This window comes from Corvus hawaiiensis, chromosome Z (assembly GCF_020740725.1).
Source record: "Corvus hawaiiensis isolate bCorHaw1 chromosome Z, bCorHaw1.pri.cur, whole genome shotgun sequence".
NCBI classification, from domain to species: domain Eukaryota; kingdom Metazoa; phylum Chordata; class Aves; order Passeriformes; family Corvidae; genus Corvus; species Corvus hawaiiensis.
In genome coordinates this window covers 144453-279803 of record NC_063255.1, presented here as the reverse complement: position 1 = coordinate 279803, position 135351 = coordinate 144453, and the positions used below count along the sequence as shown (strand labels likewise).

Below are 135351 nucleotides of genomic sequence, written 5' to 3'. Positions count from 1 at the left end.
CATTCTCCCTTCTTTTTCAGCCACACAAAGGAGTAAGCAAATATATCAGGACCAGATGGGACTTGGCAAGCAAAATATTTCTGAGATAAATTTTAGAAGAATTTCTATATATAAATATATTGAGTATTCTTGATCAGTTAACATTTGTTTCTATAGAGAAAGAAGTGCTTGATTTCTTTTTTTTAATAGTGTCTTCCATCCAACAATATTCTAAAACATCCCCGATTTATGAATCTATTTTGCTTTTTTAGAGCATATATGTGGGAGATGTCAAGGGAATTGGGAGTCTCTTCTTGACAGCTTTCTAGACACAGAAAACTCAGCCGTTTTTCTGTCCTTAAAAGATCTAGAAAGTAATTTTTGAGGTAAAATTCTGAAATTACTTCTGGAGGATAAAATGATGTGTGTATCAGAGATCCAAACAGAGCAGCACGAGGCCCTCTCCTGTCTGTTTCCTACATATGGCATTAACCTCAGAATTTATGCCAATAAAATACCAGAACCACGCTGAAGGAGACTAGAACCCTAAAGCACAAGCCTTGAAACAATTCCCTCTTACCCACATGAGTGAAAGCAGGCTGAAATTTTGCCACTTAGAGGCACTGCCATAGAAGCTGTATTAGCAATTGTGCATGGGAGATTTGTAAAACCTCCTTTGAAAATGGAAATTCCTTTAAAAGTCTTCTTCCCAGGCATGGAAAGCTGCCCTCCAATCCACTGTGACATGCAGAAAAACATCCACAGACTCCCAAAATTATAGATATTAGCAGCTGAGACTCTTCCAGTTAAGTCTCTTCAAGCTGTTTTGCTACATGAGCTCACTAGAGGAAACAAAAAATGTTTCCTCTTTGTAAGAACTTTCTTGAATTCTGTCCTGAAAATTACATTTGAATTCAAACCCAGTAATAGGGGAAGGAAGGCTGAGCAAAGAGAACAGAAAATGGCTCACTGGCCTGAAACCCACTTGGATTGGCAGGGACTGAGAGCACTGGCAGGATGATTATCTGTATAATCATAATTCTGTACCATCATAACAAGTGAAATACCTTCATTTTCTCAAATCCTGCCTGGAAACAGTTGGTATCATTTCTGTCATTATTCTTATAAAACTGCCATGATATTTTCCATAGGTCTTGTCAGGGAAGTCAAAACCCCTTGAACACACAGTAACTATAAATCTCTCCTTCAACCTCCAGAGCTCTCAGCTTTTGGACACATTAACAAGCCCACACTGGAAAGGGCAGAAGAGAGAAAAGGAAAACAAATGAGGCTCCAGTGAGTGAACTCTTCTAAAAAGTGTGGGGGAGAACCACTGCTTGTGCTAATAAACTTCCGAGGTATCTTGTGTTGAACTTGAGGATTTTGAGCAGAAATGCAAGTGGCTGTATCTGTATCCAGAGGACCTGTCTGATCTCTTCCCATCTCAGTGATCGGTCCATGATTTTTATAAATATCCCTGAAAGCAAGCTTTTGCACACAGGCAGAATTATTTTCTGTGTCACAATAGATGGGAATGCTGAAACAGACTGGGATTTTTGCACTGGCTGTGCTTGAATTTATGTGCAGTTAATTAAATGCTGTGTGGAAGTCACAGAGGATTTTAGTTTTGGTTTTTCCTGAGACCGTGCCTTAGCATTTGAGCCTTAGCACAGCTTTATAAAGCCACTCATAGAAGCCAAAGACTCACTGTCCTTGAGCTGCCACTGGAAAAAATGGATAGGAAAAGCACTGGGCATCTTAGAGAGCATTACCTTTTCTCATGATGTCTGTTTATCAAATCAGTGAAGGGAAGGTGGGTTTTCAGAAACTGTAAGCCATATTTCAACAATCCAACCCCATTTCATCTCTACTCCAAGACATCTGGAAGTAACAACTTTTCTTTTTAGAATAATAGAATTATTAAGGTTGGAAAAGACCTCTAAGATCATCAATCCAGCCTTTAATTTTTTTTTTTCACTGAAGAATTTCTTAAAATGTACTACAGTTTTCAAGAGACAATTAATATTTTGAGCCCTGTTTTTCTATGCTTCATCTCCCTGTCACAACCTTGAGGATTCTCCCTTGTTCCTCCTCCTAGGCCAGCAATCTGTGTATGAAGTGTATTATTGAATTTCAATTACAATGTTAATTACAGAAGACAAGTGGTTACTGAACCTTGCACCATAATTAATCAACCTGATATTTACTTACTCCGTTGTTCACACTGGATTAAGCTGGGTCTGGACAAGCAGGGCAAGGAAAGTGAGTGACAGGAGCATTATCATGGCGCACTGCCTCCCATTGGGAAAGTTCATCTTCCTCCTGAAAGAGACGCCTTCAGGGATCATGGAATTTGAATTCCCTGTGAATTTAGTGTCATCTTAGCTTGACCAGCTCTGGAAGAACATATTAACCTCCTCTTGTGATTTTCAGAAAACCATTCTAATTTAGCAAGTAATTAAGGGTCACATGTAGGATAAAGAGCTAGATAAGCTTGGATTACGCACAGGAAGCTTTGTTTCCAAGGCAACCCGAGCAGAGGGGGTGTTAATGCTGAGGTCAGGCACTTAATGAACTGGGAATGGTTACTGGCTGCAAAATGTATTCGAACTGGGCAAGGCAAACTAACAATTGCATTACCATTTAATGATTTGATGAGAGAAAACAAATGCCTACAGAGCTACTTACCACCGCAAATATTGCAGACAAAGCTTACAGGCGGTGGCACCGTTCTGCTAAGTGAGGTCAGGAGAAGTCCAAAACAATGACGCTTGACAAGCCCAAAGTACTTCAGTCAGTACTGATGGATTTCGTGGCTTCCCAGTGTGAAGGTGTCGCTGTTTGCGTCAGCTGTCGTTGCTGACACACTCACCCTGTGCTGGGTGCTCTTTTCCTCCCGAGGTTAGTCCTGCCCGGAGGTTGCTACCTGTAAGATCACCCTGGGGGATTTAGCACACTGAAAAGCAAGACAGCTCTTCCAAGAGCTCAGGACGTAACCCACTCCTGGGGCTTTAGGCTCTGGGAATTAATCCCATGGGAGATTTGACAGGGCAAACACACAAATGCCATGGACATGGATAAAACAGCCAAGCAGCTCATCTGTAGCAAAATAGATGGATTTAGTAAAACACAGTAATATTTTCAAAATGGAATCTTGCATTGTTTTGTTCTGTATGACGTAAGGAACAGTTGGGAATGAGATTATTGTGCTTGAAGAATATTAGAAAGTACAGAAAGTGGGAATGACCCATTAAATATCTGCTGCTTTCTCAGTTCACTTGGACCATTGCTCTGTGAGAGAAAAAAAATTGCACAGGCATTTTTCAAAGCTTTCTTTGAAACAAACAGGCATTCTCTGCTTTTTGAGACAATTCACAGGATATTCTGTAACAGCTGGGGCATTCTTGTGGCAGGAACGCAGGCACCTCTAACTTGGTGCCATGCTTTTTGGAAATATGTGGATGTATAAATCAGGGCAATTTTAGAGGCCAGCTAATCTCTGGGGGTTTTTTTGTGTAGCCTTGGCATAAAAGCAGGTGGTTTTACATTAGGCCAGCTGTCTGCCCAGGGGGAATTGAAATGCACAGTTCTCTCAAATATGAACTGTAGGACTTTCAGTAAAGGATAAGACTGTGCTGCAGGTGAGCTGGCAAAACCTGAGCCCCTCACAATATTCAAAAACAAACCAAGCACAAAAAAAGCCATCAACCAAAAAAAAAAACCCCACAAACCAAGTTAACAAAAACCCACGAGGGAATTTCCCTTCTTCGCCCACAGGTAGCCAGAAGAAAAAAAAAAAGCAATGGCCTTAAATAAGTTACACGTTTGAACAGTGGCAAGGAGAATTTATGCAAAATACTAGGGGATATTTTGCTTTTCTTCCAACTACCAAATACCTGGAGAGAGGGCCAACAAGGCCATAGTCTCTCTACATAAGATTTTTGAGGATGCCATCACAGGTTTTTTGTTGGTTGGTTTTTTTTTTTTTTTTTTTTTGTTTGGTTTTTTTTTTTTTTTTTTGAGACACAATTTGATAATTATTATTCCTGGATCGAGGCTAAATCTTACAAATAATGAGTGGGCATCAATTAATAAGGGCCATCATGCCTTCCATAGCCACTTAATATAAGAGGCTAGATTTCAAAAGAATGCATCAATTGGGTGGCGAAATCCACTAAAGGAACTGCAAAGGGCTTAACATGCTTGGGAAAATCAAATGCCATAATCCAAATTTGGCCTGTAGAAGCCTCATGGTGGCAATTACTGCTTTGATAGTGACCAGAGTTGGGCCATCATGAGATGGAATGAAGCTGCACCATCCTCACTTTCCTCTTCAGGGAGAGACCTCCTCCTAACATGTCCTTCTGTGGTGCTGGATGGCTCTTTTTTAATTTGGATTTTATTAAAATAAACAATTGAGCCATTCATGTTTATCTCAAATAGGGATGAGCTGAACAGGTTCAAAAGCATCTAAACCTCTTTGAACATTACGAGTTGTCAAATTTAGAATCTCTTCAATCGAATGACCTAGAAGTGAACCATAAAAACCATGGAAGCATCCCTGCCTTTGAACTTTGGCTTCTGGAGTGCAGGCTCTGGGTGAGCTGCTCATGTGATTCTCAGCACAGCTTGAACCACCCCAATTTCTCACTGCTGCCTCTCTTCCGGCTGTGTGACAAGTCCGTGTCACTTGTCAGATGTCTCCCCCAGACTCTGAGCCTCGCCTCTGCTACTCTTCTGTTCTCTCCCTTGTTTTATCTCCCCTCCCTTCCTTTGCTGTTGCTTTCTCCAGCACATTTCTCTCTCTACTAACCATAGGCCTTCCCTCAGCTTTGCCCATGTTTCCATGATCTTATTGTTTCTCTAAAGCCATACAAGTCCCAGCCTCCATGGGGAGGGCAATATAGGGCATGATTCCTAATGCATCTCTTGATGAACAGAGAACCATGCAGATAATTTTCAGTGCAAGCACATAACTGCCACTTTTCTCTATTTCTGTATGTGAGCAGGAAGGAGTTCTCAGTGGGTTTGGTACCCAAAGGAATAACCAGTCAGAGAAAAGTCCCCTTCAACTGAGTTTTATTGAGAAGAGCTCTCAGAAATACCACGAGGAAACCTGTGGAACTCAGGGGAAAATAGACACACCCACAGACACACTCACACTAAGTCCTTTGCTGTCACCCCTCGTGCTTTTTGCCTTCAAATGAAGTTTGTAAACCTATTAAACATTACCCCAAGCGAATTCTTACTGAACTAACATTTCCAGAGTGACCAAAACTGAGGAAAAGCCAATTTCAGACTATGAGACAAAGCAGCAGGAAGGAAGACAGGGAAAAGCAGGGGAATTTCACTTCCCAGCCTCTCCTCTGCTGCTTGCAATTGATGGATATGCTGCCATCTGCCACCTCTCCTGCGGGGATAGCTGCCAAATTCCCTCTGAGGTAAAAAATGAGATTTATTGGCCCCTGATGGTAGGAGCCACGGATGAGATGGTCTGAAAATGCACTCAGGTCCCACCAGAAACAAACCAAAAGATGCTCTGCTCTAGTAAGTGCAATGCTGATTACAAAGGTGATTTGGCACGTGACACTCCAGGAGCTTTGCAGCCACTGAGCTACTCTCTGCCTCTGCAGGAAAAAGCAGGATATTTCCAGTTTTGCATCTTTCTTGGCTGCTTTATAGCTGGATGGCTCTGGGAACATGTTTGGAGGAACTGGTTTTAACTTTGTTCTCTAGGAAATTTCTTTCTAGCAGCCAGCAAGAAATCCCTCGTTTTCATGACAACCAAAGGAAAAGCAAGTGACCATGCGTTAAAGTGAAAAGAATCCATTTGGAATGTGAATAGAGCTACAAATTACCAAGCATAAACACAAACCCAAGAAACTGGCTGTTTGTAAACTGATTGGGTTTTCTATACACAGGCAAAAAAAAAAAAAAAAAAAAAAAAAAAAAAAAAAAAAAAAAAAAGTGAGGAAAGGAGGAGCCCTGACACTTTATTGCTCGCTTACATAAATAGACAATCAAAATTGTCTTACTGAAAAGTTCATTGACTTCTTGAGCTGACTGGAGAGGTTTCATCTCCACTTTCCTCTTTTAGTCCAATAAAAAAACTACTTAGCCGCTGGATTTTGAAGAATTTTGAGAGTTGACTGTTAGTCCTTATCTGTTGCAGTGGGGATCCTGCAACACGCATATACCAAACCAGGAGTCCCGTGGAAAGGAAATATATATGGACAGACAGATTCTTGATAGCTGTTTCAGAGAGATGTTTATTTCTCCAGCCGCATGGCCGGGGCTCTGCTCAGGAACTGTCCCAGTCACGGGACCAAGGGTCCTTCTGCCCGCGCAGGGAACACAAACCAACCAATGGGAACGAGGCTGAGCAGGGGCAGGAAACCCCGTGTCTGTGCCCTCAGGGCCCCTCTCCCAGGGCTACACGGCAGGGGAGGGACCCCAACACTTATCCTGTGCTGGAGACTCTGAACCCTTCATCATTGGGCAGCCTCTTCCTGGAGCCCTAAAAGTATTGCTTACTTGGACAAACAGCCTGAAAAAGCATCCTGTGCCCACATGTGTGCCTAGATTGGATATAAACAAATTCCGAAACAGCAGAGGATTGTGTTTAACACAGGGATTTGCAGTGCCACCTTCAAAAAGCTCACAGAATTATTTCTGTGTCTTGCTAGGCAACATCAGCAATACAGCAAGGCCTTTCTGTACTCTCTTTTAGCACTCAGAATACTCCCAGTAGCTGGGAACTTCATAATTGGTCTTGAAAACGAGGAGCCAGTCTCAATGCACCTACAGAATACATGGAAAATGTAGAGTATTTAATGTTATGCAAACACTTTTTAAAGAAATACATTTGGGTATGGCAAAGCCAGGACCTCTGGCTCCAGCTGTAGTGACAACAGGTTTAATATTCTGATGGCAGCACTTTAAATAAAGAGAAGAGAATACCAGGGATGCTGGCCAAAGTGTGGGGGCATTCATTTAGTGCTGGAATTGCCCCTTTCTCTCTCATAACTCAAACCCTCACAGCCATTTCCCTCGTACAGTCATTTCCCTTCTAGGTTTAGTTTCGAACAACAGGAGTTGGTTTAGGTTTTGAGGTTGGTTGGTTTCGGTGGCGCTTGCTTTTTTTTTTTTTTTTTTTTTTTTTTTTTTTTTTTTTTTTTTTTTTGCTAAGCCCTCATTAACTCCACTCACGCTGTCTTACTCTGTTTGCCAGTGCTTAAGTAGTGCTTTTTTAAAAAAGCAACCAATTAGCACCTCATCAGCTTCAATTAGAGGAGACAAAAGCAGTGTAAAGATAACTCAATGAGAGGGGGGTGGCACAACATCATGTAATCACTTAAGACAGCGGTGAGCATTCACTGTGCTGGCTCTGCTGGGCCTATTCACCTTTTTTTGCTTCTTTCTGGGTGCATTTAAGACTTTTTTTTTTTTTTTTTTTTTTTTTCTGGGAAGCCGGGCCTCCCAGGAGTCTCAGAGTCTCTCATTCAGGACTACCTGTTTACAGCTCAGCGACCAGAAGGACCTAAACAATCCTATATTGTACGCCCAGTGCTTCCTTAAACTTAGGCCTCCACAAAGGCATGTTTTCAGAAGCTGGGCAGAATAAGTTAAAGGCTGGCTTTATACTCATTAAGTGTTCTGCTTGTACTGTCTTCTAATTACACGGCAGGGCAACAATGTCTTTTTTTTGTCAATGGAGTTCTTTGGAGCAGTTAATTTGGTGCCTGTACTAAATGCCCCCAAACATTAATTAGTGTGGAAGGAACCCTAATTTCCTCGGCGGCTTTCCTCTCCATTTACTTCCCTTGTTTTCACATAGGCTTGGATGAGCCTCTATAATGAAATTACCTCATTAATGCTTTTATTCTTTCAGAGTAACTCATTCAAGATCTACCATTTAGTTTTAATTTAATGCTGTCAAAAGCAAAAGGTGCATTCATGTCTTTGATTAGTGCATTTTTTTTCCTCTCTAAAGAGTGGACAGATTTAAATTATTAAGATGGCAAGTAGTGAGTTATAATTGGATACAAGCAGCACTTCAGTGAATATTAAATGCTTTCAAAGCCTGGCCTATCTGCTCTGCTGACTATTAACTGTGTCCAGTGAGTTCTTCTGTGGGGTTTGAATTAACGGCACATTAGCTACTGTGAAGCAAATGAAGTTTAATTTTGTTTATTAAAAATGTTGCAGTTGCATTTATGAACATGACATTTCCCTGTAGCAGAACACAGTTTGCCCCATTATCCTACCTTGACCTCATTGCTTGGTAAGTCCAGCCCATGCAGGGGCTCATCGTGGATTCAGCCTTACAAAGTCTGTCTGGAGACATACCTGGGTATGGCCGGGAGGATAAGACCTGGGAAATTCTAAATATTGTCACCTCAGCTGCATTTAACCACTCTGATAATTTGCTTACAGAGTAGAGGGGCACGAATTTGTATTTATGATTAATGGGGAATGCACAGGCATGGAATAAGCAGGGCGGATTTAACACCAGATCCTCAATCTTTATTTGTCTCCATCCTCCCTCCTTTTGTTCACAACTCACGTCACAAACTACCTGAGATGCATCAGAGAGACACGGATGGCAGAAGACTTCTGCAACCTGCTTGGCACGTGCAGTTTAGGACTAATTAGAGTTTAATGGGTGCTTGCAGTACTCCCAGTGGTCAAAGATCAGTCACATACTTGGGCCAGGACCTCTGCAGGACCCTGTGCTCCCAGGGTCTTTCAGTTTGGAATATATCCAAGGATGGAGATCCCTCAACCTCTCTGGGTCCCTGTTGCAGTGGTTACTCAACTCCAGAGTGATGTTTTCCTTCAGTAATTAGCAGGGAATTATTATATATGCAATATTATTGTATGTTAAATGCAAGCATCAGCTGTGGTAGGATAACTTGAATTGATAATCTTTTATAAATAACATCTATTATAACTTTATTATGTATTATATTTATTATAAATATGTGATATATTTAATGCATATTACATAGGCTACATGTGCACTATATTATGTATCTATTATGACTGCAATCACAAGGCACACACAGAGCAGTGCTGTTTATCTTTAGAATCTTTCCCACCTGTGCTGTAAAAGCATCTTGGGTCTGGATTAATTTCTCCTCCCAGCATGAGCAGGAGCAAACCTTTGTATTTATTTGTTCCACGGTGGAGCAAGGTCAGGGGAATTTTGAAGTCATTTCTGAATGCATGGCTTTCACCATGAGCTGTGTCTCACTGCCCTCTCATGGCTGGATTATCCATGGACATCCCACTTCCATCTTCCTTAGGTTCTTGCATGAATGTTCTGGCCAGCGTCATCTCTCTAAATTTCCGCCCCTCTGGGCACAGCCAGACACCACAACCCCATCATCCCCAAGGAACTCTGGCAGTCGCCTCTTTACCTCTGCCCTTTTCCAGCAGCCATGGCTAGGACCGGGCTGTCAGAAACGGCATTCCCTAGGCAGTTCATCCCAGCAGAGAGGGAAAGAGTTCCTGGGAACACGAGCACGACCCACATCTTCCACCCTGCTCAGCCCAGAGTCCATCCAGCACTCACCGAGAGCTGCTGGGAGCTGAAATTCTCCCTGCTCCCCCTGCCTAGGAAACCCTGCCTCCAGCTCCGGCTCCCCCCAGCTCTCACCTCCTGGGAAAGAGCAGCTCCATCCTTGCTGCGTGCTCCTGCCTCCGGGCAGATCCCATCCTTCAGGCAGGGAGATGGCAAAGGCATCTCCGCTGACTGTGCCAAGGGTAGGTGACAATGCCAGTGGGTCACACCAATGCCAAGGACCCTCAGAGTTCCTGTTTGCAGGGAACAGCCAGCCAAGCAAGGATGCTTTTCCACTGAAAGGGAACAAACAGGGACAAGAACTAAAGAGACTGGCGCAGCACAGCCCCGAAACCTGCCCAGTCTCCAGCTGCCACACGCTTCTGTGGCCAGATAGAACCCAAATCCACACCCAGAATAGCCTGGGGCGAGGTCCAGCTGCTCACTTCCAGCCGTGTCCGAACATCCAGTGCCAGTGTCCGTCAGTCCCTGCTCCCCTCTGCCCTGAACCACTGGCATCTGAGATATGTTGGCACCACTGCATTGACTAAATACCCACAAACACATACTGGCAATATCAGATTTCTCTGCCCACCCAGGACACACCAGCCAGGTGTGTCCCTTTCTCCCACTCTCCCAACAGAGACCTCCTCATTCCACATCCCATTCAGGCAACACCAACTTAGCCCTGGGCTGGGAAATGAAAGACAAAAACCATTCAAAAAATCATCCCTGCCTTGAGGGTGTCCAGGCCTGGGAGAAAGCCCTTCCCACCACCCTTTTGGCCTTTTTCTAGTCCGAGTAACTGAGGAAATACACATCCAACCCCAGCAGACAGGCTGGAATGTTGTCTGCACGCTGAACAGCACAGCCCCGAGCACCAGCAGCATGGTGATGCTCTGGATTGCACTTCACAGCCTCAGTCAATGCCACATGGGAAAGCCAAGTGATTTTTCCTTCACTGAGAGAGGAAAAAACAACAGCAAGGGCTGTCGCAGCTGACCTGGCCCTCGTGGGCAGCTGCATCACTGAACAGGATCATCCATCATGTCTCACTCTGCTACAGGAAAATACTGCAAGCCTTGGGTCTGGGGTTTAAAAGCTACTTTTAGATCAGCAAAAAAGTCTCTGGCTGGGACAATTCACTGAATTCACTGGTACATACCTGCCCAGAACAGTCTCGAGGGGTGGTATTAAGTGCATTATTCTCAAGGTTTCAATGATTCTGGCATTATCCCCTCATGTCCCTGAGTGTGCCAGAAACCCCAGAGGTCCAGAAGCTGCAGCCCGCTGCAGGCAGGTGTTTTTCCTTCCCAGCTTTTTGGGAGTGTGGGTGAAGGTCCCCTTCCCTGCTCAGCTTTCGGAGTTGTCCCTACCGCAGAGCCCACACTGATCTTTGGCCTTGCTGGAGCCAATTCCCTTGTCATGGCCCACTTCCTGCAGAAAAATGGGAAAGATTGGGTATTAGGCAGGACTTCTTCCATGCAACTGGCTGAGGCCCTGGCACAGGTTGCCCAGAGAAGCTGTGGCTGCCCCATCCTCGGAAATATTCCAGGAAAGGTTGCATGGGGCTTGGAGCAACCTGGGACAGTGGACGGTGTCCCTGCCCATGGCAGGGGGTGGGACTGGATGACCCATAAGGTCCATTCCCACCCAAACCCTTCCGCGATTCCAGGATAATTCTATGATCTCTTCTTGAGTTTATTTTGCATCATTTCATCTCAAATTCAAATCCCCAAATTTAGATGATTTGTTAAAGGAGTAATTTTAAAAATTATTCCAGGAATAAAATGGGGTGGGTCAAACATACAAGAATCATTCCTACAGCCATCAAATCCTTATTCATTGGAAGCCTATTCCCTCATCTCTGTTCTTTTTTGTCTTTCCTGGAAAACCTTATGATCTGTGAGCTCCTCCGAGAGATCTACTGGGATTACTGGAAGGTTTGCTCTGTCAGAGAGCCAGGGGGGTCTACAACACTTGTTCCTCAGCATCTTTATCCTTTAACCAGCTTTCCCACAGAACAGTGTTGCGGGAGAAGTTCAGAATTACTAGAAATGGATCAGGTTCACCTTTTTTCCTCACTGTTTTCCTACTACTTCCAAATTCTTGGAATTACCCTCAAATGAGGCCTAAAAAACTACTGTGAAAACATCAATCAGAGGAACATCTTGAAAAGAGAAAACCACATCCAGCAGCAGCCAAAACAATCCCATTGCTATTCTTACCTGGTCTCCAGGTGTTCCTGCCAGAGCTCCCAACAGCTATTGCCATTCCATGAGGGTGAGGAGGCAGTTTTGAACGTGTTTTTTGCCGTGGGATGGGATGACAGAGTCCAGAGGGTCTTCGTGTCCCTTCCAAGCCACCCCATGATTCCATGGTATGATCAGCACCTATCCCAATTCCATTCCGGAAAGCCCAGTTCCATTCCTCCCATTAACGCAGAATTTCTCCCCTCCTCTCTTTGCTCCACATCAGGGGTGTGTTGCCACGTGCCACAGGCATGGGATGCCTCAGCATTGCCTGGGAATGCCACTCAAGGCTGCCCTGGTGGCCTCAGCGCTCCAAAATGCCCAGCTGGCCCCGTTCCAAGTTGGGAATGTCTGAAACAGCAGCGTCGGGTGTGCCCTCTGCCATCCCACCATTGGGGCAGCTCCCATAGAATGCGACTGACTTACTGGATTTGGAATTCCTGGCTTAAAAAGCAAGTGGTGGAATATCCTCTCCTGGGAATATCCAGAAGATCAGAAGGCTCCCTGGAAGCCACAGGTCAGGGACAGAGTCAGATGAACGATCCTGAACTGGTTTTCAGGGGATGCATCCACAGCCTGTGGCTGCAAAAACTCCAGAGCTGTTCCTTCCTCTTGAGACAGCCAGGGAAAACATCCCCATCATGGATTTTTAAAAGGAAAAACCTCACAGCTCCAGGCTACTTGTCTCCTCCCAAATCCAGGCCAGCACTCCAATAGGCTTGAAGGACAAAACAGCAGGAAAGACCGTCTCAGGGCACACACCACGAGCTGGGCATCACATTCCTTACTGGAACTGGGCTGTTCCCACATCTCTGTGACAGCCGGGAGCATCCCCTTTTCCTTGCTCTTCCATTCAGGAGAAAGAGACAACAGAGCCGTTCAACACCCAGTGTGTAACCCCAACAATCCAGGGAAACCCACCTCACTCTGGGGAGAAGCATAATGCCCAGTTCTGGAAAAAACTAAAGAGCGGTACTGGAAACACTGCCAGGCGTGGAGCCTCCCAGCTCCGGAACTGCAGCTCTTCCAATGGAAACCCCAATCTTGCCCGGGACTGGGCTCAGGGAGAAAATCCCGCCCGTTCCACCAGCCTGGCACGGAGCATATTCCATGGACACCCCCGGAAGGTGTGGCAGGGATTGAACAGGATGATCTGTAAGGTCCTTTCCAACAGGGATCATTCCAGGAGTTTAAGGCGGATTTGAGCTAATTCTCATCTCACAATTCCTTCCCAAGCCTCATCCTCTGGGCTGCCTGTCCCACACCTCGCTGGGAAGGGAAGCGGTGTCTCCTCCCCCTAAACACACCCACTGCCAGTTGCTGTGCCCTGCCCAAAACCCCCCGGATGACACAAGGGGTTGATCCACTGTCTCGTCTGTTTTCCGTAGCCCAGCACTTCAGTGACTCCAGAGTCAGACAATCAGGATCAATCCTAGGTTACAGGTACTGGCACAAAGCAGCTGCTGTGCTGGAAGGGGCAATTTCAGTGGCTCCTCTCCCCTTAGCTGGGAATTCAGTGCTGCCAAGAGCCCAGCAATGATCATGGATTTAAGCCTTCCTGTGCATTGATCCCCAACACTCACCACCAAGTGCTGCCGGAGCATCTCTCCGGGGAAAAAAGCTGTGCCTAGTGCAGAGGAGTCCCTGCCCATTTCCCCAGGCTGGATGGGGAGCTGCTACTGACAGGCTGGATCTCAGGAGAACTTCAGGAATTTGCTGAAAACTTCTAAACAGGGACTTGTTTCCAAGTCTAAGGCAGCTCAAATCCTATCGCTCTCCAGGCTTCCTAACAAAGTGCTGCAAAAATGTGTCTCTGTGAGGGAATCTGCCTTTAACCCAATTTTAGGGAAAAGTTGCCTGAGATTTCCGTTCAAATTTAAACCAGCCTGTGACATATGAGACAGAAAAACCTATTGAATAGCTCCTTAATAGCACGTGCAGTTCAAAACTGGGAATATATGTCTGGGACTGAACATGCAGTCCAGATTTGGGAAAATGCATCTGGGACAATATGCGCTACCCGGTATGAGGACAAATTGTCCAGAACCGAACATACGGTCCGGATCTTGGAAAATGTGACTGGGATTGTGGAATCAATAAAAAAAATTCAGGGTTGAACATACAGTCCAGATTTGGGAAGAGGCATCCGGGATTACCCATGCAGTCCGGAACTGAAAAACATGTCCGGGACCTCATGTGCAGTCTGGATTTGGGAAAACGCGTTTGGAACCGTACGGGCTGTCCAGAACAGGAAAACAAGTCCATGACCAAACAAACAGACTGGATCTGGGAAAATGGATCCAGGGTTGCACGCACAGTTCGGAAACAGGGAAAACATATGCAAGACTGCACATGCAGTCCAAATTTGGGAAGAGACATCCAGGACCGCACGTGCAGTCCAGAATGGGGAAAAGTCGTCCATGACCAAATGTATGGTCCTGATTTGGGAAAATGGATCCGGGGTTGCACGCACTGTCCAGAATTGGGAACACCTGTCCAGGACGAAACCTGCAGTCCGGAACTGGGAAACATGTCTGGGACCGAATGCGCAGTCTGGCAGTGGGAGAACATGTCCGGGACTGCACGTGCAGAAAATTTGGGAAGAGACGTCCAGGACCGCACATGCAGTCCAGAATGGGGAAAAATCGTCCATGACCAAATGTATGGTCCTGATTTGGGAAAATGGATCCGGGGTTGCACGCACTGTCCAGAATTGGGAACACCTGTCCAGGACGAAACCTGCAGTCCGGAACTGGGAAACATGTCTGGGACCGAATGCGCAGTCTGGCAGTGGGAGAACATGTCCGGGACTGCACGTGCAGAAAATTTGGGAAGAGACGTCCAGGACCGCACATGCAGTCCAGAATGGGGAAAAATCGTCCATGACCAAACATACGGTCTGCGCCTGGGAAAATGAATCCAGGGTTGCACACAGAGTCTGGAATCGGGAACGCATGTCCAGGACTGTACATGCAGTCCAGATTTGGGAACCTTGTCCAGGACTGAATGCGCAGTCTGGAACAGGGAACAGGTGTCTGGGAGGGCACGTGCAGTCTGGGTTTGGGAAGACATGTCCAGGACCGCACGCACAGTCTGGAACAGAGGAAAAATTGTAGGCGATTGCTTATGATCAGTGGGGAATTACCTTGGGAATTATTAACCTCAGACATATGGAATTTTGGAGGTGGAATCCCAATCCTTGAGTACCTGGAGGAGAAGAGGTGTCCTTACCCAGTGTGTCAGGTGCAGACAATGAACGAGCTATTCAGGGAATGGGCAGCAAATCCTTTCTGCACCTGCCCTCACCCTGAGACCGGCAACAACCCCGGGTGTGAGCTGTGAGGATGATGAGGGGTCAGAGCAGCCCCAGGTGAACCTTTAGGATCATGAGGAGGCAGAGCAGCCCCAGGTGTGAGCTGTGACGGTGAGGAGAGGGCGGCTCCTGCCGGGGGTTGTTTTAGGAGGGGTTTCCTCAGCTCACTTTTGCACGGCGATGCTGGAGGAGAGGTGCTTATGCCGGGCTCCTGGGGGGGGGGGGGGGGGGTTGTCTCTCACGGAAGGATGGTGAGAGCGTCTCCCAGGGTCTGGGGGAGCACTTGGATGTGGAGCGTTGCTTAAAGGAGGTGCCGAGGGACGAACCTTTGTGCCAGGGAGCAGCAGGTGAGCCACGGTGTGGATTTGCAAGGGGGATCTTTCTCCTTTCCCCTTTTTCTTTTTGATTTCATCTTGCCAACCCCTCGACACGCCCCGCCCACCCCCCCCCCCCCCCCCCCCCGCGCTAGTACCCCCAGAAAAAAAAGGGGGTTGCGAGGACAAAAGGGGTGTAAATTGACGGAAGAAATGCCTCTTTCGTTATTGTCTGTGTTAAAACTGGGGGGATGCCCCTTCACTTGTAACTTTAAGGGTATTGATTGAAGGAAAACCTGCCTTTTCCATGGTGTTAGGGTTATCAGTTGATAGGGAGTTCCCACGTTCCACTTTAAATGGAAGGGGAGAGCATGGGTCTTGCCACTTTAGAGGTTTGAATTGCGGGTAACCCCCCTGCGTTTTCATCATCCTGAGGTTTACGCTCAGGGGGAAGCCCTGTTGTCCCTGCTTTTTAATTGAGGTAAAAATCGCCCTTTTCCCATTATTTGAAAGATTTAATTTGAGGAAAGCCCCTCTCTTTCTGATATTTCAGGGGATTAAGCTGAAGGGGAGAACTCATTTATTTGACATTGTATTGGTTTAAATTGTGGTAAACGCTGCCCGTTGCCTCAGTTCCAGGGGTTAAATTGAAGGGAACTCCAGCTCTTCCAGCATTTGAAGAGTTTAAATCGTGGCGTGCTGCTGCGTTTGAGGGCGCTTTTGCCCGTGCCCCGGCCCCCAATGTCTTGCGTGGGAGCACTCCTGGCCCCTGGGGAATTTCTGAGAAGGAATGGCAATTTGGGGGCTGGGCTGCCGACAGGGACCGACGGAGCCGCGGCGGTCGCTGTCAGGGCGGGCAGGCGGGAGACGAGGCGCGGAGCCGAGCCGCTCCCGGCCGTCCCGCCCGCTGCGTGCGCTCCGTGCGCGGGGCTCGGGCGCCGCCGGGTCCCCCTCGGCCCGGTGCTGCTCGGCAGGCGCCGGGGGCGGGCGGGGCTCTCCCGGCGCGGGGCCGCCCTCGCCTGCCGGAGGAGCCGCTTCCGTGCCGGGAGCCGCGCTCCGCCCGGGTCCGGGAGCGCGGGGCCGCCCCCGGTCGCCGAGTGCCGCCGGTGCCGTGGGTCGCGTGGCTTTTCCGGTCCCCTCGCAGCGTGGAACGGCGGCAGCCCGGCCCGAGTCCCGGCAAAGGACGCTGGGGGACACTTGTGGCTTGTCCGCTTCAGAGCTTGCTTGCAAAAGTCACTGAAAGGAAGATTGGAAAAAACCCAACCCCGACCCCCCAGGCTTTTTGCCAGGGGACTTTGTTGGTATTGCTCTTTAACTGAGCCACGCCTTTAAATACCGACGTGGGTGCCTGCTGGAAGCGGTGTTCCATGTATTTTGTACTCTCTCGTGAGACCTTCGTGGTGTCATATTTCCATTGCTGTGTCAATCCAGCGGCAGGGGTGGAGATAATTGGAGGTCCAAGCTGACAGTGTGCCGTGCATCTGTTGTTCATTGATCTATTTGTGGTGTGAAAAACGAGGTTCACTCTCCTGTGAGAATTTAAAGGGTTTAATATAAAGACAATAAGAGACACATAAAATAAAGCAAAGGGGTAATGGCCGGGTGCCTTGGCGCTCTGCCAAGAGCACACCTGATGCTCGAGGTGAGTCCTTTTTATACTATTTTTAACTGTCTGTTCTCTATTAATATTCAAACTTTTCCCGGAGCTGTTCTGCATGGCCACTCCTTGGTTCCGCCTTTTTAGAGCAGGCGTACTCTTCTGCCTTGCGGTTTTATTTCTTTTGATTCTTAGGGTTGGGCTCGCTAGGTAAGAGTCGATGGTAGGGTGGATCTCTTAATTCTCTAGTCAGTCAGGGCTGATTGCAGCTTTGGGCCTCTTTGTCTCTCCGGACAGATCGGTGATAACGGCTCTCGGACTCCCCTGGCTGCCGGTTCTTCGGGCGGAGTAGCCTTTGGGCCTTTTTGTTCCCTGACAAAGTGTGGGTTAGCAGCTTCTCGGGCCTCATCCTCTGTTTGCTTGGAGGTTATCTTACTTGCTCACACTTGCTAACGTTCTTGCTAAAAAGAGAGAAAACTACATCCACACAGCAAAAAGCATTTCTAACATTATATAATATCTACTTTTATACTTGTGAGAAGCCAATATTATAGTATGTGTTTATAACAATCCCCCCTTTTTCTATTATAAATCATTTGGCTTGAGCAATAATTCTTTTTTCTTGGCTTCTAATGTCCGTTCGTTCTTTTCACAGATCAATTTGGCTTCTTCGAGAGGGTCTTTTATATCACTTTGTCTTTTTAATACTATAATTTTTTGTGCTGTTCCAGACATAGCCAACTTTGGGTCCATAGGCATTGCCACAACTTGCATGCCTTGAACTATGCTGGTGATTAGCCGAATAAAGCAGGGGATCAAGCAAGGGAGAAATATTAGACCAGCTGTAGCACTAAGAGGAAGAAACCTAGCTTCTTTCACTATTCTTTCCCCAATATGCCATCCCACTAGTTAGCAGTCATCATTGATTCTCATTTTTGGACCGGTAGATGGGCTATTTTTCTGATATTGTTGGCGATATCTAGAATGGCATCCTCATTGTCATTGATTTTTAAACAACAATCCGATGTATTGAACTTCCCGCATACACCCCCTTCTTCAGCCAGTAAATAGTCTAAAACCAGCCTATTTTGATATATTGCAGCTCTGGTTTGGTGTTGCTGGCTGACTATTAATTCCATAGCCCCGGCTGTTTCATTGGTTATGATTTCTACAAGAGCTTGGAGTCTGATGATACGATTCAGCATGTAAATTGGGGTTTGATATCCCCAACTTCTATCTTGTGCCCAGGTAGCTGGCCCATGTGTTTCTAATATTTGTTCAGGGGGCCATTCCTCATCTTGCCATTTTTGGAATCCTCCAATCAAATCTCTTTTATTTCTTTTGAAGTCTTCATAGACAGCTATTTCTAATTGATCTCCCTCTGGTTCTGGTAAAAGGAAAAACCCTGGTTGAATGATTCCTAGTGTACAACTCCCTTTCCAATGTGAAGGGAGTCTCGGGTATGCCCTTTCCCCACATATCCAAAATAAGCCATCTGGTGCTTTCCAATAATTACTTTCTTGTTGATTTATATTCTCCCAAAATTTGGATATTTCTGGGATTCCAAAATAAGGTTTTTTCCTTGTGTCATTACACTGAAAGAGTCCAATTTCATTATCATATACACAGTCTCTTCTTTTTTTCTGAGCTCAATACCAAGTTGGTTTTTCTGGGACCCACTACATTGAAGTTTTGTTACTCACTTTATACCTTTTACAGGGAGTGTTTTTTACTTCATTAAGAAAGTTTTTCCCAGTTTGCCAGAGGCATTCTTCCCCTATCACTGTTGAACTTAAAATCCACCCCTCAGGTCGGTTCCCCCCTCTTATATTTGTCCGGTTCCATTTAAGGAGTTCTACCGGGCCTATGCTGCTACCTTTCCATGGCCATTCTTCTGTCATTAAAGCTCCTCCACAGACCCAGCAGTTGGTTATGTTAAGTTCTTTACTTATCCTCTCCCCCAATTCCACAAACAGGTTTTTTTCCTAACCTTGGGGTTTTTTCCTCTTTTAACTGTTGTTTAAGCTTTGCATACAGGTCCTGACGTGAGGTGAATATAGGGTGAGGTTGCTGTGCTGGCTTTGTATTCTTACTTACCACTTGTTCTTTTACCAAATCTTGGACTGTTCCCCTGGTGGCAGCTGTGAAGCAAATCCATTTTTCTCCTTTTGGACAATTACTTCTTAGTCTGTTTCCACTTGTTCCCAAATTTTCTGTAATCCAATATTTTTCCCCTTTATGCATGCAAATACCTAATTTGGACGAGTCATAGCAGTGACTGTTGATATGGGTATGAGTAATAAGAAAGAAGCCCCGGTGTCTTTCCATGTCGAGCTTTCGATAGCATTTGTAACATGGTCTTGCCGGTGTCCCGAAAGGGACCAGGATAAGTGACAAAAGAAGAAATAACAGAGGTCCGGCATGGCTTATACTCTCACCTCCCTTGCCTATGAGGTTGCAACCCATAGCAGGTGTATTGGATCTTCTCGGTGGTGAGTACAGTGGCCAACCCGGTCTTGCCCTCTATTTCCTTGTCACTTCCTTTGTAGCTTTTAGGCAAATTTCTTTTGGCACCTTTTTTCTTTTTTCTTTTTTTTTTTTTTTTTTTTTTTTTAACTGTAGTATCTTATTATATCTTAGGTATTTCCCATTCAACAGGCACTAGTAATTCCCATCTGCAGAGCAAAGTTATTGCTTTTGTTGCTTATGATTTTGTCTGGATAGGGGGTTGATTTTGTGCTTGGCACCCTTTACAACTAGGGTGTTGATGGTGTGAAATGCTAATTTCCCGACAGATTAATTACTTATATTTGACCTGGCTGGCATGCCCCATGTTAGAATAATTCAAACAGGGTATATGATGTGGCACTGATGGAAGTTGTGATTCTCCCCCTTCTTAACACAAATCACAGGCTAGACTCAGAACATGAGAGTTCCCTGTTTGATACAGTCCCAACCCTTCCCGTTTGAAGTGAGAATATTCTTCTCCAAGATGTCCCAGAATTTGCCCAGGGGGCACTTGAAACCACTGATATAAATTTGGCTTTTACTTCTCAGTTAGGTGTGATTCTTTGCATATCCCTTGGATTATTTAGATTGTTCTAGTTCATTGCCACCTGGCCTCCATTTAAGAATCAATTTGGTATCACCTGGTTTGGATATTACAGTCCACTCTTCAGGTTCTTTTACAGGTCCTTTGATTCTGCTGGCATGGATCCACCCTCGTTCCTTGGTCCGGATTGCGGCCTCAGTTGTCAGCAGTACCTGAAAAGGACCCTCCCATTGTGGAGTCAAAGATTGTTCTTTCCATGTTTTTACTAGTACCCATTCCCCTGGATGGCTATTATGAATTTTGAACTCCAAAGTTGGGGTTTGAGGGATCATTCCTTTCAGCCGCAAATTTTCAAGTGTTCTGGCAATTGTGGTGACATATTTTCTGACACTTACTTCTCCTACTTTTTAAGTGGCTGTTTCATGTTGAGTGGTAAGGAAAGGTAATCCGAACATCATCTCATAAGGAGATACTCCCAGGTCTGACCTGGGCTCTGTTCAGACTCTCAACAGAGCCAAAGGTAAGCACTTTACCCATGACATTTGAGTTTCAATCATTAATTTTGTTAAAGTTTTTTTCACAGTCTGGTTCATTCTTTCTACTCGGCCTGAACTTTGTGGGTGCCGGGGGTATGTAATTCCCATTTTATCCCCAAGGCTTGAGTTATTTGTTGTAAGACTTTGGATGTAAAATGTGTTCCTCGATCTGAGTCTATTTTATTAACCATTCCATATCTGGGAATAATTTGTTCCAGAAGGGTTTTGCATACTACGTTAGCTGTAGCTCTAGTAGCAGGAACTGCTTCTACCCAATGAATTAGATGGTTTACTATTACTAATAGGAACTTCCATCTCTGTACTTGAGGAAGTTCAGTGAAATCTACTTGGATACTTTGGAATGGTCGCAGAGCTAACTCATGGCCTCTTAATGTTGTTTTTCTCATTATTTTCCTATTCACTCTTTGGCAAGTTATACAGTTCCCAGTTATTTGTTTTGCTACCCCAAAGATTCTAATACACCCATAATTTCTCAGAAAATGATCACACAAAGCTAGAGTGCCCCAATGAGTTTTTTGATGCATATCTTCTAATATTCTCTTAGTGAGTGGCTTATTAAGTAACTGTCTCCCATCAGGGAGTTTCCATTTTCCAGATTGATCTTGTTCTCCCCCTATCTTAAATAATTCCTTTTCTTCTTCTTTACTAAATTTGGGGATTTCCAATTCTCCCCTTTCTGGGGTCAGGATTAACATAATTCATTTAGTCCCATTTTCTGCTGCATCTTTGGCTTCGTGGTCTGCTAGATTATTCCCTCTTATTTCTGGGGTCATCCCTTTTTGGTGTCCTTTGATATGCACTATGGCTATTTCTTCAGGCAATTTTAATGCCTCCAGAACTTCTGAAATCAGGCCTTCATGTATCAGTTCCTTCCCCTTTGAATTTAGTAAACCCCTTTCTTCCCTGATCTTTCCAAAGCTATGTATTACCCCAAAGGCATACTTTGAATCAGTATAGATGGTTCCCTTTTTGTGTGCTAAATGCTCCAGTGCTCTCTTTGGAGCGTACAATTCACAAGATTGCGCCGACCAATTTGAAGGTAGTTTTCCTTTTTCGATGGTCTGCATATTTATCCCATCGACTAAGGCATATCTTGACATTCTTTTTCCTTGCAAGCATCTGGATGAACCATCCACATATATTCTTTCCCCTTCTAAGAGGGCTTGTTCTGCTAGATCTTCCTGAAATTTTGTTTGGTATTGAATAATTTCCAAGCAATCATGTGCCAGGTTATCTTTTGGTTCCCCATACAGGAATTGGGCAGCATTAAGGCTTTTGCTTGTTTCTATAGTTAGATCATTACTGTCAATCAGAATTGCTTCATATTTTAGTATCCTGGAGTCTGTTAACCATTTTTCAGCTTTTTGATTTAGCACATTTCGGACCGCATGGGGTGTGTATACAATCAGTTTACTTCCAAAGGTGAGCTTACGGCTCTCCTCCACCAAAATAGCAGTAGCTGCTATGGCTTGAATGCATACTGGCCAGCCACGGCTTACTGGGTCCAATAATTTAGATAAAGAAGCTATTGGTCTTCTCACTCCTCCCCATTCCTGGACTAATACACCATGAGCTACTCCATTTTCTGCATTCACATATAAATGAAAGGGTTTTTTTAGTGAGGGTAAGCTTAGGGCTGGTACCGAGGCTAGTTTCAACTGCAGTTTTTCTAATTTATCATCATCATTTTTGGTCCATTGTATATTGTCTCCCCCTGTTAATTTTTCATATAAAAATTTTACTGCTTGTGTATATCCTTTAATCCATAGTCTGCAATATCTCAGTAGCCCCAGCAGTCTTTTAACCTCCTTCTTTGAAGAGGGAGTAGGGAGGGATAAAATCCCTGTAATTCTTTCAGGACTTAGTTTTTGGCTACCTTTGCTTATCAGGTGGCTGAGATATTTTACTTCTGATTCCACAAACTGTAATTTCCTTTTTGATGCCCTTAGTCCCTTTTCCTCAAGAAAATTTAGAAGCTTTATAGTAGCTTCTTTAACTTTAATTTCACTTTCTCCTGATATTAGAAGATCATCTACATATTGGATAATTTATATTCCTGGGGGAGTGGGGAAGGTTTGTAATAGTTCTCCCAAGGCTTGCCCAAATAAATTTGGGGCCTCACAATACCCCTGTGGCAGTTTAGACCACCTCAATTGGTTCTTTTCCCCTTGTGTTTGGATCTTCCCATTCAAAGGCAAAAATATTTCGGCTTTCCTCTGCCAGTGGGCAGGCCCAAAAGGCATCTTTAAGATCCACCACACTAAACCACTGATGATGAGGTGGATTTTTGCTTAAAAGAGTGTAGGGATTAGGAACCATACGGTAGCAGGCTCGTGTTCTTTTGTTTCCTTCTCTTAAATCTTGCACTAATCTATAATTTCCATCAGATTTCTTTACTGGGAGAATAGGGGTATTATGAGGGGATTTACAAGGTTCTAGTGTCCCATCCTTTATTAATTCTTCTATTACTGGTTTTAAGCCTTTTCTCCCTTCTAAAGATATAGGGTACTGATGTACACGAATGGGACATTCTTCTTTTTCAATTGTGACCCTTATGGGGTCAATATCTAGTCCACCCCTATTCCCTTCCCTAGCCCAGATCTCTCTGTTAATTTTTCTTTCATCTTCTTGGCTAAGTTTTAACACTTTGGCCGTCGTTTTCCCTTCTTCTGGTATGACTCCAATCCCCAGCTGGATTTGTAAATCCCTTCCCAATAAATTGCTGCCAGCCCCAGGAACTAACAAAACATCCCCTACCCCTATTTTTGTTTCCCCTTCAATAACCACATCTTTAATGACAGGGACCTTAAATCCTTCCCCCTTTGCTCCCGTTACTTTTACCACATCATTACTTACATCACACCCTTTTGGAATATTCATCACACAAGTCCTTTCTGCCCCAGTGTCAACTATAAATTCTAATACTTCCTCTTGGGGACCTACTTTTAAAGTTATCAAAGGCTCCAGATGGTATTTATCCCCCCAAAAAATAGAGCCCATGACTTCCCTATTTTTATTCTGTGTGTGTCTCTTGAAATATTTTCAGATCCCTCCTCAGGTGGGGGCATTCTCTTTTATAATGCCCCTCTTCCTTGCAATAGAAACAGGCATTCCTGGGTTGTTCTTGGAATCTTGACCATGCTGAAGTTTTATTTTTCTCCCTTCCACCATTTCTGAACCCTGAATGTTTAGGAGTGTTACCTGAGGGCTTTTGATTTAGATTTTTTTGAAAGGTACTTTCTTGCATAGTGGCTATCATGATCTTTGCTTCCACTTTGGCTTTTTCTTCATCCCTCTGGACATATATCTTTTGAGCTTCCCTTACTAGGTCCTGTAATGGTTTCTCATACCAGTCTTCTATTTTTTCCAATTTTTTCTTAATATCTGGCCAGGCATGAGTGACAAAGTTAACTCTTAGCAGGGCTTGCCCTGCTATGGACTCTGGGTCTATCCCAGAATATTGTTTCATATTCTTTTGGAGCCTCTCCAGCCACTGTCGGGGTTTCTTCCTTCCCTTGCTGCCCCTCAAAGGCCTTTCTGACATTTTGTCCTCGGGGTGCCCCCTCTTTTATTCCCTTGATTATCAAATTATGATAATCATTCATATGTCCCCTCCCAGCTTCATCATTTTGGTTCCAGTTAGGTGGTGTAATGGGCATTTTCTGATCCCTGGGTGGACCTTGTTGATTTTCTCTTTCCCAAATTTTTATTCTAGCAATTCTAATCATTTCTCTTTCTTCTTGGGAGAATATTATTTTCATTATTGATTGCATTTCTTCCCAAGTGAAAATGTTGGGACCTAAGAACTGATCCAACTGTTCGGCTGTACCTATGGGGTCTTCTAATAGTCCTGTAATTTCTTTTTTGAAATTCCTAACCTCTGTAGAGGTTAGAGGGGCATTCACAAAGCCGGTTCCCCCTCCTCCCATAGGTACTTCTCTTAATGGAAATAAATGAATTTCTCAGCTTCACTCTGTTTGTTTAGCAATGGAGGGATTGTTGGGCTGCCTCTGAGCCTTAATGGCACCTCTTGTATTCTGGTATGGTGCTCCTTCATTAAGAAGAGGGTTTATTTGGGAAGAAAGCACTGAACTCTCCTGGGGAGGAGGGGCAGATTCAGAGTCTGGCGCTGAAGCCGAATATTCTGAGGTGCAGAGGGTGGGGGTGGGGTATGGCAGGGAAGCCAAATATTCCGGAGCGCAGGAGGCGGGGACCAGTGCTGAAGCTGGGTTTCGCAAGGCAGGAGAGGTGGGGGCTGAAGCCAGCACGTGTGACGTTTCCCTCGATTCAATCGAGGGTGCTGGGATTCTCGAGATATATGGGAAGGGTGGGATCCCTGGCATGGGCGAGGGCAGGGCTCCCCCCCAACTCCATTGGGGTGGGAGGGCTGCTGGGGGAAAGGCCCCCGGTGCGAGCGGAGAGGTGGCTGGCAGGGGAAACCCCGGAGCCGGGGGGAGGGGGGGCAGCCTCTGATACTGGTGGTAGAGGCAATACTTCTAAAGGGTTCCAGCCTTTTTTCTCTTCTGTTTGCTTCTCCTCTGGGGTTTCTGATATTTTTAAGACTTTGGTTCCCAGAGGTTTTGTAATTCCTGTCTAGCAAGAAGCATATTCTCCCTCCTCAGGGTGAGATGGCTCTTTTGAATTTACAAATACATTTAGAGCCTGGCAAATCCATGCCTCATCAGACCCATATTTTGGCCAGTACACATGATCAGATCTGATTTCTTTTTTTACCCACTCTTTCATGCAGAATTGAATCATTTTTACTTTACCTTTTCCTTTTGTAGAAGGATCAGTTTCCCAGTTTGTGAGTTTGACCCCGAGGGGACTGTCTTGGGGTATATCCTCTGGCACCCTTTTATAATTTGAACTTAATTTACTAGGTTGTTGTCCCATTTTTCCAGGAGTTCTCTATTCTAACTTAATTAAAATACCAATTTATCCCCCCCTTTGAAATACTAATTCATTCTTTTAAAACACCAATCTTCACTGCTGTAAAATACTACCCACCCTTTCACAGTACAAAAACAAAAAAGAAATTATTATAGCCCACCTTCCCCAAAAACAAAGTTAACTTCTAATTACACAGTTTTTCATTCACACATTCACTCTTTTTTACTATTTGTTCACTTACTTATTCTTACTCACAATAGAATAATAAGGTACCTCTTTCAAGTCACTTGTTAGTATCCACGCATGGGTATGATATAATCCTTAGGATTCTGGGTGTTCTTGGATTTCCCTCAACCCAGCACTGCTAGCATCCAACCCCAAATTCTCTTGGGGTAACTTTAGACCCTGGGTGCTCTTGGAGTTTTCCTCAACCCAGCATATGGGGGGGGTAGCTCCCACTTTGCAACCCCTTCCCTGGGACCCTGTCCCAGTCACTCTGGGAGATTTTCACTCTTTTTATCTCTCGCTTCGTCTCCTCGCTGGCCGCCATTCTCGCGAACAAGACGGAACTGCAGCACTCAGAGACTACCACACTCGCTTCGCAGATCTGGGGGCAACCAGTCTGCGTCTCATTCACACACACTCATCTCCCGTAACCACCCCCTCTTTCTTTGGACAATACTTACCGGTCCTGTTTCTTTTCTGGTGTCTGTGGGATTTTTGTTGAGAGCACTCTCTTTCATTTGCTTTATTTTTGTGTCTTTCTTGTCCTCCGGGTGTTGCCCTGCTGCCACCAAACAGCACCAGAGGATGCTAAGCAAGGATCCTGCCAATGTGGGCGGGAGGCGCCTTACCCTTACTTTTTGAATCCTCCCATGCTTTTCGGAGGCGAGGTGTAGATCCGGGACGAGCCCCCAATTGTGAAAAACGAGGTTCACTCTCCTGTGAGAATTTAAAGGGTTTAATATAAAGACAATAAGAGACACATAAAATAAAGCAAAGGGGTAATGGCCGGGTGCCTTGGCGCTCTGCCAAGAGCACACCTGATGCTCGAGGTGAGTCCTTTTTATACTATTTTTACCGTCTGTTCTCTATTAATATTCAAACTTTTCCCGGAGCTGTTCTGCATGGCCACTCCTTGGTTCCGCCTTTTTAGAGCAGGCGTACTCTTCTGCCTTGCGGTTTTATTTCTTTTGATTCTTGGGGTTGGGCTCGCTAGGTAAGAGTCGATGGTAGGGTGGATCTCTTAATTCTCTAGTCAGTCAGGGCTGATTGCAGCTTTGGGCCTCTTTGTCTCTCCGGACAGATCGGTGATAACGGCTCTCGGACTCCCCTGGCTGCCCGTTCTTCGGGCGGAGTAGCCTTTGGGCCTTTTTGTTCCCTGACAAAGTGTGGGTTAGCAGCTTCTCGGGCCTCATCCTCTGTTTGCTTGGAGGTTATCTTACTTGCTCACACTTGCTAACGTTCTTGCTAAAAAGAGAGAAAACTACATCCACACAGCAAAAAGCATTTCTAACATTATATAATATCTACTTTTATACTTGTGAGAAGCCAATATTATAGTATATGTTTATAACTGTGGTGTTCATTTCATCTGGATGCAGAGTTGAGCTTTTTGGGCAGACGGTGCCCCTCAAACCACAAGGCTTATTTAAACCTTATACACTATTTTTTGAAGATGCAGGGTGGGTGAGGACTTTTTCTTGTTGCTGTACTAGGGAGTGGAATGCAGGAGGTTCCTACAATATTGTCATCGAGGTTGGAATGTTCAAGGATATCAGTGTGACGATTCTCAAGGATGAATCTTGCTCCCGGCAGTCTGTAGCGTGGTAGAGCAGGACACGACAAAGCAGGGTGTGAGGCACAGGCAGGGTAGGAACAGTGAGGTGCTTCATGCTGGCAGCTCAGTTTGGTGTTGCTGATGTTTTCAGAGTGGAAGCAGATTGATTTGGTTCCGGTGCACTGGAACAGGATCCAAACCTTAGAAAGTATTTCTTTGTCCTCAGGCTGAAAAATATTGCTGTGCAGCACTTGTTCCCTTGTACCTTCAGTTCATTGTGGAAAGCATTTATTTTAGTGAGCAAATGTTGTTGTGGCTGGTGCAGTGAAAAGCAGAAGAGTTCTTGATAAGATCAACTTGGAGAGCTGAAGTGCCAGCCAAAACCTTGCTGTGTTCCGCTGTGATGCCACTGAGGGAGGAAAAGAGTGAGTGTGGAAAGCCTTGAGCGGAGTGGTGGGAAATGGGAGGAGAGGAAGAGTCAGGCTGATATGCAGAAAAGATTCCACTACTGGAATAAGTAGTAAAGTATTTTTTATTATGTATGTTTATTCCAGCGCTGGAACACATGGGGGAATAGTTCCTCCAAAGTCATGCATGCCGACAGCTGCATTCAGCTTGGTATATATCGGGTTACAAGTTCCATATTCATTAAGTTTCCCAATATGCCTATACCTATTCATTGCCTAGCCTCGCCTTGTATTACAATGAGCCCAAAAGTCATTTATGTCTGCGTTGCGCTTGCGCAGTGTTGTCTGGTGGTTGTGGGCAGGGGTCTCCGGAATGAAATAAGAGTCTTCCTCAGATGAAGTAAAGGGTCTTCCTCATCCTGAACTTTTCACCTTGCTTCCATGTGCATGCTCTTTGTGTCCCTGGCCCAAGTCTAAACTTCAAGCCTGGTTTGAGTTAGTTTTAGGTTAAAAACAGGATCTTTGGTCAAGATTCCGTCCCTTTATCAATAGTCTTCTATCTTCTCATCTTGCTTTGGTAGGCGCAATAAGTGTTGAGCAAGTTGTATGCATTGCTTTTAACAAACAACTTCTTAGCAAATCATTTAACCTCTGCTTCCCCATCCCCCCTGATTAAGGGCTAAGTATGGATTTAAACTGGGCCAGGTGTTAGTGTAGGAAGAGACATTTAACTGCAATTTGTTTGTTTCAGGAGGTGTCTCATCATTTAGTCTGCTATTTAACAGTTTCCATGCCAGGTTAATTGTAGTGGAAGACAGCAAATGAAGCCAAGAGACTCAGTTAGGATGTCCCAGGTCCCTGCCAAGCACAGATTACAAAAAAACCAAACCCTGGGATTACAAAAATACTAAAAGCTAATCTTAAAAAATACTAAAAAAACAGCCTACCAAAAACTAGGTTCAAAAATACTAGAATAACATTGTTTCAAAATAAGAGAAACTCAAATTTCAAAATACCAGAAAACCAGGTTTCAAAATCTCAGTTTTAAAATACCAGATTACCAAATTCCAAAAGACCACAGTTACCCTGTTTCAAAATTGCAAACTACCAGGTTCCAAAATACCAATTTTTTTCCTTTTCATAATAGCAGAATCTCAAGTTCCAAAATATCAAAATGACTCTGTTTCAAGATATCAAATTGCAAAATACCAATTTTCAGATGTCTTATACAGGCAGGATTCCCAAACCCACAAGAATGCAACATTGTCAAAATGGGATCCGTGCTACCAAAATGGATATTTTATCCTCTGAAAAGCTTTCTTACAGTGACCATCAACACAGGTATTTATTTTAATTGCACAGCCAGATGCAATAAGACTTTTACTTCAAAAGCAAACACTCACAGTAGTTTTCTGCTTAGATCGTGTCCATGAGGACCGGCATTTGGGCCGGAGAGCTGCAGTTGGGATCAAAGGATGGAGTCAATCTGCTCCCTGCAGATGCACAAGGAAAGATCAAGTAGCAGGCAGAGGGAGTATTTATAAACAATATCAATGTTTCACTGAAATTCAGGGTGGACTGGTGATGGGTGTGCCTGCCAGGATCAGCCATAAACAACCCGGCCAAACCCCCGACCCCTCAAGGGGTGCGTCAAACACTTCAACAGAAACGCAAGTCAGTAATGATTATGGAAGAAAAATTACTGGTAATTGCTTGTGATCTGTGGGGAATTTCCTTGGTAGTTACAAGTCTAGGACATACAGAATTTTGAAGGCAGGATCCCAATTTTGGCCATGGGCACCCAGATGAGAGGGCCAGTCCTTTTCCACGGAAAGGAAAGCCCGGCACCCCGGTGTTTCGGGGGTGGACGATGGCCCGCGCAGGGGAGGGAACAACCGGCAGGACCATTCTCTGCCTCATCCCTGCACTCCAAGATGCAGCAGCCCCAGGTGCGACCAGCGAGAATGAGGAGGGGGTGGCTCCTGCCACAGGCTGCTTTCAGAGGGTTCCCCGGGCACACCTATGCAGGGAGCTGCCAGTCGAGAGGGGCCAACGGAGGCATCTCGAGAGCCCCCTCTGGGAACAACGGTCACAGCATCCGGCAGGAGCTGGGAAGTTGGCCGGATGCACCCGGGTACAGAACATCGCTTCAAGAAGATGCCCAGGGAAAAACCTTTTTGCCAAGGGGCGGCACTTGAGCAGGCAGGGGAGCCTGTGAGGTCCCTTTCATCTCATCAGCCCCTCTCCAGAGCCCCCAGTCCCTCCCCAGTGCCCCCAGAAAAGAGAGGAGTTATTAGGAGAAAAGGGGCTTAAATTGAGATAATCAGCTTCCTTTTCCATAACTGTCTGTGTTAAAATTGTGGGGGAATCCGCTTCCCCTGTCATTTTAATGGTCTCATTTGAAAGAAACCCTGCATTTTCCATGCTGTCGGGGTATAAATTGACAGGGAATCCTCACTGTCCATTATTTTCCAGTTTAAATGGAAGGGGAAAACCTTTACAATGCTCTTTTATGCGTTTGAATTAAGGGTAGCTTCCCCCTTTTCATTGTCCTAAGGTTTAAATGGAGGGGGAAGCCCAGTTGTCCCTCCTTTTTAAAGGTTTGAATTGAGGAAAAATCCCCCTTTTTCCATCACTGGAGAGATTTAAAGTGAGGAAACCCCTCTTTTCCCAATAGTTTAGGGGACTAAATTGAAGGGGAGAAGCCATTTATTTGCCACTGTATCAGTTCAAGTGGAGGTAACTGCCCCCCATTCCCTCATTGTAAGGAGTTCAATTGAAGGAAGCTCTCCCTTTTTGAGCATTTTAAGGATTTAAATCTGCATTTCAGGGTGCTCCTACCCGAGCCCTGGTACCGAATGTCATATAGGAGCGAGTCTGGCACAGATGTAACCCTAATGCCACCTGGGAGTGTATTAATTTTTCTTGTTTTTATTTTTAATGTATATAGCCCTAATTAGAGATCCCAATGAGAGTTACATCATTCATACAATTACTATTCTTCTCTACCTTACTTAGTCACATGTGGAATACTACTTATTAATCACTAGGGAATATTTATCCAAGTTAGGAACAAATTATCCAAGTTATCTAGCTGTGCTGCCAAAACACAATGTTTTATTTCTTACCGGTTTTCTGCCCTTTTGCTTGATGTTGTTGAAGCAGAAAAGAAAGTGTCATCATTTCCCTGAAGAGTTTTCTTCTCTATTGAGCCCTTTACTCATCTCGAATTTAAGTCAGAGGAGCCAAATGACCACTGATCCTCCAAGGGCTTTTATACCTTGCGGTATTTGCCTTCTCCCTTTTCCCGGGCATTGTGGGATTGAGAGGTGGGCCCGGCCAGAGCTATATCAACCCCAGCCTTTGGCAAAGGGCTTCATTCTCTCCCTGGGAGTGACTGTGACAAGAGCTTTTCTCTTATTTCAATGAAAGGGATCTTTCGGCTTATCTTAGCTTGTTTTCAGTAGGTGCTTTTGGTGTCTAAAGCATCAGAGACCTTGAAGGCACTGTGAAGAAGATAGCATTGAACACAGAGAGTATATAAGTTCACAATTTTCGGTTGTGCATTCAGGGGTGATAAGGTGCTTTTGCGATTTCTGTTTTTGTTCTTGTATTTTTTTTAGGAGTTGTGTAACTTCCCGTAATTCCAGATTGCGTTGAGTGGGATACTTCAATTTTTTTCAGCAAATGCATTGTGTCCCAAAAGGGATTTGCCCCATGTCAAAGATGATGACTGAGATCGAGGCGTCTAATAGGTAAGTCAAGGATTGTGACTGGGAGAGGGAGGGGTGTGCAGGGTATTGGACTAGGGGTTACCGTGGGGAGGTTTTGAAGGCAGCACAGTAGGAAACAGTGTCCATTTGGGGCCCAGTAAAGCTTTTCTACACGTGCAGCAGGTGCATTTACGTGCGTCTTACGGCCCACAAACGCATCCACTGCACTCACAGAAATGCCTCGTAACTTTGTCTCTCGCTAATGCAGGTGCCCATCATAATAACAGCCACAGCCTCGACATGGGCTAAAGCCAGAGACTTGAGGACCTAGGCGCACTTAGGAGCGAGCGAGCGGCTGACTTGTTGGGATTTGGCCCATGTGCTCCTAAACTCGTCTATTGATTTTGGCTCTTTTTTATCCAAGAGGCTAACCAGCAATTGCGGGGCCTTCCGAGATGGCCGAGGCAGATTTATTTCGCATCCAATGCGGATGCACGTCGCGGATCATTTGAAAGATAAGTTGGGGGCCACAACCTGGGGATGGGATGCCAGCAGAGCAGCGGGTTAGAAATTCCTGGGAGAGATTTAAAAATTAGCAGAGGGGAAAGGGAATGTCCTTTAAGGGGCTTTTTTGGACAGCTAAAGAGAGCAGCTCTACTTTTGATTGCAACCATAGGACATGCAGAGCAGTTCCTGTCAGTCTTGTGCTGTCTAGCATGCTTTTGGGATCCCTTGGATCAGGTATCTTTGCCTTTTCGCCTTGAGGGCCTTATCACAAGCATTGGCTGCCATCTCTAGGTTTTTGAATATTTGTACTTCTCGGCATGATGCCGATATAATTTGTTCTTTTACCGGCGGGCTCAGCCACATCTTGGAATCACATCTTGGAATCGCATCTCAGAAGCGTCGAGTCGGGTGCCTTTTGAGGCCTTGTTCCTGGCTCTATTGCCATCCATCCTTTGCAGCCGTGAGATGTCGTGTCCTGGGGCTTGTCAGACTGTAAGGATATGGGGAACGTTCTGAATGTAGCATTGTCTCGCAGCCATCTTGATCGTCGTGACCGACAGTCCTTCTCACAGGTCACTGTTACAGTTTTTTTCTTCTGCTCCTTAGAGCCTCCACCATCGCCATACCATCAGTCATCTCTTTGGCGTTGTCTCGGTCCTTGCCATTATTCTTCCTCCCGAGAGCTTTTTTTATCATCCTAGTGTTACACTGTTTGTAGCATAATGTGTCGTTTGAGTTTGTGTTTAGCCTGAAACTGCTCTGCCCTGTGGAGTAGACTGGGGGGGTAGGTGGAGTAGAAAGAAGACTTTATGGGGAACTTTTTGCTTTGTTTGGCCACCTGAGCCACACCTCAGACTGAGCAATCGCAGCCAGTTCATGCGAGGTTTGTTGGAGGCATGGGAGAGGTACTGCAGTGTCTCGCAGTTTTCTAGTCCTTTGTTTTAATGCACGCTGTTTACGGCTCCTAGATGGTTTGATTGGAGAAATGAGAACTTGGGGAAGGCTAAGCTTTCCCTGTGTGCCTGAGTGACTTTGACAAATAATTTTTTTTGCAGAGGGATAGGATGTAAACCAGACACAAATGGAGGAGGCCAGAGGAGCACAGCAATGAGGTGGGTTGGCACCTGAAGCCCAAGCTCCAGCCTGACTTTCTTCAATGCTTACCCCATTGTTTGGCTCTTTGTTTCATTAGAAGATGCGAAGCGCTTGGTACAGCCAGGTACTGGTACCAGGGGCACCATGAGCCAGATGAGTATCGGTGACTGAGATGAGTATTGATTCCAGCACAGAGCCGGATGTTACCGGAGTTTTAATGTGTTAGTGATAAAACTATAAGCATCCTTTGTTTTTTTGTGTTTTACAGGTGGTCTGAAGCATTCCAACCACTGGTCCAATATGACAGCGGCCCTTGTGGAAAGAGGTCACGGTCAAGCGGTTTCAGATGGAAACTAATCCGGCAACGCGATGCTTTCGGACCCTATGTCGGTACATGCCTTTCCGTTTTGTTTTGCCCCGTCTCCCCCGGGAAGGTCCATTGTCATTCAGCTTTTCAGGGGAGGTGTAAACAGTGGCTATGTTACCAGATTGTTCTTTGTCTTAATTTTTAGGAAGTAAAGCCAGGTATCACTGATCAATGTCAAATGAGTGAGGTGAGCAGTGACCGGTGGACAGAACCAGTTGTTATTGCATGGTTGCCACATTCCGGTGCAGCTCTAAGCATCCGTTGTTTGTATGTTTAAGGTAGTCCACTTTTTTATGCCGAATCGCCTTGCCTAGCGGCTGATGGACCCGGCTCACCACCATCGTGAGCCCGTTGGAAGTATCATGGGACTCTGTGACGGAGCCTTGACCTTTTCCATTTGAAGGTGCCCTCCATGTTGCATTTGGCAATGGCTGATGATTTGTGGCAAGTCGGGGAGGGGGGGGAGGAGGAGCGAGGGTCCCCTCAAGTTTCAGCAATGCCACATGGCCTTGTCTCCTCTTATCTCAGGTATGCCCTGTGATGGTGGCGTCAGACTCGGAGTGCAGCTGGAGCATGTGGCCTGAGGGCCCTGGCCATCTTAGGAGACGGTGAATACAAGAATTGCTGGGTTTTGGCTGAGGTGCCACTAAGTTCACGCCTTGACGTTTGGTTCTCTTTCTTGTAGCCAACTAAGAGACAATGGCCTGGTAATGGCTGGAACTTCCCAGATGGCGAGGTGGCCTTCTTTCACACCTGATGCAGATTTGCATTCCCGGACCTCTGAGAGATAAGTGGAGGGCTATGCCTCACAGAGGGGATGAGAGCGATGTGCCGGGTCAGGACTCGTCGGAGGGATTTTTGAATTAGCTCTGGAGACGGGGATGTCCAAGAAAGGGCCCCTTTAGGCCACATAACGGGAAAGTCTCATTTTTGATCACAATGCTGAGGCGCGTAGGACAGAACAGTCCCGGTGCGTGTCGTGTCGCTCGTCTATCGTGTGTTCTGCGTCTTTTGGGCTTCTTGTGTCGTGTGTCTTTTTCCTTTGCCCTTCGAGGTGCTGGCGGCCGTTCTTCTCACTGGGAGTTTCTCTCCGTGTTGCACCCCCGTGTTCGTCACGTCCCGTGTCACAGGGGCCAGCGTGGGTTTGGCCCGGAGCTGCTCTGCCCTGCTGCATAGTCTGGCGTTATAGGTGCGATAGGGCAAAGCCCGGGGACTTGAAATTTGTTATGTAGGCTGTAGTTGCCATCTAGATGGTATTCCTAGATTGACATAAGGTGTCTGTAGCCATTAAGTTCTCATGCAGCTCTTTGACTTTTATCATTAACTTTCTTTCAGACGCAGATCGATTATATCTGTGGCGGAGCGCTCCATACCAGGTGAGGGGGTTCCCACAGGAAGGTGAGTCACCGTTTGTGTTTGCGGGGCAAGTGTAAACGGGTGGCTATGTTCTAGCATTGTTCTCTGTCTTTGTTTTTAGGTGGTAAAGCCGGATCTTAGCAGTCAGTGTCGAGTGAGCGAGGTAAGCAGTGGCCGGTGGAAAGAAAAAGTTGTTGTTGCTTGGGCGCCAGGTTCTGGCGCAGCTCTTAGCATCTATTGTCATTTGTGCGTTTTAGGCGGTCCACTTGCATTACGCCGAACCCCCTCGCAGAACGGCCGACGGACCCGGCTCGCCGCCCTCGTGACCCCTCCGCAAGTATCGCAAAGCTCTGCGATGAAGCCCTGACCTTTTCCAGGTGAGGGTGCAGTCCGGGTAGCCTTTGGCAATGGCCGAGGAGTTGCGGCGAGTCGGGGAGGGAGGGAGGAGCGAGGGTCCACTCAGGTTTCAGCAATGCCACATGGCCTGTCTCCTCTTACCTCAGGTATAGCCTGCGACGGTGGCATCAGCCTCGGAGCGCGGCCGAAGCGTGCAGCGTGAGGTCCCCTGCCATCTTAGGAGATGGTGAGTACAAGAATTGTAGTGGGCCACGTGCCGCTAAGTTCAGGCCTTGACAGGTTTTTTTTAATCGTAGCTGACTAAGAGACAACAGCCCGGCGACGGCAGGAGCTTCCCGGACGGTGAGCGGCCTTCTTTTGCACCCGAGGAGGATTCGCATCCCCGGATGTCCGAGAGATAAGTTGAGGGGATGCAAGCGGGGTGTCGGGTCGGGGCTCGCCGCGAGGGAATTTTGTGTCAGCTTCAGAGATGGGGATGTCTAAGAAGGGGCCCCTTTAGGCCCCCTAAAGGGAAAGTCTCCCTTTTGATCACAGCGCTGAGGCGAGCCAGGCAGAGCAGTCATAGTGCACGTTGTGTAGCTTGTCTCCTGCGTGTTCTGTCTCTACTGGGTGTCTCGTGTCTTCTGCCTTAGCCCTTCGATGTGCTTGTGGTCATTCTTCTCGCCGAGAGTTTTCTCTCCTCGTCGCTTCCCCTCGTTCGTCATCGTCTGTGTCACGGGTGCCTGTGTGGGTTTGGTCCGGAGCTCGTCTGCCCTGCTGCACAGCCTGGCCTATAGGTGTAATAGGACCGGGCCCGGGGACTTGAAATTTGTAATGTAGGGTGTAGTTTGACCTCAAGATGGTATTCCTGGATTGACACAGGATGGCTGGAGCTATTAAGTTCCTGTGCACCGCTTTGACTTTTGTCATCGCTTTCTTTCAGATGCAGACGGATTAAATCCGTGGCAGAGCCCCCTGCACCGGGTGAGGGGGTTCCCGCAGGAAGGCGAGTTACCGTTTGTGTTTGCAGGGCGAGTGTAAATGGTGGCTATGTTTACAGCATTGTTCTTTGTTTTTAGGAGGTTAAGCTGGATAGCAGCAGTCAAAGTGAGTTGAGCAAGGTAAGCGGTGAGTGGTGGAAAGAAAAAGTTGTCATTCCTTGGGTGTCAAGTTCTGGTACAGCTCTAAGCATCTGTTGTCATTTGTGTGTTTTAGGTGGTCTGCCTGTATTCTCCGAGCCTCCTTGCTGCCAGACCTGGCTCGCCACCCTTGTGAGCCCTCTGAAAATATTATGGGACTATTCGACCGAGCCTTCACTTTTTCCGTTCGAAGGGTCTTTCTGAGCAGCCTTTGGCAACGGCTGGGGAGTTGCATCGAGTCAGGGAGGAGGAGGAGGAGTGAGGGTCTGCTCAAGTCTCAGCAATGCCGCATCACCTTGTCTCCTCCTAATCAAGGTATACCTTGCAACGACAGTGTCAGTATCGGAGAGTGGCCAAAGCGTGCGGCCCGAGGACCCTGGCCCTATTAGGAGACGGTGAGTGGCGGAATTGTCGGGTTTTGGCTGAGGTGCCACTAAGTTCATGCACTGATGTTTGTTCGGTTTTCTTTGTTGTAGCCGACTAAGAGAGAACAGCCCGGTGACAGCAGGAGCTTCTCGGATGGCGAGGCGGCCTTCTTTTGCGCCCGAGGCAGACGTCTGAGAGATAAGTCAAGGCTTGTGACCCACAGATGGGGTGACAGCAGAGTGTCGAGTTGGGACTCGCCAGGAGGGATTTTTGAGTCAGGTTTGGAGGTGGGGATACCCAAGAAGGGGGCCCTTAGGCCAACATAAAGGGAAAATCTTAATTTTGATCACAATGCCCAGGTGTGCAGGGCAGAGCAGTCCTGGTGCATGTCACTTGTCTATTGTGTGTTCTCTGTCTTTTGGGCATCTCGTGTCACAGGTCTCTTGTCTTAGCCCTCTGAGCTGCTCATTGCAAACGCTGGGCGTTATTCTTAGCATCTCTGCTCTTGGTGTTCCTCAGTGTGGTGCTGATACCATTGATCCTTTGACTCTTGAGCTTGGAACTTCATCAGAATCGCGTCTCTTTAGCAATGTTGAGTCGGGTGTCTTTTCTGGTCTTGTTCTGAGCTGCATCGACAGCTGTGCGCCACAATGATCCGTTATAGGGGATGAGGATTTGTAAGAATGCGAAGACAGCTAGAGGATTCTGCCCGTACAATTCTCGGGCATCCATCTTTGCGGTTCTTGGATTAAGCCTTTCTGTTAGCGTCCTCTTCTGCCAGGGTTCTTGGAGCCTTGTCGGCTCACCGCCGGTCTTGCCTAGGTCATCTAATTCCTTGTTCTCTTGGTCCTTGTGCTCATCTAGCCCAGAGTTTTCTCTCCTAGTTGCGTCCCCTTGTTTGTCATCTCCTGTGTCACGGGTGCCTGCTCGGGTTTGTCCCGGAGCTGCTCTGCCCTGCTGCACAGCCTGGTGTATGGATGTAATAGGACAAGGCCCGGGGACTTGAAATTTGTAGTGTAGAGTGTAGTTTGGCCTCTAGATGGTATTCCTAGATTGACACAGGATGGCTGGAGCTGTTAAGTTCTCATGCAACCCTTTGACTTTTGTCATCACTATCTTTCAGATGCAGATGGATTAAATCCATGGCAGAGCGCCCCACAGCGGGTGAGCGGGTTCCCATGGGAAGGTCAGTCACCGTTTGTGTTTGTAGGGCAAGGGTAAATGGTGGCTGTGTTCCAGAATTGTTCTTTGTCTTTATTTTTAGGAGGAAAAGCCGGATCTCAGCAGTCCATGTCAAGTGAGCGAGGTAAGCTGTGACGGGTGGAAAGAAAGTGGTTATTGCTCGGGTGCCAAGTTCTGGTGCAGCTCTTAACATCTATTGTCGTTTGTGCCTTTTAGGTGGTCCGCTAGTATTACACCGACACCCCCCCCCCCCCCCACCCTTGCTGCCCGGCCGAAGGAGCCGGCTCGCTGCCTCCGTGAGCTTTCCGCAAGTATTACCGGGACTCTGCGATGAAGCCTTGACCTTTTCCATGGGAAGGCAACGGCCGAGGAGTCGCGGTGAGTCGGGGAGGGAGGGAGGAAGGAAGAGCCAGGGTCCGCTCAAGTTTCAGCGATGCCGCATCGCTTTGTCTCCTCTTAACCCAGGTATGTGCCGCAACGATAGCGTCAGCCTGGGAGCGCAGCCGAAGCGTGCGGCCCCAAGGAGCCCGGCCCTCTTAGGAGATGGTGAGTGGAGGAACTGTCGGGTTCTGGCTGAGGTGCCACTAAGTTCACGCCTTGATGTTTGGTTCTCTTTCTTGTAGCCAACTAAGAGACAACGGCCTGGTAACGGCTGGAACTTCCCAGATGGCGAGGTGGCCTTCTTTCACACCTGATGCAGATTTGCATCCCCGGACAGCCGAGAGGTAAGTCGAGGGCTACGCCTGACGAGAGCGATGTGCTGGGTCAGGACTCGTCGGAGGGATTTTTGAATTAGCTCTGGAGACGGGGATGTCCAAGAAAGGGCCCCTTTAGGCCACATAACGGGAAAGTCTCATTTTTGATCACAATGCTGAGGCGCGTAGGACAGAACAGTCCCGGTGCGTGTCGTGTCGCTCGTCTATCGTGTGTTCTGCGTCTTTTGGGCTTCTTGTGTCGTGTGTCTTTTTCCTTTGCCCTTCGAGGTGCTGGCGGCCGTTCTTCTCACTGGGAGTTTCTCTCCGTGTTGCACCCCCGTGTTCGTCACGTCCCGTGTCACAGGGGCCAGCGTGGGTTTGGCCCGGAGCTGCTCTGCCCTGCTGCATAGTCTGGCGTTATAGGTGCGATAGGGCAAAGCCCGGGGACTTGAAATTTGTTATGTAGGCTGTAGTTGCCATCTAGATGGTATTCCTAGATTGACATAAGGTGTCTGTAGCCATTAAGTTCTCATGCAGCTCTTTGACTTTTATCATTAACTTTCTTTCAGACGCAGATCGATTATATCTGTGGCGGAGCGCTCCATACCAGGTGAGGGGGTTCCCACAGGAAGGTGAGTCACCGTTTGTGTTTGCGGGGCAAGTGTAAACGGGTGGCTATGTTCTAGCATTGTTCTCTGTCTTTGTTTTTAGGTGGTAAAGCCGGATCTTAGCAGTCAGTGTCGAGTGAGCGAGGTAAGCAGTGGCCGGTGGAAAGAAAAAGTTGTTGTTGCTTGGGCGCCAGGTTCTGGCGCAGCTCTTAGCATCTATTGTCATTTGTGCGTTTTAGGCGGTCCACTTGCATTACGCCGAACCCCCTCGCAGAACGGCCGACGGACCCGGCTCGCCGCCCTCGTGACCCCTCCGCAAGTATCGCAAAGCTCTGCGATGAAGCCCTGACCTTTTCCAGGTGAGGGTGCAGTCCGGGTAGCCTTTGGCAATGGCCGAGGAGTTGCGGCGAGTCGGGGAGGGAGGGAGGAGCGAGGGTCCACTCAGGTTTCAGCAATGCCACGTGGCCTGTCTCCTCTTACCTCAGGTATAGCCTGCGACGGTGGCATCAGCCTCGGAGCACGGCCGAAGCGTGCAGCGTGAGGTCCCCTGCCATCTTAGGAGATGGTGAGTACAAGAATTGTAGTGGGCCACGTGCCGCTAAGTTCAGGCCTTGACAGGTTTTTTTTAATCGTAGCTGACTAAGAGACAACAGCCCGGCGACGGCAGGAGCTTCCCGGACGGTGAGCGGCCTTCTTTTGCACCCGAGGAGGATTCGCATCCCCGGATGTCCGAGAGATAAGTTGAGGGGATGCAAACGGGGTGTCGGGTCGGGGCTCGCCGCGAGGGAATTTTGTGTCAGCTTCAGAGATGGGGATGTCTAAGAAGGGGCCCCTTTAGGCCCCCTAAAGGGAAAGTCTCCCTTTTGATCACAGCGCTGAGGCGAGCCAGGCAGAGCAGTCATAGTGCACGTTGTGTAGCTTGTCTCCTGCGTGTTCTGTCTCTACTGGGTGTCTCGTGTCTTCTGCCTTAGCCCTTCGATGTGCTTGTGGTCATTCTTCTCGCCGAGAGTTTTCTCTCCTCGTCGCTTCCCCTCGTTCGTCATCGTCTGTGTCACGGGTGCCTGTGTGGGTTTGGTCCGGAGCTCGTCTGCCCTGCTGCACAGCCTGGCCTATAGGTGTAATAGGACCGGGCCCGGGGACTTGAAATTTGTAATGTAGGGTGTAGTTTGACCTCAAGATGGTATTCCTGGATTGACACAGGATGGCTGGAGCTATTAAGTTCCTGTGCACCGCTTTGACTTTTGTCATCGCTTTCTTTCAGATGCAGACGGATTAAATCCGTGGCAGAGCCCCCTGCACCGGGTGAGGGGGTTCCCGCAGGAAGGCGAGTTACCGTTTGTGTTTGCAGGGCGAGTGTAAATGGTGGCTATGTTTACAGCATTGTTCTTTGTTTTTAGGAGGTTAAGCTGGATAGCAGCAGTCAAAGTGAGTTGAGCAAGGTAAGCGGTGAGTGGTGGAAAGAAAAAGTTGTCATTCCTTGGGTGTCAAGTTCTGGTACAGCTCTAAGCATCTGTTGTCATTTGTGTGTTTTAGGTGGTCTGCCTGTATTCTCCGAGCCTCCTTGCTGCCAGACCTGGCTCGCCACCCTTGTGAGCCCTCTGAAAATATTATGGGACTATTCGACCGAGCCTTCACTTTTTCCGTTCGAAGGGTCTTTCTGAGCAGCCTTTGGCAACGGCTGGGGAGTTGCATCGAGTCAGGGAGGAGGAGGAGGAGTGAGGGTCTGCTCAAGTCTCAGCAATGCCGCATCACCTTGTCTCCTCCTAATCAAGGTATACCTTGCAACGACAGTGTCAGTATCGGAGAGTGGCCAAAGCGTGCGGCCCGAGGACCCTGGCCCTATTAGGAGACGGTGAGTGGCGGAATTGTCGGGTTTTGGCTGAGGTGCCACTAAGTTCATGCACTGATGTTTGTTCGGTTTTCTTTGTTGTAGCCGACTAAGAGAGAACAGCCCGGTGACAGCAGGAGCTTCTCGGATGGCGAGGCGGCCTTCTTTTGCGCCCGAGGCAGACGTCTGAGAGATAAGTCAAGGCTTGTGACCCACAGATGGGGTGACAGCAGAGTGTCGAGTTGGGACTCGCCAGGAGGGATTTTTGAGTCAGGTTTGGAGGTGGGGATACCCAAGAAGGGGGCCCTTAGGCCAACATAAAGGGAAAATCTTAATTTTGATCACAATGCCCAGGTGTGCAGGGCAGAGCAGTCCTGGTGCATGTCACTTGTCTATTGTGTGTTCTCTGTCTTTTGGGCATCTCGTGTCACAGGTCTCTTGTCTTAGCCCTCTGAGCTGCTCATTGCAAACGCTGGGCGTTATTCTTAGCATCTCTGCTCTTGGTGTTCCTCAGTGTGGTGCTGATACCATTGATCCTTTGACTCTTGAGCTTGGAACTTCATCAGAATCGCGTCTCTTTAGCAATGTTGAGTCGGGTGTCTTTTCTGGTCTTGTTCTGAGCTGCATCGACAGCTGTGCGCCACAATGATCCGTTATAGGGGATGAGGATTTGTAAGAATGCGAAGACAGCTAGAGGATTCTGCCCGTACAATTCTCGGGCATCCATCTTTGCGGTTCTTGGATTAAGCCTTTCTGTTAGCGTCCTCTTCTGCCAGGGTTCTTGGAGCCTTGTCGGCTCACCGCCGGTCTTGCCTAGGTCATCTAATTCCTTGTTCTCTTGGTCCTTGTGCTCATCTAGCCCAGAGTTTTCTCTCCTAGTTGCGTCCCCTTGTTTGTCATCTCCTGTGTCACGGGTGCCTGCTCGGGTTTGTCCCGGAGCTGCTCTGCCCTGCTGCACAGCCTGGTGTATGGATGTAATAGGACAAGGCCCGGGGACTTGAAATTTGTAGTGTAGAGTGTAGTTTGGCCTCTAGATGGTATTCCTAGATTGACACAGGATGGCTGGAGCTGTTAAGTTCTCATGCAACCCTTTGACTTTTGTCATCACTATCTTTCAGATGCAGATGGATTAAATCCATGGCAGAGCGCCCCACAGCGGGTGAGCGGGTTCCCATGGGAAGGTCAGTCACCGTTTGTGTTTGTAGGGCAAGGGTAAATGGTGGCTGTGTTCCAGAATTGTTCTTTGTCTTTATTTTTAGGAGGAAAAGCCGGATCTCAGCAGTCCATGTCAAGTGAGCGAGGTAAGCTGTGACGGGTGGAAAGAAAGTGGTTATTGCTCGGGTGCCAAGTTCTGGTGCAGCTCTTAACATCTATTGTCGTTTGTGCCTTTTAGGTGGTCCGCTAGTATTACACCGACACCCCCCCCCCCCCACCCTTGCTGCCCGGCCGAAGGAGCCGGCTCGCTGCCTCCGTGAGCTTTCCGCAAGTATTACCGGGACTCTGCGATGAAGCCTTGACCTTTTCCATGGGAAGGCAACGGCCGAGGAGTCGCGGTGAGTCGGGGAGGGAGGGAGGAAGGAAGAGCCAGGGTCCGCTCAAGTTTCAGCGATGCCGCATCGCTTTGTCTCCTCTTAACCCAGGTATGTGCCGCAACGATAGCGTCAGCCTGGGAGCGCAGCCGAAGCGTGCGGCCCCAAGGAGCCCGGCCCTCTTAGGAGATGGTGAGTGGAGGAACTGTCGGGTTCTGGCTGAGGTGCCACTAAGTTCACGCCTTGATGTTTGGTTCTCTTTCTTGTAGCCAACTAAGAGACAACGGCCTGGTAACGGCTGGAACTTCCCAGATGGCGAGGTGGCCTTCTTTCACACCTGATGCAGATTTGCATCCCCGGACAGCCGAGAGGTAAGTCGAGGGCTACGCCTGACGAGAGCGATGTGCTGGGTCAGGACTCGTCGGAGGGATTTTTGAATTAGCTCTGGAGACGGGGATGTCCAAGAAAGGGCCCCTTTAGGCCACATAACGGGAAAGTCTCATTTTTGATCACAATGCTGAGGCGCGTAGGACAGAACAGTCCCGGTGCGTGTCGTGTCGCTCGTCTATCGTGTGTTCTGCGTCTTTTGGGCTTCTTGTGTCGTGTGTCTTTTTCCTTTGCCCTTCGAGGTGCTGGCGGCCGTTCTTCTCACTGGGAGTTTCTCTCCGTGTTGCACCCCCGTGTTCGTCACGTCCCGTGTCACAGGGGCCAGCGTGGGTTTGGCCCGGAGCTGCTCTGCCCTGCTGCATAGTCTGGCGTTATAGGTGCGATAGGGCAAAGCCCGGGGACTTGAAATTTGTTATGTAGGCTGTAGTTGCCATCTAGATGGTATTCCTAGATTGACATAAGGTGTCTGTAGCCATTAAGTTCTCATGCAGCTCTTTGACTTTTATCATTAACTTTCTTTCAGACGCAGATCGATTATATCTGTGGCGGAGCGCTCCATACCAGGTGAGGGGGTTCCCACAGGAAGGTGAGTCACCGTTTGTGTTTGCGGGGCAAGTGTAAACGGGTGGCTATGTTCTAGCATTGTTCTCTGTCTTTGTTTTTAGGTGGTAAAGCCGGATCTTAGCAGTCAGTGTCGAGTGAGCGAGGTAAGCAGTGGCCGGTGGAAAGAAAAAGTTGTTGTTGCTTGGGCGCCAGGTTCTGGCGCAGCTCTTAGCATCTATTGTCATTTGTGCGTTTTAGGCGGTCCACTTGCATTACGCCGAACCCCCTCGCAGAACGGCCGACAGACCCGGCTCGCCGCCCTCGTGACCCCTCCGCAAGTATCGCAAAGCTCTGCGATGAAGCCCTGACCTTTTCCAGGTGAGGGTGCAGTCCGGGTAGCCTTTGGCAATGGCCGAGGAGTTGCGGCGAGTCGGGGAGGGAGGGAGGAGCGAGGGTCCACTCAGGTTTCAGCAATGCCACGTGGCCTGTCTCCTCTTACCTCAGGTATAGCCTGCGACGGTGGCATCAGCCTCGGAGCGCGGCCGAAGCGTGCAGCGTGAGGTCCCCTGCCATCTTAGGAGATGGTGAGTACAAGAATTGTAGTGGGCCACGTGCCGCTAAGTTCAGGCCTTGACAGGTTTTTTTTAATCGTAGCTGACTAAGAGACAACAGCCCGGCGACGGCAGGAGCTTCCCGGACGGTGAGCGGCCTTCTTTTGCACCCGAGGAGGATTCGCATCCCCGGATGTCCGAGAGATAAGTTGAGGGGATGCAAGCGGGGTGTCGGGTCGGGGCTCGCCGCGAGGGAATTTTGTGTCAGCTTCAGAGATGGGGATGTCTAAGAAGGGGCCCCTTTAGGCCCCCTAAAGGGAAAGTCTCCCTTTTGATCACAGCGCTGAGGCGAGCCAGGCAGAGCAGTCATAGTGCACGTTGTGTAGCTTGTCTCCTGCGTGTTCTGTCTCTACTGGGTGTCTCGTGTCTTCTGCCTTAGCCCTTCGATGTGCTTGTGGTCATTCTTCTCGCCGAGAGTTTTCTCTCCTCGTCGCTTCCCCTCGTTCGTCATCGTCTGTGTCACGGGTGCCTGTGTGGGTTTGGTCCGGAGCTCGTCTGCCCTGCTGCACAGCCTGGCCTATAGGTGTAATAGGACCGGGCCCGGGGACTTGAAATTTGTAATGTAGGGTGTAGTTTGACCTCAAGATGGTATTCCTGGATTGACACAGGACGGCTGGAGCTATTAAGTTCCTGTGCACCGCTTTGACTTTTGTCATCGCTTTCTTTCAGATGCAGACGGATTAAATCCGTGGCAGAGCCCCCTGCACCGGGTGAGGGGGTTCCCGCAGGAAGGCGAGTTACCGTTTGTGTTTGCAGGGCGAGTGTAAATGGTGGCTATGTTTACAGCATTGTTCTTTGTTTTTAGGAGGTTAAGCTGGATAGCAGCAGTCAAAGTGAGTTGAGCAAGGTAAGCGGTGAGTGGTGGAAAGAAAAAGTTGTCATTCCTTGGGTGTCAAGTTCTGGTACAGCTCTAAGCATCTGTTGTCATTTGTGTGTTTTAGGTGGTCTGCCTGTATTCTCCGAGCCTCCTTGCTGCCAGACCTGGCTCGCCACCCTTGTGAGCCCTCTGAAAATATTATGGGACTATTCGACCGAGCCTTCACTTTTTCCGTTCGAAGGGTCTTTCTGAGCAGCCTTTGGCAACGGCTGGGGAGTTGCATCGAGTCAGGGAGGAGGAGGAGGAGTGAGGGTCTGCTCAAGTCTCAGCAATGCCGCATCACCTTGTCTCCTCCTAATCAAGGTATACCTTGCAACGACAGTGTCAGTATCGGAGAGTGGCCAAAGCGTGCGGCCCGAGGACCCTGGCCCTATTAGGAGACGGTGAGTGGCGGAATTGTCGGGTTTTGGCTGAGGTGCCACTAAGTTCATGCACTGATGTTTGTTCGGTTTTCTTTGTTGTAGCCGACTAAGAGAGAACAGCCCGGTGACAGCAGGAGCTTCTCGGATGGCGAGGCGGCCTTCTTTTGCGCCCGAGGCAGACGTCTGAGAGATAAGTCAAGGCTTGTGACCCACAGATGGGGTGACAGCAGAGTGTCGAGTTGGGACTCGCCAGGAGGGATTTTTGAGTCAGGTTTGGAGGTGGGGATACCCAAGAAGGGGGCCCTTAGGCCAACATAAAGGGAAAATCTTAATTTTGATCACAATGCCCAGGTGTGCAGGGCAGAGCAGTCCTGGTGCATGTCACTTGTCTATTGTGTGTTCTCTGTCTTTTGGGCATCTCGTGTCACAGGTCTCTTGTCTTAGCCCTCTGAGCTGCTCATTGTAAAGGCTGGGCGTTATTCTTAGCATCTCTGCTCTTGGTGTTCCTCAGTGTGGTGCTGATACCATTGATCCTTTGACTCTTGAGCTTGGAACTTCATCAGAATCGCGTCTCTTTAGCAACGTTGAGTCGGGTGTCTTTTCTGGTCTTGTTCTGAGCTGCATCGACAGCTGTGCGCCACAATGATCCGTTATAGGGGATGAGGATTTGTAAGAATGCGAAGACAGCTAGAGGATTCTGCCCGTACAATTCTCGGGCATCCATCTTTGCGGTTCTTGGATTAAGCCTTCCTGTTAGCGTCCTCTTCTGCCAGGGTTCTTGGAGCCTTGTCGGCTCACCGCCGGTCTTGCCTAGGTCATCTAATTCCTCGTTCTCTTGGTCCTTGTGCTCATCTAGCCCAGAGTTTTCTCTCCTAGTTGCGTCCCCTTGTTTGTCATCTCCTGTGTCACGGGTGCCTGCTCGGGTTTGTCCCGGAGCTGCTCTGCCCTGCTGCACAGCCTGGTGTATGGATGTAATAGGACAAGGCCCGGGGACTTGAAATTTGTAGTGTAGAGTGTAGTTTGGCCTCTAGATGGTATTCCTAGATTGACACAGGATGGCTGGAGCTGTTAAGTTCTCATGCAACCCTTTGACTTTTGTCATCACTATCTTTCAGATGCAGATGGATTAAATCCATGGCAGAGCGCCCCACAGCGGGTGAGCGGGTTCCCATGGGAAGGTCAGTCACCGTTTGTGTTTGTAGGGCAAGGGTAAATGGTGGCTGTGTTCCAGAATTGTTCTTTGTCTTTATTTTTAGGAGGAAAAGCCGGATCTCAGCAGTCCATGTCAAGTGAGCGAGGTAAGCCGTGACGGGTGGAAAGAAAGTGGTTATTGCTCGGGTGCCAAGTTCTGGTGCAGCTCTTAACATCTATTGTCGTTTGTGACTTTTAGGTGGTCCGCTAGTATTACACCGACCCCCCCCCCCCCCCCCCCCTTGCTGCCCGGCCGAAGGAGCCGGCTCGCTGCCTCCGTGAGCTCTCCGCAAGTATTACCGGGACTCTGCCATGAAGCCTTGACCTTTTCCATGGGAAGGCAACGGCCGAGGAGTCGCGGTGAGTCGGGGAGGGAGGGAGGAAGGAAGAGCCAGGGTCCGCCCAAGTTTCAGCGATGCCGCATCGCTTTGTCTCCTCTTAACCCAGGTATGTGCCGCAACGATAGCGTCAGCCTGGGAGCGCAGCCGAAGCGTGCGGCCCCAAGGAGCCCGGCCCTCTTAGGAGATGGTGAGTGGAGGAACTGTCGGGTTCTGGCTGAGGTGCCACTAAGTTCACGCCTTGATGTTTGGTTCTCTTTCTTGTAGCCAACTAAGAGACAACGGCCTGGTAACGGCTGGAACTTCCCAGATGGCGAGGTGGCCTTCTTTCACACCTGATGCAGATTTGCATCCCCGGACAGCCGAGAGGTAAGTCGAGGGCTACGCCTCACAGAGGTGACGAGAGCGATGTGCTGGGTCGGGACTCGTCGGAGGGATTTTTGAATTAGCTCTGGAGACGGGGATGTCCAAGAAAGGGCCCCTTTAGGCCACATAACGGGAAAGTCTCATTTTTGATCACAATGCTGAGGCGCGTAGGACAGAACAGTCCCGGTGCGTGTCGTGTCGCTCGTCTATCGTGTGTTCTGCGTCTTTTGGGCTTCTTGTGTCGTGTGTCTTTTTCCTTTGCCCTTCGAGGTGCTGGCGGCCGTTCTTCTCACTGGGAGTTTCTCTCCGTGTTGCACCCCCGTGTTCGTCACGTCCCGTGTCACAGGGGCCAGCGTGGGTTTGGCCCGGAGCTGCTCTGCCCTGCTGCATAGTCTGGCGTTATAGGTGCGATAGGGCAAAGCCCGGGGACTTGAAATTTGTTATGTAGGCTGTAGTTGCCATCTAGATGGTATTCCTAGATTGACATAAGGTGTCTGTAGCCATTAAGTTCTCATGCAGCTCTTTGACTTTTATCATTAACTTTCTTTCAGACGCAGATCGATTATATCTGTGGCGGAGCGCTCCATACCAGGTGAGGGGGTTCCCACAGGAAGGTGAGTCACCGTTTGTGTTTGCGGGGCAAGCGTAAACGGGTGGCTATGTTCTAGCATTGTTCTCTGTCTTTGTTTTTAGGTGGTAAAGCCGGATCTTAGCAGTCAGTGTCGAGTGAGCGAGGTAAGCAGTGGCCGGTGGAAAGAAAAAGTTGTTGTTGCTTGGGCGCCAGGTTCTGGCGCAGCTCTTAGCATCTATTGTCATTTGTGCGTTTTAGGCGGTCTACTTGCATTACGCCGAACCCCCTCGCAGAACGGCCGACGGACCCGGCTCGCCGCCCTCGTGACCCCTCCGCAAGTATCGCAAAGCTCTGCGATGAAGCCCTGACCTTTTCCAGGTGAGGGTGCAGTCCGGGTAGCCTTTGGCAATGGCCGAGGAGTTGCGGCGAGTCGGGGAGGGAGGGAGGAGCGAGGGTCCACTCAGGTTTCAGCAATGCCACGTGGCCTGTCTCCTCTTACCTCAGGTATAGCCTGCGACGGTGGCATCAGCCTCGGAGCGCGGCCGAAGCGTGCAGCGTGAGGTCCCCTGCCATCTTAGGAGATGGTGAGTACAAGAATTGTAGTGGGCCACGTGCCGCTAAGTTCAGGCCTTGACAGGTTTTTTTTAATCGTAGCTGACTAAGAGACAACAGCCCGGCGACGGCAGGAGCTTCCCGGACGGTGAGCGGCCTTCTTTTGCACCCGAGGAGGATTCGCATCCCCGGATGTCCGAGAGATAAGTTGAGGGGATGCAAGCGGGGTGTCGGGTCGGGGCTCGCCGCGAGGGAATTTTGTGTCAGCTTCAGAGATGGGGATGTCTAAGAAGGGGCCCCTTTAGGCCCCCTAAAGGGAAAGTCTCCCTTTTGATCACAGCGCTGAGGCGAGCCAGGCAGAGCAGTCATAGTGCACGTTGTGTAGCTTGTCTCCTGCGTGTTCTGTCTCTACTGGGTGTCTCGTGTCTTCTGCCTTAGCCCTTCGATGTGCTTGTGGTCATTCTTCTCGCCGAGAGTTTTCTCTCCTCGTCGCTTCCCCTCGTTCGTCATCGTCTGTGTCACGGGTGCCTGTGTGGGTTTGGTCCGGAGCTCGTCTGCCCTGCTGCACAGCCTGGCCTATAGGTGTAATAGGACCGGGCCCGGGGACTTGAAATTTGTAATGTAGGGTGTAGTTTGACCTCAAGATGGTATTCCTGGATTGACACAGGACGGCTGGAGCTATTAAGTTCCTGTGCACCGCTTTGACTTTTGTCATCGCTTTCTTTCAGATGCAGACGGATTAAATCCGTGGCAGAGCCCCCTGCACCGGGTGAGGGGGTTCCCGCAGGAAGGCGAGTTACCGTTTGTGTTTGCAGGGCGAGTGTAAATGGTGGCTATGTTTACAGCATTGTTCTTTGTTTTTAGGAGGTTAAGCTGGATAGCAGCAGTCAAAGTGAGTTGAGCAAGGTAAGCGGTGAGTGGTGGAAAGAAAAAGTTGTCATTCCTTGGGTGTCAAGTTCTGGTACAGCTCTAAGCATCTGTTGTCATTTGTGTGTTTTAGGTGGTCTGCCTGTATTCTCCGAGCCTCCTTGCTGCCAGACCTGGCTCGCCACCCTTGTGAGCCCTCTGAAAATATTATGGGACTATTCGACCGAGCCTTCACTTTTTCCGTTCGAAGGGTCTTTCTGAGCAGCCTTTGGCAACGGCTGGGGAGTTGCATCGAGTCAGGGAGGAGGAGGAGGAGTGAGGGTCTGCTCAAGTCTCAGCAATGCCGCATCACCTTGTCTCCTCCTAATCAAGGTATACCTTGCAACGACAGTGTCAGTATCGGAGAGTGGCCAAAGCGTGCGGCCCGAGGACCCTGGCCCTATTAGGAGACGGTGAGTGGCGGAATTGTCGGGTTTTGGCTGAGGTGCCACTAAGTTCATGCACTGATGTTTGTTCGGTTTTCTTTGTTGTAGCCGACTAAGAGAGAACAGCCCGGTGACAGCAGGAGCTTCTCGGATGGCGAGGCGGCCTTCTTTTGCGCCCGAGGCAGACGTCTGAGAGATAAGTCAAGGCTTGTGACCCACAGATGGGGTGACAGCAGAGTGTCGAGTTGGGACTCGCCAGGAGGGATTTTTGAGTCAGGTTTGGAGGTGGGGATACCCAAGAAGGGGGCCCTTAGGCCAACATAAAGGGAAAATCTTAATTTTGATCACAATGCCCAGGTGTGCAGGGCAGAGCAGTCCTGGTGCATGTCACTTGTCTATTGTGTGTTCTCTGTCTTTTGGGCATCTCGTGTCACAGGTCTCTTGTCTTAGCCCTCTGAGCTGCTCATTGTAAAGGCTGGGCGTTATTCTTAGCATCTCTGCTCTTGGTGTTCCTCAGTGTGGTGCTGATACCATTGATCCTTTGACTCTTGAGCTTGGAACTTCATCAGAATCGCGTCTCTTTAGCAACGTTGAGTCGGGTGTCTTTTCTGGTCTTGTTCTGAGCTGCATCGACAGCTGTGCGCCACAATGATCCGTTATAGGGGATGAGGATTTGTAAGAATGCGAAGACAGCTAGAGGATTCTGCCCGTACAATTCTCGGGCATCCATCTTTGCGGTTCTTGGATTAAGCCTTCCTGTTAGCGTCCTCTTCTGCCAGGGTTCTTGGAGCCTTGTCGGCTCACCGCCGGTCTTGCCTAGGTCATCTAATTCCTCGTTCTCTTGGTCCTTGTGCTCATCTAGCCCAGAGTTTTCTCTCCTAGTTGCGTCCCCTTGTTTGTCATCTCCTGTGTCACGGGTGCCTGCTCGGGTTTGTCCCGGAGCTGCTCTGCCCTGCTGCACAGCCTGGTGTATGGATGTAATAGGACAAGGCCCGGGGACTTGAAATTTGTAGTGTAGAGTGTAGTTTGGCCTCTAGATGGTATTCCTAGATTGACACAGGATGGCTGGAGCTGTTAAGTTCTTATGCAACCCTTTGACTTTTGTCATCACTATCTTTCAGATGCAGATGGATTAAATCCATGGCAGAGCGCCCCACAGCGGGTGAGCGGGTTCCCATGGGAAGGTCAGTCACCGTTTGTGTTTGTAGGGCAAGGGTAAATGGTGGCTGTGTTCCAGAATTGTTCTTTGTCTTTATTTTTAGGAGGAAAAGCCGGATCTCAGCAGTCCATGTCAAGTGAGCGAGGTAAGCCGTGACGGGTGGAAAGAAAGTGGTTATTGCTCGGGTGCCAAGTTCTGGTGCAGCTCTTAACATCTATTGTCGTTTGTGACTTTTAGGTGGTCCGCTAGTATTACACCGACCCCCCCCCCCCCGCCCCTTGCTGCCCGGCCGAAGGAGCCGGCTCGCTGCCTCCGTGAGCTCTCCGCAAGTATTACCGGGACTCTGCGATGAAGCCTTGACCTTTTCCATGGGAAGGCAACGGCCGAGGAGTCGCGGTGAGTCGGGGAGGGAGGGAGGAAGGAAGAGCCAGGGTCCGCTCAAGTTTCAGCGATGCCGCATCGCTTTGTCTCCTCTTAACCCAGGTATGTGCCGCAACGATAGCGTCAGCCTGGGAGCGCAGCCGAAGCGTGCGGCCCCAAGGAGCCCGGCCCTCTTAGGAGATGGTGAGTGGAGGAACTGTCGGGTTCTGGCTGAGGTGCCACTAAGTTCACGCCTTGATGTTTGGTTCTCTTTCTTGTAGCCAACTAAGAGACAACGGCCTGGTAACGGCTGGAACTTCCCAGATGGCGAGGTGGCCTTCTTTCACACCTGATGCAGATTTGCATCCCCGGACAGCCGAGAGGTAAGTCGAGGGCTACGCCTCACAGAGGTGACGAGAGCGATGTGCTGGGTCGGGACTCGTCGGAGGGATTTTTGAATTAGCTCTGGAGACGGGGATGTCCAAGAAAGGGCCCCTTTAGGCCACATAACGGGAAAGTCTCATTTTTGATCACAATGCTGAGGCGCGTAGGACAGAACAGTCCCGGTGCGTGTCGTGTCGCTCGTCTATCGTGTGTTCTGCGTCTTTTGGGCTTCTTGTGTCGTGTGTCTTTTTCCTTTGCCCTTCGAGGTGCTGGCGGCCGTTCTTCTCACTGGGAGTTTCTCTCCGTGTTGCACCCCCGTGTTCGTCACGTCCCGTGTCACAGGGGCCAGCGTGGGTTTGGCCCGGAGCTGCTCTGCCCTGCTGCATAGTCTGGCGTTATAGGTGCGATAGGGCATAGCCCGGGGACTTGAAATTTGTTATGTAGGCTGTAGTTGCCATCTAGATGGTATTCCTAGATTGACGTAAGGTGTCTGTAGCCATTAAGTTCTCATGCAGCTCTTTGACTTTTATCATTAACTTTCTTTCAGACGCAGATCGATTATATCTGTGGCGGAGCGCTCCATACCAGGTGAGGGGGTTCCCACAGGAAGGTGAGTCACCGTTTGTGTTTGCGGGGCAAGTGTAAACGGGTGGCTATGTTCTAGCATTGTTCTCTGTCTTTGTTTTTAGGTGGTAAAGCCGGATCTTAGCAGTCAGTGTCGAGTGAGCGAGGTAAGCAGTGGCCGGTGGAAAGAAAAAGTTGTTGTTGCTTGGGCGCCAGGTTCTGGCGCAGCTCTTAGCATCTATTGTCATTTGTGCGTTTTAGGCGGTCCACTTGCATTACGCCGAACCCCCTCGCAGAACGGCCGACGGACCCGGCTCGCCGCCCTCGTGACCCCTCCGCAAGTATCGCAAAGCTCTGCGATGAAGCCCTGACCTTTTCCAGGTGAGGGTGCAGTCCGGGTAGCCTTTGGCAATGGCCGAGGAGTTGCGGCGAGTCGGGGAGGGAGGGAGGAGCGAGGGTCCACTCAGGTTTCAGCAATGCCACGTGGCCTGTCTCCTCTTACCTCAGGTATAGCCTGCGACGGTGGCATCAGCCTCGGAGCGCGGCCGAAGCGTGCAGCGTGAGGTCCCCTGCCATCTTAGGAGATGGTGAGTACAAGAATTGTAGTGGGCCACGTGCCGCTAAGTTCAGGCCTTGACAGGTTTTTTTTAATCGTAGCTGACTAAGAGACAACAGCCCGGCGACGGCAGGAGCTTCCTGGACGGTGAGCGGCCTTCTTTTGCACCCGAGGAGGATTCGCATCCCCGGATGTCCGAGAGATAAGTTGAGGGGATGCAAGCGGGGTGTCGGGTCGGGGCTCGCCGCGAGGGAATTTTGTGTCAGCTTCAGAGATGGGGATGTCTAAGAAGGGGCCCCTTTAGGCCCCCTAAAGGGAAAGTCTCCCTTTTGATCACAGCGCTGAGGCGAGCCAGGCAGAGCAGTCATAGTGCACGTTGTGTAGCTTGTCTCCTGCGTGTTCTGTCTCTACTGGGTGTCTCGTGTCTTCTGCCTTAGCCCTTCGATGTGCTTGTGGTCATTCTTCTCGCCGAGAGTTTTCTCTCCTCGTCGCTTCCCCTCGTTCGTCATCGTCTGTGTCACGGGAGCCTGTGTGGGTTTGGTCCGGAGCTCGTCTGCCCTGCTGCACAGCCTGGCCTATAGGTGTAATAGGACCGGGCCCGGGGACTTGAAATTTGTAATGTAGGGTGTAGTTTGACCTCAAGATGGTATTCCTGGATTGACACAGGATGGCTGGAGCTATTAAGTTCCTGTGCACCGCTTTGACTTTTGTCATCGCTTTCTTTCAGATGCAGACGGATTAAATCCGTGGCAGAGCCCCCTGCACCGGGTGAGGGGGCTCCCGCAGGAAGGCGAGTTACCGTTTGTGTTTGCAGGGCGAGTGTAAATGGTGGCTATGTTTACAGCATTGTTCTTTGTTTTTAGGAGGTTAAGCTGGATAGCAGCAGTCAAAGTGAGTTGAGCAAGGTAAGCGGTGAGTGGTGGAAAGAAAAAGTTGTCATTCCTTGGGTGTCAAGTTCTGGTACAGCTCTAAGCATCTGTTGCCATTTGTGTGTTTTAGGTGGTCTGCCTGTATTCTCCGAGCCTCCTTGCTGCCAGACCTAGCTCGCCACCCTTGTGAGCCCTCTGAAAATATTATGGGACTATTCGACCGAGCCTTCACTTTTTCCGTTCGAAGGGTCTTTCTGAGCAGCCTTTGGCAACGGCTGGGGAGTTGCATCGAGTCAGGGAGGAGGAGGAGGAGTGAGGGTCTGCTCAAGTCTCAGCAGTGCCGCATCACCTTGTCTCCTCCTAATCAAGGTATACCTTGCAACGACAGTGTCAGTATCGGAGAGTGGCCAAAGCGTGCGGCCCGAGGACCCTGGCCCTATTAGGAGACGGTGAGTGGCGGAATTGTCGGGTTTTGGCTGAGGTGCCACTAAGTTCATGCACTGATGTTTGTTCGGTTTTCTTTGTTGTAGCCGACTAAGAGAGAACAGCCCGGTGACAGCAGGAGCTTCTCGGATGGCGAGGCGGCCTTCTTTTGCGCCCGAGGCAGACGTCTGAGAGATAAGTCAAGGCTTGTGACCCACAGATGGGGTGACAGCAGAGTGTCGAGTTGGGACTCGCCAGGAGGGATTTTTGAGTCAGGTTTGGAGGTGGGGATACCCAAGAAGGGGGCCCTTAGGCCAACATAAAGGGAAAATCTTAATTTTGATCACAATGCCCAGGTGTGCAGGGCAGAGCAGTCCTGGTGCATGTCACTTGTCTATTGTGTGTTCTCTGTCTTTTGGGCATCTCGTGTCACAGGTCTCTTGTCTTAGCCCTCTGAGCTGCTCATTGCAAACGCTGGGCGTTATTCTTAGCATCTCTGCTCTTGGTGTTCCTCAGTGTGGTGCTGATACCATTGATCCTTTGACTCTTGAGCTTGGAACTTCATCAGAATCGCGTCTCTTTAGCAACGTTGAGTCGGGTGTCTTTTCTGGTCTTGTTCTGAGCTGCATCGACAGCTGTGCGCCACAATGATCCGTTATAGGGGATGAGGATTTGTAAGAATGCGAAGACAGCTAGAGGATTCTGCCCGTACAATTCTCGGGCATCCATCTTTGCGGTTCTTGGATTAAGCCTTTCTGTTAGCGTCCTCTTCTGCCAGGGTTCTTGGAGGCTTGTCGGCTCACCGCCGGTCTTGCCTAGGTCATCTAATTCCTCGTTCTCTTGGTCCTTGTGCTCATCTAGCCCAGAGTTTTCTCTCCTAGTTGCGTCCCCTTGTTTGTCATCTCCTGTGTCACGGGTGCCTGCTCGGGTTTGTCCCGGAGCTGCTCTGCCCTGCTGCACAGCCTGGTGTATGGATGTAATAGGACAAGGCCCGGGGACTTGAAATTTGTAGTGTAGAGTGTAGTTTGGCCTCTAGATGGTATTCCTAGATTGACACAGGATGGCTGGAGCTGTTAAGTTCTTATGCAACCCTTTGACTTTTGTCATCACTATCTTTCAGATGCAGATGGATTAAATCCATGGCAGAGCGCCCCACAGCGGGTGAGCGGGTTCCCATGGGAAGGTCAGTCACCGTTTGTGTTTGTAGGGCAAGGGTAAATGGTGGCTGTGTTCCAGAATTGTTCTTTGTCTTTATTTTTAGGAGGAAAAGCCGGATCTCAGCAGTCCATGTCAAGTGAGCGAGGTAAGCCGTGACGGGTGGAAAGAAAGTGGTTATTGCTCGGGTGCCAAGTTCTGGTGCAGCTCTTAACATCTATTGTCGTTTGTGACTTTTAGGTGGTCCGCTAGTATTACACCGACCCCCCCCCCCCGCCCCTTGCTGCCCGGCCGAAGGAGCCGGCTCGCTGCCTCCGTGAGCTCTCCGCAAGTATTACCGGGACTCTGCCATGAAGCCTTGACCTTTTCCATGTGAAGGCAACGGCCGAGGAGTCGCGGTGAGTCGGGGAGGGAGGGAGGAAGGAAGAGCCAGGGTCCGCTCAAGTTTCAGCGATGCCGCATCGCTTTGTCTCCTCTTAACCCAGGTATGTGCCGCAACGATAGCGTCAGCCTGGGAGCGCAGCCGAAGCGTGCGGCCCCAAGGAGCCCGGCCCTCTTAGGAGATGGTGAGTGGAGGAACTGTCGGGTTCTGGCTGAGGTGCCACTAAGTTCACGCCTTGATGTTTGGTTCTCTTTCTTGTAGCCAACTAAGAGACAACGGCCTGGTAACGGCTGGAACTTCCCAGATGGCGAGGTGGCCTTCTTTCACACCTGATGCAGATTTGCATCCCCGGACAGCCGAGAGGTAAGTCGAGGGCTACGCCTCACAGAGGTGACGAGAGCGATGTGCTGGGTCGGGACTCGTCGGAGGGATTTTTGAATTAGCTCTGGAGACGGGGATGTCCAAGAAAGGGCCCCTTTAGGCCACATAACGGGAAAGTCTCATTTTTGATCACAATGCTGAGGCGCGTAGGACAGAACAGTCCCGGTGCGTGTCGTGTCGCTCGTCTATCGTGTGTTCTGCGTCTTTTGGGCTTCTTGTGTCGTGTGTCTTTTTCCTTTGCCCTTCGAGGTGCTGGCGGCCGTTCTTCTCACTGGGAGTTTCTCTCCGTGTTGCACCCCCGTGTTCGTCACGTCCCGTGTCACAGGGGCCAGCGTGGGTTTGGCCCGGAGCTGCTCTGCCCTGCTGCATAGTCTGGCGTTATAGGTGCGATAGGGCAAAGCCCGGGGACTTGAAATTTGTTATGTAGGCTGTAGTTGCCATCTAGATGGTATTCCTAGATTGACGTAAGGTGTCTGTAGCCATTAAGTTCTTATGCAGCTCTTTGACTTTTATCATTAACTTTCTTTCAGACGCAGATCGATTATATCTGTGGCGGAGCGCTCCATACCAGGTGAGGGGGTTCCCACAGGAAGGTGAGTCACCGTTTGTGTTTGCGGGGCAAGTGTAAATGGGTGGCTATGTTCTAGCATTGTTCTCTGTCTTTGTTTTTAGGTGGTAAAGCCGGATCTTAGCAGTCAGTGTCGAGTGAGCGAGGTAAGCAGTGGCCGGTGGAAAGAAAAAGTTGTTGTTGCTTGGGCGCCAGGTTCTGGCGCAGCTCTTAGCATCTATTGTCATTTGTGCGTTTTAGGCGGTCCACTTGCATTACGCCGAACCCCCTCGCAGAACGGCCGACGGACCCGGCTCGCCGCCCTCGTGACCCCTCCGCAAGTATCGCAAAGCTCTGCGATGAAGCCCTGACCTTTTCCAGGTGAGAGTGCAGTCCGGGTAGCCTTTGGCAATGGCCGAGGAGTTGCGGCGAGTCGGGGAGGGAGGGAGGAGCGAGGGTCCACTCAGGTTTCAGCAATGCCACGTGGCCTGTCTCCTCTTACCTCAGGTATAGCCTGCGACGGTGGCATCAGCCTCGGAGCGCGGCCGAAGCGTGCAGCGTGAGGTCCCCTGCCATCTTAGGAGATGGTGAGTACAAGAATTGTAGTGGGCCACGTGCCGCTAAGTTCAGGCCTTGACAGGTTTTTTTTAATCGTAGCTGACTAAGAGACAACAGCCCGGCGACGGCAGGAGCTTCCCGGACGGTGAGCGGCCTTCTTTTGCACCCGAGGAGGATTCGCATCCCCGGATGTCCGAGAGATAAGTTGAGGGGATGCAAGCGGGGTGTCGGGTCGGGGCTCGCCGCGAGGGAATTTTGTGTCAGCTTCAGAGATGGGGATGTCTAAGAAGGGGCCCCTTTAGGCCCCCTAAAGGGAAAGTCTCCCTTTTGATCACAGCGCTGAGGCGAGCCAGGCAGAGCAGTCATAGTGCACGTTGTGTAGCTTGTCTCCTGCGTGTTCTGTCTCTACTGGGTGTCTCGTGTCTTCTGCCTTAGCCCTTCGATGTGCTTGTGGTCATTCTTCTCGCCGAGAGTTTTCTCTCCTCGTCGCTTCCCCTCGTTCGTCATCATCTGTGTCACGGGTGCTTGTGTGGGTTTGGTCCGGAGCTCGTCTGCCCTGCTGCACAGCCTGGCCTATAGGTGTAATAGGACCGGGCCCGGGGACTTGAAATTTGTAATGTAGGGTGTAGTTTGACCTCAAGATGGTATTCCTGGATTGACACAGGATGGCTGGAGCTATTAAGTTCCTGTGCACCGCTTTGACTTTTGTCATCGCTTTCTTTCAGATGCAGACGGATTAAATCCGTGGCAGAGCCCCCTGCACCGGGTGAGGGGGTTCCCGCAGGAAGGCGAGTTACCGTTTGTGTTTGCAGGGCGAGTGTAAATGGTGGCTATGTTTACAGCATTGTTCTTTGTTTTTAGGAGGTTAAGCTGGATAGCAGCAGTCAAAGTGAGTTGAGCAAGGTAAGCGGTGAGTGGTGGAAAGAAAAAGTTGTCATTCCTTGGGTGTCAAGTTCTGGTACAGCTCTAAGCATCTGTTGTCATTTGTGTGTTTTAGGTGGTCTGCCTGTATTCTCCGAGCCTCCTTGCTGCCAGACCTGGCTCGCCACCCTTGTGAGCCCTCTGAAAATATTATGGGACTATTCGACCGAGCCTTCACTTTTTCCGTTCGAAGGGTCTTTCTGAGCAGCCTTTGGCAACGGCTGGGGAGTTGCATCGAGTCAGGGAGGAGGAGGAGGAGTGAGGGTCTGCTCAAGTCTCAGCAATGCCGCATCACCTTGTCTCCTCCTAATCAAGGTATACCTTGCAACGACAGTGTCAGTATCGGAGAGTGGCCAAAGCGTGCGGCCCGAGGACCCTGGCCCTATTAGGAGACGGTGAGTGGCGGAATTGTCGGGTTTTGGCTGAGGTGCCACTAAGTTCATGCACTGATGTTTGTTCGGTTTTCTTTGTTGTAGCCGACTAAGAGAGAACAGCCCGGTGACAGCAGGAGCTTCTCGGATGGCGAGGCGGCCTTCTTTTGCGCCCGAGGCAGACGTCTGAGAGATAAGTCAAGGCTTGTGACCCACAGATGGGGTGACAGCAGAGTGTCGAGTTGGGACTCGCCAGGAGGGATTTTTGAGTCAGGTTTGGAGGTGGGGATACCCAAGAAGGGGGCCCTTAGGCCAACATAAAGGGAAAATCTTAATTTTGATCACAATGCCCAGGTGTGCAGGGCAGAGCAGTCCTGGTGCATGTCACTTGTCTATTGTGTGTTCTCTGTCTTTTGGGCATCTCGTGTCACAGGTCTCTTGTCTTAGCCCTCTGAGCTGCTCATTGCAAAGGCTGGGCGTTATTCTTAGCATCTCTGCTCTTGGTGTTCCTCAGTGTGGTGCTGATACCATTGATCCTTTGACTCTTGAGCTTGGAACTTCATCAGAATCGCGTCTCTTTAGCAATGTTGAGTCGGGTGTCTTTTCTGGTCTTGTTCTGAGCTGCATCGACAGCTGTGCGCCACAATGATCCGTTATAGGGGATGAGGATTTGTAAGAATGCGAAGACAGCTAGAGGATTCTGCCCGTACAATTCTCGGGCATCCATCTTTGCGGTTCTTGGATTAAGCCTTTCTGTTAGCGTCCTCTTCTGCCAGGGTTCTTGGAGCCTTGTCGGCTCACCGCCGGTCTTGCCTAGGTCATCTAATTCCTCGTTCTCTTGGTCCTTGTGCTCATCTAGCCCAGAGTTTTCTCTCCTAGTTGCGTCCCCTTGTTTGTCATCTCCTGTGTCACGGGTGCCTGCTCGGGTTTGTCCCGGAGCTGCTCTGCCCTGCTGCACAGCCTGGTGTATGGATGTAATAGGACAAGGCCCGGGGACTTGAAATTTGTAGTGTAGAGTGTAGTTTGGCCTCTAGATGGTATTCCTAGATTGACACAGGATGGCTGGAGCTGTTAAGTTCTCATGCAACCCTTTGACTTTTGTCATCACTATCTTTCAGATGCAGATGGATTAAATCCATGGCAGAGCGCCCCACAGCGGGTGAGCGGGTTCCCATGGGAAGGTCAGTTACCGTTTGTGTTTGTAGGGCAAGGGTAAATGGTGGCTGTGTTCCAGAATTGTTCTTTGTCTTTATTTTTAGGAGGAAAAGCCGGATCTCAGCAGTCCATGTCAAGTGAGCGAGGTAAGCTGTGACGGGTGGAAAGAAAGTGGTTATTGCTCGGGTGCCAAGTTCTGGTGCAGCTCTTAACATCTATTGTCGTTTGTGACTTTTAGGTGGTCCGCTAGTATTACACCGACCCCCCCCCCCCCCCCCCCCTTGCTGCCCGGCCGAAGGAGCCGGCTCGCTGCCTCCGTGAGCTCTCCGCAAGTATTACCGGGACTCTGCCATGAAGCCTTGACCTTTTCCATGGGAAGGCAACGGCCGAGGAGTCGCGGTGAGTCGGGGAGGGAGGGAGGAAGGAAGAGCCAGGGTCCGCCCAAGTTTCAGCGATGCCGCATCGCTTTGTCTCCTCTTAACCCAGGTATGTGCCGCAACGATAGCGTCAGCCTGGGAGCGCAGCCGAAGCGTGCGGCCCCAAGGAGCCCGGCCCTCTTAGGAGATGGTGAGTGGAGGAACTGTCGGGTTCTGGCTGAGGTGCCACTAAGTTCACGCCTTGATGTTTGGTTCTCTTTCTTGTAGCCAACTAAGAGACAACGGCCTGGTAACGGCTGGAACTTCCCAGATGGCGAGGTGGCCTTCTTTCACACCTGATGCAGATTTGCATCCCCGGACAGCCGAGAGGTAAGTCGAGGGCTACGCCTCACAGAGGTGACGAGAGCGATGTGCTGGGTCGGGACTCGTCGGAGGGATTTTTGAATTAGCTCTGGAGACGGGGATGTCCAAGAAAGGGCCCCTTTAGGCCACATAACGGGAAAGTCTCATTTTTGATCACAATGCTGAGGCGCGTAGGACAGAACAGTCCCGGTGCGTGTCGTGTCGCTCGTCTATCGTGTGTTCTGCGTCTTTTGGGCTTCTTGTGTCGTGTGTCTTTTTCCTTTGCCCTTCGAGGTGCTGGCGGCCGTTCTTCTCACTGGGAGTTTCTCTCCGTGTTGCACCCCCGTGTTCGTCACGTCCCGTGTCACAGGGGCCAGCGTGGGTTTGGCCCGGAGCTGCTCTGCCCTGCTGCATAGTCTGGCGTTATAGGTGCGATAGGGCAAAGCCCGGGGACTTGAAATTTGTTATGTAGGCTGTAGTTGCCATCTAGATGGTATTCCTAGATTGACATAAGGTGTCTGTAGCCATTAAGTTCTTATGCAGCTCTTTGACTTTTATCATTAACTTTCTTTCAGACGCAGATCGATTATATCTGTGGCGGAGCGCTCCATACCAGGTGAGGGGGTTCCCACAGGAAGGTGAGTCACCGTTTGTGTTTGCGGGGCAAGTGTAAACGGGTGGCTATGTTCTAGCATTGTTCTCTGTCTTTGTTTTTAGGTGGTAAAGCCGGATCTTAGCAGTCAGTGTCGAGTGAGCGAGGTAAGCAGTGGCCGGTGGAAAGAAAAAGTTGTTGTTGCTTGGGCGCCAGGTTCTGGCGCAGCTCTTAGCATCTATTGTCATTTGTGCGTTTTAGGCGGTCCACTTGCATTACGCCGAACCCCCTCGCAGAACGGCCGACGGACCCGGCTCGCCGCCCTCGTGACCCCTCCGCAAGTATCGCAAAGCTCTGCGATGAAGCCCTGACCTTTTCCAGGTGAGGGTGCAGTCCGGGTAGCCTTTGGCAATGGCCGAGGAGTTGCGGCGAGTCGGGGAGGGAGGGAGGAGCGAGGGTCCACTCAGGTTTCAGCAATGCCACGTGGCCTGTCTCCTCTTACCTCAGGTATAGCCTGCGACGGTGGCATCAGCCTCGGAGCGCGGCCGAAGCGTGCAGCGTGAGGTCCCCTGCCATCTTAGGAGATGGTGAGTACAAGAATTGTAGTGGGCCACGTGCCGCTAAGTTCAGGCCTTGACAGGTTTTTTTTAATCGTAGCTGACTAAGAGACAACAGCCCGGCGACGGCAGGAGCTTCCCGGACGGTGAGCGGCCTTCTTTTGCACCCGAGGAGGATTCGCATCCCCGGATGTCCGAGAGATAAGTTGAGGGGATGCAAGCGGGGTGTCGGGTCGGGGCTCGCCGCGAGGGAATTTTGTGTCAGCTTCAGAGATGGGGATGTCTAAGAAGGGGCCCCTTTAGGCCCCCTAAAGGGAAAGTCTCCCTTTTGATCACAGCGCTGAGGCGAGCCAGGCAGAGCAGTCATAGTGCACGTTGTGTAGCTTGTCTCCTGCGTGTTCTGTCTCTACTGGGTGTCTCGTGTCTTCTGCCTTAGCCCTTCGATGTGCTTGTGGTCATTCTTCTCGCCGAGAGTTTTCTCTCCTCGTCGCTTCCCCTCGTTCGTCATCGTCTGTGTCACGGGAGCCTGTGTGGGTTTGGTCCGGAGCTCGTCTGCCCTGCTGCACAGCCTGGCCTATAGGTGTAATAGGACCGGGCCCGGGGACTTGAAATTTGTAATGTAGGGTGTAGTTTGACCTCAAGATGGTATTCCTGGATTGACACAGGATGGCTGGAGCTATTAAGTTCCTGTGCACCGCTTTGACTTTTGTCATCGCTTTCTTTCAGATGCAGACGGATTAAATCCGTGGCAGAGCCCCCTGCACCGGGTGAGGGGGTTCCCGCAGGAAGGCGAGTTACCGTTTGTGTTTGCAGGGCGAGTGTAAATGGTGGCTATGTTTACAGCATTGTTCTTTGTTTTTAGGAGGTTAAGCTGGATAGCAGCAGTCAAAGTGAGTTGAGCAAGGTAAGCGGTGAGCGGTGGAAAGAAAAAGTTGTCATTCCTTGGGTGTCAAGTTCTGGTACAGCTCTAAGCATCTGTTGTCATTTGTGTGTTTTAGGTGGTCTGCCTGTATTCTCCGAGCCTCCTTGCTGCCAGACCTGGCTCGCCACCCTTGTGAGCCCTCTGAAAATATTATGGGACTATTCGACCGAGCCTTCACTTTTTCCGTTCGAAGGGTCTTTCTGAGCAGCCTTTGGCAACGGCTGGGGAGTTGCATCGAGTCAGGGAGGAGGAGGAGGAGTGAGGGTCTGCTCAAGTCTCAGCAATGCCGCATCACCTTGTCTCCTCCTAATCAAGGTATACCTTGCAACGACAGTGTCAGTATCGGAGAGTGGCCAAAGCGTGCGGCCCGAGGACCCTGGCCCTATTAGGAGACGGTGAGTGGCGGAATTGTCGGGTTTTGGCTGAGGTGCCACTAAGTTCATGCACTGATGTTTGTTCGGTTTTCTTTGTTGTAGCCGACTAAGAGAGAACAGCCCGGTGACAGCAGGAGCTTCTCGGATGGCGAGGCGGCCTTCTTTTGCGCCCGAGGCAGACGTCTGAGAGATAAGTCAAGGCTTGTGACCCACAGATGGGGTGACAGCAGAGTGTCGAGTTGGGACTCGCCAGGAGGGATTTTTGAGTCAGGTTTGGAGGTGGGGATACCCAAGAAGGGGGCCCTTAGGCCAACATAAAGGGAAAATCTTAATTTTGATCACAATGCCCAGGTGTGCAGGGCAGAGCAGTCCTGGTGCATGTCACTTGTCTATTGTGTGTTCTCTGTCTTTTGGGCATCTCGTGTCACAGGTCTCTTGTCTTAGCCCTCTGAGCTGCTCATTGCAAACGCTGGGCGTTATTCTTAGCATCTCTGCTCTTGGTGTTCCTCAGTGTGGTGCTGATACCATTGATCCTTTGACTCTTGAGCTTGGAACTTCATCAGAATCGCGTCTCTTTAGCAACGTTGAGTCGGGTGTCTTTTCTGGTCTTGTTCTGAGCTGCATCGACAGCTGTGCGCCACAATGATCCGTTATAGGGGATGAGGATTTGTAAGAATGCGAAGACAGCTAGAGGATTCTGCCCGTACAATTCTCGGGCATCCATCTTTGCGGTTCTTGGATTAAGCCTTTCTGTTAGCGTCCTCTTCTGCCAGGGTTCTTGGAGCCTTGTCGGCTCACCGCCGGTCTTGCCTAGGTCATCTAATTCCTCGTTCTCTTGGTCCTTGTGCTCATCTAGCCCAGAGTTTTCTCTCCTAGTTGCGTCCCCTTGTTTGTCATCTCCTGTGTCACGGGTGCCTGCTCGGGTTTGTCCCGGAGCTGCTCTGCCCTGCTGCACAGCCTGGTGTATGGATGTAATAGGACAAGGCCCGGGGACTTGAAATTTGTAGTGTAGAGTGTAGTTTGGCCTCTAGATGGTATTCCTAGATTGACACAGGATGGCTGGAGCTGTTAAGTTCTCATGCAACCCTTTGACTTTTGTCATCACTATCTTTCAGATGCAGATGGATTAAATCCATGGCAGAGCGCCCCACAGCGGGTGAGCGGGTTCCCATGGGAAGGTCAGTCACCGTTTGTGTTTGTAGGGCAAGGGTAAATGGTGGCTGTGTTCCAGAATTGTTCTTTGTCTTTATTTTTAGGAGGAAAAGCCGGATCTCAGCAGTCCATGTCAAGTGAGCGAGGTAAGCTGTGACGGGTGGAAAGAAAGTGGTTATTGCTCGGGTGCCAAGTTCTGGTGCAGCTCTTAACATCTATTGTCGTTTGTGACTTTTAGGTGGTCCGCTAGTATTACACCGACCCCCCCCCCCCCCACCTTGCTGCCCGGCCGAAGGAGCCGGCTCGCTGCCTCCGTGAGCTCTCCGCAAGTATTACCGGGACTCTGCGATGAAGCCTTGACCTTTTCCATGGGAAGGCAACGGCCGAGGAGTCGCGGTGAGTCGGGGAGGGAGGGAGGAAGGAAGAGCCAGGGTCCGCCCAAGTTTCAGCGATGCCGCATCGCTTTGTCTCCTCTTAACCCAGGTATGTGCCGCAACGATAGCGTCAGCCTGGGAGCGCAGCCGAAGCGTGCGGCCCCAAGGAGCCCGGCCCTCTTAGGAGATGGTGAGTGGAGGAACTGTCGGGTTCTGGCTGAGGTGCCACTAAGTTCACGCCTTGATGTTTGGTTCTCTTTCTTGTAGCCAACTAAGAGACAACGGCCTGGTAACGGCTGGAACTTCCCAGATGGCGAGGTGGCCTTCTTTCACACCTGATGCAGATTTGCATCCCCGGACAGCCGAGAGGTAAGTCGAGGGCTACGCCTCACAGAGGTGACGAGAGCGATGTGCTGGGTCGGGACTCGTCGGAGGGATTTTTGAATTAGCTCTGGAGACGGGGATGTCCAAGAAAGGGCCCCTTTAGGCCACATAACGGGAAAGTCTCATTTTTGATCACAATGCTGAGGCGCATAGGACAGAACAGTCCCGGTGCGTGTCGTGTCGCTCGTCTATCGTGTGTTCTGCGTCTTTTGGGCTTCTTGTGTCGTGTGTCTTTTTCCTTTGCCCTTCGAGGTGCTGGCGGCCGTTCTTCTCACTGGGAGTTTCTCTCCGTGTTGCACCCCCGTGTTCGTCACGTCCCGTGTCACAGGGGCCAGCGTGGGTTTGGCCCGGAGCTGCTCTGCCCTGCTGCATAGTCTGGCGTTATAGGTGCGATAGGGCAAAGCCCGGGGACTTGAAATTTGTTATGTAGGCTGTAGTTGCCATCTAGGTGGTATTCCTAGATTGACGTAAGGTGTCTGTAGCCATTAAGTTCTCATGCAGCTCTTTGACTTTTATCATTAACTTTCTTTCAGACGCAGATCGATTATATCTGTGGCGGAGCGCTCCATACCAGGTGAGGGGGTTCCCACAGGAAGGTGAGTCACCGTTTGTGTTTGCGGGGCAAGCGTAAACGGGTGGCTATGTTCTAGCATTGTTCTCTGTCTTTGTTTTTAGGTGGTAAAGCCGGATCTTAGCAGTCAGTGTCGAGTGAGCGAGGTAAGCAGTGGCCGGTGGAAAGAAAAAGTTGTTGTTGCTTGGGCGCCAGGTTCTGGCGCAGCTCTTAGCATCTATTGTCATTTGTGCGTTTTAGGCGGTCCACTTGCATTACGCCGAACCCCCTCGCAGAACGGCCGACGGACCCGGCTCGCCGCCCTCGTGACCCCTCCGCAAGTATCGCAAAGCTCTGCGATGAAGCCCTGACCTTTTCCAGGTGAGGGTGCAGTCCGGGTAGCCTTTGGCAATGGCCGAGGAGTTGCGGCGAGTCGGGGAGGGAGGGAGGAGCGAGGGTCCACTCAGGTTTCAGCAATGCCACGTGGCCTGTCTCCTCTTACCTCAGGTATAGCCTGCGACGGTGGCATCAGCCTCGGAGCGCGGCCGAAGCGTGCAGCGTGAGGTCCCCTGCCATCTTAGGAGATGGTGAGTACAAGAATTGTAGTGGGCCACGTGCCGCTAAGTTCAGGCCTTGACAGGTTTTTTTTAATCGTAGCTGACTAAGAGACAACAGCCCGGCGACGGCAGGAGCTTCCCGGACGGTGAGCGGCCTTCTTTTGCACCCGAGGAGGATTCGCATCCCCGGATGTCCGAGAGATAAGTTGAGGGGATGCAAGCGGGGTGTCGGGTCGGGGCTCGCCGCGAGGGAATTTTGTGTCAGCTTCAGAGATGGGGATGTCTAAGAAGGGGCCCCTTTAGGCCCCCTAAAGGGAAAGTCTCCCTTTTGATCACAGCGCTGAGGCGAGCCAGGCAGAGCAGTCATAGTGCACGTTGTGTAGCTTGTCTCCTGCGTGTTCTGTCTCTACTGGGTGTCTCGTGTCTTCTGCCTTAGCCCTTCGATGTGCTTGTGGTCATTCTTCTCGCCGAGAGTTTTCTCTCCTCGTCGCTTCCCCTCGTTCGTCATCGTCTGTGTCACGGGTGCCTGTGTGGGTTTGGTCCGGAGCTCGTCTGCCCTGCTGCACAGCCTGGCCTATAGGTGTAATAGGACCGGGCCCGGGGACTTGAAATTTGTAATGTAGGGTGTAGTTTGACCTCAAGATGGTATTCCTGGATTGACACAGGATGGCTGGAGCTATTAAGTTCCTGTGCACCGCTTTGACTTTTGTCATCGCTTTCTTTCAGATGCAGACGGATTAAATCCGTGGCAGAGCCCCCTGCACCGGGTGAGGGGGTTCCCGCAGGAAGGCGAGTTACCGTTTGTGTTTGCAGGGCGAGTGTAAATGGTGGCTATGTTTACAGCATTGTTCTTTGTTTTTAGGAGGTTAAGCTGGATAGCAGCAGTCAAAGTGAGTTGAGCAAGGTAAGCGGTGAGCGGTGGAAAGAAAAAGTTGTCATTCCTTGGGTGTCAAGTTCTGGTACAGCTCTAAGCATCTGTTGTCATTTGTGTGTTTTAGGTGGTCTGCCTGTATTCTCCGAGCCTCCTTGCTGCCAGACCTGGCTCGCCACCCTTGTGAGCCCTCTGAAAATATTATGGGACTATTCGACCGAGCCTTCACTTTTTCCGTTCGAAGGGTCTTTCTGAGCAGCCTTTGGCAACGGCTGGGGAGTTGCATCGAGTCAGGGAGGAGGAGGAGGAGTGAGGGTCTGCTCAAGTCTCAGCAATGCCGCATCACCTTGTCTCCTCCTAATCAAGGTATACCTTGCAACGACAGTGTCAGTATCGGAGAGTGGCCAAAGCGTGCGGCCCGAGGACCCTGGCCCTATTAGGAGACGGTGAGTGGCGGAATTGTCGGGTTTTGGCTGAGGTGCCACTAAGTTCATGCACTGATGTTTGTTCGGTTTTCTTTGTTGTAGCCGACTAAGAGAGAACAGCCCGGTGACAGCAGGAGCTTCTCGGATGGCGAGGCGGCCTTCTTTTGCGCCCGAGGCAGACGTCTGAGAGATAAGTCAAGGCTTGTGACCCACAGATGGGGTGACAGCAGAGTGTCGAGTTGGGACTCGCCAGGAGGGATTTTTGAGTCAGGTTTGGAGGTGGGGATACCCAAGAAGGGGGCCCTTAGGCCAACATAAAGGGAAAATCTTAATTTTGATCACAATGCCCAGGTGTGCAGGGCAGAGCAGTCCTGGTGCATGTCACTTGTCTATTGTGTGTTCTCTGTCTTTTGGGCATCTCGTGTCACAGGTCTCTTGTCTTAGCCCTCTGAGCTGCTCATTGCAAAGGCTGGGCGTTATTCTTAGCATCTCTGCTCTTGGTGTTCCTCAGTGTGGTGCTGATACCATTGATCCTTTGACTCTTGAGCTTGGAACTTCATCAGAATCGCGTCTCTTTAGCAACGTTGAGTCGGGTGTCTTTTCTGGTCTTGTTCTGAGCTGCATCGACAGCTGTGCGCCACAATGATCCGTTATAGGGGATGAGGATTTGTAAGAATGCGAAGACAGCTAGAGGATTCTGCCCGTACAATTCTCGGGCATCCATCTTTGCGGTTCTTGGATTAAGCCTTTCTGTTAGCGTCCTCTTCTGCCAGGGTTCTTGGAGCCTTGTCGGCTCACCGCCGGTCTTGCCTAGGTCATCTAATTCCTCGTTCTCTTGGTCCTTGTGCTCATCTAGCCCAGAGTTTTCTCTCCTAGTTGCGTCCCCTTGTTTGTCATCTCCTGTGTCACGGGTGCCTGCTCGGGTTTGTCCCGGAGCTGCTCTGCCCTGCTGCACAGCCTGGTGTATGGATGTAATAGGACAAGGCCCGGGGACTTGAAATTTGTAGTGTAGAGTGTAGTTTGGCCTCTAGATGGTATTCCTAGATTGACACAGGATGGCTGGAGCTGTTAAGTTCTTATGCAACCCTTTGACTTTTGTCATCACTATCTTTCAGATGCAGATGGATTAAATCCATGGCAGAGCGCCCCACAGCGGGTGAGCGGGTTCCCATGGGAAGGTCAGTCACCGTTTGTGTTTGTAGGGCAAGGGTAAATGGTGGCTGTGTTCCAGAATTGTTCTTTGTCTTTATTTTTAGGAGGAAAAGCCGGATCTCAGCAGTCCATGTCAAGTGAGCGAGGTAAGCCGTGACGGGTGGAAAGAAAGTGGTTATTGCTCGGGTGCCAAGTTCTGGTGCAGCTCTTAACATCTATTGTCGTTTGTGACTTTTAGGTGGTCCGCTAGTATTACACCGACACCCCCCCCCCCCCCCCCCCCTTGCTGCCCGGCCGAAGGAGCCGGCTCGCTGCCTCCGTGAGCTCTCCGCAAGTATTACCGGGACTCTGCGATGAAGCCTTGACCTTTTCCATGGGAAGGCAACGGCCGAGGAGTCGCGGTGAGTCGGGGAGGGAGGGAGGAAGGAAGAGCCAGGGTCCGCTCAAGTTTCAGCGATGCCGCATCGCTTTGTCTCCTCTTAACCCAGGTATGTGCCGCAACGATAGCGTCAGCCTGGGAGCGCAGCCGAAGCGTGCGGCCCCAAGGAGCCCGGCCCTCTTAGGAGATGGTGAGTGGAGGAACTGTCGGGTTCTGGCTGAGGTGCCACTAAGTTCACGCCTTGATGTTTGGTTCTCTTTCTTGTAGCCAACTAAGAGACAACGGCCTGGTAACGGCTGGAACTTCCCAGATGGCGAGGTGGCCTTCTTTCACACCTGATGCAGATTTGCATCCCCGGACAGCCGAGAGGTAAGTCGAGGGCTACGCCTGACGAGAGCGATGTGCTGGGTCAGGACTCGTCGGAGGGATTTTTGAATTAGCTCTGGAGACGGGGATGTCCAAGAAAGGGCCCCTTTAGGCCACATAACGGGAAAGTCTCATTTTTGATCACAATGCTGAGGCGCGTAGGACAGAACAGTCCCGGTGCGTGTCGTGTCGCTCGTCTATCGTGTGTTCTGCGTCTTTTGGGCTTCTTGTGTCGTGTGTCTTTTTCCTTTGCCCTTCGAGGTGCTGGCGGCCGTTCTTCTCACTGGGAGTTTCTCTCCGTGTTGCACCCCCGTGTTCGTCACGTCCCGTGTCACAGGGGCCAGCGTGGGTTTGGCCCGGAGCTGCTCTGCCCTGCTGCATAGTCTGGCGTTATAGGTGCGATAGGGCAAAGCCCGGGGACTTGAAATTTGTTATGTAGGCTGTAGTTGCCATCTAGATGGTATTCCTAGATTGACGTAAGGTGTCTGTAGCCATTAAGTTCTCATGCAGCTCTTTGACTTTTATCATTAACTTTCTTTCAGACGCAGATCGATTATATCTGTGGCGGAGCGCTCCATACCAGGTGAGGGGGTTCCCACAGGAAGGTGAGTCACCGTTTGTGTTTGCGGGGCAAGTGTAAACGGGTGGCTATGTTCTAGCATTGTTCTCTGTCTTTGTTTTTAGGTGGTAAAGCTGGATCTTAGCAGTCAGTGTCGAGTGAGCGAGGTAAGCAGTGGCCGGTGGAAAGAAAAAGTTGTTGTTGCTTGGGCGCCAGGTTCTGGCGCAGCTCTTAGCATCTATTGTCATTTGTGCGTTTTAGGCGGTCCACTTGCATTACGCCGAACCCCCTCGCAGAACGGCCGACGGACCCGGCTCGCCGCCCTCGTGACCCCTCCGCAAGTATCGCAAAGCTCTGCGATGAAGCCCTGACCTTTTCCAGGTGAGGGTGCAGTCCGGGTAGCCTTTGGCAATGGCCGAGGAGTTGCGGCGAGTCGGGGAGGGAGGGAGGAGCGAGGGTCCACTCAGGTTTCAGCAATGCCACGTGGCCTGTCTCCTCTTACCTCAGGTATAGCCTGCGACGGTGGCATCAGCCTCAGAGCGCGGCCGAAGCGTGCAGCGTGAGGTCCCCTGCCATCTTAGGAGATGGTGAGTACAAGAATTGTAGTGGGCCACGTGCCGCTAAGTTCAGGCCTTGACAGGTTTTTTTTAATCGTAGCCGACTAAGAGACAACAGCCCGGCGACGGCAGGAGCTTCCCGGACGGTGAGCGGCCTTCTTTTGCACCCGAGGAGGATTCGCATCCCCGGATGTCCGAGAGATAAGTTGAGGGGATGCAAGCGGGGTGTCGGGTCGGGGCTCGCCGCGAGGGAATTTTGTGTCAGCTTCAGAGATGGGGATGTCTAAGAAGGGGCCCCTTTAGGCCCCCTAAAGGGAAAGTCTCCCTTTTGATCACAGCGCTGAGGCGAGCCAGGCAGAGCAGTCATAGTGCACGTTGTGTAGCTTGTCTCCTGCGTGTTCTGTCTCTACTGGGTGTCTCGTGTCTTCTGCCTTAGCCCTTCGATGTGCTTGTGGTCATTCTTCTCGCCGAGAGTTTTCTCTCCTCGTCGCTTCCCCTCGTTCGTCATCATCTGTGTCACGGGTGCCTGTGTGGGTTTGGTCCGGAGCTCGTCTGCCCTGCTGCACAGCCTGGCCTATAGGTGTAATAGGACCGGGCCCGGGGACTTGAAATTTGTAATGTAGGGTGTAGTTTGACCTCAAGATGGTATTCCTGGATTGACACAGGATGGCTGGAGCTATTAAGTTCCTGTGCACCGCTTTGACTTTTGTCATCGCTTTCTTTCAGATGCAGACGGATTAAATCCGTGGCAGAGCCCCCTGCACCGGGTGAGGGGGTTCCCGCAGGAAGGCGAGTTACCGTTTGTGTTTGCAGGGCGAGTGTAAATGGTGGCTATGTTTACAGCATTGTTCTTTGTTTTTAGGAGGTTAAGCTGGATAGCAGCAGTCAAAGTGAGTTGAGCAAGGTAAGCGGTGAGCGGTGGAAAGAAAAAGTTGTCATTCCTTGGGTGTCAAGTTCTGGTACAGCTCTAAGCATCTGTTGCCATTTGTGTGTTTTAGGTGGTCTGCCTGTATTCTCCGAGCCTCCTTGCTGCCAGACCTGGCTCGCCACCCTTGTGAGCCCTCTGAAAATATTATGGGACTATTCGACCGAGCCTTCACTTTTTCCGTTCGAAGGGTCTTTCTGAGCAGCCTTTGGCAACGGCTGGGGAGTTGCATCGAGTCAGGGAGGAGGAGGAGGAGTGAGGGTCTGCTCAAGTCTCAGCAATGCCGCATCACCTTGTCTCCTCCTAATCAAGGTATACCTTGCAACGACAGTGTCAGTATCGGAGAGTGGCCAAAGCGTGCGGCCCGAGGACCCTGGCCCTATTAGGAGACGGTGAGTGGCGGAATTGTCGGGTTTTGGCTGAGGTGCCACTAAGTTCATGCACTGATGTTTGTTCGGTTTTCTTTGTTGTAGCCGACTAAGAGAGAACAGCCCGGTGACAGCAGGAGCTTCTCGGATGGCGAGGCGGCCTTCTTTTGCGCCCGAGGCAGACGTCTGAGAGATAAGTCAAGGCTTGTGACCCACAGATGGGGTGACAGCAGAGTGTCGAGTTGGGACTCGCCAGGAGGGATTTTTGAGTCAGGTTTGGAGGTGGGGATACCCAAGAAGGGGGCCCTTAGGCCAACATAAAGGGAAAATCTTAATTTTGATCACAATGCCCAGGTGTGCAGGGCAGAGCAGTCCTGGTGCATGTCACTTGTCTATTGTGTGTTCTCTGTCTTTTGGGCATCTCGTGTCACAGGTCTCTTGTCTTAGCCCTCTGAGCTGCTCATTGCAAAGGCTGGGCGTTATTCTTAGCATCTCTGCTCTTGGTGTTCCTCAGTGTGGTGCTGATACCATTGATCCTTTGACTCTTGAGCTTGGAACTTCATCAGAATCGCGTCTCTTTAGCAACGTTGAGTCGGGTGTCTTTTCTGGTCTTGTTCTGAGCTGCATCGACAGCTGTGCGCCACAATGATCCGTTATAGGGGATGAGGATTTGTAAGAATGCGAAGACAGCTAGAGGATTCTGCCCGTACAATTCTCGGGCATCCATCTTTGCGGTTCTTGGATTAAGCCTTTCTGTTAGCGTCCTCTTCTGCCAGGGTTCTTGGAGCCTTGTCGGATCACCGCCGGTCTTGCCTAGGTCATCTAATTCCTCGTTCTCTTGGTCCTTGTGCTCATCTAGCCCAGAGTTTTCTCTCCTAGTTGCGTCCCCTTGTTTGTCATCTCCTGTGTCACGGGTGCCTGCTCGGGTTTGTCCCGGAGCTGCTCTGCCCTGCTGCACAGCCTGGTGTACGGATGTAATAGGACAAGGCCCGGGGACTTGAAATTTGTAGTGTAGAGTGTAGTTTGGCCTCTAGATGGTATTCCTAGATTGACACAGGATGGCTGGAGCTGTTAAGTTCTTATGCAACCCTTTGACTTTTGTCATCACTATCTTTCAGATGCAGATGGATTAAATCCATGGCAGAGCGCCCCACAGCGGGTGAGCAGGTTCCCATGGGAAGGTCAGTCACCGTTTGTGTTTGTAGGGCAAGGGTAAATGGTGGCTGTGTTCCAGAATTGTTCTTTGTCTTTATTTTTAGGAGGAAAAGCCAGATCTCAGCAGTCCATGTCAAGTGAGCGAGGTAAGCCGTGACGGGTGGAAAGAAAGTGGTTATTGCTCGGGTGCCAAGTTCTGGTGCAGCTCTTAACATCTATTGTCGTTTGTGACTTTTAGGTGGTCCGCTAGTATTACACCGACCCCCCCCCCCCCGCCCTTGCTGCCCGGCCGAAGGAGCCGGCTCGCTGCCTCCGTGAGCTCTCCGCAAGTATTACCGGGACTCTGCGATGAAGCCTTGACCTTTTCCATGGGAAGGCAACGGCCGAGGAGTCGCGGTGAGTCGGGGAGGGAGGGAGGAAGGAAGAGCCAGGGTCCGCTCAAGTTTCAGCGATGCCGCATCGCTTTGTCTCCTCTTAACCCAGGTATGTGCCGCAACGATAGCGTCAGCCTGGGAGCGCAGCCGAAGCGTGCGGCCCCAAGGAGCCCGGCCCTCTTAGGAGATGGTGAGTGGAGGAACTGTCGGGTTCTGGCTGAGGTGCCACTAAGTTCACGCCTTGATGTTTGGTTCTCTTTCTTGTAGCCAACTAAGAGACAACGGCCTGGTAACGGCTGGAACTTCCCAGATGGCGAGGTGGCCTTCTTTCACACCTGATGCAGATTTGCATCCCCGGACAGCCGAGAGGTAAGTCGAGGGCTACGCCTCACAGAGGTGACGAGAGCGATGTGCTGGGTCGGGACTCGTCGGAGGGATTTTTGAATTAGCTCTGGAGACGGGGATGTCCAAGAAAGGGCCCCTTTAGGCCACATAACGGGAAAGTCTCATTTTTGATCACAATGCTGAGGCGCGTAGGACAGAACAGTCCCGGTGCGTGTCGTGTCGCTCGTCTATCGTGTGTTCTGCGTCTTTTGGGCTTCTTGTGTCGTGTGTCTTTTTCCTTTGCCCTTCGAGGTGCTGGCGGCCGTTCTTCTCACTGGGAGTTTCTCTCCGTGTTGCACACCCGTGTTCGTCACGTCCCGTGTCACAGGGGCCAGCGTGGGTTTGGCCCGGAGCTGCTCTGCCCTGCTGCATAGTCTGGCGTTATAGGTGCGATAGGGCAAAGCCCGGGGACTTGAAATTTGTTATGTAGGCTGTAGTTGCCATCTAGATGGTATTCCTAGATTGACATAAGGTGTCTGTAGCCATTAAGTTCTTATGCAGCTCTTTGACTTTTATCATTAACTTTCTTTCAGACGCAGATCGATTATATCTGTGGCGGAGCGCTCCATACCAGGTGAGGGGGTTCCCACAGGAAGGTGAGTCACCGTTTGTGTTTGCGGGGCAAGTGTAAACGGGTGGCTATGTTCTAGCATTGTTCTCTGTCTTTGTTTTTAGGTGGTAAAGCCGGATCTTAGCAGTCAGTGTCGAGTGAGCGAGGTAAGCAGTGGCCGGTGGAAAGAAAAAGTTGTTGTTGCTTGGGCGCCAGGTTCTGGCGCAGCTCTTAGCATCTATTGTCATTTGTGCGTTTTAGGCGGTCCACTTGCATTACGCCGAACCCCCTCGCAGAACGGCCGACGGACCCGGCTCGCCGCCCTCGTGACCCCTCCGCAAGTATCGCAAAGCTCTGCGATGAAGCCCTGACCTTTTCCAGGTGAGGGTGCAGTCCGGGTAGCCTTTGGCAATGGCCGAGGAGTTGCGGCGAGTCGGGGAGGGAGGGAGGAGCGAGGGTCCACTCAGGTTTCAGCAATGCCACGTGGCCTGTCTCCTCTTACCTCAGGTATAGCCTGCGACGGTGGCATCAGCCTCGGAGCGCGGCCGAAGCGTGCAGCGTGAGGTCCCCTGCCATCTTAGGAGATGGTGAGTACAAGAATTGTAGTGGGCCACGTGCCGCTAAGTTCAGGCCTTGACAGGTTTTTTTTAATCGTAGCTGACTAAGAGACAACAGCCCGGCGACGGCAGGAGCTTCCCGGACGGTGAGCGGCCTTCTTTTGCACCCGAGGAGGATTCGCATCCCCGGATGTCCGAGAGATAAGTTGAGGGGATGCAAGCGGGGTGTCGGGTCGGGGCTCGCCGCGAGGGAATTTTGTGTCAGCTTCAGAGATGGGGATGTCTAAGAAGGGGCCCCTTTAGGCCCCCTAAAGGGAAAGTCTCCCTTTTGATCACAGCGCTGAGGCGAGCCAGGCAGAGCAGTCATAGTGCACGTTGTGTAGCTTGTCTCCTGCGTGTTCTGTCTCTACTGGGTGTCTCGTGTCTTCTGCCTTAGCCCTTCGATGTGCTTGTGGTCATTCTTCTCGCCGAGAGTTTTCTCTCCTCGTCGCTTCCCCTCGTTCGTCATCGTCTGTGTCACGGGTGCCTGTGTGGGTTTGGTCCGGAGCTCGTCTGCCCTGCTGCACAGCCTGGCCTATAGGTGTAATAGGACCGGGCCCGGGGACTTGAAATTTGTAATGTAGGGTGTAGTTTGACCTCAAGATGGTATTCCTGGATTGACACAGGATGGCTGGAGCTATTAAGTTCCTGTGCACCGCTTTGACTTTTGTCATCGCTTTCTTTCAGATGCAGACGGATTAAATCCGTGGCAGAGCCCCCTGCACCGGGTGAGGGGGTTCCCGCAGGAAGGCGAGTTACCGTTTGTGTTTGCAGGGCGAGTGTAAATGGTGGCTATGTTTACAGCATTGTTCTTTGTTTTTAGGAGGTTAAGCTGGATAGCAGCAGTCAAAGTGAGTTGAGCAAGGTAAGCGGTGAGTGGTGGAAAGAAAAAGTTGTCATTCCTTGGGTGTCAAGTTCTGGTACAGCTCTAAGCATCTGTTGCCATTTGTGTGTTTTAGGTGGTCTGCCTGTATTCTCCGAGCCTCCTTGCTGCCAGACCTGGCTCGCCACCCTTGTGAGCCCTCTGAAAATATTATGGGACTATTCGACCGAGCCTTCACTTTTTCCGTTCGAAGGGTCTTTCTGAGCAGCCTTTGGCAACGGCTGGGGAGTTGCATCGAGTCAGGGAGGAGGAGGAGGAGTGAGGGTCTGCTCAAGTCTCAGCAATGCCGCATCACCTTGTCTCCTCCTAATCAAGGTATACCTTGCAACGACAGTGTCAGTATCGGAGAGTGGCCAAAGCGTGCGGCCCGAGGACCCTGGCCCTATTAGGAGACGGTGAGTGGCGGAATTGTCGGGTTTTGGCTGAGGTGCCACTAAGTTCATGCACTGATGTTTGTTCGGTTTTCTTTGTTGTAGCCGACTAAGAGAGAACAGCCCGGTGACAGCAGGAGCTTCTCGGATGGCGAGGCGGCCTTCTTTTGCGCCCGAGGCAGACGTCTGAGAGATAAGTCAAGGCTTGTGACCCACAGATGGGGTGACAGCAGAGTGTCGAGTTGGGACTCGCCAGGAGGGATTTTTGAGTCAGGTTTGGAGGTGGGGATACCCAAGAAGGGGGCCCTTAGGCCAACATAAAGGGAAAATCTTAATTTTGATCACAATGCCCAGGTGTGCAGGGCAGAGCAGTCCTGGTGCATGTCACTTGTCTATTGTGTGTTCTCTGTCTTTTGGGCATCTCGTGTCACAGGTCTCTTGTCTTAGCCCTCTGAGCTGCTCATTGCAAAGGCTGGGCGTTATTCTTAGCATCTCTGCTCTTGGTGTTCCTCAGTGTGGTGCTGATACCATTGATCCTTTGACTCTTGAGCTTGGAACTTCATCAGAATCGCGTCTCTTTAGCAATGTTGAGTCGGGTGTCTTTTCTGGTCTTGTTCTGAGCTGCATCGACAGCTGTGCGCCACAATGATCCGTTATAGGGGATGAGGATTTGTAAGAATGCGAAGACAGCTAGAGGATTCTGCCCGTACAATTCTCGGGCATCCATCTTTGCGGTTCTTGGATTAAGCCTTTCTGTTAGCGTCCTCTTCTGCCAGGGTTCTTGGAGCCTTGTCGGCTCACCGCCGGTCTTGCCTAGGTCATCTAATTCCTCGTTCTCTTGGTCCTTGTGCTCATCTAGCCCAGAGTTTTCTCTCCTAGTTGCGTCCCCTTGTTTGTCATCTCCTGTGTCACGGGTGCCTGCTCGGGTTTGTCCCGGAGCTGCTCTGCCCTGCTGCACAGCCTGGTGTATGGATGTAATAGGACAAGGCCCGGGGACTTGAAATTTGTAGTGTAGAGTGTAGTTTGGCCTCTAGATGGTATTCCTAGATTGACACAGGATGGCTGGAGCTGTTAAGTTCTTATGCAACCCTTTGACTTTTGTCATCACTATCTTTCAGATGCAGATGGATTAAATCCATGGCAGAGCGCCCCACAGCGGGTGAGCGGGTTCCCATGGGAAGGTCAGTCACCGTTTGTGTTTGTAGGGCAAGGGTAAATGGTGGCTGTGTTCCAGAATTGTTCTTTGTCTTTATTTTTAGGAGGAAAAGCCAGATCTCAGCAGTCCATGTCAAGTGAGCGAGGTAAGCCGTGACGGGTGGAAAGAAAGTGGTTATTGCTCGGGTGCCAAGTTCTGGTGCAGCTCTTAACATCTATTGTCGTTTGTGACTTTTAGGTGGTCCGCTAGTATTACACCGACCCCCCCCCCCCCCGCCTTGCTGCCCGGCCGAAGGAGCTGGCTCGCTGCCTCCGTGAGCTCTCCGCAAGTATTACCGGGACTCTGCGATGAAGCCTTGACCTTTTCCATGGGAAGGCAACGGCCGAGGAGTCGCGGTGAGTCGGGGAGGGAGGGAGGAAGGAAGAGCCAGGGTCCGCTCAAGTTTCAGCGATGCCGCATCGCTTTGTCTCCTCTTAACCCAGGTATGTGCCGCAACGATAGCGTCAGCCTGGGAGCGCAGCCGAAGCGTGCGGCCCCAAGGAGCCCGGCCCTCTTAGGAGATGGTGAGTGGAGGAACTGTCGGGTTCTGGCTGAGGTGCCACTAAGTTCACGCCTTGATGTTTGGTTCTCTTTCTTGTAGCCAACTAAGAGACAACGGCCTGGTAACGGCTGGAACTTCCCAGATGGCGAGGTGGCCTTCTTTCACACCTGATGCAGATTTGCATCCCCGGACAGCCGAGAGGTAAGTCGAGGGCTACGCCTCACAGAGGTGACGAGAGCGATGTGCTGGGTCGGGACTCGTCGGAGGGATTTTTGAATTAGCTCTGGAGACGGGGATGTCCAAGAAAGGGCCCCTTTAGGCCACATAACGGGAAAGTCTCATTTTTGATCACAATGCTGAGGCGCGTAGGACAGAACAGTCCCGGTGCGTGTCGTGTCGCTCGTCTATCGTGTGTTCTGCGTCTTTTGGGCTTCTTGTGTCGTGTGTCTTTTTCCTTTGCCCTTCGAGGTGCTGGCGGCCGTTCTTCTCACTGGGAGTTTCTCTCCGTGTTGCACCCCCGTGTTCGTCACGTCCCGTGTCACAGGGGCCAGCGTGGGTTTGGCCCGGAGCTGCTCTGCCCTGCTGCATAGTCTGGCGTTATAGGTGCGATAGGGCAAAGCCCGGGGACTTGAAATTTGTTATGTAGGCTGTAGTTGCCATCTAGATGGTATTCCTAGATTGACATAAGGTGTCTGTAGCCATTAAGTTCTTATGCAGCTCTTTGACTTTTATCATTAACTTTCTTTCAGACGCAGATCGATTATATCTGTGGCGGAGCGCTCCATACCAGGTGAGGGGGTTCCCACAGGAAGGTGAGTCACCGTTTGTGTTTGCGGGGCAAGTGTAAACGGGTGGCTATGTTCTAGCATTGTTCTCTGTCTTTGTTTTTAGGTGGTAAAGCTGGATCTTAGCAGTCAGTGTCGAGTGAGCGAGGTAAGCAGTGGCCGGTGGAAAGAAAAAGTTGTTGTTGCTTGGGCGCCAGGTTCTGGCGCAGCTCTTAGCATCTATTGTCATTTGTGCGTTTTAGGCGGTCCACTTGCATTACGCCGAACCCCCTCGCAGAACGGCCGACGGACCCGGCTCGCCGCCCTCGTGACCCCTCCGCAAGTATCGCAAAGCTCTGCGATGAAGCCCTGACCTTTTCCAGGTGAGGGTGCAGTCCGGGTAGCCTTTGGCAATGGCCGAGGAGTTGCGGCGAGTCGGGGAGGGAGGGAGGAGCGAGGGTCCACTCAGGTTTCAGCAATGCCACATGGCCTGTCTCCTCTTACCTCAGGTATAGCCTGCGACGGTGGCATCAGCCTCGGAGCGCGGCCGAAGCGTGCAGCGTGAGGTCCCCTGCCATCTTAGGAGATGGTGAGTACAAGAATTGTAGTGGGCCACGTGCCGCTAAGTTCAGGCCTTGACAGGTTTTTTTTAATCGTAGCTGACTAAGAGACAACAGCCCGGCGACGGCAGGAGCTTCCCGGACGGTGAGCGGCCTTCTTTTGCACCCGAGGAGGATTCGCATCCCCGGATGTCCGAGAGATAAGTTGAGGGGATGCAAGCGGGGTGTCGGGTCGGGGCTCGCCGCGAGGGAATTTTGTGTCAGCTTCAGAGATGGGGATGTCTAAGAAGGGGCCCCTTTAGGCCCCCTAAAGGGAAAGTCTCCCTTTTGATCACAGCGCTGAGGCGAGCCAGGCAGAGCAGTCATAGTGCACGTTGTGTAGCTTGTCTCCTGCGTGTTCTGTCTCTACTGGGTGTCTCGTGTCTTCTGCCTTAGCCCTTCGATGTGCTTGTGGTCATTCTTCTCGCCGAGAGTTTTCTCTCCTCGTCGCTTCCCCTCGTTCGTCATCGTCTGTGTCACGGGTGCCTGTGTGGGTTTGGTCCGGAGCTCGTCTGCCCTGCTGCACAGCCTGGCCTATAGGTGTAATAGGACCGGGCCCGGGGACTTGAAATTTGTAATGTAGGGTGTAGTTTGACCTCAAGATGGTATTCCTGGATTGACACAGGATGGCTGGAGCTATTAAGTTCCTGTGCACCGCTTTGACTTTTGTCATCGCTTTCTTTCAGATGCAGACGGATTAAATCCGTGGCAGAGCCCCCTGCACCGGGTGAGGGGGCTCCCGCAGGAAGGCGAGTTACCGTTTGTGTTTGCAGGGCGAGTGTAAATGGTGGCTATGTTTACAGCATTGTTCTTTGTTTTTAGGAGGTTAAGCTGGATAGCAGCAGTCAAAGTGAGTTGAGCAAGGTAAGCGGTGAGTGGTGGAAAGAAAAAGTTGTCATTCCTTGGGTGTCAAGTTCTGGTACAGCTCTAAGCATCTGTTGCCATTTGTGTGTTTTAGGTGGTCTGCCTGTATTCTCCGAGCCTCCTTGCTGCCAGACCTGGCTCGCCACCCTTGTGAGCCCTCTGAAAATATTATGGGACTATTCGACCGAGCCTTCACTTTTTCCGTTCAAAGGGTCTTTCTGAGCAGCCTTTGGCAACGGCTGGGGAGTTGCATCGAGTCAGGGAGGAGGAGGAGGAGTGAGGGTCTGCTCAAGTCTCAGCAATGCCGCATCACCTTGTCTCCTCCTAATCAAGGTATACCTTGCAACGACAGTGTCAGTATCGGAGAGTGGCCAAAGCGTGCGGCCCGAGGACCCTGGCCCTATTAGGAGACGGTGAGTGGCGGAATTGTCGGGTTTTGGCTGAGGTGCCACTAAGTTCATGCACTGATGTTTGTTCGGTTTTCTTTGTTGTAGCCGACTAAGAGAGAACAGCCCGGTGACAGCAGGAGCTTCTCGGATGGCGAGGCGGCCTTCTTTTGCGCCCGAGGCAGACGTCTGAGAGATAAGTCAAGGCTTGTGACCCACAGATGGGGTGACAGCAGAGTGTCGAGTTGGGACTCGCCAGGAGGGATTTTTGAGTCAGGTTTGGAGGTGGGGATACCCAAGAAGGGGGCCCTTAGGCCAACATAAAGGGAAAATCTTAATTTTGATCACAATGCCCAGGTGTGCAGGGCAGAGCAGTCCTGGTGCATGTCACTTGTCTATTGTGTGTTCTCTGTCTTTTGGGCATCTCGTGTCACAGGTCTCTTGTCTTAGCCCTCTGAGCTGCTCATTGCAAACGCTGGGCGTTATTCTTAGCATCTCTGCTCTTGGTGTTCCTCAGTGTGGTGCTGATACCATTGATCCTTTGACTCTTGAGCTTGGAACTTCATCAGAATCGCGTCTCTTTAGCAACGTTGAGTCGGGTGTCTTTTCTGGTCTTGTTCTGAGCTGCATCGACAGCTGTGCGCCACAATGATCCGTTATAGGGGATGAGGATTTGTAAGAATGCGAAGACAGCTAGAGGATTCTGCCCGTACAATTCTCGGGCATCCATCTTTGCGGTTCTTGGATTAAGCCTTTCTGTTAGCGTCCTCTTCTGCCAGGGTTCTTGGAGCCTTGTCGGCTCACCGCCGGTCTTGCCTAGGTCATCTAATTCCTTGTTCTCTTGGTCCTTGTGCTCATCTAGCCCAGAGTTTTCTCTCCTAGTTGCGTCCCCTTGTTTGTCATCTCCTGTGTCACGGGTGCCTGCTCGGGTTTGTCCCGGAGCTGCTCTGCCCTGCTGCACAGCCTGGTGTATGGATGTAATAGGACAAGGCCCGGGGACTTGAAATTTGTAGTGTAGAGTGTAGTTTGGCCTCTAGATGGTATTCCTAGATTGACACAGGATGGCTGGAGCTGTTAAGTTCTTATGCAACCCTTTGACTTTTGTCATCACTATCTTTCAGATGCAGATGGATTAAATCCATGGCAGAGCGCCCCACACTGGGTGAGCGGGTTCCCATGGGAAGGTCAGTCACCGTTTGTGTTTGTAGGGCAAGGGTAAATGGTGGCTGTGTTCCAGAATTGTTCTTTGTCTTTATTTTTAGGAGGAAAAGCCGGATCTCAGCAGTCCATGTCAAGTGAGCGAGGTAAGCCGTGACGGGTGGAAAGAAAGTGGTTATTGCTCGGGTGCCAAGTTCTGGTGCAGCTCTTAACATCTATTGTCGTTTGTGACTTTTAGGTGGTCCGCTAGTATTACACCGACCCCCCCCCCCCCCCCCTTGCTGCCCGGCCGAAGGAGCTGGCTCGCTGCCTCCGTGAGCTCTCCGCAAGTATTACCGGGACTCTGCGATGAAGCCTTGACCTTTTCCATGGGAAGGCAACGGCCGAGGAGTCGCGGTGAGTCGGGGAGGGAGGGAGGAAGGAAGAGCCAGGGTCCGCTCAAGTTTCAGCGATGCCGCATCGCTTTGTCTCCTCTTAACCCAGGTATGTGCCGCAACGATAGCGTCAGCCTGGGAGCGCAGCCGAAGCGTGCGGCCCCAAGGAGCCCGGCCCTCTTAGGAGATGGTGAGTGGAGGAACTGTCGGGTTCTGGCTGAGGTGCCACTAAGTTCACGCCTTGATGTTTGGTTCTCTTTCTTGTAGCCAACTAAGAGACAACGGCCTGGTAACGGCTGGAACTTCCCAGATGGCGAGGTGGCCTTCTTTCACACCTGATGCAGATTTGCATCCCCGGACAGCCGAGAGGTAAGTCGAGGGCTACGCCTCACAGAGGTGACGAGAGCGATGTGCTGGGTCGGGACTCGTCGGAGGGATTTTTGAATTAGCTCTGGAGACGGGGATGTCCAAGAAAGGGCCCCTTTAGGCCACATAACGGGAAAGTCTCATTTTTGATCACAATGCTGAGGCGCGTAGGACAGAACAGTCCCGGTGCGTGTCGTGTCGCTCGTCTATCGTGTGTTCTGCGTCTTTTGGGCTTCTTGTGTCGTGTGTCTTTTTCCTTTGCCCTTCGAGGTGCTGGCGGCCGTTCTTCTCACTGGGAGTTTCTCTCCGTGTTGCACCCCCGTGTTCGTCACGTCCCGTGTCACAGGGGCCAGCGTGGGTTTGGCCCGGAGCTGCTCTGCCCTGCTGCATAGTCTGGCGTTATAGGTGCGATAGGGCAAAGCCCGGGGACTTGAAATTTGTTATGTAGGCTGTAGTTGCCATCTAGATGGTATTCCTAGATTGACGTAAGGTGTCTGTAGCCATTAAGTTCTTATGCAGCTCTTTGACTTTTATCATTAACTTTCTTTCAGACGCAGATCGATTATATCTGTGGCGGAGCGCTCCATACCAGGTGAGGGGGTTCCCACAGGAAGGTGAGTCACCGTTTGTGTTTGCGGGGCAAGTGTAAACGGGTGGCTATGTTCTAGCATTGTTCTCTGTCTTTGTTTTTAGGTGGTAAAGCCGGATCTTAGCAGTCAGTGTCGAGTGAGCGAGGTAAGCAGTGGCCGGTGGAAAGAAAAAGTTGTTGTTGCTTGGGCGCCAGGTTCTGGCGCAGCTCTTAGCATCTATTGTCATCTGTGCGTTTTAGGCGGTCCACTTGCATTACGCCGAACCCCCTCGCAGAACGGCCGACGGACCCGGCTCGCCGCCCTCGTGACCCCTCCGCAAGTATCGCAAAGCTCTGCGATGAAGCCCTGACCTTTTCCAGGTGAGGGTGCAGTCCGGGTAGCCTTTGGCAATGGCCGAGGAGTTGCGGCGAGTCGGGGAGGGAGGGAGGAGCGAGGGTCCACTCAGGTTTCAGCAATGCCACATGGCCTGTCTCCTCTTACCTCAGGTATAGCCTGCGACGGTGGCATCAGCCTCGGAGCGCGGCCGAAGCGTGCAGCGTGAGGTCCCCTGCCATCTTAGGAGATGGTGAGTACAAGAATTGTAGTGGGCCACGTGCCGCTAAGTTCAGGCCTTGACAGGTTTTTTTTAATCGTAGCTGACTAAGAGACAACAGCCCGGCGACGGCAGGAGCTTCCCGGACGGTGAGCGGCCTTCTTTTGCACCCGAGGAGGATTCGCATCCCCGGATGTCCGAGAGATAAGTTGAGGGGATGCAAGCGGGGTGTCGGGTCGGGGCTCGCCGCGAGGGAATTTTGTGTCAGCTTCAGAGATGGGGATGTCTAAGAAGGGGCCCCTTTAGGCCCCCTAAAGGGAAAGTCTCCCTTTTGATCACAGCGCTGAGGCGAGCCAGGCAGAGCAGTCATAGTGCACGTTGTGTAGCTTGTCTCCTGCGTGTTCTGTCTCTACTGGGTGTCTCGTGTCTTCTGCCTTAGCCCTTCGATGTGCTTGTGGTCATTCTTCTCGCCGAGAGTTTTCTCTCCTCGTCGCTTCCCCTCGTTCGTCATCGTCTGTGTCACGGGTGCCTGTGTGGGTTTGGTCCGGAGCTCGTCTGCCCTGCTGCACAGCCTGGCCTATAGGTGTAATAGGACCGGGCCCGGGGACTTGAAATTTGTAATGTAGGGTGTAGTTTGACCTCAAGATGGTATTCCTGGATTGACACAGGATGGCTGGAGCTATTAAGTTCCTGTGCACCGCTTTGACTTTTGTCATCGCTTTCTTTCAGATGCAGACGGATTAAATCCGTGGCAGAGCCCCCTGCACCGGGTGAGGGGGCTCCCGCAGGAAGGCGAGTTACCGTTTGTGTTTGCAGGGCGAGTGTAAATGGTGGCTATGTTTACAGCATTGTTCTTTGTTTTTAGGAGGTTAAGCTGGATAGCAGCAGTCAAAGTGAGTTGAGCAAGGTAAGCGGTGAGTGGTGGAAAGAAAAAGTTGTCATTCCTTGGGTGTCAAGTTCTGGTACAGCTCTAAGCATCTGTTGCCATTTGTGTGTTTTAGGTGGTCTGCCTGTATTCTCCGAGCCTCCTTGCTGCCAGACCTGGCTCGCCACCCTTGTGAGCCCTCTGAAAATATTATGGGACTATTCGACCGAGCCTTCACTTTTTCCGTTCGAAGGGTCTTTCTGAGCAGCCTTTGGCAACGGCTGGGGAGTTGCATCGAGTCAGGGAGGAGGAGGAGGAGTGAGGGTCTGCTCAAGTCTCAGCAATGCCGCATCACCTTGTCTCCTCCTAATCAAGGTATACCTTGCAACGACAGTGTCAGTATCGGAGAGTGGCCAAAGCATGCGGCCCGAGGACCCTGGCCCTATTAGGAGACGGTGAGTGGCGGAATTGTCGGGTTTTGGCTGAGGTGCCACTAAGTTCATGCACTGATGTTTGTTCGGTTTTCTTTGTTGTAGCCGACTAAGAGAGAACAGCCCGGTGACAGCAGGAGCTTCTCGGATGGCGAGGCGGCCTTCTTTTGCGCCCGAGGCAGACGTCTGAGAGATAAGTCAAGGCTTGTGACCCACAGATGGGGTGACAGCAGAGTGTCGAGTTGGGACTCGCCAGGAGGGATTTTTGAGTCAGGTTTGGAGGTGGGGATACCCAAGAAGGGGGCCCTTAGGCCAACATAAAGGGAAAATCTTAATTTTGATCACAATGCCCAGGTGTGCAGGGCAGAGCAGTCCTGGTGCATGTCACTTGTCTATTGTGTGTTCTCTGTCTTTTGGGCATCTCGTGTCACAGGTCTCTTGTCTTAGCCCTCTGAGCTGCTCATTGCAAACGCTGGGCGTTATTCTTAGCATCTCTGCTCTTGGTGTTCCTCAGTGTGGTGCTGATACCATTGATCCTTTGACTCTTGAGCTTGGAACTTCATCAGAATCGCGTCTCTTTAGCAACGTTGAGTCGGGTGTCTTTTCTGGTCTTGTTCTGAGCTGCATCGACAGCTGTGCGCCACAATGATCCGTTATAGGGGATGAGGATTTGTAAGAATGCGAAGACAGCTAGAGGATTCTGCCCGTACAATTCTCGGGCATCCATCTTTGCGGTTCTTGGATTAAGCCTTTCTGTTAGCGTCCTCTTCTGCCAGGGTTCTTGGAGCCTTGTCGGATCACCGCCGGTCTTGCCTAGGTCATCTAATTCCTCGTTCTCTTGGTCCTTGTGCTCATCTAGCCCAGAGTTTTCTCTCCTAGTTGCGTCCCCTTGTTTGTCATCTCCTGTGTCACGGGTGCCTGCTCGGGTTTGTCCCGGAGCTGCTCTGCCCTGCTGCACAGCCTGGTGTATGGATGTAATAGGACAAGGCCCGGGGACTTGAAATTTGTAGTGTAGAGTGTAGTTTGGCCTCTAGATGGTATTCCTAGATTGACACAGGATGGCTGGAGCTGTTAAGTTCTTATGCAACCCTTTGACTTTTGTCATCACTATCTTTCAGATGCAGATGGATTAAATCCATGGCAGAGCGCCCCACAGCGGGTGAGCGGGTTCCCATGGGAAGGTCAGTCACCGTTTGTGTTTGTAGGGCAAGGGTAAATGGTGGCTGTGTTCCAGAATTGTTCTTTGTCTTTATTTTTAGGAGGAAAAGCCGGATCTCAGCAGTCCATGTCAAGTGAGCGAGGTAAGCCGTGACGGGTGGAAAGAAAGTGGTTATTGCTCGGGTGCCAAGTTCTGGTGCAGCTCTTAACATCTATTGTCATTTGTGACTTTTAGGTGGTCCGCTAGTATTACACCGACCCCCCCCCCCCCCGCCCCTTGCTGCCCGGCCGAAGGAGCCGGCTCGCTGCCTCCGTGAGCTCTCCGCAAGTATTACCGGGACTCTGCGATGAAGCCTTGACCTTTTCCATGTGAAGGCAACGGCCGAGGAGTCGCGGTGAGTCGGGGAGGGAGGGAGGAAGGAAGAGCCAGGGTCCGCCCAAGTTTCAGCGATGCCGCATCGCTTTGTCTCCTCTTAACCCAGGTATGTGCCGCAACGATAGCGTCAGCCTGGGAGCGCAGCCGAAGCGTGCGGCCCCAAGGAGCCCGGCCCTCTTAGGAGATGGTGAGTGGAGGAACTGTCGGGTTCTGGCTGAGGTGCCACTAAGTTCACGCCTTGATGTTTGGTTCTCTTTCTTGTAGCCAACTAAGAGACAACGGCCTGGTAACGGCTGGAACTTCCCAGATGGCGAGGTGGCCTTCTTTCACACCTGATGCAGATTTGCATCCCCGGACAGCCGAGAGGTAAGTCGAGGGCTACGCCTCACAGAGGTGACGAGAGCGATGTGCTGGGTCGGGACTCGTCGGAGGGATTTTTGAATTAGCTCTGGAGACGGGGATGTCCAAGAAAGGGCCCCTTTAGGCCACATAACGGGAAAGTCTCATTTTTGATCACAATGCTGAGGCGCGTAGGACAGAACAGTCCCGGTGCGTGTCGTGTCGCTCGTCTATCGTGTGTTCTGCGTCTTTTGGGCTTCTTGTGTCGTGTGTCTTTTTCCTTTGCCCTTCGAGGTGCTGGCGGCCGTTCTTCTCACTGGGAGTTTCTCTCCGTGTTGCACCCCCGTGTTCGTCACGTCCCGTGTCACAGGGGCCAGCGTGGGTTTGGCCCGGAGCTGCTCTGCCCTGCTGCATAGTCTGGCGTTATAGGTGCGATAGGGCAAAGCCCGGGGACTTGAAATTTGTTATGTAGGCTGTAGTTGCCATCTAGATGGTATTCCTAGATTGACGTAAGGTGTCTGTAGCCATTAAGTTCTCATGCAGCTCTTTGACTTTTATCATTAACTTTCTTTCAGACGCAGATCGATTATATCTGTGGCGGAGCGCTCCATACCAGGTGAGGGGGTTCCCACAGGAAGGTGAGTCACCGTTTGTGTTTGCGGGGCAAGTGTAAACGGGTGGCTATGTTCTAGCATTGTTCTCTGTCTTTGTTTTTAGGTGGTAAAGCCGGATCTTAGCAGTCAGTGTCGAGTGAGCGAGGTAAGCAGTGGCCGGTGGAAAGAAAAAGTTGTTGTTGCTTGGGCGCCAGGTTCTGGCGCAGCTCTTAGCATCTATTGTCATTTGTGCGTTTTAGGCGGTCCACTTGCATTACGCCGAACCCCCTCGCAGAACGGCCGACGGACCCGGCTCGCCGCCCTCGTGACCCCTCCGCAAGTATCGCAAAGCTCTGCGATGAAGCCCTGACCTTTTCCAGGTGAGGGTGCAGTCCGGGTAGCCTTTGGCAATGGCCGAGGAGTTGCGGCGAGTCGGGGAGGGAGGGAGGAGCGAGGGTCCACTCAGGTTTCAGCAATGCCACATGGCCTGTCTCCTCTTACCTCAGGTATAGCCTGCGACGGTGGCATCAGCCTCGGAGCGCGGCCGAAGCGTGCAGCGTGAGGTCCCCTGCCATCTTAGGAGATGGTGAGTACAAGAATTGTAGTGGGCCACGTGCCGCTAAGTTCAGGCCTTGACAGGTTTTTTTTAATCGTAGCTGACTAAGAGACAACAGCCCGGCGACGGCAGGAGCTTCCCGGACGGTGAGCGGCCTTCTTTTGCACCCGAGGAGGATTCGCATCCCCGGATGTCCGAGAGATAAGTTGAGGGGATGCAAGCGGGGTGTCGGGTCGGGGCTCGCCGCGAGGGAATTTTGTGTCAGCTTCAGAGATGGGGATGTCTAAGAAGGGGCCCCTTTAGGCCCCCTAAAGGGAAAGTCTCCCTTTTGATCACAGCGCTGAGGCGAGCCAGGCAGAGCAGTCATAGTGCACGTTGTGTAGCTTGTCTCCTGCGTGTTCTGTCTCTACTGGGTGTCTCGTGTCTTCTGCCTTAGCCCTTCGATGTGCTTGTGGTCATTCTTCTCGCCGAGAGTTTTCTCTCCTCGTCGCTTCCCCTCGTTCGTCATCGTCTGTGTCACGGGTGCCTGTGTGGGTTTGGTCCGGAGCTCGTCTGCCCTGCTGCACAGCCTGGCCTATAGGTGTAATAGGACCGGGCCCGGGGACTTGAAATTTGTAATGTAGGGTGTAGTTTGACCTCAAGATGGTATTCCTGGATTGACACAGGATGGCTGGAGCTATTAAGTTCCTGTGCACCGCTTTGACTTTTGTCATCGCTTTCTTTCAGATGCAGACGGATTAAATCCGTGGCAGAGCCCCCTGCACCGGGTGAGGGGGTTCCCGCAGGAAGGCGAGTTACCGTTTGTGTTTGCAGGGCGAGTGTAAATGGTGGCTATGTTTACAGCATTGTTCTTTGTTTTTAGGAGGTTAAGCTGGATAGCAGCAGTCAAAGTGAGTTGAGCAAGGTAAGCGGTGAGTGGTGGAAAGAAAAAGTTGTCATTCCTTGGGTGTCAAGTTCTGGTACAGCTCTAAGCATCTGTTGTCATTTGTGTGTTTTAGGTGGTCTGCCTGTATTCTCCGAGCCTCCTTGCTGCCAGACCTGGCTCGCCACCCTTGTGAGCCCTCTGAAAATATTATGGGACTATTCGACCGAGCCTTCACTTTTTCCGTTCAAAGGGTCTTTCTGAGCAGCCTTTGGCAACGGCTGGGGAGTTGCATCGAGTCAGGGAGGAGGAGGAGGAGTGAGGGTCTGCTCAAGTCTCAGCAATGCCGCATCACCTTGTCTCCTCCTAATCAAGGTATACCTTGCAACGACAGTGTCAGTATCGGAGAGTGGCCAAAGCGTGCGGCCCGAGGACCCTGGCCCTATTAGGAGACGGTGAGTGGCGGAATTGTCGGGTTTTGGCTGAGGTGCCACTAAGTTCATGCACTGATGTTTGTTCGGTTTTCTTTGTTGTAGCCGACTAAGAGAGAACAGCCCGGTGACAGCAGGAGCTTCTCGGATGGCGAGGCGGCCTTCTTTTGCGCCCGAGGCAGACGTCTGAGAGATAAGTCAAGGCTTGTGACCCACAGATGGGGTGACAGCAGAGTGTCGAGTTGGGACTCGCCAGGAGGGATTTTTGAGTCAGGTTTGGAGGTGGGGATACCCAAGAAGGGGGCCCTTAGGCCAACATAAAGGGAAAATCTTAATTTTGATCACAATGCCCAGGTGTGCAGGGCAGAGCAGTCCTGGTGCATGTCACTTGTCTATTGTGTGTTCTCTGTCTTTTGGGCATCTCGTGTCACAGGTCTCTTGTCTTAGCCCTCTGAGCTGCTCATTGCAAACGCTGGGCGTTATTCTTAGCATCTCTGCTCTTGGTGTTCCTCAGTGTGGTGCTGATACCATTGATCCTTTGACTCTTGAGCTTGGAACTTCATCAGAATCGCGTCTCTTTAGCAATGTTGAGTCGGGTGTCTTTTCTGGTCTTGTCCTGAGCTGCATCGACAGCTGTGCGCCACAATGATCCGTTATAGGGGATGAGGATTTGTAAGAATGCGAAGACAGCTAGAGGATTCTGCCCGTACAATTCTCGGGCATCCATCTTTGCGGTTCTTGGATTAAGCCTTTCTGTTAGCGTCCTCTTCTGCCAGGGTTCTTGGAGCCTTGTCGGCTCACCGCCGGTCTTGCCTAGGTCATCTAATTCCTCGTTCTCTTGGTCCTTGTGCTCATCTAGCCCAGAGTTTTCTCTCCTAGTTGCGTCCCCTTGTTTGTCATCTCCTGTGTCACGGGTGCCTGCTCGGGTTTGTCCCGGAGCTGCTCTGCCCTGCTGCACAGCCTGGTGTATGGATGTAATAGGACAAGGCCCGGGGACTTGAAATTTGTAGTGTAGAGTGTAGTTTGGCCTCTAGATGGTATTCCTAGATTGACGCAGGATGGCTGGAGCTGTTAAGTTCTTATGCAACCCTTTGACTTTTGTCATCACTATCTTTCAGATGCAGATGGATTAAATCCATGGCAGAGCGCCCCACAGCGGGTGAGCGGGTTCCCATGGGAAGGTCAGTCACCATTTGTGTTTGTAGGGCAAGGGTAAATGGTGGCTGTGTTCCAGAATTGTTCTTTGTCTTTATTTTTAGGAGGAAAAGCCGGATCTCAGCAGTCCATGTCAAGTGAGCGAGGTAAGCCGTGACGGGTGGAAAGAAAGTGGTTATTGCTCGGGTGCCAAGTTCTGGTGCAGCTCTTAACATCTATTGTCGTTTGTGACTTTTAGGTGGTCCGCTAGTATTACACCGACCCCCCCCCCCCCCCCCTTGCTGCCCGGCCGAAGGAGCCGGCTCGCTGCCTCCGTGAGCTCTCCGCAAGTATTACCGGGACTCTGCGATGAAGCCTTGACCTTTTCCATGGGAAGGCAACGGCCGAGGAGTCGCGGTGAGTCGGGGAGGGAGGGAGGAAGGAAGAGCCAGGGTCCGCTCAAGTTTCAGCGATGCCGCATCGCTTTGTCTCCTCTTAACCCAGGTATGTGCCGCAACGATAGCGTCAGCCTGGGAGCGCAGCCGAAGCGTGCGGCCCCAAGGAGCCCGGCCCTCTTAGGAGATGGTGAGTGGAGGAACTGTCGGGTTCTGGCTGAGGTGCCACTAAGTTCACGCCTTGATGTTTGGTTCTCTTTCTTGTAGCCAACTAAGAGACAACGGCCTGGTAACGGCTGGAACTTCCCAGATGGCGAGGTGGCCTTCTTTCACACCTGATGCAGATTTGCATCCCCGGACAGCCGAGAGGTAAGTCGAGGGCTACGCCTCACAGAGGTGACGAGAGCGATGTGCTGGGTCGGGACTCGTCGGAGGGATTTTTGAATTAGCTCTGGAGACGGGGATGTCCAAGAAAGGGCCCCTTTAGGCCACATAACGGGAAAGTCTCATTTTTGATCACAATGCTGAGGCGCGTAGGACAGAACAGTCCCGGTGCGTGTCGTGTCGCTCGTCTATCGTGTGTTCTGCGTCTTTTGGGCTTCTTGTGTCGTGTGTCTTTTTCCTTTGCCCTTCGAGGTGCTGGCGGCCGTTCTTCTCACTGGGAGTTTCTCTCCGTGTTGCACCCCCGTGTTCGTCACGTCCCGTGTCACAGGGGCCAGCGTGGGTTTGGCCCGGAGCTGCTCTGCCCTGCTGCATAGTCTGGCGTTATAGGTGCGATAGGGCAAAGCCCGGGGACTTGAAATTTGTTATGTAGGCTGTAGTTGCCATCTAGATGGTATTCCTAGATTGACGTAAGGTGTCTGTAGCCATTAAGTTCTCATGCAGCTCTTTGACTTTTATCATTAACTTTCTTTCAGACGCAGATCGATTATATCTGTGGCGGAGCGCTCCATACCAGGTGAGGGGGTTCCCACAGGAAGGTGAGTCACCGTTTGTGTTTGCGGGGCAAGTGTAAACGGGTGGCTATGTTCTAGCATTGTTCTCTGTCTTTGTTTTTAGGTGGTAAAGCCGGATCTTAGCAGTCAGTGTCGAGTGAGCGAGGTAAGCAGTGGCCGGTGGAAAGAAAAAGTTGTTGTTGCTTGGGCGCCAGGTTCTGGCGCAGCTCTTAGCATCTATTGTCATTTGTGCGTTTTAGGCGGTCCACTTGCATTACGCCGAACCCCCTCGCAGAACGGCCGACGGACCCGGCTCGCCGCCCTCGTGACCCCTCCGCAAGTATCGCAAAGCTCTGCGATGAAGCCCTGACCTTTTCCAGGTGAGGGTGCAGTCCGGGTAGCCTTTGGCAATGGCCGAGGAGTTGCGGCGAGTCGGGGAGGGAGGGAGGAGCGAGGGTCCACTCAGGTTTCAGCAATGCCACGTGGCCTGTCTCCTCTTACCTCAGGTATAGCCTGCGACGGTGGCATCAGCCTCGGAGCGCGGCCGAAGCGTGCAGCGTGAGGTCCCCTGCCATCTTAGGAGATGGTGAGTACAAGAATTGTAGTGGGCCACGTGCCGCTAAGTTCAGGCCTTGACAGGTTTTTTTTAATCGTAGCTGACTAAGAGACAACAGCCCGGCGACGGCAGGAGCTTCCCGGACGGTGAGCGGCCTTCTTTTGCACCCGAGGAGGATTCGCATCCCCGGATGTCCGAGAGATAAGTTGAGGGGATGCAAGCGGGGTGTCGGGTCGGGGCTCGCCGCGAGGGAATTTTGTGTCAGCTTCAGAGATGGGGATGTCTAAGAAGGGGCCCCTTTAGGCCCCCTAAAGGGAAAGTCTCCCTTTTGATCACAGCGCTGAGGCGAGCCAGGCAGAGCAGTCATAGTGCACGTTGTGTAGCTTGTCTCCTGCGTGTTCTGTCTCTACTGGGTGTCTCGTGTCTTCTGCCTTAGCCCTTCGATGTGCTTGTGGTCATTCTTCTCGCCGAGAGTTTTCTCTCCTCGTCGCTTCCCCTCGTTCGTCATCGTCTGTGTCACGGGTGCCTGTGTGGGTTTGGTCCGGAGCTCGTCTGCCCTGCTGCACAGCCTGGCCTATAGGTGTAATAGGACCGGGCCCGGGGACTTGAAATTTGTAATGTAGGGTGTAGTTTGACCTCAAGATGGTATTCCTGGATTGACACAGGATGGCTGGAGCTATTAAGTTCCTGTGCACCGCTTTGACTTTTGTCATCGCTTTCTTTCAGATGCAGACGGATTAAATCCGTGGCAGAGCCCCCTGCACCGGGTGAGGGGGTTCCCGCAGGAAGGCGAGTTACCGTTTGTGTTTGCAGGGCGAGTGTAAATGGTGGCTATGTTTACAGCATTGTTCTTTGTTTTTAGGAGGTTAAGCTGGATAGCAGCAGTCAAAGTGAGTTGAGCAAGGTAAGCGGTGAGTGGTGGAAAGAAAAAGTTGTCATTCCTTGGGTGTCAAGTTCTGGTACAGCTCTAAGCATCTGTTGCCATTTGTGTGTTTTAGGTGGTCTGCCTGTATTCTCCGAGCCTCCTTGCTGCCAGACCTGGCTCGCCACCCTTGTGAGCCCTCTGAAAATATTATGGGACTATTCGACCGAGCCTTCACTTTTTCCGTTCAAAGGGTCTTTCTGAGCAGCCTTTGGCAACGGCTGGGGAGTTGCATCGAGTCAGGGAGGAGGAGGAGGAGTGAGGGTCTGCTCAAGTCTCAGCAATGCCGCATCACCTTGTCTCCTCCTAATCAAGGTATACCTTGCAACGACAGTGTCAGTATCGGAGAGTGGCCAAAGCGTGCGGCCCGAGGACCCTGGCCCTATTAGGAGACGGTGAGTGGCGGAATTGTCGGGTTTTGGCTGAGGTGCCACTAAGTTCATGCACTGATGTTTGTTCGGTTTTCTTTGTTGTAGCCGACTAAGAGAGAACAGCCCGGTGACAGCAGGAGCTTCTCGGATGGCGAGGCGGCCTTCTTTTGCGCCCGAGGCAGACGTCTGAGAGATAAGTCAAGGCTTGTGACCCACAGATGGGGTGACAGCAGAGTGTCGAGTTGGGACTCGCCAGGAGGGATTTTTGAGTCAGGTTTGGAGGTGGGGATACCCAAGAAGGGGGCCCTTAGGCCAACATAAAGGGAAAATCTTAATTTTGATCACAATGCCCAGGTGTGCAGGGCAGAGCAGTCCTGGTGCATGTCACTTGTCTATTGTGTGTTCTCTGTCTTTTGGGCATCTCGTGTCACAGGTCTCTTGTCTTAGCCCTCTGAGCTGCTCATTGCAAAGGCTGGGCGTTATTCTTAGCATCTCTGCTCTTGGTGTTCCTCAGTGTGGTGCTGATACCATTGATCCTTTGACTCTTGAGCTTGGAACTTCATCAGAATCGCGTCTCTTTAGCAACGTTGAGTCGGGTGTCTTTTCTGGTCTTGTTCTGAGCTGCATCGACAGCTGTGCGCCACAATGATCCGTTATAGGGGATGAGGATTTGTAAGAATGCGAAGACAGCTAGAGGATTCTGCCCGTACAATTCTCGGGCATCCATCTTTGCGGTTCTTGGATTAAGCCTTTCTGTTAGCGTCCTCTTCTGCCAGGGTTCTTGGAGCCTTGTCGGCTCACCGCCGGTCTTGCCTAGGTCATCTAATTCCTCGTTCTCTTGGTCCTTGTGCTCATCTAGCCCAGAGTTTTCTCTCCTAGTTGCGTCCCCTTGTTTGTCATCTCCTGTGTCACGGGTGCCTGCTCGGGTTTGTCCCGGAGCTGCTCTGCCCTGCTGCACAGCCTGGTGTATGGATGTAATAGGACAAGGCCCGGGGACTTGAAATTTGTAGTGTAGAGTGTAGTTTGGCCTCTAGATGGTATTCCTAGATTGACACAGGATGGCTGGAGCTGTTAAGTTCTCATGCAACCCTTTGACTTTTGTCATCACTATCTTTCAGATGCAGATGGATTAAATCCATGGCAGAGCGCCCCACAGCGGGTGAGCGGGTTCCCATGGGAAGGTCAGTCACCGTTTGTGTTTGTAGGGCAAGGGTAAATGGTGGCTGTGTTCCAGAATTGTTCTTTGTCTTTATTTTTAGGAGGAAAAGCCGGATCTCAGCAGTCCATGTCAAGTGAGCGAGGTAAGCCGTGACGGGTGGAAAGAAAGTGGTTATTGCTCGGGTGCCAAGTTCTGGTGCAGCTCTTAACATCTATTGTCGTTTGTGACTTTTAGGTGGTCCGCTAGTATTACACCGACCCCCCCCCCCCCCGCCCCTTGCTGCCCGGCCGAAGGAGCCGGCTCGCTGCCTCCGTGAGCTCTCCGCAAGTATTACCGGGACTCTGCGATGAAGCCTTGACCTTTTCCATGTGAAGGCAATGGCCGAGGAGTCGCGGTGAGTCGGGGAGGGAGGGAGGAAGGAAGAGCCAGGGTCCGCCCAAGTTTCAGCGATGCCGCATCGCTTTGTCTCCTCTTAACCCAGGTATGTGCCGCAACGATAGCGTCAGCCTGGGAGCGCAGCCGAAGCGTGCGGCCCCAAGGAGCCCGGCCCTCTTAGGAGATGGTGAGTGGAGGAACTGTCGGGTTCTGGCTGAGGTGCCACTAAGTTCACGCCTTGATGTTTGGTTCTCTTTCTTGTAGCCAACTAAGAGACAACGGCCTGGTAACGGCTGGAACTTCCCAGATGGCGAGGTGGCCTTCTTTCACACCTGATGCAGATTTGCATCCCCGGACAGCCGAGAGGTAAGTCGAGGGCTACGCCTCACAGAGGTGACGAGAGCGATGTGCTGGGTCGGGACTCGTCGGAGGGATTTTTGAATTAGCTCTGGAGACGGGGATGTCCAAGAAAGGGCCCCTTTAGGCCACATAACGGGAAAGTCTCATTTTTGATCACAATGCTGAGGCGCGTAGGACAGAACAGTCCCGGTGCGTGTCGTGTCGCTCGTCTATCGTGTGTTCTGCGTCTTTTGGGCTTCTTGTGTCGTGTGTCTTTTTCCTTTGCCCTTCGAGGTGCTGGCGGCCGTTCTTCTCACTGGGAGTTTCTCTCCGTGTTGCACCCCCGTGTTCGTCACGTCCCGTGTCACAGGGGCCAGCGTGGGTTTGGCCCGGAGCTGCTCTGCCCTGCTGCATAGTCTGGCGTTATAGGTGCGATAGGGCAAAGCCCGGGGACTTGAAATTTGTTATGTAGGCTGTAGTTGCCATCTAGATGGTATTCCTAGATTGACGTAAGGTGTCTGTAGCCATTAAGTTCTCATGCAGCTCTTTGACTTTTATCATTAACTTTCTTTCAGACGCAGATCGATTATATCTGTGGCGGAGCGCTCCATACCAGGTGAGGGGGTTCCCACAGGAAGGTGAGTCACCGTTTGTGTTTGCGGGGCAAGCGTAAACGGGTGGCTATGTTCTAGCATTGTTCTCTGTCTTTGTTTTTAGGTGGTAAAGCCGGATCTTAGCAGTCAGTGTCGAGTGAGCGAGGTAAGCAGTGGCCGGTGGAAAGAAAAAGTTGTTGTTGCTTGGGCGCCAGGTTCTGGCGCAGCTCTTAGCATCTATTGTCATTTGTGCGTTTTAGGCGGTCCACTTGCATTACGCCGAACCCCCTCGCAGAACGGCCGACGGACCCGGCTCGCCGCCCTCGTGACCCCTCCGCAAGTATCGCAAAGCTCTGCGATGAAGCCCTGACCTTTTCCAGGTGAGGGTGCAGTCCGGGTAGCCTTTGGCAATGGCCGAGGAGTTGCGGCGAGTCGGGGAGGGAGGGAGGAGCGAGGGTCCACTCAGGTTTCAGCAATGCCACATGGCCTGTCTCCTCTTACCTCAGGTATAGCCTGCGACGGTGGCATCAGCCTCGGAGCGCGGCCGAAGCGTGCAGCGTGAGGTCCCCTGCCATCTTAGGAGATGGTGAGTACAAGAATTGTAGTGGGCCACGTGCCGCTAAGTTCAGGCCTTGACAGGTTTTTTTTAATCGTAGCTGACTAAGAGACAACAGCCCGGCGACGGCAGGAGCTTCCCGGACGGTGAGCGGCCTTCTTTTGCACCCGAGGAGGATTCGCATCCCCGGATGTCCGAGAGATAAGTTGAGGGGATGCAAGCGGGGTGTCGGGTCGGGGCTCGCCGCGAGGGAATTTTGTGTCAGCTTCAGAGATGGGGATGTCTAAGAAGGGGCCCCTTTAGGCCCCCTAAAGGGAAAGTCTCCCTTTTGATCACAGCGCTGAGGCGAGCCAGGCAGAGCAGTCATAGTGCACGTTGTGTAGCTTGTCTCCTGCGTGTTCTGTCTCTACTGGGTGTCTCGTGTCTTCTGCCTTAGCCCTTCGATGTGCTTGTGGTCATTCTTCTCGCCGAGAGTTTTCTCTCCTCGTCGCTTCCCCTCGTTCGTCATCGTCTGTGTCACGGGAGCCTGTGTGGGTTTGGTCCGGAGCTCGTCTGCCCTGCTGCACAGCCTGGCCTATAGGTGTAATAGGACCGGGCCCGGGGACTTGAAATTTGTAATGTAGGGTGTAGTTTGACCTCAAGATGGTATTCCTGGATTGACACAGGATGGCTGGAGCTATTAAGTTCCTGTGCACCGCTTTGACTTTTGTCATCGCTTTCTTTCAGATGCAGACGGATTAAATCCGTGGCAGAGCCCCCTGCACCGGGTGAGGGGGCTCCCGCAGGAAGGCGAGTTACCGTTTGTGTTTGCAGGGCGAGTGTAAATGGTGGCTATGTTTACAGCATTGTTCTTTGTTTTTAGGAGGTTAAGCTGGATAGCAGCAGTCAAAGTGAGTTGAGCAAGGTAAGCGGTGAGTGGTGGAAAGAAAAAGTTGTCATTCCTTGGGTGTCAAGTTCTGGTACAGCTCTAAGCATCTGTTGCCATTTGTGTGTTTTAGGTGGTCTGCCTGTATTCTCCGAGCCTCCTTGCTGCCAGACCTGGCTCGCCACCCTTGTGAGCCCTCTGAAAATATTATGGGACTATTCGACCGAGCCTTCACTTTTTCCGTTCAAAGGGTCTTTCTGAGCAGCCTTTGGCAACGGCTGGGGAGTTGCATCGAGTCAGGGAGGAGGAGGAGGAGTGAGGGTCTGCTCAAGTCTCAGCAATGCCGCATCACCTTGTCTCCTCCTAATCAAGGTATACCTTGCAACGACAGTGTCAGTATCGGAGAGTGGCCAAAGCATGCGGCCCGAGGACCCTGGCCCTATTAGGAGACGGTGAGTGGCGGAATTGTCGGGTTTTGGCTGAGGTGCCACTAAGTTCATGCACTGATGTTTGTTCGGTTTTCTTTGTTGTAGCCGACTAAGAGAGAACAGCCCGGTGACAGCAGGAGCTTCTCGGATGGCGAGGCGGCCTTCTTTTGCGCCCGAGGCAGACGTCTGAGAGATAAGTCAAGGCTTGTGACCCACAGATGGGGTGACAGCAGAGTGTCGAGTTGGGACTCGCCAGGAGGGATTTTTGAGTCAGGTTTGGAGGTGGGGATACCCAAGAAGGGGGCCCTTAGGCCAACATAAAGGGAAAATCTTAATTTTGATCACAATGCCCAGGTGTGCAGGGCAGAGCAGTCCTGGTGCATGTCACTTGTCTATTGTGTGTTCTCTGTCTTTTGGGCATCTCGTGTCACAGGTCTCTTGTCTTAGCCCTCTGAGCTGCTCATTGCAAACGCTGGGCGTTATTCTTAGCATCTCTGCTCTTGGTGTTCCTCAGTGTGGTGCTGATACCATTGATCCTTTGACTCTTGAGCTTGGAACTTCATCAGAATCGCGTCTCTTTAGCAACGTTGAGTCGGGTGTCTTTTCTGGTCTTGTTCTGAGCTGCATCGACAGCTGTGCGCCACAACGATCCGTTATAGGGGATGAGGATTTGTAAGAATGCGAAGACAGCTAGAGGATTCTGCCCGTACAATTCTCGGGCATCCATCTTTGCGGTTCTTGGATTAAGCCTTTCTGTTAGCGTCCTCTTCTGCCAGGGTTCTTGGAGCCTTGTCGGATCACCGCCGGTCTTGCCTAGGTCATCTAATTCCTCGTTCTCTTGGTCCTTGTGCTCATCTAGCCCAGAGTTTTCTCTCCTAGTTGCGTCCCCTTGTTTGTCATCTCCTGTGTCACGGGTGCCTGCTCGGGTTTGTCCCGGAGCTGCTCTGCCCTGCTGCACAGCCTGGTGTATGGATGTAATAGGACAAGGCCCGGGGACTTGAAATTTGTAGTGTAGAGTGTAGTTTGGCCTCTAGATGGTATTCCTAGATTGACACAGGATGGCTGGAGCTGTTAAGTTCTTATGCAACCCTTTGACTTTTGTCATCACTATCTTTCAGATGCAGATGGATTAAATCCATGGCAGAGCGCCCCACAGCGGGTGAGCGGGTTCCCATGGGAAGGTCAGTCACCGTTTGTGTTTGTAGGGCAAGGGTAAATGGTGGCTGTGTTCCAGAATTGTTCTTTGTCTTTATTTTTAGGAGGAAAAGCCGGATCTCAGCAGTCCATGTCAAGTGAGCGAGGTAAGCCGTGACGGGTGGAAAGAAAGTGGTTATTGCTCGGGTGCCAAGTTCTGGTGCAGCTCTTAACATCTATTGTCATTTGTGACTTTTAGGTGGTCCGCTAGTATTACACCGACCCCCCCCCCCCCCGCCCCTTGCTGCCCGGCCGAAGGAGCCGGCTCGCTGCCTCCGTGAGCTCTCCGCAAGTATTACCGGGACTCTGCGATGAAGCCTTGACCTTTTCCATGGGAAGGCAACGGCCGAGGAGTCGCGGTGAGTCGGGGAGGGAGGGAGGAAGGAAGAGCCAGGGTCCGCTCAAGTTTCAGCGATGCCGCATCGCTTTGTCTCCTCTTAACCCAGGTATGTGCCGCAACGATAGCGTCAGCCTGGGAGCGCAGCCGAAGCGTGCGGCCCCAAGGAGCCCGGCCCTCTTAGGAGATGGTGAGTGGAGGAACTGTCGGGTTCTGGCTGAGGTGCCACTAAGTTCACGCCTTGATGTTTGGTTCTCTTTCTTGTAGCCAACTAAGAGACAACGGCCTGGTAACGGCTGGAACTTCCCAGATGGCGAGGTGGCCTTCTTTCACACCTGATGCAGATTTGCATCCCCGGACAGCCGAGAGGTAAGTCGAGGGCTACGCCTCACAGAGGTGACGAGAGCGATGTGCTGGGTCGGGACTCGTCGGAGGGATTTTTGAATTAGCTCTGGAGACGGGGATGTCCAAGAAAGGGCCCCTTTAGGCCACATAACGGGAAAGTCTCATTTTTGATCACAATGCTGAGGCGCGTAGGACAGAACAGTCCCGGTGCGTGTCGTGTCGCTCGTCTATCGTGTGTTCTGCGTCTTTTGGGCTTCTTGTGTCGTGTGTCTTTTTCCTTTGCCCTTCGAGGTGCTGGCGGCCGTTCTTCTCACTGGGAGTTTCTCTCCGTGTTGCACCCCCGTGTTCGTCACGTCCCGTGTCACAGGGGCCAGCGTGGGTTTGGCCCGGAGCTGCTCTGCCCTGCTGCATAGTCTGGCGTTATAGGTGCGATAGGGCAAAGCCCGGGGACTTGAAATTTGTTATGTAGGCTGTAGTTGCCATCTAGATGGTATTCCTAGATTGACGTAAGGTGTCTGTAGCCATTAAGTTCTCATGCAGCTCTTTGACTTTTATCATTAACTTTCTTTCAGACGCAGATCGATTATATCTGTGGCGGAGCGCTCCATACCAGGTGAGGGGGTTCCCACAGGAAGGTGAGTCACCGTTTGTGTTTGCGGGGCAAGCGTAAACGGGTGGCTATGTTCTAGCATTGTTCTCTGTCTTTGTTTTTAGGTGGTAAAGCCGGATCTTAGCAGTCAGTGTCGAGTGAGCGAGGTAAGCAGTGGCCGGTGGAAAGAAAAAGTTGTTGTTGCTTGGGCGCCAGGTTCTGGCGCAGCTCTTAGCATCTATTGTCATTTGTGCGTTTTAGGCGGTCCACTTGCATTACGCCGAACCCCCTCGCAGAACGGCCGACGGACCCGGCTCGCCGCCCTCGTGACCCCTCCGCAAGTATCGCAAAGCTCTGCGATGAAGCCCTGACCTTTTCCAGGTGAGGGTGCAGTCCGGGTAGCCTTTGGCAATGGCCGAGGAGTTGCGGCGAGTCGGGGAGGGAGGGAGGAGCGAGGGTCCACTCAGGTTTCAGCAATGCCACATGGCCTGTCTCCTCTTACCTCAGGTATAGCCTGCGACGGTGGCATCAGCCTCGGAGCGCGGCCGAAGCGTGCAGCGTGAGGTCCCCTGCCATCTTAGGAGATGGTGAGTACAAGAATTGTAGTGGGCCACGTGCCGCTAAGTTCAGGCCTTGACAGGTTTTTTTTAATCGTAGCTGACTAAGAGACAACAGCCCGGCGACGGCAGGAGCTTCCCGGACGGTGAGCGGCCTTCTTTTGCACCCGAGGAGGATTCGCATCCCCGGATGTCCGAGAGATAAGTTGAGGGGATGCAAGCGGGGTGTCGGGTCGGGGCTCGCCGCGAGGGAATTTTGTGTCAGCTTCAGAGATGGGGATGTCTAAGAAGGGGCCCCTTTAGGCCCCCTAAAGGGAAAGTCTCCCTTTTGATCACAGCGCTGAGGCGAGCCAGGCAGAGCAGTCATAGTGCACGTTGTGTAGCTTGTCTCCTGCGTGTTCTGTCTCTACTGGGTGTCTCGTGTCTTCTGCCTTAGCCCTTCGATGTGCTTGTGGTCATTCTTCTCGCCGAGAGTTTTCTCTCCTCGTCGCTTCCCCTCGTTCGTCATCGTCTGTGTCACGGGAGCCTGTGTGGGTTTGGTCCGGAGCTCGTCTGCCCTGCTGCACAGCCTGGCCTATAGGTGTAATAGGACCGGGCCCGGGGACTTGAAATTTGTAATGTAGGGTGTAGTTTGACCTCAAGATGGTATTCCTGGATTGACACAGGATGGCTGGAGCTATTAAGTTCCTGTGCACCGCTTTGACTTTTGTCATCGCTTTCTTTCAGATGCAGACGGATTAAATCCGTGGCAGAGCCCCCTGCACCGGGTGAGGGGGTTCCCGCAGGAAGGCGAGTTACCGTTTGTGTTTGCAGGGCGAGTGTAAATGGTGGCTATGTTTACAGCATTGTTCTTTGTTTTTAGGAGGTTAAGCTGGATAGCAGCAGTCAAAGTGAGTTGAGCAAGGTAAGCGGTGAGTGGTGGAAAGAAAAAGTTGTCATTCCTTGGGTGTCAAGTTCTGGTACAGCTCTAAGCATCTGTTGTCATTTGTGTGTTTTAGGTGGTCTGCCTGTATTCTCCGAGCCTCCTTGCTGCCAGACCTGGCTCGCCACCCTTGTGAGCCCTCTGAAAATATTATGGGACTATTCGACCGAGCCTTCACTTTTTCCGTTCGAAGGGTCTTTCTGAGCAGCCTTTGGCAACGGCTGGGGAGTTGCATCGAGTCAGGGAGGAGGAGGAGGAGTGAGGGTCTGCTCAAGTCTCAGCAATGCCGCATCACCTTGTCTCCTCCTAATCAAGGTATACCTTGCAACGACAGTGTCAGTATCGGAGAGTGGCCAAAGCGTGCGGCCCGAGGACCCTGGCCCTATTAGGAGACGGTGAGTGGCGGAATTGTCGGGTTTTGGCTGAGGTGCCACTAAGTTCATGCACTGATGTTTGTTCGGTTTTCTTTGTTGTAGCCGACTAAGAGAGAACAGCCCGGTGACAGCAGGAGCTTCTCGGATGGCGAGGCGGCCTTCTTTTGCGCCCGAGGCAGACGTCTGAGAGATAAGTCAAGGCTTGTGACCCACAGATGGGGTGACAGCAGAGTGTCGAGTTGGGACTCGCCAGGAGGGATTTTTGAGTCAGGTTTGGAGGTGGGGATACCCAAGAAGGGGGCCCTTAGGCCAACATAAAGGGAAAATCTTAATTTTGATCACAATGCCCAGGTGTGCAGGGCAGAGCAGTCCTGGTGCATGTCACTTGTCTATTGTGTGTTCTCTGTCTTTTGGGCATCTCGTGTCACAGGTCTCTTGTCTTAGCCCTCTGAGCTGCTCATTGCAAACGCTGGGCGTTATTCTTAGCATCTCTGCTCTTGGTGTTCCTCAGTGTGGTGCTGATACCATTGATCCTTTGACTCTTGAGCTTGGAACTTCATCAGAATCGCGTCTCTTTAGCAACGTTGAGTCGGGTGTCTTTTCTGGTCTTGTTCTGAGCTGCATCGACAGCTGTGCGCCACAATGATCCGTTATAGGGGATGAGGATTTGTAAGAATGCGAAGACAGCTAGAGGATTCTGCCCGTACAATTCTCGGGCATCCATCTTTGCGGTTCTTGGATTAAGCCTTTCTGTTAGCGTCCTCTTCTGCCAGGGTTCTTGGAGCCTTGTCGGATCACCGCCGGTCTTGCCTAGGTCATCTAATTCCTCGTTCTCTTGGTCCTTGTGCTCATCTAGCCCAGAGTTTTCTCTCCTAGTTGCGTCCCCTTGTTTGTCATCTCCTGTGTCACGGGTGCCTGCTCGGGTTTGTCCCGGAGCTGCTCTGCCCTGCTGCACAGCCTGGTGTATGGATGTAATAGGACAAGGCCCGGGGACTTGAAATTTGTAGTGTAGAGTGTAGTTTGGCCTCTAGATGGTATTCCTAGATTGACACAGGATGGCTGGAGCTGTTAAGTTCTTATGCAACCCTTTGACTTTTGTCATCACTATCTTTCAGATGCAGATGGATTAAATCCATGGCAGAGCGCCCCACAGCGGGTGAGCGGGTTCCCATGGGAAGGTCAGTCACCGTTTGTGTTTGTAGGGCAAGGGTAAATGGTGGCTGTGTTCCAGAATTGTTCTTTGTCTTTATTTTTAGGAGGAAAAGCCGGATCTCAGCAGTCCATGTCAAGTGAGCGAGGTAAGCCGTGACGGGTGGAAAGAAAGTGGTTATTGCTCGGGTGCCAAGTTCTGGTGCAGCTCTTAACATCTATTGTCATTTGTGACTTTTAGGTGGTCCGCTAGTATTACACCGACCCCCCCCCCCCCCGCCCCTTGCTGCCCGGCCGAAGGAGCCGGCTCGCTGCCTCCGTGAGCTCTCCGCAAGTATTACCGGGACTCTGCGATGAAGCCTTGACCTTTTCCATGGGAAGGCAACGGCCGAGGAGTCGCGGTGAGTCGGGGAGGGAGGGAGGAAGGAAGAGCCAGGGTCCGCTCAAGTTTCAGCGATGCCGCATCGCTTTGTCTCCTCTTAACCCAGGTATGTGCCGCAACGATAGCGTCAGCCTGGGAGCGCAGCCGAAGCGTGCGGCCCCAAGGAGCCCGGCCCTCTTAGGAGATGGTGAGTGGAGGAACTGTCGGGTTCTGGCTGAGGTGCCACTAAGTTCACGCCTTGATGTTTGGTTCTCTTTCTTGTAGCCAACTAAGAGACAACGGCCTGGTAACGGCTGGAACTTCCCAGATGGCGAGGTGGCCTTCTTTCACACCTGATGCAGATTTGCATCCCCGGACAGCCGAGAGGTAAGTCGAGGGCTACGCCTCACAGAGGTGACGAGAGCGATGTGCTGGGTCGGGACTCGTCGGAGGGATTTTTGAATTAGCTCTGGAGACGGGGATGTCCAAGAAAGGGCCCCTTTAGGCCACATAACGGGAAAGTCTCATTTTTGATCACAATGCTGAGGCGCGTAGGACAGAACAGTCCCGGTGCGTGTCGTGTCGCTCGTCTATCGTGTGTTCTGCGTCTTTTGGGCTTCTTGTGTCGTGTGTCTTTTTCCTTTGCCCTTCGAGGTGCTGGCGGCCGTTCTTCTCACTGGGAGTTTCTCTCCGTGTTGCACCCCCGTGTTCGTCACGTCCCGTGTCACAGGGGCCAGCGTGGGTTTGGCCCGGAGCTGCTCTGCCCTGCTGCATAGTCTGGCGTTATAGGTGCGATAGGGCAAAGCCCGGGGACTTGAAATTTGTTATGTAGGCTGTAGTTGCCATCTAGATGGTATTCCTAGATTGACGTAAGGTGTCTGTAGCCATTAAGTTCTCATGCAGCTCTTTGACTTTTATCATTAACTTTCTTTCAGACGCAGATCGATTATATCTGTGGCGGAGCGCTCCATACCAGGTGAGGGGGTTCCCACAGGAAGGTGAGTCACCGTTTGTGTTTGCGGGGCAAGCGTAAACGGGTGGCTATGTTCTAGCATTGTTCTCTGTCTTTGTTTTTAGGTGGTAAAGCCGGATCTTAGCAGTCAGTGTCGAGTGAGCGAGGTAAGCAGTGGCCGGTGGAAAGAAAAAGTTGTTGTTGCTTGGGCGCCAGGTTCTGGCGCAGCTCTTAGCATCTATTGTCATTTGTGCGTTTTAGGCGGTCCACTTGCATTACGCCGAACCCCCTCGCAGAACGGCCGACGGACCCGGCTCGCCGCCCTCGTGACCCCTCCGCAAGTATCGCAAAGCTCTGCGATGAAGCCCTGACCTTTTCCAGGTGAGGGTGCAGTCCGGGTAGCCTTTGGCAATGGCCGAGGAGTTGCGGCGAGTCGGGGAGGGAGGGAGGAGCGAGGGTCCACTCAGGTTTCAGCAATGCCACATGGCCTGTCTCCTCTTACCTCAGGTATAGCCTGCGACGGTGGCATCAGCCTCGGAGCGCGGCCGAAGCGTGCAGCGTGAGGTCCCCTGCCATCTTAGGAGATGGTGAGTACAAGAATTGTAGTGGGCCACGTGCCGCTAAGTTCAGGCCTTGACAGGTTTTTTTTAATCGTAGCTGACTAAGAGACAACAGCCCGGCGACGGCAGGAGCTTCCCGGACGGTGAGCGGCCTTCTTTTGCACCCGAGGAGGATTCGCATCCCCGGATGTCCGAGAGATAAGTTGAGGGGATGCAAGCGGGGTGTCGGGTCGGGGCTCGCCGCGAGGGAATTTTGTGTCAGCTTCAGAGATGGGGATGTCTAAGAAGGGGCCCCTTTAGGCCCCCTAAAGGGAAAGTCTCCCTTTTGATCACAGCGCTGAGGCGAGCCAGGCAGAGCAGTCATAGTGCACGTTGTGTAGCTTGTCTCCTGCGTGTTCTGTCTCTACTGGGTGTCTCGTGTCTTCTGCCTTAGCCCTTCGATGTGCTTGTGGTCATTCTTCTCGCCGAGAGTTTTCTCTCCTCGTCGCTTCCCCTCGTTCGTCATCGTCTGTGTCACGGGAGCCTGTGTGGGTTTGGTCCGGAGCTCGTCTGCCCTGCTGCACAGCCTGGCCTATAGGTGTAATAGGACCGGGCCCGGGGACTTGAAATTTGTAATGTAGGGTGTAGTTTGACCTCAAGATGGTATTCCTGGATTGACACAGGATGGCTGGAGCTATTAAGTTCCTGTGCACCGCTTTGACTTTTGTCATCGCTTTCTTTCAGATGCAGACGGATTAAATCCGTGGCAGAGCCCCCTGCACCGGGTGAGGGGGTTCCCGCAGGAAGGCGAGTTACCGTTTGTGTTTGCAGGGCGAGTGTAAATGGTGGCTATGTTTACAGCATTGTTCTTTGTTTTTAGGAGGTTAAGCTGGATAGCAGCAGTCAAAGTGAGTTGAGCAAGGTAAGCGGTGAGTGGTGGAAAGAAAAAGTTGTCATTCCTTGGGTGTCAAGTTCTGGTACAGCTCTAAGCATCTGTTGTCATTTGTGTGTTTTAGGTGGTCTGCCTGTATTCTCCGAGCCTCCTTGCTGCCAGACCTGGCTCGCCACCCTTGTGAGCCCTCTGAAAATATTATGGGACTATTCGACCGAGCCTTCACTTTTTCCGTTCGAAGGGTCTTTCTGAGCAGCCTTTGGCAACGGCTGGGGAGTTGCATCGAGTCAGGGAGGAGGAGGAGGAGTGAGGGTCTGCTCAAGTCTCAGCAATGCCGCATCACCTTGTCTCCTCCTAATCAAGGTATACCTTGCAACGACAGTGTCAGTATCGGAGAGTGGCCAAAGCGTGCGGCCCGAGGACCCTGGCCCTATTAGGAGACGGTGAGTGGCGGAATTGTCGGGTTTTGGCTGAGGTGCCACTAAGTTCATGCACTGATGTTTGTTCGGTTTTCTTTGTTGTAGCCGACTAAGAGAGAACAGCCCGGTGACAGCAGGAGCTTCTCGGATGGCGAGGCGGCCTTCTTTTGCGCCCGAGGCAGACGTCTGAGAGATAAGTCAAGGCTTGTGACCCACAGATGGGGTGACAGCAGAGTGTCGAGTTGGGACTCGCCAGGAGGGATTTTTGAGTCAGGTTTGGAGGTGGGGATACCCAAGAAGGGGGCCCTTAGGCCAACATAAAGGGAAAATCTTAATTTTGATCACAATGCCCAGGTGTGCAGGGCAGAGCAGTCCTGGTGCATGTCACTTGTCTATTGTGTGTTCTCTGTCTTTTGGGCATCTCGTGTCACAGGTCTCTTGTCTTAGCCCTCTGAGCTGCTCATTGCAAACGCTGGGCGTTATTCTTAGCATCTCTGCTCTTGGTGGTCCTCAGTGTGGTGCTGATACCATTGATCCTTTGACTCTTGAGCTTGGAACTTCATCAGAATCGCGTCTCTTTAGCAATGTTGAGTCGGGTGTCTTTTCTGGTCTTGTCCTGAGCTGCATCGACAGCTGTGCGCCACAATGATCCGTTATAGGGGATGAGGATTTGTAAGAATGCGAAGACAGCTAGAGGATTCTGCCCGTACAATTCTCCGGCATCCATCTTTGCGGTTCTTGGATTAAGCCTTTCTGTTAGCGTCCTCTTCTGCCAGGGTTCTTGGAGCCTTGTCGGCTCACCGCCGGTCTTGCCTAGGTCATCTAATTCCTCGTTCTCTTGGTCCTTGTGCTCATCTAGCCCAGAGTTTTCTCTCCTAGTTGCGTCCCCTTGTTTGTCATCTCCTGTGTCACGGGTGCCTGCTCGGGTTTGTCCCGGAGCTGCTCTGCCCTGCTGCACAGCCTGGTGTATGGATGTAATAGGACAAGGCCCGGGGACTTGAAATTTGTAGTGTAGAGTGTAGTTTGGCCTCTAGATGGTATTCCTAGATTGACACAGGATGGCTGGAGCTGTTAAGTTCTTATGCAACCCTTTGACTTTTGTCATCACTATCTTTCAGATGCAGATGGATTAAATCCATGGCAGAGCGCCCCACAGCGGGTGAGCGGGTTCCCATGGGAAGGTCAGTCACCGTTTGTGTTTGTAGGGCAAGGGTAAATGGTGGCTGTGTTCCAGAATTGTTCTTTGTCTTTATTTTTAGGAGGAAAAGCCGGATCTCAGCAGTCCATGTCAAGTGAGCGAGGTAAGCCGTGACGGGTGGAAAGAAAGTGGTTATTGCTCGGGTGCCAAGTTCTGGTGCAGCTCTTAACATCTATTGTCGTTTGTGACTTTTAGGTGGTCCGCTAGTATTACACCGACCCCCCCCCCCCCCCCTTGCTGCCCGGCCGAAGGAGCCGGCTCGCTGCCTCCGTGAGCTCTCCGCAAGTATTACCGGGACTCTGCGATGAAGCCTTGACCTTTTCCATGGGAAGGCAACGGCCGAGGAGTCGCGGTGAGTCGGGGAGGGAGGGAGGAAGGAAGAGCCAGGGTCCGCTCAAGTTTCAGCGATGCCGCATCGCTTTGTCTCCTCTTAACCCAGGTATGTGCCGCAACGATAGCGTCAGCCTGGGAGCGCAGCCGAAGCGTGCGGCCCCAAGGAGCCCGGCCCTCTTAGGAGATGGTGAGTGGAGGAACTGTCGGGTTCTGGCTGAGGTGCCACTAAGTTCACGCCTTGATGTTTGGTTCTCTTTCTTGTAGCCAACTAAGAGACAACGGCCTGGTAACGGCTGGAACTTCCCAGATGGCGAGGTGGCCTTCTTTCACACCTGATGCAGATTTGCATCCCCGGACAGCCGAGAGGTAAGTCGAGGGCTACGCCTCACAGAGGTGACGAGAGCGATGTGCTGGGTCGGGACTCGTCGGAGGGATTTTTGAATTAGCTCTGGAGACGGGGATGTCCAAGAAAGGGCCCCTTTAGGCCACATAACGGGAAAGTCTCATTTTTGATCACAATGCTGAGGCGCGTAGGACAGAACAGTCCCGGTGCGTGTCGTGTCGCTCGTCTATCGTGTGTTCTGCGTCTTTTGGGCTTCTTGTGTCGTGTGTCTTTTTCCTTTGCCCTTCGAGGTGCTGGCGGCCGTTCTTCTCACTGGGAGTTTCTCTCCGTGTTGCACCCCCGTGTTCGTCACGTCCCGTGTCACAGGGGCCAGCGTGGGTTTGGCCCGGAGCTGCTCTGCCCTGCTGCATAGTCTGGCGTTATAGGTGCGATAGGGCATAGCCCGGGGACTTGAAATTTGTTATGTAGGCTGTAGTTGCCATCTAGATGGTATTCCTAGATTGACGTAAGGTGTCTGTAGCCATTAAGTTCTCATGCAGCTCTTTGACTTTTATCATTAACTTTCTTTCAGACGCAGATCGATTATATCTGTGGCGGAGCGCTCCATACCAGGTGAGGGGGTTCCCACAGGAAGGTGAGTCACCGTTTGTGTTTGCGGGGCAAGTGTAAACGGGTGGCTATGTTCTAGCATTGTTCTCTGTCTTTGTTTTTAGGTGGTAAAGCCGGATCTTAGCAGTCAGTGTCGAGTGAGCGAGGTAAGCAGTGGCCGGTGGAAAGAAAAAGTTGTTGTTGCTTGGGCGCCAGGTTCTGGCGCAGCTCTTAGCATCTATTGTCATTTGTGCGTTTTAGGCGGTCCACTTGCATTACGCCGAACCCCCTCGCAGAACGGCCGACGGACCCGGCTCGCCGCCCTCGTGACCCCTCCGCAAGTATCGCAAAGCTCTGCGATGAAGCCCTGACCTTTTCCAGGTGAGGGTGCAGTCCGGGTAGCCTTTGGCAATGGCCGAGGAGTTGCGGCGAGTCGGGGAGGGAGGGAGGAGCGAGGGTCCACTCAGGTTTCAGCAATGCCACATGGCCTGTCTCCTCTTACCTCAGGTATAGCCTGCGACGGTGGCATCAGCCTCGGAGCGCGGCCGAAGCGTGCAGCGTGAGGTCCCCTGCCATCTTAGGAGATGGTGAGTACAAGAATTGTAGTGGGCCACGTGCCGCTAAGTTCAGGCCTTGACAGGTTTTTTTTAATCGTAGCTGACTAAGAGACAACAGCCCGGCGACGGCAGGAGCTTCCCGGACGGTGAGCGGCCTTCTTTTGCACCCGAGGAGGATTCGCATCCCCGGATGTCCGAGAGATAAGTTGAGGGGATGCAAGCGGGGTGTCGGGTCGGGGCTCGCCGCGAGGGAATTTTGTGTCAGCTTCAGAGATGGGGATGTCTAAGAAGGGGCCCCTTTAGGCCCCCTAAAGGGAAAGTCTCCCTTTTGATCACAGCGCTGAGGCGAGCCAGGCAGAGCAGTCATAGTGCACGTTGTGTAGCTTGTCTCCTGCGTGTTCTGTCTCTACTGGGTGTCTCGTGTCTTCTGCCTTAGCCCTTCGATGTGCTTGTGGTCATTCTTCTCGCCGAGAGTTTTCTCTCCTCGTCGCTTCCCCTCGTTCGTCATCGTCTGTGTCACGGGAGCCTGTGTGGGTTTGGTCCGGAGCTCGTCTGCCCTGCTGCACAGCCTGGCCTATAGGTGTAATAGGACCGGGCCCGGGGACTTGAAATTTGTAATGTAGGGTGTAGTTTGACCTCAAGATGGTATTCCTGGATTGACACAGGATGGCTGGAGCTATTAAGTTCCTGTGCACCGCTTTGACTTTTGTCATCGCTTTCTTTCAGATGCAGACGGATTAAATCCGTGGCAGAGCCCCCTGCACCGGGTGAGGGGGTTCCCGCAGGAAGGCGAGTTACCGTTTGTGTTTGCAGGGCGAGTGTAAATGGTGGCTATGTTTACAGCATTGTTCTTTGTTTTTAGGAGGTTAAGCTGGATAGCAGCAGTCAAAGTGAGTTGAGCAAGGTAAGCGGTGAGTGGTGGAAAGAAAAAGTTGTCATTCCTTGGGTGTCAAGTTCTGGTACAGCTCTAAGCATCTGTTGTCATTTGTGTGTTTTAGGTGGTCTGCCTGTATTCTCCGAGCCTCCTTGCTGCCAGACCTGGCTCGCCACCCTTGTGAGCCCTCTGAAAATATTATGGGACTATTCGACCGAGCCTTCACTTTTTCCGTTCGAAGGGTCTTTCTGAGCAGCCTTTGGCAACGGCTGGGGAGTTGCATCGAGTCAGGGAGGAGGAGGAGGAGTGAGGGTCTGCTCAAGTCTCAGCAATGCCGCATCACCTTGTCTCCTCCTAATCAAGGTATACCTTGCAACGACAGTGTCAGTATCGGAGAGTGGCCAAAGCGTGCGGCCCGAGGACCCTGGCCCTATTAGGAGACGGTGAGTGGCGGAATTGTCGGGTTTTGGCTGAGGTGCCACTAAGTTCATGCACTGATGTTTGTTCGGTTTTCTTTGTTGTAGCCGACTAAGAGAGAACAGCCCGGTGACAGCAGGAGCTTCTCGGATGGCGAGGCGGCCTTCTTTTGCGCCCGAGGCAGACGTCTGAGAGATAAGTCAAGGCTTGTGACCCACAGATGGGGTGACAGCAGAGTGTCGAGTTGGGACTCGCCAGGAGGGATTTTTGAGTCAGGTTTGGAGGTGGGGATACCCAAGAAGGGGGCCCTTAGGCCAACATAAAGGGAAAATCTTAATTTTGATCACAATGCCCAGGTGTGCAGGGCAGAGCAGTCCTGGTGCATGTCACTTGTCTATTGTGTGTTCTCTGTCTTTTGGGCATCTCGTGTCACAGGTCTCTTGTCTTAGCCCTCTGAGCTGCTCATTGCAAACGCTGGGCGTTATTCTTAGCATCTCTGCTCTTGGTGGTCCTCAGTGTGGTGCTGATACCATTGATCCTTTGACTCTTGAGCTTGGAACTTCATCAGAATCGCGTCTCTTTAGCAATGTTGAGTCGGGTGTCTTTTCTGGTCTTGTCCTGAGCTGCATCGACAGCTGTGCGCCACAATGATCCGTTATAGGGGATGAGGATTTGTAAGAATGCGAAGACAGCTAGAGGATTCTGCCCGTACAATTCTCCGGCATCCATCTTTGCGGTTCTTGGATTAAGCCTTTCTGTTAGCGTCCTCTTCTGCCAGGGTTCTTGGAGCCTTGTCGGCTCACCGCCGGTCTTGCCTAGGTCATCTAATTCCTCGTTCTCTTGGTCCTTGTGCTCATCTAGCCCAGAGTTTTCTCTCCTAGTTGCGTCCCCTTGTTTGTCATCTCCTGTGTCACGGGTGCCTGCTCGGGTTTGTCCCGGAGCTGCTCTGCCCTGCTGCACAGCCTGGTGTATGGATGTAATAGGACAAGGCCCGGGGACTTGAAATTTGTAGTGTAGAGTGTAGTTTGGCCTCTAGATGGTATTCCTAGATTGACACAGGATGGCTGGAGCTGTTAAGTTCTTATGCAACCCTTTGACTTTTGTCATCACTATCTTTCAGATGCAGATGGATTAAATCCATGGCAGAGCGCCCCACAGCGGGTGAGCGGGTTCCCATGGGAAGGTCAGTCACCGTTTGTGTTTGTAGGGCAAGGGTAAATGGTGGCTGTGTTCCAGAATTGTTCTTTGTCTTTATTTTTAGGAGGAAAAGCCGGATCTCAGCAGTCCATGTCAAGTGAGCGAGGTAAGCCGTGACGGGTGGAAAGAAAGTGGTTATTGCTCGGGTGCCAAGTTCTGGTGCAGCTCTTAACATCTATTGTCGTTTGTGACTTTTAGGTGGTCCGCTAGTATTACACCGACCCCCCCCCCCCCCCCTTGCTGCCCGGCCGAAGGAGCCGGCTCGCTGCCTCCGTGAGCTCTCCGCAAGTATTACCGGGACTCTGCGATGAAGCCTTGACCTTTTCCATGGGAAGGCAACGGCCGAGGAGTCGCGGTGAGTCGGGGAGGGAGGGAGGAAGGAAGAGCCAGGGTCCGCTCAAGTTTCAGCGATGCCGCATCGCTTTGTCTCCTCTTAACCCAGGTATGTGCCGCAACGATAGCGTCAGCCTGGGAGCGCAGCCGAAGCGTGCGGCCCCAAGGAGCCCGGCCCTCTTAGGAGATGGTGAGTGGAGGAACTGTCGGGTTCTGGCTGAGGTGCCACTAAGTTCACGCCTTGATGTTTGGTTCTCTTTCTTGTAGCCAACTAAGAGACAACGGCCTGGTAACGGCTGGAACTTCCCAGATGGCGAGGTGGCCTTCTTTCACACCTGATGCAGATTTGCATCCCCGGACAGCCGAGAGGTAAGTCGAGGGCTACGCCTCACAGAGGTGACGAGAGCGATGTGCTGGGTCGGGACTCGTCGGAGGGATTTTTGAATTAGCTCTGGAGACGGGGATGTCCAAGAAAGGGCCCCTTTAGGCCACATAACGGGAAAGTCTCATTTTTGATCACAATGCTGAGGCGCGTAGGACAGAACAGTCCCGGTGCGTGTCGTGTCGCTCGTCTATCGTGTGTTCTGCGTCTTTTGGGCTTCTTGTGTCGTGTGTCTTTTTCCTTTGCCCTTCGAGGTGCTGGCGGCCGTTCTTCTCACTGGGAGTTTCTCTCCGTGTTGCACACCCGTGTTCGTCACGTCCCGTGTCACAGGGGCCAGCGTGGGTTTGGCCCGGAGCTGCTCTGCCCTGCTGCATAGTCTGGCGTTATAGGTGCGATAGGGCAAAGCCCGGGGACTTGAAATTTGTTATGTAGGCTGTAGTTGCCATCTAGATGGTATTCCTAGATTGACATAAGGTGTCTGTAGCCATTAAGTTCTTATGCAGCTCTTTGACTTTTATCATTAACTTTCTTTCAGACGCAGATCGATTATATCTGTGGCGGAGCGCTCCATACCAGGTGAGGGGGTTCCCACAGGAAGGTGAGTCACCGTTTGTGTTTGCGGGGCAAGTGTAAACGGGTGGCTATGTTCTAGCATTGTTCTCTGTCTTTGTTTTTAGGTGGTAAAGCCGGATCTTAGCAGTCAGTGTCGAGTGAGCGAGGTAAGCAGTGGCCGGTGGAAAGAAAAAGTTGTTGTTGCTTGGGCGCCAGGTTCTGGCGCAGCTCTTAGCATCTATTGTCATTTGTGCGTTTTAGGCGGTCCACTTGCATTACGCCGAACCCCCTCGCAGAACGGCCGACGGACCCGGCTCGCCGCCCTCGTGACCCCTCCGCAAGTATCGCAAAGCTCTGCGATGAAGCCCTGACCTTTTCCAGGTGAGGGTGCAGTCCGGGTAGCCTTTGGCAATGGCCGAGGAGTTGCGGCGAGTCGGGGAGGGAGGGAGGAGCGAGGGTCCACTCAGGTTTCAGCAATGCCACGTGGCCTGTCTCCTCTTACCTCAGGTATAGCCTGCGACGGTGGCATCAGCCTCGGAGCGCGGCCGAAGCGTGCAGCGTGAGGTCCCCTGCCATCTTAGGAGATGGTGAGTACAAGAATTGTAGTAGGCCACGTGCCGCTAAGTTCAGGCCTTGACAGGTTTTTTTTAATCGTAGCTGACTAAGAGACAACAGCCCGGCGACGGCAGGAGCTTCCCGGACGGTGAGCGGCCTTCTTTTGCACCCGAGGAGGATTCGCATCCCCGGATGTCCGAGAGATAAGTTGAGGGGATGCAAGCGGGGTGTCGGGTCGGGGCTCGCCGCGAGGGAATTTTGTGTCAGCTTCAGAGATGGGGATGTCTAAGAAGGGGCCCCTTTAGGCCCCCTAAAGGGAAAGTCTCCCTTTTGATCACAGCGCTGAGGCGAGCCAGGCAGAGCAGTCATAGTGCACGTTGTGTAGCTTGTCTCCTGCGTGTTCTGTCTCTACTGGGTGTCTCGTGTCTTCTGCCTTAGCCCTTCGATGTGCTTGTGGTCATTCTTCTCGCCGAGAGTTTTCTCTCCTCGTCGCTTCCCCTCGTTCGTCATCGTCTGTGTCACGGGTGCCTGTGTGGGTTTGGTCCGGAGCTCGTCTGCCCTGCTGCACAGCCTGGCCTATAGGTGTAATAGGACCGGGCCCGGGGACTTGAAATTTGTAATGTAGGGTGTAGTTTGACCTCAAGATGGTATTCCTGGATTGACACAGGATGGCTGGAGCTATTAAGTTCCTGTGCACCGCTTTGACTTTTGTCATCGCTTTCTTTCAGATGCAGACGGATTAAATCCGTGGCAGAGCCCCCTGCACCGGGTGAGGGGGTTCCCGCAGGAAGGCGAGTTACCGTTTGTGTTTGCAGGGCGAGTGTAAATGGTGGCTATGTTTACAGCATTGTTCTTTGTTTTTAGGAGGTTAAGCTGGATAGCAGCAGTCAAAGTGAGTTGAGCAAGGTAAGCGGTGAGTGGTGGAAAGAAAAAGTTGTCATTCCTTGGGTGTCAAGTTCTGGTACAGCTCTAAGCATCTGTTGTCATTTGTGTGTTTTAGGTGGTCTGCCTGTATTCTCCGAGCCTCCTTGCTGCCAGACCTGGCTCGCCACCCTTGTGAGCCCTCTGAAAATATTATGGGACTATTCGACCGAGCCTTCACTTTTTCCGTTCGAAGGGTCTTTCTGAGCAGCCTTTGGCAACGGCTGGGGAGTTGCATCGAGTCAGGGAGGAGGAGGAGGAGTGAGGGTCTGCTCAAGTCTCAGCAATGCCGCATCACCTTGTCTCCTCCTAATCAAGGTATACCTTGCAACGACAGTGTCAGTATCGGAGAGTGGCCAAAGCGTGCGGCCCGAGGACCCTGGCCCTATTAGGAGACGGTGAGTGGCGGAATTGTCGGGTTTTGGCTGAGGTGCCACTAAGTTCATGCACTGATGTTTGTTCGGTTTTCTTTGTTGTAGCCGACTAAGAGAGAACAGCCCGGTGACAGCAGGAGCTTCTCGGATGGCGAGGCGGCCTTCTTTTGCGCCCGAGGCAGACGTCTGAGAGATAAGTCAAGGCTTGTGACCCACAGATGGGGTGACAGCAGAGTGTCGAGTTGGGACTCGCCAGGAGGGATTTTTGAGTCAGGTTTGGAGGTGGGGATACCCAAGAAGGGGGCCCTTAGGCCAACATAAAGGGAAAATCTTAATTTTGATCACAATGCCCAGGTGTGCAGGGCAGAGCAGTCCTGGTGCATGTCACTTGTCTATTGTGTGTTCTCTGTCTTTTGGGCATCTCGTGTCACAGGTCTCTTGTCTTAGCCCTCTGAGCTGCTCATTGCAAACGCTGGGCGTTATTCTTAGCATCTCTGCTCTTGGTGTTCCTCAGTGTGGTGCTGATACCATTGATCCTTTGACTCTTGAGCTTGGAACTTCATCAGAATCGCGTCTCTTTAGCAACGTTGAGTCGGGTGTCTTTTCTGGTCTTGTTCTGAGCTGCATCGACAGCTGTGCGCCACAATGATCCGTTATAGGGGATGAGGATTTGTAAGAATGCGAAGACAGCTAGAGGATTCTGCCCGTACAATTCTCGGGCATCCATCTTTGCGGTTCTTGGATTAAGCCTTTCTGTTAGCGTCCTCTTCTGCCAGGGTTCTTGGAGCCTTGTCGGCTCACCGCCGGTCTTGCCTAGGTCATCTAATTCCTCGTTCTCTTGGTCCTTGTGCTCATCTAGCCCAGAGTTTTCTCTCCTAGTTGCGTCCCCTTGTTTGTCATCTCCTGTGTCACGGGTGCCTGCTCGGGTTTGTCCCGGAGCTGCTCTGCCCTGCTGCACAGCCTGGTGTATGGATGTAATAGGACAAGGCCCGGGGACTTGAAATTTGTAGTGTAGAGTGTAGTTTGGCCTCTAGATGGTATTCCTAGATTGACACAGGATGGCTGGAGCTGTTAAGTTCTCATGCAACCCTTTGACTTTTGTCATCACTATCTTTCAGATGCAGATGGATTAAATCCATGGCAGAGCGCCCCACAGCGGGTGAGCGGGTTCCCATGGGAAGGTCAGTCACCGTTTGTGTTTGTAGGGCAAGGGTAAATGGTGGCTGTGTTCCAGAATTGTTCTTTGTCTTTATTTTTAGGAGGAAAAGCCGGATCTCAGCAGTCCATGTCAAGTGAGCGAGGTAAGCCGTGACGGGTGGAAAGAAAGTGGTTATTGCTCGGGTGCCAAGTTCTGGTGCAGCTCTTAACATCTATTGTCGTTTGTGACTTTTAGGTGGTCCGCTAGTATTACACCGACCCCCCCCCCCCCCCCGCCCCTTGCTGCCCGGCCGAAGGAGCCGGCTCGCTGCCTCCGTGAGCTCTCCGCAAGTATTACCGGGACTCTGCGATGAAGCCTTGACCTTTTCCATGGGAAGGCAACGGCCGAGGAGTCGCGGTGAGTCGGGGAGGGAGGGAGGAAGGAAGAGCCAGGGTCCGCTCAAGTTTCAGCGATGCCGCATCGCTTTGTCTCCTCTTAACCCAGGTATGTGCCGCAACGATAGCGTCAGCCTGGGAGCGCAGCCGAAGCGTGCGGCCCCAAGGAGCCCGGCCCTCTTAGGAGATGGTGAGTGGAGGAACTGTCGGGTTCTGGCTGAGGTGCCACTAAGTTCACGCCTTGATGTTTGGTTCTCTTTCTTGTAGCCAACTAAGAGACAACGGCCTGGTAACGGCTGGAACTTCCCAGATGGCGAGGTGGCCTTCTTTCACACCTGATGCAGATTTGCATCCCCGGACAGCCGAGAGGTAAGTCGAGGGCTACGCCTCACAGAGGTGACGAGAGCGATGTGCTGGGTCGGGACTCGTCGGAGGGATTTTTGAATTAGCTCTGGAGACGGGGATGTCCAAGAAAGGGCCCCTTTAGGCCACATAACGGGAAAGTCTCATTTTTGATCACAATGCTGAGGCGCGTAGGACAGAACAGTCCCGGTGCGTGTCGTGTCGCTCGTCTATCGTGTGTTCTGCGTCTTTTGGGCTTCTTGTGTCGTGTGTCTTTTTCCTTTGCCCTTCGAGGTGCTGGCGGCCGTTCTTCTCACTGGGAGTTTCTCTCCGTGTTGCACCCCCGTGTTCGTCACGTCCCGTGTCACAGGGGCCAGCGTGGGTTTGGCCCGGAGCTGCTCTGCCCTGCTGCATAGTCTGGCGTTATAGGTGCGATAGGGCAAAGCCCGGGGACTTGAAATTTGTTATGTAGGCTGTAGTTGCCATCTAGATGGTATTCCTAGATTGACGTAAGGTGTCTGTAGCCATTAAGTTCTCATGCAGCTCTTTGACTTTTATCATTAACTTTCTTTCAGACGCAGATCGATTATATCTGTGGCGGAGCGCTCCATACCAGGTGAGGGGGTTCCCACAGGAAGGTGAGTCACCGTTTGTGTTTGCGGGGCAAGTGTAAACGGGTGGCTATGTTCTAGCATTGTTCTCTGTCTTTGTTTTTAGGTGGTAAAGCCGGATCTTAGCAGTCAGTGTCGAGTGAGCGAGGTAAGCAGTGGCCGGTGGAAAGAAAAAGTTGTTGTTGCTTGGGCGCCAGGTTCTGGCGCAGCTCTTAGCATCTATTGTCATTTGTGCGTTTTAGGCGGTCCACTTGCATTACGCCGAACCCCCTCGCAGAACGGCCGACGGACCCGGCTCGCCGCCCTCGTGACCCCTCCGCAAGTATCGCAAAGCTCTGCGATGAAGCCCTGACCTTTTCCAGGTGAGGGTGCAGTCCGGGTAGCCTTTGGCAATGGCCGAGGAGTTGCGGCGAGTCGGGGAGGGAGGGAGGAGCGAGGGTCCACTCAGGTTTCAGCAATGCCACGTGGCCTGTCTCCTCTTACCTCAGGTATAGCCTGCGACGGTGGCATCAGCCTCGGAGCGCGGCCGAAGCGTGCAGCGTGAGGTCCCCTGCCATCTTAGGAGATGGTGAGTACAAGAATTGTAGTGGGCCACGTGCCGCTAAGTTCAGGCCTTGACAGGTTTTTTTTAATCGTAGCTGACTAAGAGACAACAGCCCGGCGACGGCAGGAGCTTCCCGGACGGTGAGCGGCCTTCTTTTGCACCCGAGGAGGATTCGCATCCCCGGATGTCCGAGAGATAAGTTGAGGGGATGCAAGCGGGGTGTCGGGTCGGGGCTCGCCGCGAGGGAATTTTGTGTCAGCTTCAGAGATGGGGATGTCTAAGAAGGGGCCCCTTTAGGCCCCCTAAAGGGAAAGTCTCCCTTTTGATCACAGCGCTGAGGCGAGCCAGGCAGAGCAGTCATAGTGCACGTTGTGTAGCTTGTCTCCTGCGTGTTCTGTCTCTACTGGGTGTCTCGTGTCTTCTGCCTTAGCCCTTCGATGTGCTTGTGGTCATTCTTCTCGCCGAGAGTTTTCTCTCCTCGTCGCTTCCCCTCGTTCGTCATCGTCTGTGTCACGGGTGCCTGTGTGGGTTTGGTCCGGAGCTCGTCTGCCCTGCTGCACAGCCTGGCCTATAGGTGTAATAGGACCGGGCCCGGGGACTTGAAATTTGTAATGTAGGGTGTAGTTTGACCTCAAGATGGTATTCGTGGATTGACACAGGATGGCTGGAGCTATTAAGTTCCTGTGCACCGCTTTGACTTTTGTCATCGCTTTCTTTCAGATGCAGACGGATTAAATCCGTGGCAGAGCCCCCTGCACCGGGTGAGGGGGTTCCCGCAGGAAGGCGAGTTACCGTTTGTGTTTGCAGGGCGAGTGTAAATGGTGGCTATGTTTACAGCATTGTTCTTTGTTTTTAGGAGGTTAAGCTGGATAGCAGCAGTCAAAGTGAGTTGAGCAAGGTAAGCGGTGAGTGGTGGAAAGAAAAAGTTGTCATTCCTTGGGTGTCAAGTTCTGGTACAGCTCTAAGCATCTGTTGCCATTTGTGTGTTTTAGGTGGTCTGCCTGTATTCTCCGAGCCTCCTTGCTGCCAGACCTGGCTCGCCACCCTTGTGAGCCCTCTGAAAATATTATGGGACTATTCGACCGAGCCTTCACTTTTTCCGTTCGAAGGGTCTTTCTGAGCAGCCTTTGGCAACGGCTGGGGAGTTGCATCGAGTCAGGGAGGAGGAGGAGGAGTGAGGGTCTGCTCAAGTCTCAGCAATGCCGCATCACCTTGTCTCCTCCTAATCAAGGTATACCTTGCAACGACAGTGTCAGTATCGGAGAGTGGCCAAAGCGTGCGGCCCGAGGACCCTGGCCCTATTAGGAGACGGTGAGTGGCGGAATTGTCGGGTTTTGGCTGAGGTGCCACTAAGTTCATGCACTGATGTTTGTTCGGTTTTCTTTGTTGTAGCCGACTAAGAGAGAACAGCCCGGTGACAGCAGGAGCTTCTCGGATGGCGAGGCGGCCTTCTTTTGCGCCCGAGGCAGACGTCTGAGAGATAAGTCAAGGCTTGTGACCCACAGATGGGGTGACAGCAGAGTGTCGAGTTGGGACTCGCCAGGAGGGATTTTTGAGTCAGGTTTGGAGGTGGGGATACCCAAGAAGGGGGCCCTTAGGCCAACATAAAGGGAAAATCTTAATTTTGATCACAATGCCCAGGTGTGCAGGGCAGAGCAGTCCTGGTGCATGTCACTTGTCTATTGTGTGTTCTCTGTCTTTTGGGCATCTCGTGTCACAGGTCTCTTGTCTTAGCCCTCTGAGCTGCTCATTGCAAACGCTGGGCGTTATTCTTAGCATCTCTGCTCTTGGTGTTCCTCAGTGTGGTGCTGATACCATTGATCCTTTGACTCTTGAGCTTGGAACTTCATCAGAATCGCGTCTCTTTAGCAACGTTGAGTCGGGTGTCTTTTCTGGTCTTGTTCTGAGCTGCATCGACAGCTGTGCGCCACAATGATCCGTTATAGGGGATGAGGATTTGTAAGAATGCGAAGACAGCTAGAGGATTCTGCCCGTACAATTCTCGGGCATCCATCTTTGCGGTTCTTGGATTAAGCCTTTCTGTTAGCGTCCTCTTCTGCCAGGGTTCTTGGAGCCTTGTCGGCTCACCGCCGGTCTTGCCTAGGTCATCTAATTCCTCGTTCTCTTGGTCCTTGTGCTCATCTAGCCCAGAGTTTTCTCTCCTAGTTGCGTCCCCTTGTTTGTCATCTCCTGTGTCACGGGTGCCTGCTCGGGTTTGTCCCGGAGCTGCTCTGCCCTGCTGCACAGCCTGGTGTATGGATGTAATAGGACAAGGCCCGGGGACTTGAAATTTGTAGTGTAGAGTGTAGTTTGGCCTCTAGATGGTATTCCTAGATTGACACAGGATGGCTGGAGCTGTTAAGTTCTCATGCAACCCTTTGACTTTTGTCATCACTATCTTTCAGATGCAGATGGATTAAATCCATGGCAGAGCGCCCCACAGCGGGTGAGCGGGTTCCCATGGGAAGGTCAGTCACCGTTTGTGTTTGTAGGGCAAGGGTAAATGGTGGCTGTGTTCCAGAATTGTTCTTTGTCTTTATTTTTAGGAGGAAAAGCCGGATCTCAGCAGTCCATGTCAAGTGAGCGAGGTAAGCCATGACGGTTGGAAAGAAAGTGGTTATTGCTCGGGTGCCAAGTTCTGGTGCAGCTCTTAACATCTATTGTCGTTTGTGACTTTTAGGTGGTCCGCTAGTATTACACCGACCCCCCCCACCCCCCGCCCCTTGCTGCCCGGCCGAAGGAGCCGGCTCGCTGCCTCCGTGAGCTCTCCGCAAGTATTACCGGGACTCTGCGATGAAGCCTTGACCTTTTCCATGGGAAGGCAACGGCCGAGGAGTCGCGGTGAGTCGGGGAGGGAGGGAGGAAGGAAGAGCCAGGGTCCGCTCAAGTTTCAGCGATGCCGCATCGCTTTGTCTCCTCTTAACCCAGGTATGTGCCGCAACGATAGCGTCAGCCTGGGAGCGCAGCCGAAGCGTGCGGCCCCAAGGAGCCCGGCCCTCTTAGGAGATGGTGAGTGGAGGAACTGTCGGGTTCTGGCTGAGGTGCCACTAAGTTCACGCCTTGATGTTTGGTTCTCTTTCTTGTAGCCAACTAAGAGACAACGGCCTGGTAACGGCTGGAACTTCCCAGATGGCGAGGTGGCCTTCTTTCACACCTGATGCAGATTTGCATCCCCGGACAGCCGAGAGGTAAGTCGAGGGCTACGCCTCACAGAGGTGACGAGAGCGATGTGCTGGGTCGGGACTCGTCGGAGGGATTTTTGAATTAGCTCTGGAGACGGGGATGTCCAAGAAAGGGCCCCTTTAGGCCACATAACGGGAAAGTCTCATTTTTGATCACAATGCTGAGGCGCGTAGGACAGAACAGTCCCGGTGCGTGTCATGTCGCTCGTCTATCGTGTGTTCTGCGTCTTTTGGGCTTCTTGTGTCGTGTGTCTTTTTCCTTTGCCCTTCGAGGTGCTGGCGGCCGTTCTTCTCACTGGGAGTTTCTCTCCGTGTTGCACCCCCGTGTTCGTCACGTCCCGTGTCACAGGGGCCAGCGTGGGTTTGGCCCGGAGCTGCTCTGCCCTGCTGCATAGTCTGGCGTTATAGGTGCGATAGGGCAAAGCCCGGGGACTTGAAATTTGTTATGTAGGCTGTAGTTGCCATCTAGATGGTATTCCTAGATTGACGTAAGGTGTCTGTAGCCATTAAGTTCTTATGCAGCTCTTTGACTTTTATCATTAACTTTCTTTCAGACGCAGATCGATTATATCTGTGGCGGAGCGCTCCATACCAGGTGAGGGGGTTCCCACAGGAAGGTGAGTCACCGTTTGTGTTTGCGGGGCAAGTGTAAACGGGTGGCTATGTTCTAGCATTGTTCTCTGTCTTTGTTTTTAGGTGGTAAAGCCGGATCTTAGCAGTCAGTGTCGAGTGAGCGAGGTAAGCAGTGGCCGGTGGAAAGAAAAAGTTGTTGTTGCTTGGGCGCCAGGTTCTGGCGCAGCTCTTAGCATCTATTGTCATTTGTGCGTTTTAGGCGGTCCACTTGCATTACGCCGAACCCCCTCGCAGAACGGCCGACGGACCCGGCTCGCCGCCCTCGTGACCCCTCCGCAAGTATCGCAAAGCTCTGCGATGAAGCCCTGACCTTTTCCAGGTGAGGGTGCAGTCCGGGTAGCCTTTGGCAATGGCCGAGGAGTTGCGGCGAGTCGGGGAGGGAGGGAGGAGCGAGGGTCCACTCAGGTTTCAGCAATGCCACGTGGCCTGTCTCCTCTTACCTCAGGTATAGCCTGCGACGGTGGCATCAGCCTCGGAGCGCGGCCGAAGCGTGCAGCGTGAGGTCCCCTGCCATCTTAGGAGATGGTGAGTACAAGAATTGTAGTGGGCCACGTGCCGCTAAGTTCAGGCCTTGACAGGTTTTTTTTAATCGTAGCTGACTAAGAGACAACAGCCCGGCGACGGCAGGAGCTTCCCGGACGGTGAGCGGCCTTCTTTTGCACCCGAGGAGGATTCGCATCCCCGGATGTCCGAGAGATAAGTTGAGGGGATGCAAGCGGGGTGTCGGGTCGGGGCTCGCCGCGAGGGAATTTTGTGTCAGCTTCAGAGATGGGGATGTCTAAGAAGGGGCCCCTTTAGGCCCCCTAAAGGGAAAGTCTCCCTTTTGATCACAGCGCTGAGGCGAGCCAGGCAGAGCAGTCATAGTGCACGTTGTGTAGCTTGTCTCCTGCGTGTTCTGTCTCTACTGGGTGTCTCGTGTCTTCTGCCTTAGCCCTTCGATGTGCTTGTGGTCATTCTTCTCGCCGAGAGTTTTCTCTCCTCGTCGCTTCCCCTCGTTCGTCATCGTCTGTGTCACGGGAGCCTGTGTGGGTTTGGTCCGGAGCTCGTCTGCCCTGCTGCACAGCCTGGCCTATAGGTGTAATAGGACCGGGCCCGGGGACTTGAAATTTGTAATGTAGGGTGTAGTTTGACCTCAAGATGGTATTCCTGGATTGACACAGGATGGCTGGAGCTATTAAGTTCCTGTGCACCGCTTTGACTTTTGTCATCGCTTTCTTTCAGATGCAGACGGATTAAATCCGTGGCAGAGCCCCCTGCACCGGGTGAGGGGGTTCCCGCAGGAAGGCGAGTTACCGTTTGTGTTTGCAGGGCGAGTGTAAATGGTGGCTATGTTTACAGCATTGTTCTTTGTTTTTAGGAGGTTAAGCTGGATAGCAGCAGTCAAAGTGAGTTGAGCAAGGTAAGCGGTGAGTGGTGGAAAGAAAAAGTTGTCATTCCTTGGGTGTCAAGTTCTGGTACAGCTCTAAGCATCTGTTGCCATTTGTGTGTTTTAGGTGGTCTGCCTGTATTCTCCGAGCCTCCTTGCTGCCAGACCTGGCTCGCCACCCTTGTGAGCCCTCTGAAAATATTATGGGACTATTCGACCGAGCCTTCACTTTTTCCGTTCGAAGGGTCTTTCTGAGCAGCCTTTGGCAACGGCTGGGGAGTTGCATCGAGTCAGGGAGGAGGAGGAGGAGTGAGGGTCTGCTCAAGTCTCAGCAATGCCGCATCACCTTGTCTCCTCCTAATCAAGGTATACCTTGCAACGACAGTGTCAGTATCGGAGAGTGGCCAAAGCGTGCGGCCCGAGGACCCTGGCCCTATTAGGAGACGGTGAGTGGCGGAATTGTCGGGTTTTGGCTGAGGTGCCACTAAGTTCATGCACTGATGTTTGTTCGGTTTTCTTTGTTGTAGCCGACTAAGAGAGAACAGCCCGGTGACAGCAGGAGCTTCTCGGATGGCGAGGCGGCCTTCTTTTGCGCCCGAGGCAGACGTCTGAGAGATAAGTCAAGGCTTGTGACCCACAGATGGGGTGACAGCAGAGTGTCGAGTTGGGACTCGCCAGGAGGGATTTTTGAGTCAGGTTTGGAGGTGGGGATACCCAAGAAGGGGGCCCTTAGGCCAACATAAAGGGAAAATCTTAATTTTGATCACAATGCCCAGGTGTGCAGGGCAGAGCAGTCCTGGTGCATGTCACTTGTCTATTGTGTGTTCTCTGTCTTTTGGGCATCTCGTGTCACAGGTCTCTTGTCTTAGCCCTCTGAGCTGCTCATTGCAAACGCTGGGCGTTATTCTTAGCATCTCTGCTCTTGGTGTTCCTCAGTGTGGTGCTGATACCATTGATCCTTTGACTCTTGAGCTTGGAACTTCATCAGAATCGCGTCTCTTTAGCAACGTTGAGTCGGGTGTCTTTTCTGGTCTTGTTCTGAGCTGCATCGACAGCTGTGCGCCACAATGATCCGTTATAGGGGATGAGGATTTGTAAGAATGCGAAGACAGCTAGAGGATTCTGCCCGTACAATTCTCGGGCATCCATCTTTGCGGTTCTTGGATTAAGCCTTTCTGTTAGCGTCCTCTTCTGCCAGGGTTCTTGGAGCCTTGTCGGCTCACCGCCGGTCTTGCCTAGGTCATCTAATTCCTCGTTCTCTTGGTCCTTGTGCTCATCTAGCCCAGAGTTTTCTCTCCTAGTTGCGTCCCCTTGTTTGTCATCTCCTGTGTCACGGGTGCCTGCTCGGGTTTGTCCCGGAGCTGCTCTGCCCTGCTGCACAGCCTGGTGTATGGATGTAATAGGACAAGGCCCGGGGACTTGAAATTTGTAGTGTAGAGTGTAGTTTGGCCTCTAGATGGTATTCCTAGATTGACACAGGATGGCTGGAGCTGTTAAGTTCTCATGCAACCCTTTGACTTTTGTCATCACTATCTTTCAGATGCAGATGGATTAAATCCATGGCAGAGCGCCCCACAGCGGGTGAGCGGGTTCCCATGGGAAGGTCAGTCACCGTTTGTGTTTGTAGGGCAAGGGTAAATGGTGGCTGTGTTCCAGAATTGTTCTTTGTCTTTATTTTTAGGAGGAAAAGCCGGATCTCAGCAGTCCATGTCAAGTGAGCGAGGTAAGCCATGACGGGTGGAAAGAAAGTGGTTATTGCTCGGGTGCCAAGTTCTGGTGCAGCTCTTAACATCTATTGTCGTTTGTGACTTTTAGGTGGTCCGCTAGTATTACACCGACCCCCCCCACCCCCCGCCCCTTGCTGCCCGGCCGAAGGAGCCGGCTCGCTGCCTCCGTGAGCTCTCCGCAAGTATTACCGGGACTCTGCGATGAAGCCTTGACCTTTTCCATGGGAAGGCAACGGCCGAGGAGTCGCGGTGAGTCGGGGAGGGAGGGAGGAAGGAAGAGCCAGGGTCCGCTCAAGTTTCAGCGATGCCGCATCGCTTTGTCTCCTCTTAACCCAGGTATGTGCCGCAACGATAGCGTCAGCCTGGGAGCGCAGCCGAAGCGTGCGGCCCCAAGGAGCCCGGCCCTCTTAGGAGATGGTGAGTGGAGGAACTGTCGGGTTCTGGCTGAGGTGCCACTAAGTTCACGCCTTGATGTTTGGTTCTCTTTCTTGTAGCCAACTAAGAGACAACGGCCTGGTAACGGCTGGAACTTCCCAGATGGCGAGGTGGCCTTCTTTCACACCTGATGCAGATTTGCATCCCCGGACAGCCGAGAGGTAAGTCGAGGGCTACGCCTCACAGAGGTGACGAGAGCGATGTGCTGGGTCGGGACTCGTCGGAGGGATTTTTGAATTAGCTCTGGAGACGGGGATGTCCAAGAAAGGGCCCCTTTAGGCCACATAACGGGAAAGTCTCATTTTTGATCACAATGCTGAGGCGCGTAGGACAGAACAGTCCCGGTGCGTGTCATGTCGCTCGTCTATCGTGTGTTCTGCGTCTTTTGGGCTTCTTGTGTCGTGTGTCTTTTTCCTTTGCCCTTCGAGGTGCTGGCGGCCGTTCTTCTCACTGGGAGTTTCTCTCCGTGTTGCACCCCCGTGTTCGTCACGTCCCGTGTCACAGGGGCCAGCGTGGGTTTGGCCCGGAGCTGCTCTGCCCTGCTGCATAGTCTGGCGTTATAGGTGCGATAGGGCAAAGCCCGGGGACTTGAAATTTGTTATGTAGGCTGTAGTTGCCATCTAGATGGTATTCCTAGATTGACGTAAGGTGTCTGTAGCCATTAAGTTCTTATGCAGCTCTTTGACTTTTATCATTAACTTTCTTTCAGACGCAGATCGATTATATCTGTGGCGGAGCGCTCCATACCAGGTGAGGGGGTTCCCACAGGAAGGTGAGTCACCGTTTGTGTTTGCGGGGCAAGTGTAAACGGGTGGCTATGTTCTAGCATTGTTCTCTGTCTTTGTTTTTAGGTGGTAAAGCCGGATCTTAGCAGTCAGTGTCGAGTGAGCGAGGTAAGCAGTGGCCGGTGGAAAGAAAAAGTTGTTGTTGCTTGGGCGCCAGGTTCTGGCGCAGCTCTTAGCATCTATTGTCATTTGTGCGTTTTAGGCGGTCCACTTGCATTACGCCGAACCCCCTCGCAGAACGGCCGACGGACCCGGCTCGCCGCCCTCGTGACCCCTCCGCAAGTATCGCAAAGCTCTGCGATGAAGCCCTGACCTTTTCCAGGTGAGGGTGCAGTCCGGGTAGCCTTTGGCAATGGCCGAGGAGTTGCGGCGAGTCGGGGAGGGAGGGAGGAGCGAGGGTCCACTCAGGTTTCAGCAATGCCACGTGGCCTGTCTCCTCTTACCTCAGGTATAGCCTGCGACGGTGGCATCAGCCTCGGAGCGCGGCCGAAGCGTGCAGCGTGAGGTCCCCTGCCATCTTAGGAGATGGTGAGTACAAGAATTGTAGTGGGCCACGTGCCGCTAAGTTCAGGCCTTGACAGGTTTTTTTTAATCGTAGCTGACTAAGAGACAACAGCCCGGCGACGGCAGGAGCTTCCCGGACGGTGAGCGGCCTTCTTTTGCACCCGAGGAGGATTCGCATCCCCGGATGTCCGAGAGATAAGTTGAGGGGATGCAAGCGGGGTGTCGGGTCGGGGCTCGCCGCGAGGGAATTTTGTGTCAGCTTCAGAGATGGGGATGTCTAAGAAGGGGCCCCTTTAGGCCCCCTAAAGGGAAAGTCTCCCTTTTGATCACAGCGCTGAGGCGAGCCAGGCAGAGCAGTCATAGTGCACGTTGTGTAGCTTGTCTCCTGCGTGTTCTGTCTCTACTGGGTGTCTCGTGTCTTCTGCCTTAGCCCTTCGATGTGCTTGTGGTCATTCTTCTCGCCGAGAGTTTTCTCTCCTCGTCGCTTCCCCTCGTTCGTCATCGTCTGTGTCACGGGAGCCTGTGTGGGTTTGGTCCGGAGCTCGTCTGCCCTGCTGCACAGCCTGGCCTATAGGTGTAATAGGACCGGGCCCGGGGACTTGAAATTTGTAATGTAGGGTGTAGTTTGACCTCAAGATGGTATTCCTGGATTGACACAGGATGGCTGGAGCTATTAAGTTCCTGTGCACCGCTTTGACTTTTGTCATCGCTTTCTTTCAGATGCAGACGGATTAAATCCGTGGGAGAGCCCCCTGCACCGGGTGAGGGGGCTCCCGCAGGAAGGCGAGTTACCGTTTGTGTTTGCAGGGCGAGTGTAAATGGTGGCTATGTTTACAGCATTGTTCTTTGTTTTTAGGAGGTTAAGCTGGATAGCAGCAGTCAAAGTGAGTTGAGCAAGGTAAGCGGTGAGTGGTGGAAAGAAAAAGTTGTCATTCCTTGGGTGTCAAGTTCTGGTACAGCTCTAAGCATCTGTTGCCATTTGTGTGTTTTAGGTGGTCTGCCTGTATTCTCCGAGCCTCCTTGCTGCCAGACCTGGCTCGCCACCCTTGTGAGCCCTCTGAAAATATTATGGGACTATTCGACCGAGCCTTCACTTTTTCCGTTCGAAGGGTCTTTCTGAGCAGCCTTTGGCAACGGCTGGGGAGTTGCATCGAGTCAGGGAGGAGGAGGAGGAGCGAGGGTCTGCTCAAGTCTCAGCAATGCCGCATCACCTTGTCTCCTCCTAATCAAGGTATACCTTGCAACGACAGTGTCAGTATCGGAGAGTGGCCAAAGCGTGCGGCCCGAGGACCCTGGCCCTATTAGGAGACGGTGAGTGGCGGAATTGTCGGGTTTTGGCTGAGGTGCCACTAAGTTCATGCACTGATGTTTGTTCGGTTTTCTTTGTTGTAGCCGACTAAGAGAGAACAGCCCGGTGACAGCAGGAGCTTCTCGGATGGCGAGGCGGCCTTCTTTTGCGCCCGAGGCAGACGTCTGAGAGATAAGTCAAGGCTTGTGACCCACAGATGGGGTGACAGCAGAGTGTCGAGTTGGGACTCGCCAGGAGGGATTTTTGAGTCAGGTTTGGAGGTGGGGATACCCAAGAAGGGGGCCCTTAGGCCAACATAAAGGGAAAATCTTAATTTTGATCACAATGCCCAGGTGTGCAGGGCAGAGCAGTCCTGGTGCATGTCACTTGTCTATTGTGTGTTCTCTGTCTTTTGGGCATCTCGTGTCACAGGTCTCTTGTCTTAGCCCTCTGAGCTGCTCATTGCAAACGCTGGGCGTTATTCTTAGCATCTCTGCTCTTGGTGTTCCTCAGTGTGGTGCTGATACCATTGATCCTTTGACTCTTGAGCTTGGAACTTCATCAGAATCGCGTCTCTTTAGCAACGTTGAGTCGGGTGTCTTTTCTGGTCTTGTTCTGAGCTGCATCGACAGCTGTGCGCCACAATGATCCGTTATAGGGGATGAGGATTTGTAAGAATGCGAAGACAGCTAGAGGATTCTGCCCGTACAATTCTCGGGCATCCATCTTTGCGGTTCTTGGATTAAGCCTTTCTGTTAGCGTCCTCTTCTGCCAGGGTTCTTGGAGCCTTGTCGGCTCACCGCCGGTCTTGCCTAGGTCATCTAATTCCTCGTTCTCTTGGTCCTTGTGCTCATCTAGCCCAGAGTTTTCTCTCCTAGTTGCGTCCCCTTGTTTGTCATCTCCTGTGTCACGGGTGCCTGCATGGGTTTGTCCCGGAGCTGCTCTGCCCTGCTGCACAGCCTGGTGTATGGATGTAATAGGACAAGGCCCGGGGACTTGAAATTTGTAGTGTAGAGTGTAGTTTGGCCTCTAGATGGTATTCCTAGATTGACACAGGATGGCTGGAGCTGTTAAGTTCTCATGCAACCCTTTGACTTTTGTCATCACTATCTTTCAGATGCAGATGGATTAAATCCATGGCAGAGCGCCCCACAGCGGGTGAGCGGGTTCCCATGGGAAGGTCAGTCACCGTTTGTGTTTGTAGGGTAAGGGTAAATGGTGGCTGTGTTCCAGAATTGTTCTTTGTCTTTATTTTTAGGAGGAAAAGCCGGATCTCAGCAGTCCATGTCAAGTGAGCGAGGTAAGCCGTGACGGGTGGAAAGAAAGTGGTTATTGCTCGGGTGCCAAGTTCTGGTGCAGCTCTTAACATCTATTGTCGTTTGTGACTTTTAGGTGGTCCGCTAGTATTACACCGACCCCCCCCCCCCCCCCCGCCCCTTGCTGCCCGGCCGAAGGAGCCGGCTCGCTGCCTCCGTGAGCTCTCCGCAAGTATTACCGGGACTCTGCGATGAAGCCTTGACCTTTTCCATGGGAAGGCAACGGCCGAGGAGTCGCGGTGAGTCGGGGAGGGAGGGAGGAAGGAAGAGCCAGGGCCCGCTCAAGTTTCAGCGATGCCGCATCGCTTTGTCTCCTCTTAACCCAGGTATGTGCCGCAACGATAGCGTCAGCCTGGGAGCGCAGCCGAAGCGTGCGGCCCCAAGGAGCCCGGCCCTCTTAGGAGATGGTGAGTGGAGGAACTGTCGGGTTCTGGCTGAGGTGCCACTAAGTTCACGCCTTGATGTTTGGTTCTCTTTCTTGTAGCCAACTAAGAGACAACGGCCTGGTAACGGCTGGAACTTCCCAGATGGCGAGGTGGCCTTCTTTCACACCTGATGCAGATTTGCATCCCCGGACAGCCGAGAGGTAAGTCGAGGGCTACGCCTCACAGAGGTGACGAGAGCGATGTGCTGGGTCGGGACTCGTCGGAGGGATTTTTGAATTAGCTCTGGAGACGGGGATGTCCAAGAAAGGGCCCCTTTAGGCCACATAACGGGAAAGTCTCATTTTTGATCACAATGCTGAGGCGCGTAGGACAGAACAGTCCCGGTGCGTGTCGTGTCGCTCGTCTATCGTGTGTTCTGCGTCTTTTGGGCTTCTTGTGTCGTGTGTCTTTTTCCTTTGCCCTTCGAGGTGCTGGCGGCCGTTCTTCTCACTGGGAGTTTCTCTCCGTGTTGCACCCCCGTGTTCGTCACGTCCCGTGTCACAGGGGCCAGCGTGGGTTTGGCCCGGAGCTGCTCTGCCCTGCTGCATAGTCTGGCGTTATAGGTGCGATAGGGCAAAGCCCGGGGACTTGAAATTTGTTATGTAGGCTGTAGTTGCCATCTAGATGGTATTCCTAGATTGACGTAAGGTGTCTGTAGCCATTAAGTTCTTATGCAGCTCTTTGACTTTTATCATTAACTTTCTTTCAGACGCAGATCGATTATATCTGTGGCGGAGCGCTCCATACCAGGTGAGGGGGTTCCCACAGGAAGGTGAGTCACCGTTTGTGTTTGCGGGGCAAGCGTAAACGGGTGGCTATGTTCTAGCGTTGTTCTCTGTCTTTGTTTTTAGGTGGTAAAGCCGGATCTTAGCAGTCAGTGTCGAGTGAGCGAGGTAAGCAGTGGCCGGTGGAAAGAAAAAGTTGTTGTTGCTTGGGCGCCAGGTTCTGGCGCAGCTCTTAGCATCTATTGTCATTTGTGCGTTTTAGGCGGTCCACTTGCATTACGCCGAACCCCCTCGCAGAACGGCCGACGGACCCGGCTCGCCGCCCTCGTGACCCCTCCGCAAGTATCGCAAAGCTCTGCGATGAAGCCCTGACCTTTTCCAGGTGAGGGTGCAGTCCGGGTAGCCTTTGGCAATGGCCGAGGAGTTGCGGCGAGTCGGGGAGGGAGGGAGGAGCGAGGGTCCACTCAGGTTTCAGCAATGCCACGTGGCCTGTCTCCTCTTACCTCAGGTATAGCCTGCGACGGTGGCATCAGCCTCGGAGCGCGGCCGAAGCGTGCAGCGTGAGGTCCCCTGCCATCTTAGGAGATGGTGAGTACAAGAATTGTAGTGGGCCACGTGCCGCTAAGTTCAGGCCTTGACAGGTTTTTTTTAATCGTAGCTGACTAAGAGACAACAGCCCGGCGACGGCAGGAGCTTCCCGGACGGTGAGCGGCCTTCTTTTGCACCCGAGGAGGATTCGCATCCCCGGATGTCCGAGAGATAAGTTGAGGGGATGCAAGCGGGGTGTCGGGTCGGGGCTCGCCGCGAGGGAATTTTGTGTCAGCTTCAGAGATGGGGATGTCTAAGAAGGGGCCCCTTTAGGCCCCCTAAAGGGAAAGTCTCCCTTTTGATCACAGCGCTGAGGCGAGCCAGGCAGAGCAGTCATAGTGCACGTTGTGTAGCTTGTCTCCTGCGTGTTCTGTCTCTACTGGGTGTCTCGTGTCTTCTGCCTTAGCCCTTCGATGTGCTTGTGGTCATTCTTCTCGCCGAGAGTTTTCTCTCCTCGTCGCTTCCCCTCGTTCGTCATCGTCTGTGTCACGGGAGCCTGTGTGGGTTTGGTCCGGAGCTCGTCTGCCCTGCTGCACAGCCTGGCCTATAGGTGTAATAGGACCGGGCCCGGGGACTTGAAATTTGTAATGTAGGGTGTAGTTTGACCTCAAGATGGTATTCCTGGATTGACACAGGATGGCTGGAGCTATTAAGTTCCTGTGCACCGCTTTGACTTTTGTCATCGCTTTCTTTCAGATGCAGACGGATTAAATCCGTGGCAGAGCCCCCTGCACCGGGTGAGGGGGTTCCCGCAGGAAGGCGAGTTACCGTTTGTGTTTGCAGGGCGAGTGTAAATGGCGGCTATGTTTACAGCATTGTTCTTTGTTTTTAGGAGGTTAAGCTGGATAGCAGCAGTCAAAGTGAGTTGAGCAAGGTAAGCGGTGAGTGGTGGAAAGAAAAAGTTGTCATTCCTTGGGTGTCAAGTTCTGGTACAGCTCTAAGCATCTGTTGCCATTTGTGTGTTTTAGGTGGTCTGCCTGTATTCTCCGAGCCTCCTTGCTGCCAGACCTGGCTCGCCACCCTTGTGAGCCCTCTGAAAATATTATGGGACTATTCGACCGAGCCTTCACTTTTTCCGTTCGAAGGGTCTTTCTGAGCAGCCTTTGGCAACGGCTGGGGAGTTGCATCGAGTCAGGGAGGAGGAGGAGGAGCGAGGGTCTGCTCAAGTCTCAGCAATGCCGCATCACCTTGTCTCCTCCTAATCAAGGTATACCTTGCAACGACAGTGTCAGTATCGGAGAGTGGCCAAAGCGTGCGGCCCGAGGACCCTGGCCCTATTAGGAGACGGTGAGTGGCGGAATTGTCGGGTTTTGGCTGAGGTGCCACTAAGTTCATGCACTGATGTTTGTTCGGTTTTCTTTGTTGTAGCCGACTAAGAGAGAACAGCCCGGTGACAGCAGGAGCTTCTCGGATGGCGAGGCGGCCTTCTTTTGCGCCCGAGGCAGACGTCTGAGAGATAAGTCAAGGCTTGTGACCCACAGATGGGGTGACAGCAGAGTGTCGAGTTGGGACTCGCCAGGAGGGATTTTTGAGTCAGGTTTGGAGGTGGGGATACCCAAGAAGGGGGCCCTTAGGCCAACATAAAGGGAAAATCTTAATTTTGATCACAATGCCCAGGTGTGCAGGGCAGAGCAGTCCTGGTGCATGTCACTTGTCTATTGTGTGTTCTCTGTCTTTTGGGCATCTCGTGTCACAGGTCTCTTGTCTTAGCCCTCTGAGCTGCTCATTGCAAACGCTGGGCGTTATTCTTAGCATCTCTGCTCTTGGTGTTCCTCAGTGTGGTGCTGATACCATTGATCCTTTGACTCTTGAGCTTGGAACTTCATCAGAATCGCGTCTCTTTAGCAACGTTGAGTCGGGTGTCTTTTCTGGTCTTGTTCTGAGCTGCATCGACAGCTGTGCGCCACAATGATCCGTTATAGGGGATGAGGATTTGTAAGAATGCGAAGACAGCTAGAGGATTCTGCCCGTACAATTCTCGGGCATCCATCTTTGCGGTTCTTGGATTAAGCCTTTCTGTTAGCGTCCTCTTCTGCCAGGGTTCTTGGAGCCTTGTCGGCTCACCGCCGGTCTTGCCTAGGTCATCTAATTCCTCGTTCTCTTGGTCCTTGTGCTCATCTAGCCCAGAGTTTTCTCTCCTAGTTGCGTCCCCTTGTTTGTCATCTCCTGTGTCACGGGTGCCTGCTCGGGTTTGTCCCGGAGCTGCTCTGCCCTGCTGCACAGCCTGGTGTATGGATGTAATAGGACAAGGCCCGGGGACTTGAAATTTGTAGTGTAGAGTGTAGTTTGGCCTCTAGATGGTATTCCTAGATTGACACAGGATGGCTGGAGCTGTTAAGTTCTCATGCAACCCTTTGACTTTTGTCATCACTATCTTTCAGATGCAGATGGATTAAATCCATGGCAGAGCGCCCCACAGCGGGTGAGCGGGTTCCCATGGGAAGGTCAGTCACCGTTTGTGTTTGTAGGGCAAGGGTAAATGGTGGCTGTGTTCCAGAATTGTTCTTTGTCTTTATTTTTAGGAGGAAAAGCCGGATCTCAGCAGTCCATGTCAAGTGAGCGAGGTAAGCCGTGACGGGTGGAAAGAAAGTGGTTATTGCTCGGGTGCCAAGTTCTGGTGCAGCTCTTAACATCTATTGTCGTTTGTGACTTTTAGGTGGTCCGCTAGTATTACACCGACCCCTCCCCCCCCCCGCCCCTTGCTGCCCGGCCGAAGGAGCCGGCTCGCTGCCTCCGTGAGCTCTCCGCAAGTATTACCGGGACTCTGCGATGAAGCCTTGACCTTTTCCATGGGAAGGCAACGGCCGAGGAGTCGCGGTGAGTCGGGGAGGGAGGGAGGAAGGAAGAGCCAGGGTCCGCTCAAGTTTCAGCGATGCCGCATCGCTTTGTCTCCTCTTAACCCAGGTATGTGCCGCAACGATAGCGTCAGCCTGGGAGCGCAGCCGAAGCGTGCGGCCCCAAGGAGCCCGGCCCTCTTAGGAGATGGTGAGTGGAGGAACTGTCGGGTTCTGGCTGAGGTGCCACTAAGTTCACGCCTTGATGTTTGGTTCTCTTTCTTGTAGCCAACTAAGAGACAACGGCCTGGTAACGGCTGGAACTTCCCAGATGGCGAGGTGGCCTTCTTTCACACCTGATGCAGATTTGCATCCCCGGACAGCCGAGAGGTAAGTCGAGGGCTACGCCTCACAGAGGTGACGAGAGCGATGTGCTGGGTCGGGACTCGTCGGAGGGATTTTTGAATTAGCTCTGGAGACGGGGATGTCCAAGAAAGGGCCCCTTTAGGCCACATAACGGGAAAGTCTCATTTTTGATCACAATGCTGAGGCGCGTAGGACAGAACAGTCCCGGTGCGTGTCGTGTCGCTCGTCTATCGTGTGTTCTGCGTCTTTTGGGCTTCTTGTGTCGTGTGTCTTTTTCCTTTGCCCTTCGAGGTGCTGGCGGCCGTTCTTCTCACTGGGAGTTTCTCTCCGTGTTGCACCCCCGTGTTCGTCACGTCCCGTGTCACAGGGGCCAGCGTGGGTTTGGCCCGGAGCTGCTCTGCCCTGCTGCATAGTCTGGCGTTATAGGTGCGATAGGGCAAAGCCCGGGGACTTGAAATTTGTTATGTAGGCTGTAGTTGCCATCTAGATGGTATTCCTAGATTGACGTAAGGTGTCTGTAGCCATTAAGTTCTTATGCAGCTCTTTGACTTTTATCATTAACTTTCTTTCAGACGCAGATCGATTATATCTGTGGCGGAGCGCTCCATACCAGGTGAGGGGGTTCCCACAGGAAGGTGAGTCACCGTTTGTGTTTGCGGGGCAAGCGTAAACGGGTGGCTATGTTCTAGCATTGTTCTCTGTCTTTGTTTTTAGGTGGTAAAGCCGGATCTTAGCAGTCAGTGTCGAGTGAGCGAGGTAAGCAGTGGCCGGTGGAAAGAAAAAGTTGTTGTTGCTTGGGCGCCAGGTTCTGGCGCAGCTCTTAGCATCTATTGTCATTTGTGCGTTTTAGGCGGTCCACTTGCATTACGCCGAACCCCCTCGCAGAACGGCCGACGGACCCGGCTCGCCGCCCTCGTGACCCCTCCGCAAGTATCGCAAAGCTCTGCGATGAAGCCCTGACCTTTTCCAGGTGAGGGTGCAGTCCGGGTAGCCTTTGGCAATGGCCGAGGAGTTGCGGCGAGTCGGGGAGGGAGGGAGGAGCGAGGGTCCACTCAGGTTTCAGCAATGCTACATGGCCTGTCTCCTCTTACCTCAGGTATAGCCTGCGACGGTGGCATCAGCCTCGGAGCACGGCCGAAGCGTGCAGCGTGAGGTCCCCTGCCATCTTAGGAGATGGTGAGTACAAGAATTGTAGTGGGCCACGTGCCGCTAAGTTCAGGCCTTGACAGGTTTTTTTTAATCGTAGCTGACTAAGAGACAACAGCCCGGCGACGGCAGGAGCTTCCCGGACGGTGAGCGGCCTTCTTTTGCACCTGAGGAGGATTCGCATCCCCGGATGTCCGAGAGATAAGTTGAGGGGATGCAAGCGGGGTGTCGGGTCGGGGCTCGCCGCGAGGGAATTTTGTGTCAGCTTCAGAGATGGGGATGTCTAAGAAGGGGCCCCTTTAGGCCCCCTAAAGGGAAAGTCTCCCTTTTGATCACAGCGCTGAGGCGAGCCAGGCAGAGCAGTCATAGTGCACGTTGTGTAGCTTGTCTCCTGCGTGTTCTGTCTCTACTGGGTGTCTCGTGTCTTCTGCCTTAGCCCTTCGATGTGCTTGTGGTCATTCTTCTCGCCGAGAGTTTTCTCTCCTCGTCGCTTCCCCTCGTTCGTCATCATCTGTGTCACGGGTGCCTGTGTGGGTTTGGTCCGGAGCTCGTCTGCCCTGCTGCACAGCCTGGCCTATAGGTGTAATAGGACCGGGCCCGGGGACTTGAAATTTGTAATGTAGGGTGTAGTTTGACCTCAAGATGGTATTCCTGGATTGACACAGGATGGCTGGAGCTATTAAGTTCCTGTGCACCGCTTTGACTTTTGTCATCGCTTTCTTTCAGATGCAGACGGATTAAATCCGTGGCAGAGCCCCCTGCACCGGGTGAGGGGGTTCCCGCAGGAAGGCGAGTTACCGTTTGTGTTTGCAGGGCGAGTGTAAATGGTGGCTATGT

The 135351-nt window shown here is 51.8% G+C and overlaps 24 long non-coding RNA genes across 24 annotated transcripts; all 24 read left to right on the top strand.

Moving 5' to 3' along the window:
* The first annotated feature begins 34724 nt into the window (after positions 1 to 34724).
* LOC125319746 lies at positions 34725 to 35105 on the top strand. The gene is made up of 3 exons (XR_007200878.1): positions 34725 to 34767; positions 34869 to 34910; positions 35005 to 35105. It is a non-coding gene; the product is annotated as an uncharacterized LOC125319746 (long non-coding RNA).
* Positions 35106 to 38235: 3130 nt separating this feature from the next.
* On the top strand, positions 38236 to 39792 carry LOC125319515. Its single transcript, XR_007200782.1, has 7 exons — positions 38236 to 38316; positions 38394 to 38495; positions 39035 to 39075; positions 39177 to 39218; positions 39313 to 39432; positions 39559 to 39638; positions 39709 to 39792. It is a non-coding gene; the product is annotated as an uncharacterized LOC125319515 (long non-coding RNA).
* A 2749-nt stretch (positions 39793 to 42541) lies between these two features.
* On the top strand, positions 42542 to 43652 carry LOC125319670. The gene is made up of 5 exons (XR_007200851.1): positions 42542 to 42622; positions 42700 to 42801; positions 43341 to 43381; positions 43483 to 43524; positions 43619 to 43652. It is a non-coding gene; the product is annotated as an uncharacterized LOC125319670 (long non-coding RNA).
* Positions 43653 to 46848: 3196 nt separating this feature from the next.
* Positions 46849 to 47837, top strand: LOC125319748. The gene is made up of 4 exons (XR_007200879.1): positions 46849 to 46929; positions 47007 to 47108; positions 47657 to 47697; positions 47799 to 47837. It is a non-coding gene; the product is annotated as an uncharacterized LOC125319748 (long non-coding RNA).
* Positions 47838 to 51162: 3325 nt separating this feature from the next.
* LOC125319584 lies at positions 51163 to 52349 on the top strand. The gene is made up of 5 exons (XR_007200821.1): positions 51163 to 51243; positions 51321 to 51422; positions 51971 to 52011; positions 52113 to 52154; positions 52249 to 52349. It is a non-coding gene; the product is annotated as an uncharacterized LOC125319584 (long non-coding RNA).
* A 3126-nt stretch (positions 52350 to 55475) lies between these two features.
* Positions 55476 to 56662, top strand: LOC125319565. Its single transcript, XR_007200803.1, has 5 exons — positions 55476 to 55556; positions 55634 to 55735; positions 56284 to 56324; positions 56426 to 56467; positions 56562 to 56662. It is a non-coding gene; the product is annotated as an uncharacterized LOC125319565 (long non-coding RNA).
* Positions 56663 to 59791: 3129 nt separating this feature from the next.
* Positions 59792 to 60978, top strand: LOC125319569. The gene is made up of 5 exons (XR_007200807.1): positions 59792 to 59872; positions 59950 to 60051; positions 60600 to 60640; positions 60742 to 60783; positions 60878 to 60978. It is a non-coding gene; the product is annotated as an uncharacterized LOC125319569 (long non-coding RNA).
* Positions 60979 to 64104: 3126 nt separating this feature from the next.
* LOC125319563 lies at positions 64105 to 65291 on the top strand. Its single transcript, XR_007200801.1, has 5 exons — positions 64105 to 64185; positions 64263 to 64364; positions 64913 to 64953; positions 65055 to 65096; positions 65191 to 65291. It is a non-coding gene; the product is annotated as an uncharacterized LOC125319563 (long non-coding RNA).
* A 3131-nt stretch (positions 65292 to 68422) lies between these two features.
* LOC125319646 lies at positions 68423 to 69275 on the top strand. The gene is made up of 3 exons (XR_007200842.1): positions 68423 to 68503; positions 68581 to 68682; positions 69222 to 69275. It is a non-coding gene; the product is annotated as an uncharacterized LOC125319646 (long non-coding RNA).
* Positions 69276 to 72726: 3451 nt separating this feature from the next.
* On the top strand, positions 72727 to 73913 carry LOC125319570. The gene is made up of 5 exons (XR_007200808.1): positions 72727 to 72807; positions 72885 to 72986; positions 73535 to 73575; positions 73677 to 73718; positions 73813 to 73913. It is a non-coding gene; the product is annotated as an uncharacterized LOC125319570 (long non-coding RNA).
* A 3126-nt stretch (positions 73914 to 77039) lies between these two features.
* LOC125319648 lies at positions 77040 to 77901 on the top strand. Its single transcript, XR_007200843.1, has 3 exons — positions 77040 to 77120; positions 77198 to 77299; positions 77848 to 77901. It is a non-coding gene; the product is annotated as an uncharacterized LOC125319648 (long non-coding RNA).
* Positions 77902 to 81352: 3451 nt separating this feature from the next.
* LOC125319574 lies at positions 81353 to 82539 on the top strand. The gene is made up of 5 exons (XR_007200812.1): positions 81353 to 81433; positions 81511 to 81612; positions 82161 to 82201; positions 82303 to 82344; positions 82439 to 82539. It is a non-coding gene; the product is annotated as an uncharacterized LOC125319574 (long non-coding RNA).
* A 2941-nt stretch (positions 82540 to 85480) lies between these two features.
* Positions 85481 to 86854, top strand: LOC125319557. The gene is made up of 6 exons (XR_007200798.1): positions 85481 to 85580; positions 85668 to 85748; positions 85826 to 85927; positions 86476 to 86516; positions 86618 to 86659; positions 86754 to 86854. It is a non-coding gene; the product is annotated as an uncharacterized LOC125319557 (long non-coding RNA).
* Positions 86855 to 89980: 3126 nt separating this feature from the next.
* LOC125319468 lies at positions 89981 to 91167 on the top strand. The gene is made up of 5 exons (XR_007200746.1): positions 89981 to 90061; positions 90139 to 90240; positions 90789 to 90829; positions 90931 to 90972; positions 91067 to 91167. It is a non-coding gene; the product is annotated as an uncharacterized LOC125319468 (long non-coding RNA).
* Positions 91168 to 94295: 3128 nt separating this feature from the next.
* Positions 94296 to 95482, top strand: LOC125319564. Its single transcript, XR_007200802.1, has 5 exons — positions 94296 to 94376; positions 94454 to 94555; positions 95104 to 95144; positions 95246 to 95287; positions 95382 to 95482. It is a non-coding gene; the product is annotated as an uncharacterized LOC125319564 (long non-coding RNA).
* Positions 95483 to 98610: 3128 nt separating this feature from the next.
* On the top strand, positions 98611 to 99797 carry LOC125319580. Its single transcript, XR_007200816.1, has 5 exons — positions 98611 to 98691; positions 98769 to 98870; positions 99419 to 99459; positions 99561 to 99602; positions 99697 to 99797. It is a non-coding gene; the product is annotated as an uncharacterized LOC125319580 (long non-coding RNA).
* A 3128-nt stretch (positions 99798 to 102925) lies between these two features.
* Positions 102926 to 104112, top strand: LOC125319575. Its single transcript, XR_007200813.1, has 5 exons — positions 102926 to 103006; positions 103084 to 103185; positions 103734 to 103774; positions 103876 to 103917; positions 104012 to 104112. It is a non-coding gene; the product is annotated as an uncharacterized LOC125319575 (long non-coding RNA).
* Positions 104113 to 107237: 3125 nt separating this feature from the next.
* On the top strand, positions 107238 to 108424 carry LOC125319555. Its single transcript, XR_007200796.1, has 5 exons — positions 107238 to 107318; positions 107396 to 107497; positions 108046 to 108086; positions 108188 to 108229; positions 108324 to 108424. It is a non-coding gene; the product is annotated as an uncharacterized LOC125319555 (long non-coding RNA).
* Positions 108425 to 111549: 3125 nt separating this feature from the next.
* On the top strand, positions 111550 to 112736 carry LOC125319556. Its single transcript, XR_007200797.1, has 5 exons — positions 111550 to 111630; positions 111708 to 111809; positions 112358 to 112398; positions 112500 to 112541; positions 112636 to 112736. It is a non-coding gene; the product is annotated as an uncharacterized LOC125319556 (long non-coding RNA).
* Positions 112737 to 115866: 3130 nt separating this feature from the next.
* LOC125319568 lies at positions 115867 to 117053 on the top strand. Its single transcript, XR_007200806.1, has 5 exons — positions 115867 to 115947; positions 116025 to 116126; positions 116675 to 116715; positions 116817 to 116858; positions 116953 to 117053. It is a non-coding gene; the product is annotated as an uncharacterized LOC125319568 (long non-coding RNA).
* A 3129-nt stretch (positions 117054 to 120182) lies between these two features.
* Positions 120183 to 121369, top strand: LOC125319576. The gene is made up of 5 exons (XR_007200814.1): positions 120183 to 120263; positions 120341 to 120442; positions 120991 to 121031; positions 121133 to 121174; positions 121269 to 121369. It is a non-coding gene; the product is annotated as an uncharacterized LOC125319576 (long non-coding RNA).
* A 3129-nt stretch (positions 121370 to 124498) lies between these two features.
* Positions 124499 to 125685, top strand: LOC125319572. Its single transcript, XR_007200810.1, has 5 exons — positions 124499 to 124579; positions 124657 to 124758; positions 125307 to 125347; positions 125449 to 125490; positions 125585 to 125685. It is a non-coding gene; the product is annotated as an uncharacterized LOC125319572 (long non-coding RNA).
* Positions 125686 to 128816: 3131 nt separating this feature from the next.
* LOC125319581 lies at positions 128817 to 130003 on the top strand. Its single transcript, XR_007200817.1, has 5 exons — positions 128817 to 128897; positions 128975 to 129076; positions 129625 to 129665; positions 129767 to 129808; positions 129903 to 130003. It is a non-coding gene; the product is annotated as an uncharacterized LOC125319581 (long non-coding RNA).
* A 3129-nt stretch (positions 130004 to 133132) lies between these two features.
* LOC125319517 lies at positions 133133 to 134675 on the top strand. Its single transcript, XR_007200783.1, has 7 exons — positions 133133 to 133213; positions 133291 to 133392; positions 133941 to 133981; positions 134083 to 134124; positions 134219 to 134338; positions 134465 to 134544; positions 134615 to 134675. It is a non-coding gene; the product is annotated as an uncharacterized LOC125319517 (long non-coding RNA).
* The last annotated feature ends 676 nt before the right edge of the window (positions 134676 to 135351 follow it).